The sequence below is a fragment of the Camelus bactrianus genome, chromosome 31, assembly GCF_048773025.1.
Source record: "Camelus bactrianus isolate YW-2024 breed Bactrian camel chromosome 31, ASM4877302v1, whole genome shotgun sequence".
NCBI lineage: Eukaryota > Metazoa > Chordata > Mammalia > Artiodactyla > Camelidae > Camelus > Camelus bactrianus.
In genome coordinates, this window is record NC_133569.1 from 22,741,203 (window position 1) to 22,884,600 (window position 143,398).

At 45.5% G+C, this 143,398-nt stretch overlaps 2 protein-coding genes, 2 long non-coding RNA genes and 1 other non-coding gene across 7 annotated transcripts; 2 read left to right on the plus strand and 3 right to left on the minus strand.

Annotated features, from left to right (window-relative positions):
* Positions 1–14,405: 14,405 nt before the first annotated feature.
* On the minus strand, positions 14,406–37,242 carry ATP6V1B2 (ATPase H+ transporting V1 subunit B2). Its single transcript, XM_010955019.2, has 14 exons — positions 37,062–37,242; positions 30,735–30,790; positions 26,377–26,475; positions 25,076–25,169; positions 24,873–24,950; positions 24,265–24,404; positions 23,827–23,928; positions 23,383–23,480; positions 22,624–22,747; positions 20,910–21,060; positions 19,189–19,271; positions 17,881–17,985; positions 17,604–17,733; positions 14,406–15,840 (listed from the first exon to the last, which is right to left on the minus strand). The coding sequence occupies exons 1-14, from the start codon at positions 37,195–37,197 to the stop codon at positions 15,701–15,703; spliced, it is 1,536 nt and encodes a 511-aa protein (XP_010953321.1). The 5' UTR covers positions 37,198–37,242; the 3' UTR covers positions 14,406–15,700.
* Positions 35,963–77,131, plus strand: SLC18A1 (solute carrier family 18 member A1). Its single transcript, XM_074355831.1, has 19 exons — positions 35,963–36,996; positions 43,927–44,142; positions 46,700–46,908; positions 50,157–50,324; positions 52,325–52,568; positions 54,617–54,977; positions 55,798–55,856; positions 58,719–58,802; positions 59,665–59,757; positions 61,510–61,599; positions 61,843–61,886; positions 63,860–63,920; positions 64,004–64,099; positions 70,507–70,585; positions 71,779–71,830; positions 74,388–74,451; positions 74,721–74,840; positions 75,059–75,192; positions 75,969–77,131. The coding sequence occupies exons 5-19, from the start codon at positions 52,445–52,447 to the stop codon at positions 76,065–76,067; spliced, it is 1,560 nt and encodes a 519-aa protein (XP_074211932.1). The 5' UTR covers positions 35,963–36,996; positions 43,927–44,142; positions 46,700–46,908; positions 50,157–50,324; positions 52,325–52,444; the 3' UTR covers positions 76,068–77,131.
* LOC123616849 (U2 spliceosomal RNA) lies at positions 64,302–64,492 on the plus strand. Its single transcript, XR_006724884.1, has one exon. It is a non-coding gene; the product is annotated as a U2 spliceosomal RNA (small nuclear RNA).
* A 40,047-nt stretch (positions 77,132–117,178) lies between the features above and the next one.
* Positions 117,179–122,350, minus strand: LOC123616847 (uncharacterized). Its single transcript, XR_006724881.2, has 4 exons — positions 121,369–122,350; positions 120,561–120,659; positions 118,585–118,716; positions 117,179–118,337 (listed from the first exon to the last, which is right to left on the minus strand). It is a non-coding gene; the product is annotated as an uncharacterized LOC123616847 (long non-coding RNA).
* A 158-nt stretch (positions 122,351–122,508) lies between these two features.
* Positions 122,509–127,407, minus strand: LOC141575683 (uncharacterized). 3 transcript variants are annotated; one of them, XR_012503393.1, is made up of 3 exons: positions 127,241–127,407; positions 127,035–127,131; positions 122,509–125,419 (listed from the first exon to the last, which is right to left on the minus strand). It is a non-coding gene; the product is annotated as an uncharacterized LOC141575683 (long non-coding RNA). The 3 variants fall into 3 exon arrangements; XR_012503394.1 differs by having other exon boundaries at positions 127,035–127,136; XR_012503395.1 differs by having other exon boundaries at positions 127,035–127,136; positions 127,283–127,385.
* Between the last annotated feature and the right edge of the window lie 15,991 nt (positions 127,408–143,398).

A 143,398-nucleotide genomic window follows, 5' to 3' on the forward strand; every position in this document is an offset into this window, starting at 1 on the left:
CCCCTCCTCTCTGCACCCTCATTACTGCCCGCCCTCACCTCTGAACCCTGCACCACCAACCAAAGCCTCAGAGAGGGGGGCTCCATCCTCGCCACCGCAGCCTGGAAGCCCTCATGGACGCCACCAAGATCAAGCCAGGAGTCCCGGGCAGAGCTCAAGTGCGGGTGGATATTCACAAAGCCCCTCGTCCCGTCTCCAAAACACAACTGCATAGATGCTCAGTGATGCTCACCGCCAAGGACCACATTTGTTTACGAATCTGGGTCAATTACAGAGGAGAGATGGACCAATGGTTGACTATGCCCAATGTGCCAGATGACAGACACTTTTAAGGACTCCTGGGATGTCCCCAGCGAATCTTCAGTGGTGAAACTCTAAGCAGGTGGAGGAATTGGGGCCGGCGATGGAAGGAGGGCTTGGGGCGTGCTGTGCTGTGTCGCTCTGAGGGATTCCCAAGAGCCAGTCCGCCAGTTCAGATGGAGGAGACCTCCAGGCAGGGGTCCCTGAGGCTGGCTGGGCCCCTCCTTGGCTACAGCGGGTGATCAGTGGAGGCCCCTGGATGGGAGGGTCCGACTTCCCGCGAGGCTCCATGGCCAGTTCCCCAGATGACCTTGAGCAAATGCCTTAACCTCCGAGGGCCCGGCTCCCCCACCCCCAGGCCGTGGTGATCTGGAGGGGACCTGGTGAAGGCTCTCGTCCTCAGTCTGCCTGGTGAGGCCATCCCAGGCAGTAAATGACAGAGGAAGTGGCCACTTCCAGACCATTGTGCTGTACACAGAGGAGAGGGAAACGGCGGGGAAACAAGGCCAGACAATGGCAAGGCCGGCCCGGGGAGGGCTGAGGTCATTCAACAGCCTAATGAGGCTCACAGACACCATGAAGGCTGCTGCAGCGTCCCGGGAAGGAGGCGGGGCAGGACCCCCCTGCTTTGTGTCCCCAGGAGACCAGGCACAGTCACGGGCTCTCCTTCCTCTCAAGCGGTGAGAGGCAGGGGGCCCGTGACTCCAGAAAAAGGAAGGCATGCTGGCTCCGTGGCTGCAGGTCCACGTCCCCCAGGACCCCTGCTATGAGATGTGCCATCCCCACTTCACAGGCACCCTGAATGGCTGGGACAATGCCAAGGGTCACCCGCATGGCTGGTGACTACTGGAACACTGTCTCTTGGTCCCACTCGGTCGTCTCTCCGTCTCGCCACTCCAACCTGCATCTCCGGAGGCCATCGGGACAGGCAAGGAGAACCTCTACCTGTGACAGCCTCCCCCTCAGGCCCCCGCAGGAAGCTGGCAGCATCTGCCGGCCCGAGTGAGGGTGAGGGGGGCTGGATAGCCCAGTCCCTGGAATGCTGATGGCCAGTCTCTGAAAGGGGAAGACCAAGGAGGAGGGCAGTTCTGTCGCGACTGGGGGCCTCAGTTGTGGGTGGGGATAAAGCCTTACCCATTAACTCACCCGCCACCGGGGGTGGGTGGGGTCTTACAGGACACAGTGTTACCCGAAAACTGGGTTCGCCTCTTGGTGGGTGTCGAACCCCAAGACAACCAAGGCAAAGAGGAAGGATTTATTACTCGCAGCGCGTGAGAACAGAGAATCTTTCCCAAAGCAGCCTCTCTATACCTGAAACTGACACTGTAAATCCACTACAGTTCAATAAAACGTAAGAATTAAATAAACGAACAAACAAAATACCCAAAGCAGCGGCTCTTCAAACAGCAAAATTGGGGAACTTTGACGCTAAGGGTACAGGCATATTCATGAAGGGGCTTGAACAGAGGAAAATTCAGCATCAGACTGGAGCAAATGCTGACAGAGACCAAGACTTACTTGATTGAAGTCAGGAGGGTGAGGAAAGGTCCGCCTCATCCTTCCATCCTCCACCTGGCGGGGCCCTGGTTCCTGCATGACTCAAAGATAAGCACCAGACTTACGTATATTCTCTGGGGAGGAACGAGGACCCCGTTTTATCGCTGAACTATTGTTTCTTGACTGCATTTCCTCACTTTCCTTAAGATTCCTAATTACTGAGACCTGTTCAAGGGCAGGCACTGTGGCCAGGCTTAGGTTACAAAATGATTTAGGCCCCAGATGATTTCTCTTATGTCAAGAAAGCCGTGCCTGGAATACTACTCAGCCAGAAAAAAGAACGAACTAATGCCATTTGCAGCAACATGGATAGGCCTGGAGATCATCATTTTAAGTGAAATAAGCTAGAAAGAGAAAGAAAAATACCATATGCTATCACTTATATGTGGAATCTTAAAAAAAATGACACAAATGAACTTATTTATAAAACAGAAACAAACTCACAGACATAGAAAACAAACTTACGGTTACCAAGGATGGGTAGGGGGTGGGAAGGGATAAAATAGGAGTTCAAGATTTGCAGATACTATTATATATAAAAATAGATAAACAAGTTTCTTCTGTCTAGCACAGATAGTCAATATCTTGTAGTAACCTCTAATGGAAAAGAATATAAAAACGAATACATGTACATGTGTGCATGACTGAAACATTATGCTGCACAACAGAAACTGGCACAATGTAAAATGACTACAATTTTAAAACAAGTTAAAAAAAAAAAAAGAAAGCCGTGCCTGGTTCTCATTCTCCGGGACCCCCTACCCTCTCTGCTTACAACAGCATTTACAGCATGCAAAGACCCTCACGCCTGGGGTTGACAGGGGGTTCCTGTCCCACTTCACAGAGGCTGACCAAGACAGCAGCTTTTTAGCAGTGGGGACAGAACTGATGTCAGGATCTGTGCCCTGGGCCAGGCCAGGTCTTGCGTCCCGAGGCCTGGGAGGAGTTGCACACGTCTTCCTCCGTGGTCTCCTCCAGGTCATGAGCTTCTTGCGGGCGCCAGTTCCTTTCACCTCCCTCCCCCCACCCACCCACCACAGAAGCCAAAGCCAGTCACCCTTGCTGAGCAGAGAGGAGGGGCCAGAGGGAGGGACACACCCTGTTCCCGGAGGAGACACACACAGGGAGTAATGACCAGGCTGACTCTGCAAACAGCAAGGGAGCCCCGGGGGAGGGGGCAGGGGGAGAGGAGGTCGGTTTGGGTGGAGGAGGGGTGATTCTGCTTCTAGGCCAGTTTTGTTTCCATTTCATCCTGTGGTTTCAGGGCCCTGGACACACCGCCATGACCGCGGGGCTGAATTCTGGGGCGGGGGGCCGCGGGCTGGTCTCCCCCAGCCGCAGCACACTGCTGGGTGTTCCACTGAGGTCCTCCGGACCCTTTGCCGAGAAGTGTGGCCGGTGAACAGCAGTCCTCCCGGCCTGCCTCCTCTTTCGTTAAATAGGGATGGTAGCCAGTTGAAAGAAATGAATGACGGCAGTCCTTTTCAACTCGGGAGGTGGGGCATGATTTTGTCCCCACAAAGGACAACTGGCCACATCTAGAGACTGCTATTGTCACAACTGGGCAGGGAGTGGGGGGTGCACAGGACTGGCAGCCAGGGACACCCTGTTAAGTACCAGACACACAGGACAACCCCTCACAACAAAAGGATGGTTTTGCCCCAAATGTCAGTAATGCGGAGGTTGAGAAACCCTGAATTAGAGCCATGATCAACACGGAGTCTTACAGTAAAGGTTAAGATAATTCATCATAAAAAAAAAACAAAACAGCTCAGTGGTAGAGCACGTGCTTAGCATGCACGATGTTCTGGGTTCAACTCCCAGTACCTCCAGTAAAATAAAATAAAATAAAATAAATAAAATGATAAATTAAATAAAATAAACAAACCTAATTACCCCCCACCCCACAATAAAGGGGATGGGCCCCGGCCCCTGTCTCCCGGCCTCCGCTGGCCCCGGCGAGTGCCTGGCTTCGGGCAGCATCGCTGCCCCTCTGCCTGCAGCTGCCCCCGCCCCTGGCTGCCCCCTCCCCTGTGCCTCTCTGTCTCTCTCCTCTTCTTACAGGGACACCAGGCATACTGGATTAGAGCCCCGTCTCACTGTAACTAATTACATCTGTTGTGAACCTGTCTCCAAGTACGTTCACGTTCCGGGTACCTGGGGGTCAGGACGTCAACGTGTCTCTGGGGGACACGATTCACCCCGTAAAGAGGGGTATCCGGAGAACTGAGAATTTTTTTTTTTTTTTTTTACATTTTGGCCCCAACTTTTTTTTTTAACGTTTTTTATTGATTTATAATCATTTTACAATGTTGTGTCAAATTCCAGTGTTCAGCACTAAGGGCGTCTGACACCAGAGCCCCTGAGCCCGCGCGGCCCGGGGACAGACCCCGCCAGGAGGGGCGCTGCGGGACGGGACGGGGGTCCCTGGGAGGGCCTGGCGGGGTGGGAGGGGGGCTGTAACCCCTCCTCCGGGCGGTTTGCCCGCCCTCGTGTTAAGAGGAGGGTGGGCCCAGGTGGGCAACTCACTCAGAGCAACTCGATTTTCCCCGGAAGAGACCCCGGTCCCAAAAGGGGCGAAGGGGGCCCGACCCCCTTTGAAGTGCAAATGCGGCCCCGCGGCAGCACCGGGGCCTCGCAGCTGCCGCGCCGGCCGCCCCCGCCGGAAGCGCGCCCCCGCCGGCTGCTCCCGCGCCCCCGGGCGCCCCCCCCCGGGCGCCCCCCCCCCCCCCCGGGCTGAAGTCGGGCGGCGGAGGGGCCGGCCGGGCAGCCCCGCCGTCACCACTTAGCGGGAAGGGGAATTGGGGGAGCCGAGTGTGGCCTGCGCCGGGCGGCAGCTGCGTCCCGCGTCCACGTTCGCTTAGATACCTGCTGTCCCCGCTGGGCGGGGGGGGGGGGGGGCCTTTGTTTCACTGGCAGCTGACTTTCAGGCAGCCCTGGGGACGTCTGGTTTGGTGGTTTTGATGAGAAGCAGTGAGTGAGCTTGCTAACAAAGAGTTTCGGAGCTCCTGTGGGGACGGCGGGGGGTCCCATCTGGCTGCTCCAGTGACCGCGTGTGGCTCCACCAGGACCACAGCCTGCACCCAACACAAGGAGGTTCTGCTCAGAAAGCCGGGACTTGGGAATCAAAGCAGGTGGGGTGACTGCTGAGGGTGCTCAGCCTCCCGGGGGCTTTGGGCAAATTGTGTAACGCAAGCCTCAGTTTTCTCATCTGGAAAAGGGACTCTTGATGCCTCTTGAGGCGGTCGTTTGGGGTGGGCATGAGAAAGTGTAGGTGAAGCTCAGATCGATGATATTTTAACAGGCTCTTTCCCCACTAGGACCCAAGGGGCCTCGGGAAAGTTGAGTCCCAGCACCGCCTCCTGGCAGGAGGCTAAATGAGGTGAGAGAAACAGCCTCAGGGCCATCTTTGGTGCTGAGACCACGTGAGAAATGACTGCTCCCTTCCTTCTTCCTCCTTCCATCCCATTTATCTGCCCCTTCTCCGCCCTGGTCGCTTTACCACTTCGCAGGGCCCCTTGCCTCATTCAGGTCCCCGGTTCTGATTTGTCTTGGCTGAGGTTAACAGGACACTGTCCTTGAATAGTTCTCAGCCCGAAGGTAGACAGGCATCAGCTGAAATGCAAGGCCCTCTGACATCTGACATCACTGATGACCAAACCATGAGCAGTGGTGGCTGGGCCTGGGGTCTCCGGACCCAGCCAGGGCTGGGAAAGGGTGAGGGGTGGGGCTCTGTCTCATGGGCATGCGCAGCTGCTACCTGGGGGGTGATGCAAGGCATGTCCTTGTGGGGCACCGCTCTTGGAGGGGACAGGGCTGTGCCACGGAGACTCCGGGGCCTGCCGGGTAAAGACTTCCTGGAGCTGACACCTGCTCCTTGCTGTCCTGGGCCCTCAGGGACATTAGTCCTGACCCACGGCAGGGGAAGCCCCTCCCTGCGGGCTCTGAAGAGGAAGTGTGGGGACTGGGTCTCGTGTCCCTTTCCTGGGGCCACCATGAGAAAGTTCCGCACGCTGTGTGTCTTAAACAACAAAAATGTATTGATTGCCTCACAGTTAGGGAGGTCTGAAAATCAACACGTCAAAATCACATCCAAAATCAAAGTGCTTGTTACCGAGTCCAAACTCATTCTGCTCGCCGCACGACAGGCCAATAAACCGGGAGATGAGGTGTTGGGGCAAGGAATAGTGGCTTCATTGGAAAACCAGCAGACCGAGAGGATGGCAGACATGTCTCAGAGAACCATCCTACTCAAGTCAGAATTCAGGCTCCTTTTCTACTAAAAAGGGGAGAGGGTGTGGTTGGTTGTTGCAAACTTGCTGTAGGAATTCCTTGTTCTTGGAATCCTTTGCAGCTGTCCATGTGGGTCATGATGCCCCTGTAAAAACCTCCAACAAAACAAATGTTTTTTTCTGTTCTGCAACTTGTTACCTTTATAGGAGTGCAAAAGTGCTAATATCCTTAAAGGTCAGCGCCTTGAGAATAGGCTCTCCTGTCTATTTCAGGCTAAAGGCAATATTGTTCTGCAAACGGTGCAGAGCGAGCAGGACTAAGCCTGGAAAAAGGGGCACAGGGTTAAAGCCAAAGGAACAGGTCTAATATGGAGTCAGATTTGTTCTTCTCTATGACACGCTTACGGGGTCGGCCCCTTCTGAGGGCTGTGGGGGAGAATTTGTGTATCTCGCCTGGATTCTGGCGGTTTGACGCCGTCTTTGGTGCACGCTGGCTTGTAGCTGCCTGCCTCCGGTCGTCACATGACATTCTCTTTGTGTCACTGTCTTCACGTGGCAGTCTTTTTATAAGGAACCAGTCACGTTGGATTAGCTGCCCCCCATTCCAGTATGACCTCATCTTGACTGATTACATCTGCAATGACCCTATTTCCAAATAAGGTCACATTTTGAGGCTCCAGGGGACATACATGAAATTTTGAGGGGATATCATTCATCCCTTAAAAGGATTTTGACCAGATAAGCATCATCCCCTGATACGGTAAAAGCCAAGACCAGAGAGCCTGGAGGCATCTGATCTGGAAGAAGGCAGGGAAACCCTTGTGCTTGGGTCCCAGCCCCTCGGGGGTGGGCAGGAGGCTGCGCCCCGGATGGTCAGTGCCTCCCCTCTGCCCGTCTGCCGCCTGGGGAGCGGCGGGAGGCCAGCCTGTGTGGGGGCGTGGTTACGTGGGAAGTGGGAACTGCTGGGAGCTTTGCTGTGACTTAAGAGGACGTGCCCAGGGGTGGCTCAGCGCGTGGCTGGGGCTCCGCCTCTGGGGGAAGGGCCTCAGGTAAAGCCCGGGCTCAGGCTCTTCGCCCACGTGACTAAGAAAGCTGCTCGTCCTCTCCGTCCGCCCACTTCATCCGTCCACCGGGGCGACTAGCGGTGCCTGCATCGTGGCGTTGTTTTGATAATTAAATCAAATGATTCGTGTAAATGTTTAGATCTCTTCCTGGCATGGAGTAAATACACAAATTCCAGCCATGGCCGCCCGGCCCCTGAAAGAAGACACGGAAGCGAGCTTTGGGTGTTGGGGCTACTGTGAGAACCGGGGTGGAAGGAGGGTGGGGAGGGGAACGGAGGTGCCTCGGATGATTCCCGCTAGGGGAAGATGGGCAGCAGGACAGACAGCCCCTCATCGGAGACGAAAAGCACACTCTGCTCCTGAGAGCGCCCTCTTTCCTGTAGCCCACTGCCACCTTGTGGTGAATACTGGAATGGCAGTGAGAATCACGAGGGCTTTTTTTTTTTTTTTTTTAAATTCCTGTTTGCTTTTATTTCTGTAACAGGATTAAAAGCACCGCCACCGCTTCAGACGCACAGACAGCTCTGCTAGTAGCATCTGACTGGTCTAAGTTTCCCCATCTTGCTGAGTGGCCGACCGACGTGGACCTCAACCTGGAGAGGAGTTCAAGTCGTGGTTGGTGATGGATTTGCAGTGGGGGAACCTCGCCTCCTCACTTGGAACCAGGCCAGCCGCAGAGTGGACCTCAGAAGAAAGTCAGCGCTTTCTGTGCCCTTGAAAGTCCTCTAGAGTCGAAGGTTCCGTGACCTGCCTGATATATACTGTCCTCCCTGCATGCCCTCCAACCAGCGAAAGAAAAAACCCTGGCTCGATGCACAACCCCGAGGCTGCAGCACGGGTCCCAGCTGTCGGTTTGAGAACCTCGGGGGAAGGGAATGGGAGGGGAGGAGAGAGCAAGAGAAGAGGGAACAGCTTGAGAAGGACATACGTGACCCTTTCCAGAAATCTGTGACCCAGTTAGCATTCCCTGGGGAAGCCATGGTGCTACCAGCCCCCTCTTTGGGAATTAAGTTCCAGGCGCTTTGTGCAGCAATGTGGATGGGCTTTGCGGGCATTATGCTAAGTGAAACAAGACAGAGAAAGACAAGTAGTGTATGAGCTCACATATACGTATGTGGGGAAAACTGAACTCATAGAAACAAGAGATCAGACTGGTGGTTGCCAGAGGTGGGGGTGGGAGGTAGGAGAATTGGGGGAAGGTGGTCAAAAGGCCCCAACGTCTACTCATCAAGTAAGTCCTGGCGATGTGCCATGCAGTGTGATGACTGTCGTTAACAAGACTGTATTGGAAAGCCCAGGGAGTAGATCTTAAAGCTCTCATCCTAAGGGGGGAAAAATTGTAACTGTGGGAGGTGATGGATCTTAAATAATCTCATTGTGGCTTCAGTACTGACATGAACAAAATGGAAAGTGTCTCACCACCCACATAAGAGACACAATACAACGTAGCTTTCCTGGGACACTTAAGGCATCTTAAGATCCCAAATTATTCCAAGACACGTGGAGTCAGCATTTCCACTTTGTTGTGAGACCGTGAATTTTGCAACGATTTTCAGTGACTTGATTTCTGTCCCCACCCTGCAGCATCAGGACGCTCCTGCCCAGATGGTTTCACAGGGGAGGGAACTCGGCGAATCGTCGTCGGGGCGTGGCCTTAGCAGCGGCCTTCCCTTGAGTGAAACGGCTCACTCCTTGTGTGAACGTTCCGCCGCTGGCTTGGAGCGGCCTCCTCTGAAGTTTGGTTTGATAATTTATGGGGGGCAGAAAAAAGCCTCCCCTCCCCCCAAGAAAAGCAAGACGGCAAGTGTTCCCCAGAGGAATCTAGACCCAAGCCTGGCACGTGGTGATCAAATCTGAGACCCTGGGACCAGGAATCCCATGGGCTCCCTCTTCTCCCACCTCGCTGGGGACCCTGAAATAAAGAAACCCTCTGCAAAGTGAAGGTCCTCGATCACCCAAAGAAACACATGGAAAGGGGTAGGAAATCTGTGGTAACTTGGCTTATGTTAATGTAGTATGTATTTTTATGCATTAAATTATCATGGCTTTTTTCCGTTTTTAAGAGTTAGAGTGACTTCCCTGGGGAGCAGTGGGGGCGGCTGGTCCTTGGAAGGGCCGGATGGGAACTTCTGAGGTGCTGAAGGGTCTTGTCTGCCGAGGTGGGTCTGTTTGCACAGGTGTGTCCACTTTGTGAAAGTTCATCAAGCTATACAGACATTTTGTGTAACTTTTGTGTAATTTTCTATATGGTACTTTAATAGAACATTTTTCTTGAAATTAAGCTTTTGGTTTCGATTTTGTTTTTCAGCAAGAAAGACACCCAGTGCTAGTGAAGCCACAGCGAAAGGAACTCTCATATACTGACAGTGGGACCATGAAGTGTCATATTTTTTAAAGCAACTTGCCAATGTAAGTCAAGAATAAATTCATATTCCTTGTCCTGCGCTGGTCGAAATCTCTTAATATCTCAGAATAGAGAAATATATTTATATACCAACAAATTCATCACAGCACGAGGGAACAGTTGACATTACCCTAAATGTTAACAATGGAGGAACTCTGGGGTATTTATGATAAAGGATTATACAGCCATTAAACTGCCTGCACACCTACTACATGCAGCTTCCCCTGCAATTAAGTCAGAAGGCAGGACGCAAAATATGGATCTTTAGTTTCAACTATATTAAAGCACTTGGTCTCATAGTAAATAGAATTCTGATTAAAATAAAAAAGGCATGAAGAGTATCCTTAAAAGCACAGTGAAAAAGAGTTTTAGAAGTAACTTGCTTCCCAAGCAAACTGAAGTCTTTGGCCTGAGAAATCCCACCCTGACACGCTGCTGACGGGAATGGAGAATGATGCCACTGCTCTGGTCGTGTGGCGGGTCCTTTAACCTTTAACGAAGAGGTTAAACAGCCTTACCGGACAGCCGGGCCGTCCCGCTCCAAGGGGTGTGCCCGAGAGAGATAAAAGACGTGTGCACGTAAAAACTTGCACGTGAATGTCCACAGTGGGAATTGTCATAATAGCCACCCAAATGCCCATCAACCAGTGAACGGATACATAAAATGGGGTTATCCATACAGTGAAATATTGTTCGGTGATAAGAGGAAATGAAGTCCTGCCGGGTACGTGCTTTGACTCGGATGAACCTTGAAGACGGCAGGCTAAGCCAAAGGGGCGCTCACGGAGGACCGCGTGGTGTATGATTCCAGCTCTATGAAGTGTCCAGAAAGGCAAGCCTGTGGCTGCCCAGGACTCACGGGGTTGGGGGGACCATGAGTGGCCTCTCAAGGGGATTCCACTTCTAAGGGTGAGTCGCTTCTTTTGGGGGGGTATCAAATGCTGTAAAACTGGGGTGATGGTTGCACAGCCCCACAACTATCCTAGGAAACAATGGCACGCTTTAAATGGGTGAGTTGTGTGGTATGTGGATGGTATCTCAATAAAGCTGCTATTAAAAAAAAAACCCCAGGCAGCAGTAAGCCCGTCCTGCGTGACCTGCGACGCTGCAGGGCGCGCTCAGTGCTGCAGGGCGCGACCTGTCGGATTCTGCTGGAGACCACGGCACGCGGACTGAAGCTGTGCTCGTGTCTTCATGTGGCCCTCGCGGCTTAGAGCATCGTTCACGCTCACGTTCTTGGGTCTTTCAGAGTCCTTGGTGAAACGCACAGACGACTGCCGGTGTTTCCACAGGCTGCCGAGCACTAGGGATACACTCCCTGCACAGGTCTCTCTGGATGGCCCAGGAATGAGCACATAGACTTTACGCTGACCTTGCCTTCAGGTGGGGGCGGGGGCTTCAGCCCTCCCTACTCCCGTTCCTGGGGTCTCCTGATGGGAGAGGGGAGGGATGCGCAAAAAGCAGCACGGCGGAGAATGGGCTTCTCGGCCCTCTCTGAGGCTTCGATCCGAGCAGCTGAAGGAGACAGAAGGAGCGAGCCGATGAGAAGAGACGGGCGTTTAGAAGTGCTGGGGAGGACCACAGCTCCCTTCACTGGGGCTCCAGAAGTCCAGGAGCTGGGTGGTTTTAACTGACGCCACCCTGATTAGACCTCGTGGTTCACTGTTTTGTAAGTGTAGGTACTGAGAGTTTACAGCTTAAACACGTCTCTTCTTGACATGATCCCCACGACCTTGTAGACACGGTGTGTGGGAGGAAGCAGCCACGGGCTTCGGCTTAACAAGACGGGTGGGCAAAGCTGTGGCTGTTCAGGGATTCTCGGTGCCAGCATGTTACTAGTTTGCTCTGAGTGGTAGGATTATGGGATTCTATGTCTTTGTACTTGTCTGTACTTTATCGGCAGGACGAGTATTGTATTTGGTAAGCAAACCAACCATTAATGAAACTTCCTTGGTGCTTGGGTTACACCTGACCGCAGCGGAACGGCAGATCCGGGGGGGAAGGTCCGCAGAACCAGAGAACAGAGCGTCTCAGCTCTGCGCACACTTGGGTTTTCAGCAGCCCGAGTCCGAATCACAGTCCCGGCCCCGGTGAGAGCGGGTCCTGAACACCGCGTACAATGTTTCCATGCCTTCAGGTCCAGCTGCCCGCCTGGGGGAGAGCCTGATTTCTGTGTCCAGGCCTCCACGTTTTGCAGACCACCTTCTGTGGACGGCATGAGGCTAGGAACCGAGGTGCAAAGACCCCTGTTCCAGGTTAGATCTGGGTCCTAATCCTGTTCAGTTACTGAAGGGCTGAATAACCCCATCACCCATCAGGGGAGGGAGGGTTGAGAGAACCGGAAAGACGCAGACTGAAGACTCCGAAGTGGTGGCTATCTTCAGAGTTAGGAGGGTTACCACGTGGCGGCGCCTGGGGGAGACGACCAGGACGGGCTGTGTGATGTTACAGGGAGGCCAGTTTTACTTTGATTGAGGAAGAACATTCCAGCCACCGGAGACGTCCATCCCTGCAGGGGGCTGCCCCCGAGACAGTTCAAGATTCACCAGAAGCTGGATCTCACCGTTTCAGATGCTTAGAAGGGCTGTCAGTCATCAGGAGAGAGCTGGACCAGATCATCTCTCTGATCCTTCCAACCCCATCTCCGGAGTCTGCAGCCCAGACCTCTTTGTGCTAGCTTTGGTGTTTTGTTTTTCATTAGAGCGTGTTCCCTTATAGCCCCCAGGCGAACGGGCAGCTCCACAAAAAGCCCGTTTGATTCAGCGAACCTTGACTGTGAAGTCTCCCTTCCCGGAGCTCGGCTGGGCGGGAGCTGCTGCCCCCTTGTGGGAGCACAGAATACAGCGGCTGTGGAAGTGACCTCGTCATCCCGTCTGCTGCCTTGTCTCGCTCCCCAAAGAGCTTAGCTTCCTGGTGTGAGCGCCGAAGTTCTCGCTCCAGACTATCAAGTCCGTTTGTCCATTATGTCCCAGAAAACACTGGAACCTTAGCCACAACATAAAGGCCTGCCTTCCAGAGTGGCCAGTTTTGGATGCCTGTTTCAGCCTGGAGTGACCTCTGCATGCTGACAGCAGGCTATGGAAAGCGCTCAGGACCCAGGCTCTAGCCCACGTTCTGCCACTCCTCCCTGACGCTGAGCTCGTCACAGATTCATCACGTTTGTAAAACGCTCTGGAGTTTGAAGGGGAGTCCTTTCGAGAAAAGTGGTCTGCCATGCGTGTGCTCGCTGGGCTAAGCACAGAAATGGCCCTTGGTTCTGTTCAAGGCTGGGGACCCTGAGCTCTACGGGGGGGGAGGGGGGGATGGCCAACCCCAGACCCCGTCCCTCTGTGCCTGCAGCCTCGGGGACAGCCCAGGTGAAGGCTGCTCTTCCCCTCTACGGGGAGCCGGCAGACTGACCAGGGGTGGGATGGACAGTCCCCAGGGCGCCCGAGCTTTCTGGGCAGGCTTTGCCATTCGTGCTGACACAGAGCTCCGTGACCGAGGAGTCACTGCAAGAGGTTTCTCGTTGTTTCTAAGCATCAGGCACCTTCACTGTTGTCACTGTGGGCTTTGTACGGGGGGGCGGGGGGGCAGCTGAGGACACCGCATAGTCTGCCTGTGCGCCAGGCAGGCGCTCAGCTCGTCTGGAAAAACAGTTTGGAATAAAACCACAGTTGGTAGCTGAGTAAGGAACACAACTTTGATTAAAAACAAACCACCAAAACCATTTCTTTGTGCTTAAGTTTTCCCATAAAAGATAACCATCCTTCAAGGACCTGCCTTGCTAAGTTTTCCTTGCAGCCTCCGCACTCGCACTGCGGCCTGGGAGCTGTTCCCCGTTAGCCCAGCACTGGCTTCCCGTGGCCGGTGGGACAGAAAATGTCAAAAGCAGACAACGCCCTGCCGACCCCACACGCCTTGCGTCATCCGCACTTGCTGCAAATAAGACATCTTAGTGAAGGCATTTATCACTTTAGTCTGAAAGCAGTTCTTCACTTCCATGAATTCTTACGAAGTGACGGTCCACTGCAAGCAATCAACGCTTCAGGAGCCGGAGCTGGGGAGATCCTTTTCTCCTCCTAAATACTTGAAGCCAACTGACACGAACACTTTTTCAATTTAATCATTGCAAGAGTCCACGTTAAAGCGTAATTTTAACTGGTCTTATAATTCAGTCTCATCACTGGTACAGAAAGGTACACTAAGAAAAGGTTTTCACTAAAAGATAAGCAACAAGCCAGTAAGAGTGCTCCGTAAGCAGATAACCGGGAGCGTTAGAGTCGGAAGTCAAACCCGCCTTAGCGTCCTCAGGCCCCGGGAAGGAACCCACAGCTGCTGCCGACTAAGCAGGGGCTCGCCGGCAGGGCGGTGGCAGCCGGAGCCCGGGCTCCCGCCCTCCTGCCACGTGGCCGCCCCCGCGTCCCCCAGCTGCTGCTGCGGCCTGAAGAGGCGAGGCAACCCGGGGCCTCCAGGACACCACGTCCTCGCGCTGTGACCGCTGTGTTTCCCTTACACACTGCACGGCTATTTAAGATTTCACTTAAAGCAAGTGTTGGCTTGCCTCAGCGTGTACTTCATTTTCTGTTTATTACCCTCCATCGGGACAGGCTCCAGAGGACGCCTGTCGCAGCTCTCAACCTCGGATCAGACTACCGTCTGCTGGAAGAGGTGTTACCGAAAAGAGCTTGAAAGGGAAGCCTGAGAGACAGAGGGGTACAAACCCCGGGCCGCGTCCCTGTAGCACAGGGGGCTCACAGTACCGGTTATGATGTTCAAAACTGTGAATCAAAGAGGTGCCTTGTTGTATGTCACGCGCCTGCTTGTTGCTACTGCTTTTCTGATTACAAGATACAGAGTCACTTTAGGTAACTTCCATTTAATTTAATATTTATTTTCATTTTATATCCAGGTCACATTTTCTACATTAAAATATAATCATGCTGACTCCCCCCCTCCCCCTACACCCTCAGAGAGAAAAGTGAAGAACTTCACACAACTTGAAAGATGGAATGCACAGAGAAGTTGCCATCGCACCCAAGTGACAAAGGAGAGACCAAGCAGGAGACACGTCAGAAGGGCATAGAGGACAGCGCAGGGCTCGCAGCAGGACGGAGGAGAAATTAAAAGGCTAAAGCTTTTAAATGCTATCACTTGTGCCACAAGATTACCCTGAAAAGGCAGAGAGGTCAGAAAGCAGGACCAAAAATGGGGCATTTCCCAAAGGCGAGTATCTAACAGAGTTTAAAATGTCCATCCACAGAAGAGCTTTCTCCCCCCAGCGTGCCTTTAGCAGCTGGTAAACACTGCAGAGACTTCAGACAACTGTTAGCACGTCCAAACGTGCAATGGATCCCGGGGTTTCTTTTTCTTTTTTTAAAAAACTGTATCCCAATTCTTTCCAAACAATTCTATGAATTATTTTAAGTATGATTCCTCTGCGTGGCAACGCAGTAAGTGTCATCGGGACAAGGCATCTCACTGCCGCCAGACCGAGGCTGGCCGTGCAAATGCTGCACGATTCCGTGTCACTCAGAGGGAAGGGGACCAGCGAGACACGGGAGTGGAGGCCCACACGTACCAGGGAGGAAAAGGAACCTCCTTTTCTGATCTATCATTAAATAGGAAAGAGCAGGAGGACAGCAAAAGCCATCTGCTTAGAGCAGCAGTAGACGGACCCAGAGGCAGACCAAAGTCTAAAGACAAACGTTCAGGAAAGCCTCTCGGCTCTGAGAGGAAGCCTCTTTCAGACCCTACGCCGCCCCTGACGTGGGGAGCGAAGCATCGTAACTCAGACAGCAATCTCCTCGAGGGGGTGGAGAGGGGAGGTCTGAGGGACCCGGATAACGAGGACCCCGGGCAGCTAGCTAACTACACCGCTATGTACAACAAATACACACGTCCGTGAGCACCCCTCACCTCCAGCCCTCAGCGGCTGTAAACTAAGCACTGAAGATCCAGGTTTTCTGAACAGGGGATATTTTAAAGTCTGTTAGCAGTTTAAAACATTGCAACACTGGCACGATATGTTACCTCGTCTTCGTTTTTAATTACAGGGTAACACAGTAAAGTCCAGCACAGAGGTGGGGAAGGAGGGGGTGTGCAGAAGGAACCAAGAGCACAGAACCAGCATTTCACAGGCGCACCGAGCCGGGCGGCAGCGGCTAGTGCTTGGCGGAGTCTCGCGGGTAGAACTCGCTCAGCGTGCTCTGCGGGATCCTCTTCAGCATCTCTTTGGGGAAGATTCGGAGCAGCTGCCAGCCGATGTCCAGGGTCTCGTAGACAGTGCGGTTTTCGTAAGGACCTTACAAAAGATTGAGACTGGATGAATGAAGGCCACCTCCCTCCAGTTTATCAGTGTTGCTCAAAGCTTGCCCTGCATGGGACTAGCACTGTGAGCACAAAGCACGAACGAGAAGGGACACGGAGCTGTTATGTCTCCCGGGGCTGGACGCGACTGAACGTGGAAATCAGGGCAGACAGTGAGAGAGACAGAGGGGCAGTGGGAGCGTGTGGAGCTCTTCTGACAACCGGGAGGCTCTCAACACATTCCACTGAGCAATGCAAACGAGACCCAGGCGGAGCTCTGTCCGAGCGCTCCCGGGAACAGAGGACGCCCTGCAGGGGGCCAGGCGGACGCCTGAGGCCCTAAACACCCATCAAGCACCTGAATAGGTCGGAGGCTTTCAAAGGTGTCACTGTTATTATTTTTAATAGTAGAATCATCCTTATCCTGCAAATAATTCTCGTTTTTTAACTGAGAAATCAGAGTGGCTGAAGTCTTCAGTTCTTTTCTTTTCTCTACCAGAGTAATGTTTATCTTTTGAAGGTATTCGGTTCTGCAAAAAAGTTTTTTAAGAAAATCCACGAATCATATATTTTGGGGATTTTAATGTTAATTTCAAAATGTCCTACATAATTAAAAAGTGCACAAATCCTAAGAGTGCAGCTTGATGCATTATTCCACAATAAATACATCTTCTCTAAGTACCACGGAGGTAAAAAAATATTTTACCAGCCCTAGATGGGGTGGCAGGACAGAGAGCGATCAGAGCAGCCTGGAAGTGTGGCATACGCGATGTAATAAAAACCATGATAAACTTCTTCATGGAGCGACAATCGGTGAAATTAACACTAAATCACTCGGCAATGGAACAGAGAGCCAGGGCGGCTGGGGAAAGGCCAGCAGCTTCCTCATCGCCCAGGAACTTGCGACCTCCCCCCCGACCCCCCAGAGCTACTGAGCCAGAACCTGCATTTCAGCGAGATCCCCAGGTGATTGAAAAGCGCACTGAATTCTGAGCATCCCTGGCCCGAGCGAATGGTGATGGGAATGAAAACAGGACAGGGTAAGACGTTTTAAAGGAGAACAATGCGAAGCGGCAAACATGTGATGGCCGGAGAGCACGGGAGGAAGGTTAGGAATCACGCCCAGTTCCCGCGGGCAGGCGACCCAGGATCACGGCCAGGCCAGAGGGGGACAGGCATGGAGAGGGGACTGCTCAGCAGCTGGTCAGCCCGGGAAGCCCTTCAGTGCGCACCGCTGAGCCTCAGGGGTGGTGGCAGATACAAAGGTGGAGGTGTGGGAGGAGAGCTTCAGAACGAGGATGAAGGCTCACAGGCAGCAAGTCAGTCAACAGCAGGGGGAAAGGCAAAGCCAGGGACAGGAAAGGCCCAGAAGGAACAGGCAGCTCGGCCTTCAGGAACAGGAGCAGCTAAGCAGCAGGAAGAAAGCAACACGGAGGACGAGAAGAGCCCCAGCCCCCAGGCTGGAGGGCGTCGCTGTGGGCTGGCTGAGGGGAGGCAGAGGGGGGATGGACGCAGCAAAGCAGGAGGCCGCTCGTAAGGAAGGGAAAGAACAAGACAAGAGCTGAACAACTGCACGGTGGAGCTGAAGGCAGAGGGAAGCACCCAGAGGGCTAAGCACAAAGACACACAGGAGGCTGGAAGAACCTCTGCTCCCATCAGAAGGAAACCCGCGCAGAGAGCAAGCCTCGGGCCAGGAAGGAGGCCCACGCGGCGCACACCCCCACGGCGCTGCCTGTGCTCACGGGGCCGGGCGCTTACCCTGAGCGATGAAGTTCCTCTCGAACTTCTGCAGGAACTCCAGGTATAGGAGGTCGTCTGAGGTGAGGGCTTCTTCCCCAACCACGGCCTTCATGGCCTGCACGTCCTTGCCGATGGCGTAGCATGCGTACTGGGGAGAGGAGAGGCCTCCGTGAGCAATATTCTTTATTAAAATTCCACTTTGACGGGAGAGAGACAAGCAGTGTAAGACAGCAGGGAGAATGAGCCAAGGAAGCACTGAGGGCTTGAAACAGCAGCCCTGAGAGAACCTACGTACCAGCTGGTTCGACACATCAGCGTGATCCTTCCTGGTCATGCCTTCGCCAATCGCAGACTTCATTAACCGCGACAACGAGGGCAGCACGTTGATGGGCGGGTAGATCTTGGGTAGAATGGGAAGGGGGAGATACTACAGTCAAGTACAAAACCCAGTCCTTCCTGGTAATAAAGGAGAATTCTGAAACTCATGAACTTTGCTCAGAATGCGTAAAACCGCCACACGGGTTTCCTACGTAAGTGTGAGTGTCTCCCTGGTAAGACGAGGACGCTTAGGAAATATTTTATGGCTTAAGATTTCGAGAATCAAATCCAAAAAGCAAAATCTACAAAACAGTACCAGATTAAATCAAAAAACTGAATTTTCAGTATCTGCCTACACTATCAAATCTAAATGGTCTTCTAAACTCTGAATCATAAAATCACACACAAAAAATTCACAATTCCACCTAAAAGCTGGTATTAGAAGCTGGCATCTATGGTGGAACCAATCAAAAATCTGGTTTTGATTATTCAGCCGTAGAAAAGAATGAAATCTTGCCATTTGCAACAATAAGGATAGACCATGAGGGCACTAGGCTAACTGAAGGAAGTCAGACAGAAAAAGATAAATACTGTGTAATTTCACGTATATGGACTCTAAAAAATACAAAAAAAAGTCGAGCTCACAGATGCAGAACAGAGTGGTGGTTGCGTAAGGCAGGGGATGAGGGGTGGGCAAGATGGGTGAGGGGCTCAAGGTACAAACTTCCAGTTATAAACGAGTAAGTTATGGGGATGCAGTGTTCAGCTCGGTGACTAACACTCCATGTTTGAAGGTGGCTGGAAGAGGAGACCTTCAAAGTTCTCACCACAAGAAAGAAAAATGCTCTGTAACTCAGGGGAGATGAACGGGAGCTGCACTGACTGTGGCGACCATTTTGCAACAGATACAAACACACCTCCAACTAATGTATGTTATGCCAGTTACACCTCAATTAAAAAAAATTTTAAAGTAAAAAGAATGTTTTTATATTAACAAGACTGGTAGATTACACCACCGTGGAGCAGAAGACCCCTCAAAAGTTCTTGGACAAGTGGCCCTATTTTAGGGCATAATAAGGAAAGTGGTAATTTAATTCCTGGTCCTGCCACCCTCACCCACACTAGGATTTTAGTATTACATAAGTGACACTTGTACAGACATATTAGAAACGATTCAAGTTGATATTTTCTACAGAAAACAATTCCTAAGAGCAAAGTCAAAATCACTAAAAAGTAACTGAAAGACAGATCTGTAGGCTTGCAGTGTTGCTCAGACGTCAAATACCTGTCTGTTGTGCAGCTGTCTGTCCACGTAGATCTGCCCCTCTGTGATGTATCCAGTCAGGTCAGGGATGGGGTGAGTGATATCTACCAGGGGGAGACAGCCCACATCAGTTACAGTGTCCGTCTCACACGAACAAACCCACAGGCGCCACTGCATTACTTAAAACAGTGCTAGATAAAAAAATAATTTTCTGTGATGATGGAAAAGTTCTTTATCTATGTTCTCCAACATGGTAGCCACCAGTCAAATGTGGCTATTAAATACATGAAGTGTGGCTAATGTGACTGAAAACCTTTATGTCAAACTTTATTTAATTTCAATAAACTTTAGAGCTTAAACAGCCAAGTGTGGCTGGAGCTTACGGCGCTGGACAGTCTACCCGGCTGCAGCAGTCAGACGCGCTGACGGAAGTTACACCAGCTGCACTCATAAAAAGCACTGCTTCTCCCAGGTATGTGATCTCTCCCTAAATATGACTCAATTCCATTTTAAACATAAAGTTCCCCTGCAGAGACTTGCCAGTTTGACGTATACTGGGCACGATCTCAGATGGACACACACATTTTAATATGGAAAATACAGAGGCTGGGCCAACCAGTAAACCGACACTACACAGGCAGCATCTCCCAGTCTGTGAAGTTACATGAAGTGACTGTGCAGCTGATTCCCCGGCACAAACCACCGTCACGTCAGAGGCAGTGTTCAGACCGCCTGGGTTCTGAAGCTGCCACATCTAACTGTGACAGATCACTTCGCCTCACATGGGAGCATCCACCCCAAAGTCCCTGTGAAGATCAAGTGAGTCAGTACTGTTTCTGAAAATATTTTGTAAAAGAGCTTTTAAAAAACTAACAAATTCACCTACAAAGCAGAAACAGACTCACAGACACAGTAAATAACCCTACTGGGGGGAAAGTGGGTGGGAAGGGGTAAGTCTGGGTGTTTGAGATTTGCAAATGTTAATCAATGTACATAAAAATAGATTAAAAACAAATTCCCTCTGTATAGCACAGGAAACTATATTCAATAACTTATAATAATCTTTAATGAAGAATATGAAAATGAGTATCTGTATGTATATGCATGACTGGGAGATTACACTGTACACCAGAATTAACACACTGTAACTTCAATAAAAACAAACAAACCGAGGTAAGGATGGAAAGACGTGCGGGCAACGGGAACGGCGAAAGCCTCACCGGGAGCCGCTGGGCATACCCGCAGGCAGGCACCACCCTGCGCGCTTTGACACACATGGTAAAATGAAATAATTTTTGCCAAGCCACTGGCGATCATTCCGCCTCTGGAGTCTTGTGGCATTCACTACCTGTGCTCTTCATCTGGCACTGAAGCTACCTTAAATTACTGGTGCACATACATAAAAAACATCTGACTAGAAGGAGTAGTAAGTAGAGCCCATCAATTATTTAAAAATTCCTTATATCCATACCAGCGTCCTACAAACAGCAGACACTAAATACTAGCTCATAAATGAAAATTAAAAATTAAAATTATGAGAAAAATTTTCTATAAAATAGTAATAATTACAGGTAGTTTTGAAATGAAAAATTTTATGTAGGCACAAATCCCTAGGTAAGGTAAACTCAAGGAGGATAAACTCTCAAAAGAATTTCAACTTAAAAAGATAACTGGTCTTCTCTCTTAGAATCAAAGTCCTTACAAGGATTAGTTCTTCCATAATCCAAAGACCCAAGACTTACCATCGTTAGGCATGGTGAGAATAGGAATTTGAGTAATTGAGCCATTTCTGCCTTCCACTCGACCAGCACGTTCATACAGAGTGGCTAAATCTGTATACATGTAACCTGGGAAACCGCGTCGACCGGGAACCTCCTCCCTGGCGGCTGAAACCTGGCAGTAAACCAAGGAGGATTGCGTCACATGCCATAGAACGAGAATTCAAGCTTGCTTAGGACACATCTGTGCCAAATTACAAGCTTGGAAATGTCATCTTGTTCATTTCAAATACCATCTCTGAGAGACGATTTAGAAAAATCTAGCAACACAAATTCAGATTATCCTGTAACAAAAATGTTGACAACTGGGGACTAGAAGTTTTCTCGCTAAAATCATACTGCCACAACATAAATCTTCAAACAGCCTGCTGGAAGAAAATCTGCTTGCAATTTATAAATCAAAGCTAGTCCATTTTAAAACTAAGAGAAAACACTTAGTTGACAAGATTCATTTCACACTACGGATCTAGCCAGGTTTACATAAACTAACCCTGAAAAGATCAAAAGGGAAGGAAATATGCCAGAAAGTGTTTGATGCACTTTACATACGTTATTTCATTTAATCTTCACAACGACCCTAAGAGGAAGTTACGTTACTAACCCCAGTTCCCAGTTGGAATCAAGGGCCAAATAAAGCTTCCTTAGATCACTGCACAAAATAACAATGGTAATAAATGATCTCTTAGAGACGTGCACACTAGGATACAGACACACACACTAATCCACAACCACCAAGAACCCTAATGCATGAAGCCCGACTCTGCACCTCCAAGAGCGCGCTTCCGCAGTGCGACAGAAAGCGTGGTCTGCAGACCAGCTTTTATCAGTGTGTAAGGAGACAACGCAGAAAGCAAGATAAACATATCGAAACTTCAGTGGCAATCTGATAGAATAACTATGTCTGATGAATCTAGCAATAATAATAATAATAAAAGGAGGCTTATAAATTGTGTATCTCTTTAAAATTTTCACTTTTCTAACACTTATTTTTACTGCATTTTGGAAAAGGAACTGTGATGGACGGGGGCAGTGAAAAAGCACTGTAGCAGAGTGAGATACAGTGATGGATCTTAGGGAGCTTTTAGAAGCCAGATATTTATACAGCATGTTTTTTCAGAAGTTTTTCTCCCTTTTTTTACACACCTAAAAGAGCAACTCACTCAAAATTTCAGTAACTTGCATGAGAAAAACACCCCATACTCCCGGATGGGAACTGCCAGAATCTTCATGCTGTTTCTAAAAAAACACTGAATTTTCTGAAGGAAAAAAAGTTCTGGAGAGGGTTCTGCCAGAGTACAGTCTTTATGTAAAGAAATAAAGATTTACATCATTAAAAATGAAATTCTTGGAAAGGGCTAAAAATTGACAGTCTGCACAGAGAGAGGACTTCCTGGGAGAGTAACTGACGTAACAGCTTGCATCCTTCACTCTTAGAATCAAGTCGTAACCAGTGGAGACAGTGACAGTACGGTAAGTACGCTAATAATGGTTTAAATCTCATCCTCTAGTCATTTCAACTGGGTTGACAGAAATTGTATTTTCTTTTCTGATTAATTAAGGTATTCTACTAATATAAGAGCAATGAATTTAAAAAAAACCATGATTTAAAAAAGTGAAAACTTGCAAAGGGACAAGATAACCCTGAAAATTAATTCATTTTAACTGAGAAAAAAATTACCTCTCGAAGTGCTTCAGCGTAAGAACTCATGTCTGTTAGGATAACCAATACATGTTTCTCACATTGATAGGCCAGGAACTCGGCCGTGGTTAGAGCCAAGCGGGGAGTGATAATTCGCTCAATACTGAAATGAAACATCAAGTCCTCTGTCACTCAAACAAAAAGGCCAAAAACAAAAGAGAATGATTCTGGAAATAACAGGACAGTCTCACAGCCTCCCTTTTAAAGTTTTACATAAACTGAGAAGGGCTGGGCAATGATTACTTTACAAGTTTTTAAGTAAGGCAGAGTTATCTTATGTATTTACACAGTAAGAATTACTTGTTATAGTTAAATTGATTATCTTATAAATGCCCCATAATTTCTCAGAACTATATAGTTTCAAAACTGAGACGGAGAGAGGAGGAGAAAGGGAGGAAAGAAACAGGCATCAGGTTTTGCAGGCAAAAGACCACTTACTGAGCATGGACTGGGAGCTGGGTAATTTACACTATTACCTCATTTAATATGTACAATAACCCTGCGAGACAAGTATTATTTACTGCACTTTATGAAAGAAGAAACTAAGCTTCAGAGCCTAAGTGACTTGCCCAAAACCAAGTAACTTGCAGGAAGCAGGGCTGGCATCTAAACTCGGTTACCTCCTTCCCAGGCCCACGCTGCTTCCACCGCAACGCTGTCACTACGCCTAGTCTGAGGTGCCGTTCGTGACCAGAAGCCCGCGTGAACCGAGAGAAACAGCTCTATTTGTTTACTTACGTTGGGTCATTAGCCAAATTCAAAAAGAGGCAGACATTGTCCATTGAGCCATTTTCTTCAAAGTCGGATTTGAAGAAGCGGGCAGTTTCCATGTTTACCTAAAAGGCAATGACTTCGTCAGTCCTGGGAAAAGAAAAACTCTCAATATTTACTTCTGATGCAGGCCGAGCTTTAGATTTGCACTGTTCCTTCTTCTACGGTTTCCAGTACCCAAAAAATGTTTGCAAAAGCCAACAGAGTAAACTGCCTGCTTTGGGCGCAAAGAGAATGACTCTTACATTCCAGTCAAATGCTGAATATTCATCCCTAGTTTGCCCGAAGAACCAAGCTGCATCTTCTCTACGCAGAGGTAAATTCAATGACATGTATGTGTACTTTTCTACACTGTTCTAATAACACAGGTGATTTCACAGTTCATACTGAAACAGAAAACGTTTTACTTACACCCATAGCAGCAAATACAATCGCAAAATTTTCCTCACTGTAGTCCACTACATCTTTAGATTTTTTTACCAAACCAGCCTGGCGACAGATTTGAGCTGCAATCTGATGAGGAATACAGAAGAAATTAGTTGAAATCTCAACTAACATTTCCACAACAAAATACCTTTTACCCTAAACTTTTGGTAACTGTAATCATAAATGAAATGGGATATCTTAAAGGGCTTTACCCAACAAAACCTCTTTGTTATTTTCGCAAAGATTCATAAGAGTAAGCAAGAAGCCAGATATGCGAGGATAAAAATTCAATGTAATTGGAATATATGAACAATAACATTGGGTATTTACTTTGAAAACCCTTTATTTGGTTTCTCATTAACAGCCAAGCATTTGGAAATTCTGCCTTCTTACATTTCATACCAAACAGACCCTAGTCCTCACCTCATTGTGCGGTAAGCCAGCAGCAGAGAAGATAGGAATTTTCTGCCCCCGAGCAATACTGTTCATGCCATCTATGGCCGAAATGCCGGTCTGAATCATCTCCTCTGGGTAGATCCGACACTGAGGGTTGATTGGCTGGCCTAATGCATTTCCAAAAGGGAAAATTTTAATATCTCTGTACATTAAGACTACAACCATATAAAGCATTTCTTTCTACTCTTAAAAAACCAGTTATTTTTGAAATCTGAAACTATTTTCTTCCATTAATTTTTTATAGTAGTAAAGTGAAATGTAAGGTATAGCAAGTAAGAATGAAATCCTAATTTCAAAGCCATCATGGCTTTACTATTTACCTTTCAGGTACAAACTAGTGATATCTTACAATATCTTAAGGTATTTTACATAAAATTTTAAGATGATCTCTAGGTAAAAATAAATGTATTAAATAACAAACAAATTATTAATGAACAAATTAATTAAGTGCTTTAATTATGGAGTATGCTGTCATCTACTTGAAGTATCACAAAAATCGCCCTTCATCTGGCAAAGGTGTAAGACAGACAGATGCTGCGTGCCCCAAACACCAAAATCCATTTTCTTGCCCCTACCCATGATGTCAAGGAAGTCCTCAGCCAGCACAACAGGACCTCTGTCGATAGGTTTTCCTGATCCATTGAATACTCGGCCTGTCAAACAGCAACACCACAGAGTGGACAATGACTCAAATATTTCTAGTTTTTAAAAGACTTCACGGAAATACGTCAAAAAGGAAACAGATCTCTGCGCATAGTGAGTAGTAACATCCGTTTACCAAGCATGTCCTCAGACACTGGTGTTCGGAGAATATCCCCAGTAAACTCACAGGACGTCTTCTTGGCGTCTATGCCTGAGGTCCCTTCAAATACCTGCCAAGAAAGTACAGTGAGCAGAAGGGTGCGAGAAACTTAGATCATAAGCACTTGAAGTTTATTTGTCTGTTAAACAGCCCTTACAAAGTAAAATACACAAATGTATACCATTTCTAACCAACACGAATGAAAGTGGTGAATGAGGAGCCAAGTTCAGCCTCTTAACCAGAGCCAGGCCTGCAGGCCAAATCCATCACGCATGCTAAGATCATTTTTTACATTTTCAAAGAGTTCTTTAAAAAAAAAAAAAAGAAAGAAGGAAAATAAAGCATAAGAACACATATCAGAGACCTTAGGTAACCCTACGAAGCCTAAACAATTTACTATCTGGCCCGTTACAGAAATTTTGCTGAATTTTTTGAAAAAACTGGCATTTGCAATAATCAGTAACATTAAAAACTAGGAATTCTCAGAGACAATTTAAAGAAACAAACTCAGATCTTGTTTTGGTTTCATCCCATAACCTGTGAACTCTGCTTTTCATCTTGCTCCTTCAATGTTATTGTCTGTTTCATTTTATCCATTAAAAAGAAAAAAGCCATTTTACCAGTGGAGCTATTGGGCTAGAATGGATATAGGTGGCTGACATTTGGCAAGAAAACATGCAAAAATAATTTTCTTCCCTTCGGCCAGTAATCAATCTCTAAAGACACAGAGGGTCCCTGGCGCATGATGGTGTGAAACTAAACCGTACTTGGAATTTTGAATGCCGACCGTTCCCTGGGCTAGCGCCACGCGGTGCGACACTCTCTGTGATGCTGGCGGCAGCAGGGCCGCAGCTCCCAGTCAGCCACGACACCACGGGCGGGAACAACGACACACCTACAACCATTCTGTGCCCAGACCGCCGCTCTGTTTCTCACTGCAGTGCAGCGCAGTATACAGCACAGTAAGTCACATGAGAGATTCAACACTTTACTATAAAACAGGCCCTGGGTTAGATGATTTCGCACCACTGTATGCTAGCGTAATTGTTCTGAGCACCTTCAGTGGAAGCCAAGCTGTAACGTTCGGCAGGTTCAGTCTGCTAGATGCACTTTCAACCTATGATGGATTAAGTACAACATGACCCCACCCATAGGGCGAGAAAGATCTGTGTATAGTTAGTTACGTGATAGTGACTAGAAAAAACTATCGGTGCTTCTTCCGTGGTTTTGTGATCAGAAAGCAGTTCAGCTGCCCAGGCTCTGAAAGCGGTGCTTACCTGAACCACTGCTCTGGAGCCACTAACTTCCAGAACCTGCCCGCTTCTCTTTGTGCCGTCAGGCAGTGTCAACTGCACAATCTCAGAGTATCTGGGAAACTGAACAGGAAGAAGGGAAGGCCGTTAACCCACATCCTAAAAGCGCATCACAATACGCCGTCCGCTCTACCTGCATCGCAGCACCACGCCTGTGCAGTCCCCCCTCCCCCAGTCCCTCCTCCCCCCACCCCCAGCACACAGGCACATGCCAAGGGTTCAGACTGTCCTCGGGTAGGTTAGGTCCTTGGAACACTCATCGCTGGCACATGCACTGGCAAACACAGCACAAGGTACATACAGAGGGAAGGCTCTTAAGTCAGTGAAAACCCAGCAGTTTAATTTTCTCCCTCTGTGTATATGTTCTTAAGTTTTGAGGCTATAGAAAGATACAAAACTGACAAGAAACCAAGTTCCCACTACTCAGAAATGATGTCTGCTTCTGGGCTGTGTAATCACCTCGGGAGGACAGGAATAAAAGGCAACTAAATAGTAAAAAATTGCTGTTGTAATAAATAATGCTAACATTCCCATCTCAATCTAATTCTCCTAACAGATATGTATTCCTCTAACCCGTTTTTAATATTTTAAACGGCATGTTTCCAAAAATACATTGTAGTGTTTTATTTACCTAAATAGCAACATACAGACGTACCATCCTACACCTTGGTTTTCTTCCCCCGACCTGACCTCATGTTCTGGATCTGTCATGGTGATATTTACCTTCCTTTATTAATACAGTCTTTTGAAAGATGCATCACTGTTTCATGTGATGTGAAGGAAAACGTCTGTCAACGCATCTGTGATGCAACACTGACTCTACGACACTTGATTTTGGAAACGCTAATGTGAATAAATGGGCGTTTTAGGAGTAATGTTGGCATAGACATAGCTAAAATAAAATCAAGTAACGCTACGTTTTACTTAGGTGTTCTTCCACCACTGGTGTTCAAGGCTGTTCCAGATTCACACTGTTGCGAACAAGCTGCAGTGAACATTCTCACGGGTGGCTCCTCACACAGGTGGACCCTAGCTTCCCTGAGGTACCTGGTCACCTAGCGGTGGGCTCTAGGGTGTGCCCGTTCTCTGCGAAATTACTCTGCAAAGGAACTGTCACTTTACAGTCTCCCTAATAGTACAGAAAAGCCTCATTTCCCTACATCTTTGCCAACCTTATATTATTAAATTTTAACTTTTGCCATTTTGATACAGTAAAAAATAGTATCTTTCAATCTGCATTTTCCTGATCCTACCAATATTGAGCATCTTTTCATGTTTCCTCACAATTAGACTTTATTTCCTATAATTGGCTTATTAATATTTTTTCCCTCACTTTTCAACTGGGTCTGCTTTTTCTTATTTTTACATAAGTTTCATAGATTCTGAGTATGACTCCTTTTGAAAATTCATCTGCTCCTCCATTTCTTGTCTTTTGTTTATGACATCTTATCAGAAAGAATTTTTGTAGTTTTTATTTTCCTTTATGATTTATGCCTTTTATGCCTTGTGTAGGACGACCTTCCAATTTGAAGTCATAAACATGGCCTTCTATATTGTCTTCTAGGTTTTTCACGTTTTGTTTTTTTTCACATAGGAAGACAAATGCCCCGATAATATTTACTGTGCAGCAAAAAATGTCCCCCACTGACCTGCTAATGTAGCCTTTACCATTTACCAAGTCAAATTCTCAGGTGTAAGCAGAACTGGTTTCAAGAATCTTAATTTTGCTCCACTGAAGTATCTGCTTATTACGAGACCAAATCTTTACTCTGAACTATTCTACCTAACTTCTTTTGTTTCCTGGGGAGAATCAACATCTTTCCTGTTCTGAGCCTCTTCATTCATGAACACGGACTCTCCTCTTACTCTGTCTTCTTTTACGTTCTTCGACAAAGTTCTACAGTTTTCTATAGAAAGTTACCAACTGTAACGACTTCCGGCATTTTACACGTCACTGATAAAGGGGTGTTATTTGTATGTAGACTGACCCTTGGACCCAGCAGCACTGCTTTACGGCACTGTTTCTAACAGTTTGTCTACCAAATGGCTTGTGTTTTCCGCTTAGTTCATCACGTTGCCAAGAAATGGTGAGAGCTGTGCCTTCTCCTTTTTAATCTCTTTATGCCCCAATTTCTTTTCCCCACAGCACTGGTTAGGGTCCAAGCACAAAGTCTGATAGTGGTGCTGACAGCAGGCACCCTCATCTTGTTCTGATTTAAATGGGAATGTTTCTAGTTGCTCCTTAAGTGTGCTGTTTGCTGTAGGATACGATGGGTATCCTTTAAGAGGTTTTAAAAGTTTGTTCTATTCCTTATTTCAAAGACCTTCTTTTATTTTTTTAAAGATTTTTTTCCTGTATTTATTGAGAAGAGCATAAACTTTTTCCAGTTTAATAATCTATGAATGACCTGAACTATTCTGACATTACCTAATTTCAAATCATCTTTGTATTACAGGGATAAATTCTACTTGGTCATAATTCTGTTGAGTTTCTAATGTATTTTTTGCTAATATCCAATACACGAGTACATTTTATGAAGGATTTTTGAATTGGTGCTTCTAAGTGAGAACTGCTCCCCTGTTCCTTTCCTGATACGACCCTTTGTCTGGTTTGAGAATCTCAGGTGTGCTGCCTTCACAAATTGGCGGACAGCAGTCTCCATCTCCTTCTATTCTGTATAACATTATCTGTTCCGTGATCTTATGTGTATGTTTTAAGTTAAAAACAAAAGCCAAAAACTAAAACCAAAAAAAAAAAAAAAAAAAAAAAAAAAAAAAAAAAAAAATCACTCAATCTGGCAGTAGAAAGCCATTCTTACAACTACATAGAACTTTATTTACCAGTTTTTCCTCAGCTGGAGCTGTACTCAAAGCATTCAATAAAACTTTTTCCAGCTTTCTTAAAATTACTTCCTCCAAGATGCTTTCTTAGTCCTCCCTGTTACTGATTCTCACAGCATCCTGCGCTCACCCTGCACAGCACTTACGAATTAGACATTTATGTGTCTGTAGTGTGTATTTTGGTGTTGAGCTCAATGCTTATCATAGAAAGATGAATAATTTTAACTGTTTTTCAAATACGTATTTACCAGTATAAAAGCTTCATATTTGAAAAATATGAGCCAAAAATTGTATCTAATAAAGAGTATATAAAAAAGAAATACAGAACAAAGAAATAAACAAAGCTTCCCACAGTTTCCTTGAAAAATAAAGGTGTACACTCAGTCCTTTCACAAAACATTAACAGGCGCCTGCCTAGACCTGTGCAACTGAAGTGGTGTATGCTGAGGCTCTGAATCAAACTGCAGACTAGTATGAAGCCGTAGCCAGGGGTAAGCTGTATCCTTATGTGGAGATTAATTTGTATAGGTACCTTGTCACGCACAAAAATACCATCTCAGTGATAAAGCTGGAGACACAATGTGCTCTGCCCTTTCTTTTAAGAAACTTTATTTCCTGCTTCCAGAGGGGCCACATGCCAAATGTACTTCCATCATTACTTCTCTCAACAAACTGTTAACTGTGCACCTTTCCTCCTGACCTACCCTCAACAACCACCGGTGCAGAGCTGCTGTCCTAGAGAGCACGTTACATAAACTACTTCCTCTGAAGATAGTCTGATCACAGAGCTCGGGCAGGCGGCTTCACCCAGGGAATTCAATTACAGAGTGTGTTCTATGCCTCCTTCTCTAAGATAACGCGAATGGCATTTATAATTCTTACATACAGGTGTGGCTAAAAAAGCAGCATGTAACTAAAGAGCTTCAACAAACTGAGTAAGTAAAAACGATTCTTTGCTTTATGGTTTTAGTCACTGTTGAGATAACCTGTTGCTTATTCATGACTTGAGTATCAGTATCAGGCCCTCACAGATAAAAGGAGCATTGCTTACTCACTCAAAGACCATGAAATTTAATAGAGAAGGTAAAACAAAGCTACAGCCAACAGTTGTAACTCAAGGCAGCCTCTGACAGGGGCCACACACCACAGGAATCTTATAAATTCCTACAAGTCATTAAGCACATTCATAAATATTATTGTTGTTTTCCTAATAAACCTATGAGGAAGGATTAAAAAACAAACAAATTTTACATTTAATTTTGCAGGTGAGGGACTCAAGGCTAAAACAGAATCCGCAGCAGATCCAGTACTGGAATCCAATCTTCTAGCCTTTAAAATTCTCGTCTCCTATACAGTACTGACACTGGGACCAAGAAACGGCTTAAAAATCATCACAAACAACTTAGAGTGTACTGAACGGTACTTAATACCATGCTTTTAAAACTTCACAAATGCTTAGACAGCAACGGTCGTGGTATTACCTTAACGTGGTCTAAGATTACAAGCGGGCCGTTGACTCCTGACACTGTCCTGTACGCTGGAAAGGAACACAGGAGAGTCAGCTCCAGTCACACAGAAGCACCGCCTCAGTCGTCTTGGGGTCGCAACAAGCCCCCTCTCCGCTTCGCCACGCCTATTATTGTATGGAGCACTCAAACAGTTACGGATTTTCCACTGAATTTATAAAATACGCCTGTGTCTGTACAACTTTTCATCATCCCCCTTTATCCAACCCAAAATATTTTGGATCTTCACTATAAATCACATTGTTTCAAGGACCCAGGATACAAAAGCAAAGGCACAGGGGGAGAGCTCCCACAGGAGCGCACAGTTAACAGGGAGCAGGGGGAGTAAGGGCTCTAACAGGTGTGCAGAGTCTGGGAGCACCAGGAGAACCTGCGGCAGCTCTGACTGCGAAAAGAAAAGGCTTTCTAGAAAACGGAGCACTTCGCAAAGCAGACAGGAGGGGAAAGGAACCCTTTCAGGAGTGACAAAACTCACAGAGGAAACCTGGAGAATGCAGTCTGATAAGACAAAAAGCCCTGAGTAAACTGGTGTATGGCATCGCTTACATGTGGACTCTAAGGAAAGAACCAGAAGACACAAAAGAACGTATTTACAAAACAGAAACAGATCACAGACGTAGAAAACAAACTTACCAGGGTGGGGGGGGGGAGGGGGGGAAGGGATACATCGGGAGTTCAAGATTTGCAGATACTACTACATATAAAATAGATAAACAAGTTTCTACTGCAGAGCAGAGGGAACTATAATCAATATCTTGTAGTAATCTATGGTGAAAAATACGAAAAGAAATATGTGTATATGGATGACTGAAACATTATGCTGTACACCAGCAATGGACACAATGCTGTAAACTGACTATACTTCATTAAAAAATAAACAAAAATTTTAAAAGATAAGCATCCTTTTTAAAAGTCAGATGTAACTGTCAGCATGAAGACTTAATCTTCTACTGCAAACTACACCCTAGCAACAAACTGCCCAAATCCCTCGTTTGAGAAAGGAGGTAGCTATCCTTGAACCGTATCACACCTGCATACATGCCAAGTGGGATCAGTGGTTATAGGGTATAAATCTGAACACTCAGGAAAGCAATTCTAACAATGTCAGAATTAGTTAAATTTCATAATCAGAAAAGCTGGGAAAAAATGAAATAAATGCTTACAAAGGCCTAAAATAATTTATAAGAAGCTGTCAACCAATTGGGAATTTTTCACTTGCTTGATTTCTTATGAGGCCCTGGACAGAAATTTCTGGCATGAACACAGACTCCCAAGAATGAAGGAACCATTTAATAACCAGTCTGTCCACTTAAAAGGGCTCAGCATTTGAAAACACAATTCCTTTAGCCAGGAAGCACGTGCCCTGGTAGAAAACCGGGACACACAGAGCAGGCAAGCACTATCAGGGGCCCTCGTCTTTCATATTCAGGCTGTTTAAATCCTGACACCAAATATTTGCTTGAATGCATTTGTAGTTGTAACGATCTCAACAGAAGACCCTAAATGACTCTTTTTTTTTCAACCTTAGATAAAAGGCAAGTCACAAATTCAAAAAGTTAAATTACTTACAGGCACGGTAACGTAGAAGAATTAATCATCCCTCAGGATTATCTGAAAGACCCTAGGTATCATATTTTCTGCTACTTTTATGATAATCCTCCCCACTGTTTTAAAATAATCTAATACTCTTAAAAATAATTCCTACCCCCAAACAATTTTTTATTGTTTTTATTTTAAAAGAATTTAAACACTATTTTTCAATGACTTCATAAAACTGCTACGAGGATATGCAAAGTGAGCTACGTTAGAAACACGTTTTCTTAGAACCCAGTTTTTAAAACGATAGAAACACAGACCTTTTCAGAATCTTTACCTAAACAGTTGGAAATGGGAGGAGGGAGTGGGCCACTGGGAGTGGGAGAATCTAGTTTTGTTTACAGACAACTCCGTTTTGAATAAAATGTAGCATCAGTAAAATGCTTCAGGTTCTGAAATTCTCTTTACTTTCTGAACAAGATTTGCATCTCCTTTGAACTTCTCACCTCCATGACAACGATGCTTCGGAATCTCATGTTTAAATTCAAGCTCATTCAGAATTATGAAGTTTTGCCAGTCATGAGGCAAACGCATGACCAGGAAACAGAAACACTAGTCACTGCTTTTCTTGGAAGCAGTGAATCAAGCAGACTTCTAACTATGGAAGATAAGATCCTACTTCATCAAAAGCAGTCTTGAAATCTACAACAATGCATACAGGTTTCAAAAAAAAACCCAATAAGCAACCATGTGGAATTAATCGATTAACACCAATACCACCAATACATATTTAATTTTACTTGTCAAGAATCTTTAAAATCTCCCTAACAGGTCTATGAGTTAACTAATATTATTCTAAGTTTTATAAGAGAAAAATGATTCTCAGAATTTAAGTAACCTGCCAAAGGATCTGAAGTTATACAGAGTGGCTCCGGTCACTTTTCTTTAACTGTGTGCTGCAGCTCAAATTCTAAACCTGAACTGTCATTTTTTGTGTTCTGGGACACAATCTTTCTCCAATGGAGGGCAGTCACCAGAAGAGTTAAAGCAGAGAAGCAATAATCTAATGGAGATGCTTCAGCAGTTCTCTCTCCTGGAAAGCATGAAAAGCATGAGATCACTTCAGATACAAATCACAGGTTAAGCAACATGCTTGGTTTAAATTAAACTGGGCTACAAGTAAGTGTTATAATCCAGACTAAACAAAAGGTACGACCAAACTGAAGTGCTTTACGCTTTACAGAGCATCTTCAGATAGGCTACCTCACTGCAGCTTCACAAAACACTGGCAGGTAGGCAAGGCTGATGCACCCACTCCAGCTGTTTCTTCCTCCCCTCAACTACGATTCTAAGGCTGGCTCTCTATGGCCGGTGGTCTCCAGTATAATTAAAAAATATGGAGATGACACAGTTCCTAAGCAACAAGTAGCAGAAGACACTTTATACACAAACTATAGCTCTTTCCCACAATAACAAAAGTATTTGGGGGCAGGGGACGGCAACATGCAGATAAAATAATACCAAACACCATCTTTTATCTCTCAATAGTATCTACCCAGCTTTCCTCACCATTACTATTAACAGCCCAAAGCAGAGACACCAGTTTAGGTTACAGCTGCCAAAGACATCAAGCTGCTCTTCAAAGAATCAAAACCTATTCCCCAGTTACATAAATATTTACCAGTTCACCAATTATATAAATATATCTATGTTTAGAAATAGTAACAACCACTTTTGTCTTGAAAATTCCAAATGAGCAGGAACTTGGGTCTGAGGGGCGATCAGAACTCCGCCAACACGCAGGCATGTTTACACTGCACACGGAGCACATTTTACAACCAAGAAGGCCCACCTCTGATCCTGAACTATCAAGCAGGTGACAAACATTTACAGAGTAACAGGTAAAACCCCAAATCTACAGAGGTTTTAAGAAGCACATACTCTGTCAGATGGCATCTTCTTCCTCCACAAGTTGCAAGGCTGTTCAACAGGACTAACACTACTTAATGATTGTGAAATTTTCAGAGAGAAATTTGACAATCATTGCATAACGATAGTTCGGTAGCCTACACCTTATTAGCAACACAAAAACCGGAGCAATCATCTCCTATTGTGCAAGAAAAGTAGAGACCCACGCCTTGAGTGGTAGACAAGGAGGGAAAGGTTCTAGAACAAGGCAGGCCTAGACTCCTTTGACTTGTCACTAGGCTGGCCAGCTCTGCTTTAAAAGAAGCGTAAGATCAGCTGATCTAGGATCTCAAGAACAATGGAGTTTATCTAATTCAAACACTGTCACTTCCAAGAGCTCTCCGTGTATTATTTAACTTTGCACAAAGTTTAAAAGGAAATCAAGTTTTCTTTCCTTGGACTAGAAATTTAACTAATGTGCTCAAGATCATTTGAAGCCTGCGTACCTCATTTTCCATTTCTTGTTAACAGCCCCCAATTCTGAAATCAAAAAAAAAAAAAAAAACACACACACACACACAAAACCCAGGATGAATCTGTACAGTGGAACTGCCAATATTACTCCATTCCTTGGTTCAAAAAGCACACATTAAATAACAGTAACTTTTCACCTATGATGGTATCATCAGTCTTTAATGAGAAAAATTAAGAGGTTAAACGATATTTATTCAGAAGAAATTCAAACTTTTAACTAGAATCAAGAATGTGGCTTTATGCTGTAAATGAGAAATTGATATACTGTAACTGACTACATCAATTAAAAATCAATCTCTCTGCTGGGGGTAAAAAAAAAAAAGGATGTGGCAATATGGGAAAAAAGATGACATTCAAATGCAGTCAGCCGTTAGCTTAAGTACGATATCATTTGCGCTTCTTGGAATAACCCAGGCAGAGAAGGGAAACAGCCCACATACCCCAACTCCCTACTCTGGTTCCATCCACAATTAGAATCCACATACTAGACTATTAGAACCAGAGGTTTAAATTAAAGTTATACAACAATTATAAAACACAGTGCTTCCATGTGTCAACTGTACTAGGCATACAAAAAGGATTCTTGAACTCTGAAGGTTCAGTTTTAAGCTCTATGTTGCAACAGTTTTGTAGGGAAGGATCTCATCTGCAGAAGTTTTTCAGTCACCACACACAGAACGTTGAGAAATCACATTCATCTCCCTTAAGGGTTTACAACCTTGATCACAGAGCACTCTTTAAACTATGTTATTATTTCAGTCCATGCTCTCTGAATTGCGACAGAGTGAATAATTATATGGAAAAATGACTACTGCCCCTTGTAATCTTTTCCTAGACGCACCATTAATGTCCATCTGTTCTAACCAAAGAACAGCAGAGCATACAAATGCAATTCACGAGAGTATTTGTAATTGTTATAAATTTCTAACAATTTATTGTCAACATCTATAACATTACTTATTGCCAACGTCTATATAAGCATGCAACATCTGTCAATTTCTTGAAACACTTCAGCTCGCATAAACTCCCAACAGGCATTCTCTAATGCAATAATTCCCAGTACAAAAAGCACATCTCTGCAAACCACTGACTCAAGTCTTTTCCTCCTTCCTCACACTGCAGTGCTGTCACATGACCAGTGACAGCTCAGGATGGGATTAGTCAGGCAGGAGAGCTCCCAGGCTGAAACCCTTCGTCTGAAATTCTTTTTAACCAGTGAGCCACCCACAAACAGACACTCCGGCAATTAACCCGTGCAAACAGTCTCACCACCTGGGAAAACATCAAGCGCTTTCCTGACTCTTAAATAAGAGTCTGTGCCCAGGCCTCATCCCAGCTCCTAAGGAAGCGACGAAGAGGTCTGATGCTACACAACTGCACTGTTCAGTGATCAGGAACCACTGCTTTCCGAAATGCTGAGCAGTCCACCTCAGACTGGTTTACTGACGTCTTTTTACAACCACAACACTTAAACATGCCTATGCATATGTTTTGCATGTATGCAATATGATACGGGCAAAGCTGCTGGGCTTCCTCGAAACAGCCTTGCACTCAACAAAGTTAATGGCAGAGAAAGGTCCAGCAAGAATTAAGAAACCTGGACTTTCCCTGCTCTGCCAATAATTAGGTATGCATTTCTAAAGCCTGGCAAGCCCCGTCCCTCCCCAAACCTCGGGCTTCTCACTGTAAAGTGAGAGGGTTAGACTAGACGACCTGCAGGGTACTTTTCAGCTCTAGGTGTCTCTGATATCTAGGTGTCCTGCGGAGCAGCCTCTCCGCCGAAAAACATCTCCCTCTGGCTGCGGGCCTGACCTCCATCCACGCAAGGCCTGACCACGTCAGCGACGGCACTACACCGACTCCCCCCGCAGGAGCTCAAGACTTGCCCTGAGGTCCCCACTCGAGGGGTGGGGAATGGCGAGGGGCGTTCCCTCGACCCCTACAGATCCAAGAGAGGCCAGGAGAAGATGAGGCTCGGAGGGGCACGCAGCTGCCTTCCCGGAGGGCCAGGAAGCGAGCGCCTGAGCATGCTCCAACCCCGGGAAGCTGGGGAGGGCGGGGCCCCAGCCAGGAGCCCACCAACCCAGGGGAAGCCGCCCGGGGGTGCTCTCGCCCTCGGCCCACCTCTGTCACGGAAACTAAGGCACACGAGAACCTCCTACTAGAGACAGGCCTGGGGGTCGGGGCGCGGGGATGCGAGAGGAAAGCAACCCCCCACCCCGCCCCGCCGGCTCAGCAGGTGAGTGGGAGCAAGGGGCTGGGCTAAGGGCACAGACAGGGCGCGTCCTGCTCCCTGATACTCACTGAGACGAGGCTGGGAGAGGTAGTTCCGGCTAACCGCCAGCGCCTGCTCTCGAGACCCTACCCCTGGCCCGCTGGTGGGTACGGGCAGCTCAGGCGCGGCCCCGTTCACGATCCCCCGCATCGCCCGCAGCGCCATCTTGTCTCCTCCGTCCCGACTGGCCCCGCCGCCGCGCCGCGCAGGCGCAGATATAGCCGAGGCGGCCCGCGCGCCGCTCCGCCCATGCGCACTGCGGAGCCCCCGCCCCCTTGGCTGCGCCCCGCCCGCGGCCTCGTGACTTGGGCTCCGCGCGGGCGGGGCGAAACCCGCGCGGACCGGGCGGGGAGCTGACCAGCGTGCTGGGAGGAGGGCGCCGGGCCAGGGAGAGGGGCCCGGGGCTCGGAGAAAGGCAAAACTGAAGGGAGAAGGAGAAGAAGGGGGTGGGAAAGGGACGCAGACGAAGGGAGGGAGGGGGAAGAAGGCAGCTACGTACAAGAGAGAGTCAACTGATGTGCATTTTATAACGGCGTTTCATGGCATTGAATGAAGAGAGCTCAAACTCTAAAAACACACTTGACAGAACAGAATTTAAACCCTATTCCAGTGGATGTAACATAGGGCACTATGTGCCATCATTTCTCACCTTATTGTCTTCCTTTCCAATGCTTTCACTCATCTGTCCATTCAAAAAACATTTATTGGACTGTTTTAGGGTGCTGACAGCGGCGTGAAGACAAAGTGGAATGTATTTGAAAACTATTTAAGAGAGAGAATTAACGCACGAATGACTAGCTGGCTGTGGAAAGTGACAGTCCAGGTTTGGAGCCTGAGTAATTGGTTGATTATGGTGCTGTTTGCTGGATAAAAAACAAGAGAAGGAAGTGAGGAACTTTGCTGGTGGTGGAGGAGGAAAAGAGAAAAGCTAATTGTCTGGAGGAGCTGTTGAGTTTCCTGTGGAATATTCAAAATGAGATTTCTACTGGACTATATAGGTAGATATCCCGGGAGAAGAGATCTGGGCTAAACCAAAACCAAAATTTATAATTTATCACCATGTTGGTAATGTGAAAGTAAAAAGATAAGCGAGAGAGTGTGTGTATTGTGGAAGATGCTAAAGATTGGCTTTTCAGAGATCACCAGGATTAGGGGGTGTACAAAGGAAGAGTATCCTGTAATCCAACCTGGAATGGTACTGGAGTTGGAGAGAACCCAGAACACATGTCCTAGAAGCAAAAAGAGAAGAGAAAAATCTTAAGGAGCGATTGTTGTATTGTTAATACCAGAAACTGAAGAAAAGGCAATAGGAATATTACAAGTATACATTGTATTTGGCCATTAGAAAACCATTGTGATATAATAGGGAGGTAGATGCTGAATGGAGAGCAATAAACTTTTTTACATGGGTGAAAACTGTAGGGGTTGAGCTGTATATGACAGTGTTATATTACAAACGAAGTGATCATCACTTAGTTATTTAAAGTCTATTTTAGAGGCATCTCATTTCCATGCCCTTTGGTATGAACACCTATAGCCCTTTTGAACCAAACCACTGAAGCAAGTACTCCTTAATTTTGAGTAAATTGAGCATGAATAAATATGTCTTATAATTACCAAAAAAAGAAAGAAAGAATGTGAGACACCATTTTGTTTTAATTCATGGGACTGACGACAATTTGTAACTGATGTCCAAACTCGTCAAAGAGTATAAGAAAATAAGAATTTTTATATTTTATTGCTAAAAGAATAATTGGTATCTAGAAGAGCAATTCGATGGTGTGATATTCAGATATTTTATTCCTAGGAACTTGCTTTATCCTCAGGAAAATTATATATACATATGACAAATATTTTCAATTATATATGATATATTAGTATCACATATTATATATTATTCTATATAATATAATGTATATGACTTATATTAATCTATATACATGTAAATATATAGACAGAGATATTTATTGACACCTTTTTGAAATAGCAAAACTGTAGAAATAATCTAAATTAAATGCCCGTTCATAAGGTATGGCCTATCTAGTCAAATGTATTCCTTAGCCTTTGACAAATTAGTATGGTCTTCAGTGTTGAAATTTTTAAAATTCTTCAAGATAAATTGTTTTTTTAAAAGCAATTGCAAAATGGTATGTAGAGTAGATTAATTTGTATACATTTTAAGTATACATGTATATGAATATGGGAGAGATTGTTTTAAGTTAATAACCTTTCTGTGTGGTCTCAATCCTTTAATATGTATTTGCATTGATTTTTTTTCAAGTACAGTATATGACAGCTTTCTTTTAAAAATTACAAATGTGGTCCTCTCATGCTAATTCTTCACAGTGGTAGTTAAGTTTCAGATCTGAATTCCAGAATGCTGCTATCATTACACCTTTTATCCTTTTATTTTAGGAGTAATTCAAGATTTTTACTTTTTAAGAAGTTGTCTTTAACTTTTTACTCTGTGGGCAGGAATCAGTTATGGCCTGTAGTGCACAAGCAAAGTATTAATTCCAACATTTATTTAGCAAATATTGGAACAACTTATTATGTGTATTGGGTACTGTTGTAATTCCTAGAGACTTACCAGTACTTACACGAAGTCCCTGTCCTCGGGGTGCTTATAAGAGTGGAAAAGTTAAAAAACAAAAAAATGTATTAATAAAGTGCCTGGTAGTGACACGTGTGATGAAAAGTTCTAAAACAGAGTGAGCAGGTAACGGTAAAAGAGTGATGAGGATGGAGAGAAGATTTAGATAATGTGGTCCCAGAATGTGCCTCAACCATCTGAGATCTAAATGAAGAGAGCAAGGCAGTCATGGAAGATCCAGGAGGCATGTGACCCACGTAGAGAGAAAAGTAAGTGCAAAAGTCCTGAGGCAGAGGAAAAGTGGGGCTAGGATGGATTAAGTTTAGCAGAGAACAGTAGGAGAGAGGGCGGGGCCAGCTCAGATGGAGTCTTGGAAGCTATGGATGGGGGTTTGGATTTTATTCTTAGTGTGATTGGGAAGCTTTATGAAGGGATAATGTGATATGATTAGGCTTTAAAAAGACATCGTGTTCTACTAAGCAAAAAAGTGAATTGGGGCAGGAGGCAAAGTAGAAACGGAAACTAGGCAGGAAGCTACTGTCACTGTCTGGGGTAAGCAGTGGTGACTCAGAGTCCTCCAGCGCACCTCCACGGCGTGCTGGCCTTACCTCCACCACAGAACTCAGCATTGTAATCACAGCATTGGTAAGTGCCCCTTTATGTTTTTCTCCTCTGCTATTCCCCTTTGTAACCTTAGATAACCTTAGACCAAGGAGACTGGCAATGAGATGTAGAGAAGAGGGTAGTTAGAAAAAACAGTTTGAAGGAAACAATAAAAAGAGATCAGACTGCTGTCATGGGCATCATTAACTGGGGACTCACGGAAATCTGTGAGACCTCATGCACAATATATGCATTTGGGCATCTCTCATGGGAATGGCCCGTAGATTTTGACAGATTCTCAAAGGAGCCTGAAGCTCTTAAAGGAAACAAAATAGCTAAGCAGTAGTTGGAAGAGCGATATTTCCATTTATAGAACCATTTTTCTGTATGGTAGTATCAGATATTTGTATAATTGTCACCATCTCCAACTTTTTAGACAATTACAATATTTTTATTTAAAATTTTTTCGTGTCTAATGATGGTATCTGTGTAAAGGGCAGTTCAAAAATATTTGTCAAGTGAAATTGAATGTGAGTATTGCTTAGTTCTTCAGAGCATTAATATTTAAACACTGTTCCTCTTGGTTTTTTTAAAAAAAATTCCTTAATATGTAAGAAAGACAAAAGGAAAAAAATTCTACACACGGAACAAAAACACATAAGGAATTATAGAAAAATCTTAGTTTCCCTACTAATGAAGAAATTCAAACTGAAACACCATGAGGTTCTACTGTATTTGTTAAATGAGCGTAATTAACCCAGTGATTCTTTTTTTGAGCATTGACAGGATTAGGGATTAAGAGATGCCCCAACACATCTCTCCTGGCTTTATCAATTGGTCAGTCCTTCTGGAGGGCAACCTGATGTGGGTCCCAAGCTGCTCATCCAATTATTCATTTCAGCAGTCTCATTAATGGGATTATTAACCAAAGGAATATTTTCCTAGCTTGTTTTGGCAATACTTCTGCTTATCATGGTGAAAATGAAATAGTAATCTGAGTATCTAACAGTAGTGAACTGGGCAAGGATTCTGCATTTAATGACTACTAGCATGCATGTGATAGCTAGTGGAATTTAAGTATGTGGAACTATTTATATAAAATAATAGTGAGTGGAAAGAACTAAACACTGATATAGGCCGATTGCAATAGTGTAAAACACTTCTATACACTGCTAAAAATCAGAAGATGTAGTGACATAAATGATATTGCAATTTTTGGGGGGGGGTGACTATATTTTTCTTCCTAAAATGGGTGTTATAGGTCCAAAGGCACACATACTCACACAGAAAGTATCACCTGGGGGACGGCGTGGACTGCAGCATTTTGGTTAAGAGGGTCTGGGGCCGGACTGAAGTCCTGTTAATACAAAGTGTTCGGCGAACAGCAAGGGCTAAGTATGTTTTAACTAGTAGTATTATTATAGCCTTTGGTTGATTGATTGTTCAGACATGCCCATATTAATTACTGTGTGTCAGGCTCTTTGCTAAGAGCTCTGTAAATGGCATAGCTCCCTGACTAGTTTGTATCAAGCAGGACTGTGTCTTATAATTATCTGTGTGTTCTGGCTATGGTACTTCCCAAGATAACTTGCACATAGTACATAACAACTATCTAGGAGATGAATGCCAATGTGTTGCTCCTTTTCTACGGATGAACAGTTCTCCACTAAACTAATACTTCTACGTAAAGGGTTCTTCCTAGGGAACACACCCTATCAGATTATATGCTGGTTACTGTCCTCTTATTATTTGTTGAAATCCTATCTTATTTTACCCTAAGGAATGCACGACCAGCTGGCCTCAGCAGCAGGGAATGTGGTTGGAACATGAGACTCAGAGTCACCAGCCCCAGTCTCACACAGTATGACCCTGCCCCAGTCCTCGATTCCTTTTGTCTCTGACTCTCCTTATGTCAGTTGGGAAGATTTCGTGTCATAGTTCTCAAGGATTTAAAAGAAGGCTTCCAGGAATCAACATCGCAGACAGAAATGCCAACACTTACTCTTCTTCATAAATGTTTACGGGAAGAAAATTATAGGAGGGCAGGGGAAGAAAAGCTTATGCCAGTGACCTAATTTTCCCCATTTAACGTGTGTCTGTCTTCATTTGCTGGAAAATCTTGATCAAGGAAAACATTATGAAGACAAACCACAGCAAGTCAGTTCACTAGGTCTGTAAATTTCCGTGTCACAAGGCATAAACCAGTCTACGGTCATCAATGTAAAAGTTTCAGCATGAGGTGGGAGAGGGAGCTGACTAATTCATATTTATATTTTTTTCTTCCTTTGTTGTTGTGTTGGGTGTTCTCTGATTTGACCATCGGACACAGAGTGAGCTTCATAGTCTGGAAGCTGCACTTGGATCACCTGAGAGCCAAGATCTCTGCTTCTGTTCCGTATTACTTTCATTGTCACCAGGGTCACTGATGTGTAGTGAAAAGAAAGGAAACAGCAGAGGGCCCCCTGTGATCAGAACAATGGCCACTTAAAAGTGCACAGTGCGATGTTTAAACATACAGACCCAAGATGAGGCCAGTGGCTGGAAGTTCCCTTACCAGGTGCTGGCTGTATCATTGTCTGGCAGTGGGAAGTGGGGAAAAGTACCCTTGAAACTTGGGGTCCCCTTTGTCAAAGACTTTCTTTTGTTGCCAGATCCAGACAGCCCTTTCTCATCCCAAATGTGCCCAACGATAGGAATCTGTTGGATAAATGCTGATAGGATATTATTCAGACACTAAGATAGAAAGATATTTTAAACATGGGAAAACTTTTTACAATACAGTATCAAGTAAAAATTCTATAGGAAATGGCATACACAGTATAATCTCTGTTTCTACATGTGTACATACAACCTCAGGAGAAATATTAGAAAGAAATATATACAGATGTTCAGAGTGACTATCGCTGAGTTATGGAATGCTTCGCAATGTTTATAGTTGTCAATTTTTTTTGTATGTGCCAACATTACACTTTTTAATCAGAAATGAAATTAGGAATATTAAGGCACTTCTGTTTCAAATGTTCCAGGTTTCATTTTAACAGGCACCAGGGTCAGCCAGTGGTAAGATAATCCTGTGATCAGACAAATGAAAAGTTCGGTATTGCAGAGACCTGGAAGGAACTGGGGTCAAAGAAAGTAGTGAGGGATGACACAGAGTCCGCATTCGATGGGAACTCATTGTTTTACCTCTAAGACTGGTTTATGATTGTTAGACCTGGAATAAACCTTAGGGATCAACTCGACTTAACTCTCCAATGTACAAATGAGGAAACGGAAGTAAAGTGATTTCCCAAGTTGCAGAAGCAAGATAGTAGCAGGGCTAGGCAGTCTGACCTCCCTAGACTTCAGATTTTTTTTTTAATCTCCATTGCTTCCATAGCTGCCCACTTCTGGCTCTGTTAGCTGTGCACGCGTGTGGACAAGTCTAGGAGACTCACTCTGATGCAGGCTACATAGATAGGCTATTCTATCCTCATGTAGGGGAACTTTGGAAGACCCAATTATTTCTAAGACAGGTGGGGGCTTCTGATTATCTGAAATGAGAATCCAAGACCCGGGCTTTGACCTGGTGACTGTCTGAAGCCCCTTCTTCGGTTGCAAAGATGACCTGGGGACCAGCTGGACTTACAACATCTGGGATTCTCAGGAAAAATTCTAGGGATTTATTCTAATTTGGATTATGTTGACTTTTCCACCAGTTGTCATGACAACATGCCTGCCCTCTCTCAACATCAGAGCCTGACCATCACCAGAAAAAGGCCTTGTTTCCTGGCTTATTTACGATGAACACATTGGGGAAGTGCAGTGAAAGCCCAAATGATATTTTTTATCAACAAATGCATACTGAGTGAGCACTGGTAATGCACTCCACATCCCGCTGGGCACTGGAAACCTTTCAGAAGGACCAGAGAGTGGTAAGTACATTGGACCGAACTCTGTGTCCTCAGGCAGTGTCTCTGGGCCTGTGTTGTATCTTGAAAGCAAGGATGACATTACTGTGAAACATGTTTCTAAGGAGCTAAAGGCTAAATTGTAGAGACAAGGTTAAGGCACATGATCTGACAGCGAACATGTGAAACAGCATGGAACGACATGCTGGATTGTCTAACTGGTAAGAGAAAGGCCCGCTAGGATTTGCTCAGGTCAGATTAGTCTCCATCTAAAGGCAGACGTTTTCAGTTAGATAGCATCTGGGGCCGATGTGGATCAGAGGAACAGTAATGGGTGTGCCATGTGATTCTTAAGCAGGACACATCGATTCTCATGGTTAGCAAGACAGAACAGCTTCATGGTGGATGCTGCATTTTGAAGAGGAATTTAATTTTTAGGGAACTTAGTGTCTGGAAATTCCCCCACCAAACAGAGGAATTCAGTCAGAGCAGAGTCAGTGTGTTACTGTTTTTCTGATAAGTAAATGCGTGGGATCTAATATTATGTGCCTACAATGTGACAAGCATTTTCCTAAGTGCTTATGGTGAATTAACTCACCGAATCTTTGCAGAAACTCTATAAATTAGCAAAAACTCTGTAAGTTGAGGCACAGAAAAGTTAAGTAATTTGTCGAGTCTCACAGGTAGCAAATGACAGAACCAAGACCCAAACCTTACTAATTCAGGTGCTTCTTCTCTGTTTCCTGGTATGTATAGAAAGATATTTATAGAAAACATGGCCTTTGTTCCTAAGTTACTGCTGGCCTTTCTTACCCCACTGAAGTCATGGACATTTCTGCAGGCGCTCTGACCTAGCTTGGCAGTTTGTGGGACGGTAAATTTTTTCCGTCTCTGATCTATGAATTAAAGTGAATAAGTAGCCATGACAGAGGCTAAGATTCCAAGTGTTAGCTGAGGATTTTAAAACCCTCAGTTCTGCTTGTGGAATTCTGCTCACATAGTCAAGGATGGTAGGTTTGGGAGCTGAATTCCAAGTGGAAGGTCGAATTCCCTGAGTCCCGTTCTTAAGCAGTCAGGCTCTGGAAAAATGCAAGTCTCCTTCCAGGCTTCCCATACCTCGGCCAGTCCTGTGTAAATCTCAGAGAGGCAAGAATGTTTATCATCGTCGTCAGTAACAGCAGCAAATAGTTACTGAACATCCCTACTGGGCAAGATGCCAGGTGCTGTGTAGAACACAAAGGTGAGGAAGATAAAAGCCTGCCTTTAAGTAGCTTACAGCCTAGAAGCAGATAACTGTAATTGAAGGAAAAATGTCACAAGTGTCATAAAACGTTGCATCTCTACAGCTGGTTTTTGGTCAGTCTTGTTCTTAATCAGCTCTTGCATAGCTCCAAGGTGGGCACTAAAGGAAAGGAGATAGGAATGCTGGCTGATAGACATAACTGGGGCTGCATTTTCCAAGCAGAGCAGGCTTGAGTCAAGCTAGGCGGAGATGGTATAGCCTGATCCTCAGGGGACAATGGCCAGGCTGAAACTTGATCGTTCAGGAAGGATCTTGAAATGACATAATGAGAAGCAGTAAAGAAGGGAGAGACCTCACGAGGGCAGAAGAGATGAGGGGCGTTGAAAGTATGCAGAGAGTACAAGATAACCAGGAGTGCAGCCATGAGGCTTAGGTCTGTGCTGAAGAATCAAAGAAAGAAGACTGAGCAGCTTGTGAGAAGCAACAGCCAGAAGAGCCCCCTGCCCGCCCCCAACCATGGGTAGGTTCTACCAGAGGGACCCCCTTCAGGTTCTACATTTTAATGGGACAGCTGCAGTTTCCCCCGCTCGCCCTGGCCAGAGGAAATCCGGACTGCGTTTGAAGGAACCTGGCTCTAGGAAGCCAGTTTCTCGGGGGCAGAATCTCTATCTTCTTTGGCTTTAAATGTTTCTGAATCTGCTCTCTCTAAAGGCAGGGCTATCTCCTCAAGAGCTCTGAGGGTGAAAGGACGGACACTGCTGGGCAGGCGGGGAGGGGGCTGAAATTCCCCACCCCCAGTTCATTTATTTATTGCTGAGTTTGTCACCAGTTCCCTACAATACTTCAGGGAGGTCCCAGCTTATTTTGAGTTTGGTTTTTACTTTTTTATTTTTTATGTACTTTTTAATCTGTAACTTTAATAAATTGAATATAATTTAAAAAGGTTTTATTGACGTGTAGTTGATTTACAATGTTAATTTCAAGCATACAGCAAAGTGGTTCAGTTATTCATGTACATGCATTTATACATTCTTTTTTGGATTCTTTTCTATTATATGTTATTACAAGAAATTGAATCATATAGTTCCCTGTGCTGTACAGTAGGTCCTTGTTGTTTATCTATTTTATATACAGTATTGTGTGTCTGTTAATCCAACTCCTACTTTATCCCTCCCTGCCCTTGAGTTTGGTTTTTAAGGCACCTCGTTTCCCTTTATCTATAATAAGCTCTTTCTCCAGTTTACCAGACACAGCGATTCCCAGCTTTTTGGACACAGATCCCTCTGACTGGGTACACAGTGCCATGAAGCTCTTAACCATAAATTAACCTCTCTCCAGCCTTCTTTTCAGAAGCCTGTGACAGGAACCAAACCTCTCTAGTCTGAGGCTGGAACGCTGACGTATGCTGGATAGAAGAGGAAGTCTGAAATGATGGTTAAATATTTGACCAGCAAGAGAAAGAGAAAGCAATGAGAAACAAAAGCAAACTCCATGTTGGAGTCATGGGGCCATCTACTCTGGCAAGGCCACATCGGCCGCCACCAAATGTAAGTGTAATTAGGTTATACGTGTTTTTCGGTCTGGAGAAAAAAGCTGTCTGTCTGAGGATGCTGTGTTCCGGCCACTCTAACTAAGTGATAACAGAGCCACTGTCAGAGAGCCCTAAGTTCCGTCTCAGGCCTAGGTCATTCTCAGCAGGCTGCTCCGGCTGGAAATCGTTAGTCCTGAGGACCCAGAGTCCGTGCACACAGACTGAGATGTTACTTCTACTGGCGACTTTTTTATTTTTGAATTTTCCCACTGTAATTTGGATAATACATTAGCAAAATCTCCTTTACTTTTGCCATTTAGCATCACCACTAATAGAACTTAGGTATATTTTAAAAATTAATTGTAGTATATACAATATATATATATAAAAAATACATACCAGAAGATTTATTATCCTAACCATTTTTAAGGGACAGTAGAGTGTCATTAAATACATTCATGTAGTTGTGCAACCAAGCAATCTCTGGAAGTTTTCCAGCTTGCAAAACAAAAACTCTACACCCATCAAACAACAGCTTCTCACTTCCTCCTCCCTCCAGATGCTGGAAACCACCATTCTACTTCCTGTTGCTATGAATTTGAGTAATCCAGTTACCGCCAGTTAGTGAAAGCAAACAGTATTTGTCTTCTTGGGACTGTCTTATTAAACTTAGCTTCGTGGCCTCAAGATTCATCTGTGTCGTAGCATGTGTCAGAATTGCCTTCCTTCCTTTTGAAGGCTGAGTATTATTCCACTGTCTACAGATATCACATTTTGTTTGTCCATTCATCCTTCCACCTTCTGGCAATTGTGCATAATGCTGCTATGAATTTACATGAAGTTTAAATAATTTTTTTAAATATTTTATTTATTTGTTTGTTTTGGAGGGAGGTAATTAGATTTTCTTATTTCCTTATTTAATTTAATAGAGGTTTTGAGGGTTGAACCCAGGACCTTGTGCATGCTAAGCATGTGCTCTACCACTGAGCTGTCCCGTACCCTCTATGTGAAGTTTTATATCCTACCTGTTTACTTACCATTTTAATATCTATATATAAACATATATAATTTTTTCCAGGTTGATACATAGCCTCCAAAATCTTTTTTTTCTATTTTAACAGCAACATGACAGCCTTTCAAGCCCGTGTGCTTAAATATTTTTGTTCAGTTGTACATTTGAGGTGTTTCCATTTTTTCCCTCACTGCTGATAAAAATTTTATACCTATGATATATCCTCCCATATTTTAGCTTCTTTTCTTAGAACAGATTCCTAAGAAATGAATCACTAGATTAAAAGTTATGGACGTTTTCTGACTTGATAGACAAGAGATGGAAAGTCAAATGCCTTTCTAAAAGAATGGTCCCCATTTGCACACTAATAATGTACATGAATGTACATTTCCTCATAGTCACACCAGCTTTATTTTGTTCTCTTACATTAGAAAATTAAACAGGAGGAAGATAAGAGCTCACTCCTGTTTGATAGACAACACTCTGATTAGTAAAAGTGATGGGCATTTATGAGAACAATCCAAACTTGGCTCGCCCGTGAGTACCAGCGTGGTTACAGCTAACTGAAATGTATATGATGTATAAAACAGGTGTATAGCAGACATATGCCCGATATGTAGGGGGCTCAGTAAATGATCGCTATTATTATTACTGCTGTTGCTTCTGTTAGAGCCCAAAGTATGATGATTCTTATTTAGCTGGTACCTGGTCTCTCAGGCCCTCAGCTCCTCTAAACCGTGGTTTTCCAATTATGTGGGGCATCCTCAATGTGGGGCATCTGAGAACGGCTTATTCTTCCCAGTGGAGAAGGATGGCTTCCCTGTGGTGGCTGCCCTGAGACCTCAGGCACCAAAGCTGTACTTAGGGTGGAGGGCATGGTGGCAGAAGTGTCACCTGGGCTCCAGCATGACACTGCCTTAGGCCCCGAATCTTGTAAATGTCTTCATTAGTATAGGTCTTCTCCATCTTCTGGCCCTCATGCCCTCTCTCCATAGAGGCTCAGGCAACGGGGTGAGTAAGGGAGCCAGTGTGTTGTGCTCCCTGTGGTGGGCAGAATAATGCCCTCTCCACAAACCCCCCAACCTCCCCAACCCCCCCGGAGATGTCCTCACCCTAATTCTGGAACCTGTGAATACATTACCTTAACATGGTAAAGAGCCTTTGAAGATAGGATTGAGTTCAGGATCTTGAGATGGGGAGATCACTTTGGATTATCTGGACAGGCCCAGTGTCATCCCATGAGTTATTTTAAGTGAAGGGGGGAGACTAGAGGGAAGAGACAGAAGGGCAGAGAGTTAAGCAACTCTGCCAACACCTTGAGTTTTAGCCCAATAAGACCTATTGGGATGGGGGAGGAGCAGGGAAGGGAAGGGTACAGCTCAGTTGTAGAGCACATGCTTAGCATACAGGAGGTCTTGGGTTCAATCCCCAGCATCTCCATAAAGGAAAAAAAAAGACCTATTTTGGAATTCTGACCTTCAGACCTCTAAGCTAATACATTCATGTTGTTATAAGCCATTAAGTTTGTGGTAATTTGTTACAGCAGCAGTAGGAACCTCATACGCTCCCCTCCCCCTGTTTCTATTGCCTCCTCCCTGTTTCTCTTTCCAGGTCTCCTTTACATCTCTTTCGATTGGGAGGGGCCCACAAGTTCCACAATTTGAAACTCTCTGCTGCTACTCTGCCCATTAGTCATATTTGCTCTTTTGTAAATTACTTATGTTCTTTGCCCCACCCCCCCGATGACCCTAAATGTCATAAAAGTATAGATCTATAAGGCCACTCTGAGATTCCACAATGAGATACACTCTCTCATGTAACCATCCAGCCAGTCATCGATCCAAGAAATGTTTACTGGAGGCTTCTATGGGCCAGGCATTGAGCTAGTATTGGGATGTAAGGATGGCAGTGCACAATCTACGCCTTTATGGAGGCCACAGGGGATGGATTTTTATACTTGAGAACAACATGCATAGTTTTTTTTTTTTTTCCTGTGAGTGTTCTAAGAGTTGTTTCTTTCCAGAAAGCAACTGGGGTTACGTGGAGCCTCTTTGACTAAGTAGCAACGAACAGGAACGGTATTCTGGTTCCATTCTGTCTTCCAATTTGTATTCAAGACCCAGACAAGAGTTAATGTGTTTGATGGTAGATAAGCGGGGATGAAAAACAGCACAGCCCAGTGCCTCTTTGTTTAGGATAATTTCTCCCCTCTCTTTGTCCTCTTCGGTGCTGCTTTCCTGCCTCTGACGCAGGGAGCTAAGGTTTCAATTAAATCTTTGTGGACAAAGGGCACACATGGCATCCTCAGATAACGGGTGGCAATAAATCCATCAGCACATCCACTTTCAGAGAAGAGTCCCTGCTGAACTGCCAAGAGCCGCCGATACCTCGCTGAGTACCTCGCACAGGTGGCCCGTCAGGTAAGATGTTTCTCTCTTTGGATGCATTTAATCCTTCCCGGAATTCGTGTCTCTTAACGGAGAATTTTGACTTTAAAGTAAGTTGACTTCTGATTTGTTGGCAAATTCCTAGTTTGGTTTGTTTGTTGTGTTGGTTTGGTTTGCTTTGCTTGAATATTTTTGGTCTGTCCTCAGAGTACTTATTTCATTCCATTTTACGTCTTTCAGTTTTCCATCGCTTTTCTTTTAGTCTCTTTTTATTTTCCTGGATATACATTTCTTACGTTTCCTAAGTAAATTTGTGTTTAGAAATACCATTTTTTATACACAGAGAAATGAAAGGTATTCAGTGATTTGCATGTATTTTCTTTTTAAAACTTACCTGGAAATCGGTTCAGTGGGCACTTGGTCACTCCGAACTGTAGTGTGGACAGTGTTTTTCCAACCCTGGCCTTAGAACAGGGTAGCTCGGTGCTGGGATAATTCCAACATTCGAATCTGACTGTTGAACCCCAATGATAATCATTTAAAATTATTTACTTCTTGTATTATGAAAGTGGTTAATTATCAAATGATTACAGAATAATTAGAAATGACAGAAAAGGAAAAAGAAGATAATTAAAGTCGTTGATTATAATAGCTGGCACTTGGGTGTGTCTCTTTCTAGTGTTGCAAAAGGGTGCACATATATTTATTTTTTATGTAATTGAGCTCAAGCTGTAAATACAGTTGAATATATTTTTTTCTCACTTAACATACGAAGAGTATTTTCTAAGTCATCAAAATTATTTGAAAACATTATTTATGAGAGCTGCTTCTATTCCACCGTTGAAATGTATCATTTTTTTTCACTAACATAAATAATTCAACAATTGTTAATTTTAAATATAAATCTTTGGCTGCATTTCCAATCATTTCCTTAAGACAAGTTCCACATCAAGGGGTGTACAATGATTAGGGCCTGATATGCTTCCTGACAGTAAGCTGTTTTAAAATTTATAAGATTGGAATTGTTGATGCCACAACAGAAGCAACATATAAGAAAATGGAACTCTTCCCAGCAACGGTGATCGCCTGAAATTCAACAAAAGCCTGTGACGTAATGCTGACCGATGACATGAAGTCCTAAGGGGAAAGCTAATCGTGAAAGTTAGTGTTCTGTTTACACAGAGCAGTGCATCTTTCTGAGCAGGGGTCTCGAGCTTCAGCCAAAGAACAGGAGCGTTAATAGTGCCACAGGGCAAGGGAAGATGGTGGAATACATTTCTGCAAGTTAAAAAAGAGTTGGGATTTTGTTCCAGTTTGACACTAATCGTGTGACTGGAGACAAATGTCTTGACCTCTTGGGTCTCAGATTTCTCATCTGTGAGATGGGAGGGTTGGCTTCTAGGTCACTGTTTGTCAATGAGCGACACAAATAACACATGTGGCACCTGGGACGTTTCTGGATGGTACACACACATAATTTTTTTTTGGCATAGTACGTCAAGTTATATTTTAAAGCAGCAGTATTTCAGGTTTTAGAAAGAGTGGATTTAGAGGACAAGATTAAGTAGGCAACAGCACACTTAGTCTTCAGATGTGACAGAAGCCTCCAAACATAGGTCTAATGTTTGAGAAACACAGAGTCAGGTGATCTCTAGAGCCTGCTTCATGTGCAAGGTGGAATTCAGATATAAAAAGCCGGTAACCAGTGCTTTCTTGGAAGGCATTCTGGGAACTGGGCGGAGTTAACGAGCTGTGTAAGAGATGAACAGAGACACAGGCTTGGAAGAGGTTCCAGTACCATCCTGTCACCTGCACCTCTTTGTGCTTCTCATTTTATTTTTATTTGTATTAAAATATATATTTTTTTTATTTTGAGGGGGTCAGTTATTAAGTTTGTTTGTTTGTTTATTTAATGGAGGTGCTGGGGATTGAACCCAGGACCTCGTGCATGCTAGGCCTGCGCTCTACCACTGAGCTACACCCTCCCTCCTTGTACTTCTCATTTTAATACTGAGTTTCCCTTGTCTGGGCAGAATTTCTCCCCTCTGCTGCAAAGGCTGCAGGAGACCTATACCTGTAACAGGATTCTCCCTGAGAACCTGGCGGAGAAGACGCCCCTAGCCCAGCCAGCCCAGCCCAGCCCAGCCCACACCATGCTCAGGGCGGTTTTGGATGTTCCTCAGCAGTTGCTGAAGAAGGGAAGACAGTCCCGGAAGCTGGTGCTGCTGGTGGTGTTCGTCGCTCTGCTCCTGGACAACATGCTGCTCACTGTGGTGGGTACGTTTGGGGGTCTCGATGCTGGGAGTTAATTTGCTCTGGGCGCCAATGGGCAGCATGCACCCTGTTGGAATTCAGCAGTGAATGGGCTTGAGAATTTTTCTTTTTATGCTTGAAAACACAAGGATGGCTGGGGATTGGAGGAAACAGCAGGAAAGGGAGTGTGTAGCTTGCCAACCACTGCTGCAAAGACCCCCGAGGTTCAAGAAAGAAGGAGGTTTAGAGAACATCGTACCAAAACAAAGAGGCTGACCTGGAGCCAGAGCTGACAGTACTTTTCTTCCTTCCCATACTATCTTTTTTTTTAAGTTTAATTTAATTTTAATTTAATTTAATTTATTAAAAACATATTTTTAGGTTTATTTGTTTTTTAACAGCGGTACTGGGAATTGAACCCAGGATCTTTGTGCATGCTAAGCATGCTCTCTGCCACTGAGCTATACCCTCGCCCCTCTTCCCTATATTCTCTTCCCAAGGTGCCCTTACTTCTGGAATAGTGAGCATCTTCTCACTGTGTTGCCTTCCAGCATCTGCTCTATCAAACCACACCTTGTGTGGATACCCAACTCCTTTCCTGTGGTTCGTTCCCATACAGTCCTACTTTTTTAGTTGGTAGCTTATTAATTTTTACATTGAATTATGCTGGTATATAAATGGATGCCAACATGTTTCCCCTCTTGGGTCAAGTAGATGCTTTTTTTTTAAAGGGAGGTGCTGGGGATTGAACCCAGGACTTCGTGTCTGCTAAGTATGTGCCCTATTACTGAGTTATACCAACCCCCCCAAAATATATGCTTTTAAACAAGAAACTTCCTGAGACAGATTGTTAATCAAATACACTCAATTCTCATCATTCGTGGCAGTTACGCTCTATACATTTGCTGTGAATACTGCATTTAGCCAGTACTAAGTCATTGCTCCTGGAGGAAATAAACACACATACACTATATAGATTATAACCTTAAATCCTAAAAACACATCCAGGTAGATTGTATTTTCTTTACGAAAGAGAAAACGGGGCTCAGAAGTGTTCAGTGACTTGCCTGAAGCCCCCCCCCCCGACAGGTGCCCAGTGGGGAGTCAAGCTCTGCCCAGCTGGCCCCTGGCTGGAGTCTCTTGCGCTGCACCGCCCTACCCCTCCCGTCTCCATGCTCTGCATCTCTGTGAGAGAGCTGGAACAGGAAGGCAGAGCCTGCCTCGATCAATCTCAGCTGCAAAAGTGAGCACCTGGCAACTCAGTGCTTCCTCCATTCTATGCATGGATGGCCAAGAAAAATTGTGATGGCTCCATGAGCAATGGTTTTGTGATTACAAATAAATTTTAGCCAGTCAGTGAATTAGCCAATATGGAATCCACGGATGAGGAGGACCAACTCTATGATGGTAGGAACTTAGGTTCGTTTTTTAAACTTATTTTTTATTTTTTTATTGAAGTATAGTCAATTATGTGTCAGTTTCTGGTGTGCCACACAGTGTCCCACTCATACATATACGTACATATTCGCTTTCATATTTTTTTCCATTAAAAGTTACTACAAGATATTGAACATAGTTCCTTGTGCTATAGGAAAGAAACTTTTAAAATCTATTTTTATATATAGTGGCTAACTTTCGTAAATCTCAAAGTCCCAAATTTATCCCTTCCTAACCCACTTTCCCCAGTAACCATGAGATTGTTTACTACATCTGCGAGTCTGTTTCTGTTTTGTAGATGAGTTCATAGTGTCCTTTTCTCTTTTTTTAGAGTCCACGTATGAGTGATCTCATATGGTATTTTTCTTTCTCTTTCTGGCTCACTTCACTTAGAATGATGATCTCCAGGTCCATCCATGTTGCTGCAAATGGCATTATTTTATTCTTTTTTATGGCAGTGTAGTATGGAATTTAGGTTCTTGAGCCAATAAGGATAACTTGGGCAGGCACAGCCTTTGAGGGGACTTAGACACCTTCGTGGGCGTGAATCTGAACCCCACGATGGTGCCCCTGAAATGACTGGTGGTAAAAGGACAATCTGTCCTTAGTTCTCGTTTCTTGTTCTTCACTCACAGTGCCCATCGTGCCCACCTACCTGTACGCCATAGAGTTCAAAGGAGTCAACACGTCTCTGTACCTCGGCCCCACCGCAGCCTCCCAGCACACCCTCACTCCTGCCTTTTCCACCATCTTCTCCTTCTTTGACAACAACACCATATCTACTGAAGGAAGTGTGCCTGGTGGCATAGCCTGGACGAGTGGCACTTCTGGCACCACCCCTCCTCCAGTCACTGAAGCCATGCCAGCACATAAAAACAACTGCTTTCAAGGCACAGAGTTCCTGAAGGAAGAGAACATATGGGTGGGGGTTCTGTTTGCTTCCAAGGCTCTGATGCAACTCCTGGTCAACCCGTTTGTGGGGCCTCTCACCAACAGGTATCTCAGTGGGTGCAGGGTCCCACGGGGCGCTCAGGGGCTCAGAGACAAGAGGATGGGCTGAGGTATCATAAAGGGGGTCAGAAGGGAGAGAGAAGGAAAACTCACTTGTCTGCACCCCAGGGCAGGCAGCACTTTGGGAAGCTGGTTACTCCAAAGGATAACGTGATGTTGATGAAATGCCGTGGGCTTCAGATGTCCTTAGTGATGTAATGACTGTTGGGCACCAAGAAGGAAACCGGGGAACAGAAGTAATATACTGCTGGTGTTGTTTCAGTGTCCTGGAACGTGGCTCAGGTCGGGTAAGGGTGGAAATAGGACAGGCCTGTTGCAGACTAGAGCACTGGCTCCTTAGTCGAAGTGTTTGGGATTATCCTGGTGTTTCAAAAAGATATGCTCTCTGACTGGGTCATCCTTCCTGGAAAAGAGGATTTGGGCCCTGGTCTGTGGGTAAATGTGCATGCTTTTTAATTCCTTTCTCTATACCTGCATTCAGAGATCTGTTTTACCATGCACTCAAATAACTGCATTTCTGTTACCAATTACATGAAAAAATATAGTGCACGTATAATGGGTGCCTATTGGAATTGTATCTCTTTTTCCCCTTTTTTAAAAAAAATTTAAGTATAGTCAGCTTACAACGTTGTATCAATTTCTGGTGTACAGCATAATGTTTCAGCCGTATGTATATTCCTTTTCATATTCTTTTTCATTATAGGTTATTACAAGATATTGAATACAGTTCCCTGTGCTCTACAGTGTAAACTTGCTGTTTATCTGTTTTACATGGAATTGTATCTTTGTTTAAATTCCCTTCTAGGATTGGATACCACATTCCCATGTTCGCTGGCTTTGTTATCATGTTTATCTCCACAATTAGTAAGTAATCTGCTTCCTCTTCTCTTTCCTTCACTGATTAACTTTGATTTTATCACATGCTCTCCAGTGAAAAGAGCAGGGTCAGGTTAGCTACTTAAGTCATCTGACTAAGTGGCCTGTGACACTGATTTAAATGCTTTACAGTTTTTGCTATGGGGGCGAGAACAGCCGAAGTAACTCAAGTCTGGGTGGAATTTGTATATTCTGCTATAAAAGAATAGATACTTCCTCCAGCTGGAGAAGATTGTAAAGGCTGTTTCTTAAAAAAAAAAAAATAGGTTTTGGGGTGGGGAGGTAATTAGGTTTGTTTATTTTTTATTGATTGATTGATTGATTGGAGGTACTGGGGATGGAATCCAGGACCTCCTGCCTGCTAAGCATGTGCTCTACACTGAGCTATATGCCCCTCCATGAAGGCTGTTCTAATGCGTATGGTTTTGTGTGTGTGTGTGTGTGTGTGTGTGTGTGTGTATCAGTAATCCCTTGAGTAAATTTAGTACAAACACCCCATCTTGGAGAAGAGGTCATAGCATTTTCATGCAAAGGTAAAGGGCAACTAACAAAGAATCTAAACTGGACCACAGCAACCGGAAAATTCCGAAAAGCCTGCTGCCTTCCAGGAAGGCTGTGAAAGGTGATAGCTTTGGGAAATAAATCTGTAAGGAAACAAGAAAGAGAAGAGGCAAATAGTCTACCCCGTATCAGATAAATGTTCTCAATATGAGAGAGATGGAATGAAAACAGTAAGTAAAAAAAATACACCTGGAAATTGACCCTGAGAAAATAAGAAAATGACTGTGGGGCGAGGGGTTGGGGGAGGGCAGCCTGTGGACCCACGGGTGGCTCCCGATGCCTCTGCTGATGTCTGTGGTCTGGGTGACACACCTCCTCCTCCCTCTGATCTTGCTAATTACCTTTCTGTGACTTTTCTGCTTGTCCTGTTGCCCCTCCTCAAGGTGTCTTCCCTTCCAGCGCAGGACTTGTCACCTATCAACCAGTGTCGAACAGGAATTTGTTGAGTTCAGGGCTGGTAGGCGCAAAGTGCAGGGACTCCACGTGTGAAATTCTGTCCGAGAACTGCAGCTTCCTCGTGAAATTCCAGCTGAGCCAGAGGAAACCAGAAAGTTAAATTTAGACGTCTTCATTGAACGTCTAGGAGTCCAGCCCATGCGACACAGTAAACAGAAAACTAATAAGATGCTCTGTTTCATCAAATGAGACTTATACATCATTCCACAGAACTTTAGGAAGCACGTACATTATGCTTCGAGGATGAAAAGTCACCGAGGGAACGTAAAAAATAAAAAGGCATGGTTCCAGCTACCCAGGTGTTCTTGATACGTGCCTGGGAGACCTGCAGACTCTGCTAAATAAGTTAATGCAGTGTCCTGGTAGATCCCAAACTTTTTAGCCTAAGGTCCTTGCCTGATTCTCTGCCAAGAACTCATGTTTCAAAAACTTTTCGTATCCACCAAGCTGCATGTATTCAATAATAATTATTGTTTCCACAACATAACCAGTGTTGCTGTAGTGAGTTGACCTCACTCTGGCAAACTTTTGGTGTGTAGGGTGTCCTATGTAGCATTCTTTCAGGGTTTTTAGATACCGAAGTGAGTTTTCTGATGCCCAAATCAGTACCCGTAAGGGCCCCCAGCTGGGAAACTTGCTAAATGTAATTAGGTGCTAAATAGTGGCCCACGGTAGGGGGTGCAAAGTGAAAAGGAAATTACTTTGGTCTTCCCAAATAGGGTGGCCCAACATCCTAGTTTGCCTGGGATGGAGGGGCTTCCCAGGATTCGAGACTTGATTTTCAACCCAGGAAGGTCCTAGGCAGACAGAGATGGGTTGGTCCCTCTGTGCTCAAAGGACATAGGGAGAGCAGACCTGGAATAGATTGGAAGTCAGAAAGCCCAGGAGAGGGCATTGAAGCCCTGGCAAGGAAAGACCCAGCATTTGCATGTTTGGGAGACGGTGTGGTCATGTCGGGAAGTAATGGGAGAGGATTATAAGCGCGACCAAAGACGTGTGTAATCAGTGGGCAGAGGGGCTCAGCTCTGGCTGAGTCAGACGCGCTGGGAGGGCGTCCTCAGTTCTGGCGGTGCTGTCCTGCACTTGGCGGTGTGAGATGTGTCTGGACTCAACGACCTTACCACCAATGACCGCCCTGTAATTTGGCTTTTGGTAACACATCCCTGTTTGGTTCTCAGCTGCGTGTGTGTTAGTCTGAATCTCTTCAAGGGCATGAACAGGATGTTCTCTTTATTTCATGTCTGTTACAGAGCCCAGCCCAGCCACATGTTCAGTATCACTTAATAAATACTGATGTGATTTGGCTGAAGGAGCTTCCAGTATAAGGGGGAGGATCTGATTGGATCACAAGATACTATTTTCTTCCCAACACCTGTGGTCCTTCAGGTGCACATAGCTTTTGTCCCACGTTCTAGATGATCCCATGGGGCCCAACAAGGGCAAAGCTCAGATCTGAGTGTTGCATATGGAGGATCCCAAATTAGGGTCTAAGGACCAGTTCCCAGCCCAGGGCACTGGGCACGGACAGCCCTGGCTCCAGTGGACAAAATGTTGGGCTCTAGGCAGGAACAGTGGACACCCAGCCTTCCATCCACTTTGTGGTGAATTGGTTTATACATCTTTGGTTTCTCAGTCCTCAGGCCAATCAGTGCTGTCCTGGTTAAGGAGGGGTGGGTAATGGAACGACAACTCTGAATACAGAGAACGGTGATCATGCTTTATTAAAAGGTATGCATGATGGCTCATGCCTGTAATACCCTGGGTCTCTTCCCGTGGCTGGGGAAGCAAAGGCAGTCTGCTAACTGGAGCATTTTTGCTGTTCTCTTTGCCTAGTGTTTGCTTTTTCTGGTACCTATACCCTGCTTTTTGTGGCCCGAACCCTTCAAGGCATCGGATCTTCATTTTCATCTGTTGCAGGTAATGCCATGACAAACAAGTTCTCACTGTACAGCACAGGGAACTCTATTCAGTATCTTGTAGTAACTTATGGTGAAAAAGAATATGAAAATGATTATATGTACGTTCATGTGTGACTGAAGCACTGTGCTGTACACCAGAAATTGACACAACATTGTTAACTGACTATACTTCAATAAAAAAAAAAAAAAAATATATATATATATACAAAAACGAGATAGTTGTAGAGTTGCTGGCAGTGCCTGTAAATCCCCAAGCCTGAGGTCACCTTCTCTGACGATATTCAGATGCAGCAAGCTCAGGTCAGACCACGCCCAGGGTCAAACCGTGAAGTAGGCCAGGTTTTTATTTAACGCCACTTTGTGGCCTTTTCTCTGTCCCCCTCTTAACATTTTATGCTATTTGAGACATGCGTACGTGGACGTAAGAGCCCGCAGCCCACACTCTCTCCCAGGTACTCACTCTCTTCTTTGGGCTCCCGCATCACATAGAACCATGCTCTGTGTTCAGGATTTTCCCTCCCTTGATCTGCTCCAGACCCATGGATTCAGGGAGATGTGCTGGGAAACGGTACAGTGATAGGAACTGTGGCATCGCTGGACAGTGGTGGTCCATGTTACCCTTCCCAAAGACCTCTGCACTTCCAAGGATATTCTGACCAGGAGGAGTGAGCAGTGTGGGCATTTCAGGGGCCCGTGGGGGCAGTATGTGTGAAATACTGTGGGTTGGTTTCTATAAAACCCCTCCAACGGAAACTCTAGCTAAGGCGGCCCCTGAAGATGTAACAGGGCCGAGATGGAGGTCTCTGGGAGAGAGGCGGACAGGGAGCTCCTGTGTGCCAGCTCTGTCACTCTCCTTTCAGGCCTTGGGATGCTGGCAAGCGTCTACACTGATGACCACGAGAGAGGGCGTGCCATGGGAATTGCCCTGGGGGGCCTGGCTCTGGGAGTGCTGGGTAAGTGGGCGCCGGCCCCTGATCTGGGTTCAGGAGGGGAGGTGCTGTAGACTCTCGGGAGATGGCTGCAGGACACGGTGGTTTCTCAAGTCATGGGAGATAGCGTTTTCCTTTGTGCTCTGTCCAATCATGGTGTGAATCCTTCTGAGATTGTGCCCGGGGAAGGCAGACTCTCTTTCCCCTTAAGAAGCTGCGTAGCCCGTCAGGGCCTGGGGATGGTCCAGAAACCTAGTCTGTTCAAGGCAGTGAGTCTCTGCGCGTTCGCAGCCACTGCCTCACCTCTGCTGCCGTACGTGGCCGGTGCTTTCAACGTGAGAACGTGCACTTTGTCAGGCTGTGTGCTAAATGCATACGTGACCTGTCGCCCTTGCCACCACACTGTGAAGGAGGAATGACTGTCCCTCTTCCGGTGATGAGGATAAGAAAGGTTAATAACCATCTGAAGTCACACGGCCAGGAAATGTCAGAGTCAGGATACAGACTCAGACTTTCTGGGCTCGAATCCCACGCTCCAAACCACAAAGTTAGACTTCCCTTGAGGTCCGTCCTGCATCTGGTTTCATCGACCAGTCCAGCAAGCCCCAGACTTTCACTGAGCACCTGAGACACGCCAAGCACGATGGTTGCACAGAGGGATACAGGTAGGAAGCCTCAGACACGCTTCCTGCCCTCTAGGGGCGTACAGGCTAATTAAGAGGAAAACACCAAAAATCTCTTCCCTGGCCCACGCCTGATCTCTCGACCACCATGGCGAGGAGAGGGAGCAAACGCTCTGCTATTTGTTGGCATCCACCTCCCCAAACACAGACAGCCAAGCTAAAGCCTGGTGCATCCTGGTCCCCTGTGTCTCCTCTCATTCCCCAGAGAATAACCCTATTATACCCTCTCCAGCCGCTCCCCCGAGGCCAGCTCCTCGTCACGTCCCAGCTGGAGCAGGGCACCAGCCTCCTGCCTCATCTCTCGCCCACCGCCTCCCTCCCCAAGGAGCCCCCGGAAGAAGCCGCCTACACGCAGGGCCGGTGGTGTTCCTCCCCTGCCAAAAGGCACTGATGCTTCTCCCGAGCCCGCGAGGCCAGGGAGCTGCTCTGTCTGGATCCGTGAAGTCCTTGGCTATTTGGCCTCAGCCTTCCGCACCTCCGTGATTCTCCCAGATACTCCTATCCTAGTGTCAGGGGCTTTCTCCGAATTCTCCCCCACCCACACACTCCGTTAGAACACCTCTGGGCTCTTTACATATGCTTTTGTTTTTATTAGGGTTTTAAAAAAGTTTGGGGGGGTGATTAGGTTTTTATTTAATTATTTATAATGGAGGGACAGGGGACTGACCCCAGGACCTTTGTGCATGCTAAGCATGCGCCCTACCACTGAGCTATCCCCTCCCGCCTACACATGCTTCTTCCCCACGAGTATTACCCACTGGACAAAGCCCCTGTGGCCACCTGAACTCACTCTGCCGTGCATACACAGCACTTCACAGATGGGACATTTACCGCTGACATTTACTTTTCATCAAGTTCTAATGATTTGGGTCCGCCCCCTGACCCCCGCCACACACACACATTTCCTCCGCTAGAAAGTGAGCCCCTGGGAGCAGGTCTTTGTCATCTCTGAATCCCCAACACCTCATGCGCTCACGCGGAGCTCAGCCCCCGGCAGGCCCCTAGGGAATGCTCCCTGGGTGCATGTGGACAAGTCGCGCTGGCTGGGAAGTGGCCCTCACGTCTGGAATCCATGCCTGTTTTGCTTTTCCAGTGGGAGCCCCCTTCGGAAGTGTGATGTATGTGTTTTTCGGGAAGTTCGTACCCTTCCTCATCTTGGCCTTCCTGGCGCTCCTGGATGGAGGTAAGTGACCATAAGAGGCCACCAGGCAGGCGGCAGCCCGGGTCAGGTTGGGGATGCATTGTGCTGTGGTGTCACTCTTGACGTGTCCTGTGGACTAAGGACCACCCCATCGGAAGAAAGAAGGAAGAAGCTCAGGGAATTCGGTCTGTACGTGATAGGATGCTAACGATGTGGCTGTTACCGGATCCTCCAACTCATACGTGGACAAACTGATCTCTTTCTCTCTCCCTCTTCCTTTCTTAGCACTCCAGCTGTGCATCCTGCAGCCTTCCAAGATTTCTCCTGAGGTAAGTGGATTCCAAGCTCCATTGCCAAGAGATAGGTAGAATGGCTGAGTGCAGTGACCCAGGCGTGCCTAGATCATCCCGTCAAAGCGTAAGAAGAAAGAGGGATGGGGTTGGAGAAAGCAAGAACTGTGCTGGATTCCCAACAGGGTCACATTTAGGATGGTGTGGGGGATGGGGAGGGAGTCTGGCTGGAGGTTGGGCAAGGATGAAGGAAGAGCCTTATAAAGAATCAAAGGAACCTCACTGAGATTTTATATATAATGACTCAGAAATGGGAGACAGTGACTCTGGGGCCTGAGAATCACAGTTATAACATCTCAGAGCTGAAGACCTCAGAAACCGTGCAAACGGTCTCTCCCCCAAAAGCATCCTTACAAACTGTCATTCTGTAGCGGTTAAATGTCACTGTCGGTATTTGTCTGACTCTAACACAGAGATGGCTCTGGAAAAAACGTATCAAACCATGAAGAAAGAAAATTAAGAAAGCATAGAAAATATAGGAAAGCTTGATCTGAAGACCTTGATTTTGTAGCCACGTCTGACAGTGCGGGCATCCTGGGAGCGCTCTGCCTGTGACTGGCGTCTGAAGTGAGGGGCAGTCTTGTGGGGTCTGTGCCAGCTCCACGTAGTTAGCGTCAGAATTGAATTCAACTTGCAGGGACCCCCAGCTGGTGCCCACAGAGAACTGGGGAAATGCTTGGTGTGAGAAGCGACACATTTGGCATCAGAAGTGTTCTGAGTAGAGAAATGATTTTCCTTTGACACCTTTTTTTTTTGAGGGGTTTCGATTTTGGGTGGTAATGTTCTACATATTCAAAAAAATGTTGTTTTTCTGGCCACATGGTGTGCCATTGTATGAGTACCAGATTTTATTCAATCCTCTATGCTTGGGCATTTAGGTAGTTCCCAGTATTTTGCAGTTACAAATAGTGCTGCAATGAGTAACCTCATGTATATGCATTTTTATAAAGTTGGAGAGCATCTTTAAAGTAAATTTCTGAAAGTGGAGTTGCTGGGTCAAAGGGTTTACTGGACTTCTTTTGTGTATATTTTATGATCTAGCTCTCTCTTTACTGAGAATTACATATGGGAGAGCAGGATCTTTTTAGAGTATCTCTGAATATCATAATCCACCCCTGTGTGTGCAGCGAGGGTTATCAGATTAAAACTATTAAATCTATTACAACATAGAAACAGGATAAACACCACAGATTAGGACACGGTACTCAGGAAGTTTGAAAGAGAGAGAAGTTCCAGCTACTGAGTCAGGGAAACCTCTGGATAAGAAGGAGCTGTTTAAACTTGACTTTGCAGGGTGGGTGAGGTTTGGACTTTTGGAACGGAGAAGGAAGGGCATTTAAGAGAAGGTAACTGTGACACCTGAGGGCCTGCCGGTGTGCAGGGGAGGAAGGTGGATGACTGAGTTTAGTGGAAGGAAGATGTTTTGAGCAGTGGGTGGTGTCAGAATTGGACATTTGGGCTGGCATTCTAATCTAGTTGCTCAGGTTGTCGGCTGCACCAGTCAGTGTGGCTCCACGTGGTCAGAACAAGACTTCGGTCACCTTGAGCAGCTTTCTGAGTTGTGACCTCTGGGCTTACCTTTGGGCTTCAGCGCCCTGCCTGTGGTTCTCCTTGGACGAAAGTTAGTGCCAGCCAGATCCTGTGGAGAGGCCCAAGGCCCGGAGCCCAGACACCTGCTGTCCAGCGTCGGCCTTGCTGACAGTCCGCTGTGACCTGGTTGACGGCCACTGGTAGGCAGGAATCGTGTTGGAGTATTGCCCCCCTCTCTGTGCCTGCCCTGCACCCGGTATATGCAGTCCCAGCTCACTCTGCGACATTGGGCAAGTCCCTCCCTCTTCTGTGACTTGGGCGTCTGGTCTCCACGGTAAGGGAACCGACGTAGAAGGTGCTGTGAAGACAGGAGAGATGTATATGCTGTACAAATGGAAGGTTTTTGTTGTCCATGTTCTCAGAGCGTCACGGGGACTCCTCTCCTCACACTTCTCAGAGACCCTTACATCCTGGTGGCTGCAGGTAAGCTGACCTTGCCTCCCTTTCTGGCGGGGAGAGCCTGAGCTTCTGGGCAACCTCGGGGGCTCACTGAACCATCTCCCCAGGCTCCCTCTGCTTCGCCAACATGGGAGTGGCCATGCTGGAGCCCACACTGCCCATCTGGATGTTGCAGACCATGTGTGCACCCGAGTGGCAGCTCGGTGAGTGACCTTGGTCCCCAACTGGGGCTTGGGCAGAGAGGTGTGTACCATGGGCCCTTTCTCAGGACATCAGGAGGCATCCTCAGGACCAGGTCTTCCAGATCACAGAGAGACAATGTGCTTCCTTCCGAGAATTACCTTCCTTGTCCACACCTGTGAATCAAGCCTGGTTGGGTGGGCAGTCCCTTCAAGACGCAGGCTGATCGCTTCTCGGCCTTTTGGTTAAGATCAAATGTAGTCCCTGTTCTTTTCAGTTTAATATCTGATGCGTCCTCTAGCTAAGGACAGTACATTAAATGGATTTTTGGAGCAGGGAGTTGGACTAGGCACTTGCTCCGTCCGCTGCACGCATCAACCTGGTATTGCAATACTTCCGGGAACGGTGCACCCCTCCGGTGGAGAAGGTGGGGAGGAAGCAGGCCGAGAAGGGATGGAGTGGCAGCTGTGTGGTAGAATGATTAATGACTTGTAGTCAAAAGACGTCAGGTTTCCATTTCTACTCCATTGATGTGCTTTGCGCAAACTGGTGCAAGTCACTCAGCCTTCAGAGCATCACTTTTCTCATCTCTGAAACAGATGTCAGAATCCTATCTCGTTCAACGGGTGAATCTGAGGAATGAATGGCTTCATCCGTGGAAATGCTTGGCACCTGTAGAATATAAACAGGCACCACCATCACCATCGATACTTTCCTCTTGTCCACTCCCCTTTCTGCAGATTACCCTTTTGCTATCTTTATACCCTAAAAAAGTGCTTCTGGAGTACACTGTTCTGTGAGGGAGGCCTCCAGCCTTCTCTGCCCCATGGAGAGATGTCGTCATGACTCATCTGAGCCTAGAGAGGAGGCAGTGGACCCTTCCAGGAAGCCGGAGCAAAGGGGACAGGGAAGGTTACGTGCAAATCGCTCAGTCACTGCAGGGAGGAGAGGTGTATGCGGCCAGGGGGAAGCTGATAAGGACCTGATGGAGCTTAATATGCAATGGAAAGCACTAAATCTAATTTTTCAGGGGACAGTTCTAAACAAGGATCTCGGCTGCACTCCTGGCCCCAAATTGAATTTTTCTGGGCTGCAGCTGCCTCTGACCATGATGGTTAATTAAGTTAGTTGTGCTTGGTGCCAATCAACAGCCCCTGCCCCAAGGCTCCAGCCGCCCAGGCTCTTGGGGCAGGTGGGGAACCAACCACGGCTCAGAATGGCCCCTCCCCTGCCCCTCTTCAGTCCACGGGAGAGAGAATTAAAAGCAAACCAGCTGTCAGCCAGTAACTGGTGAATTGTTAACTTTACGTTTAATTGTAATCATCGTGACGGTGCCTGCTAGGCAGCACTGTTTCCTCTTGGGGTGCAGAGAAACAGAGAGAGGCTGGTGAGACCCAAGGGAACTCACAGGCCTGATCTCACACAGTGCCCCGTGCAGGTGAGGCGGCTGCGAAAAGCCCTCGGGAGAGTCAGTAGGGGCTCCGAGAAGGCTTACGTCCTCCACCATCCCTGACGACTTGGCTCAGTGCTCTCTGCATCTGTTAAGTCTAACATCAAAGGTTCTCAGCTGCAGAGCGTGTTAAGATTCAGACAGCTGGAGGGCAGGGTATAGCTCAGTGGCAGAGTGCATCCTTAGCACACATGAGGTCTTGGGTTCAATCCCCAGTGCCTCCAATAAAGAAATCTAGATTACCCATCCCGCCAAAAAACAAGCCAAACCCCCCCCAAACCCAAAACAAAACACACAGCACATTATGAACAACAAAATTCAGAGGCCCCGTTCAGCAAATCAGTAGAAGCAAGTCTGCATTCCCAGTTGCTCGTGTGCCTCAGTGGCCGCGCTGAGAAACACGGCTCTCAGGGCACAGCGCCTCTCCAGCTTGTCGGGAGGAGCAGTCTGTGGTCTGGGACTGAACTTCAGTGCCCCGTTGTGGACTCACTGCTCTCACCCAGTGGAGGAAGGAGCTCAGGGTTAGAAATCCTGACTCGACCACTGACTGGTTGTGTCCTTGGATACGCTATTTAACCCCTTGGAACTCCGCTTTCTTCACTTGTGAAAATGGAGACGCTTTTTCGGGTTGTTTTCAGGATTCAGTAGATCTGTGTATTCTAAAGGGATTCGGAATAGCGTGGTGCGTGGAATACAGGGAGTAAAAATTAACACCATTGTCATCACTGTTTTTGTTGAAATCACTTTGACAGTCACCCCTATGTGTGGTCCCCCATCCCTTGAAGGTGTGCTGTGGAAAGTGTATGCTCCGGATTCACAGATAGCAACTACTGCATATGAAATAGAGGAACAGCAAGGTCCTACTGTCTAGCACAGGGAACTACATTCCACACTTTGTAATGGCCTATAGTGAAAAAGAGAATGAAAAAGAATATATATATATATATATACTTAAATGAATCACTATGCTGTGTGCCAGAAATTAACACAACGTTGTAAATCAACCATAAGTCAATTGGAAAAAAAAGTGTAGGCAGACAGGTAGTCTGGAACACCTGCTTTGCACAAAACGCTACGGAAATGCAAGCTATACTCAGATCCTAAAGAACAAGCCACATTGATTGAGGAACCTCTCATTCAGGAAGTCCCACATCACTTAGAACAAAATCAAAGAGACATATCATCCAGCAGGCTGTGGGCTTCCTGATGGTGCCCGTTTCCAGATACCAGGTAAACAATTGAGCAGCTATACTATTAAATTTTTAAAGCCATGAAACACAAACGTTTGCTGTTTGAAACAGGTCGCCGCCTGTCCAGATAGCCTAGGCAAATACACTCAGGTGTGCTTCACCTCCAGCCCGTGGAAGAGAATATTAAAAGCAAACAAGACATCAAGCCAGTAACTGGGGAATTGTTGACTCTGGGTTTAATCGTAGTCGTCACGACAGTTTCTATGAGGCAGCGCTGCTTCTCCTCCGGACAGAGAGGCAGGTGAGACCCAGGGACGCTCACACGGCCGATTCCACGCAGCCCCGCAAGCCAGAGCCGTCCGTGCTGCCTCGCTGTTGGCGTGGGGGGTGGAAACACCTGCAGTTGCAGGGAGACGTCTGGGTTCAAGTCTTAACCCTGTTCGTCGCTGGTTGTGATGCTAATAGTTAAGACTGATGCTCAGAGGGCCCTCATTTTGTGCCCCGCACCTTGCAGAATGGTCGATCTGCATTATCTCAGTTAAGCCTTACAACCAACTTCAAGAAATTATTGGAATAATTATTATCCCTATGTTTCAGAGACATCTTCATCTGCCCCAGTGTCCCATTGCCCCTCACAAGTCCTGGGCCTGGCAGGCGTCCCTGCTGTCGGCACGTGTCCCTACGCACTCAGCCTCTCCTCTGAACTCTTCTTTCATCTTCTCGCCCCAAGACCTGAATGTTTCCTGAGAACTCCACTTGCCCACAGCCCTACTGACGGAAGCTTGGGTTCCTGCAGACTTTGCTTTCTCTCACTGCTTCTGAACCATTTCTTCTTCATTCTCCTTCAGAGACCCCGATTTCCTTGAAGACCTTGTCCTTAGATTACACCATCCCAGCCCTCTTCATTGTAATCATCTGGTCGCCCCTTCATCACCCCACCGCCTCATTCATTAAAGCTGTCAACACCTGCCCCATATTCTTTTCACCTTTACTTCTGTCACCATTTTTTGGTGACTTCAGCATCCTGGTGGATAACCCTACCAACGTCTTACCCTGTTCCTTAATCTGACCTCTTGCCGTAACCTTTTCCCCCTCTCCACCTTGACCAGTCGAACCTTTGTATAATGCTGACCTTGACGTCACCATTAATTGTAACACCTCTGAAATTTCAATTCCAAGCAGTCCCACGATCACCTGACACATTCCTTGCTCAGGTGTTCTCAGAGCCCTGTATTAACATTTTGGCTACACTGAGGTCACCCGTCCATTCAGTTCTTCCTCTGTTTCCATCACGACTCAGGTCCCTCACTTTGGGTTACTCAGCTTGGATTCCGTCATGCTGAATCCAAGTCCATTCTTAAAGTCCCTCCTTGGAAGGCCTTGTTAATTCCCGTGCCCCACCTGCTCTCCCTCTGGGGTCGTCACCTTGGAAGCCTTAACTCTGGTAAGTCTACACCTGAGTGGTGAAGACACACGCTGGGCTGTTGGTCTCACCTGATATTTATGGCCACAAATCTAAAGTGGGTTTTCACACTGTCCAACAGTCTTTCTTGAAGTCCCTGGATTTGTTCTTCCCACTTTCCAAAATGATTATTTTACCCTTTTCCACTCAGACCTCCTACACACCCTCATCCCTTGCTCATCATTCTCAACTCATAGCCGTTGAGAAAATAGAAGCAGTGAGAAGGGAACACGCACGTTCTCATCACGAACTTTACTCATTTCCCTGGACCTCTGCCCACATGCACTGCCTTCTCTTTATGGCTGAAGCAGCCCAGCTCCGTCAGAGGCTAAACTTCTTCTCTGTTTTTCTTTTTTGTCCCCTCTGGATTCTCTCTCCTCTCATCTACTTCGTTGGCTGCTCCTTATCACCTTTGCTATCGCCTCCTCTTTGGTTAACTTTTAAAGGGAGGAGTCCCTGACGTCTCAGATCTTAGATATCTTATCCTTCTTCCTCTGCTCTTTCGTGGGTGATTCCGGTCATTCCCGTGGCTTTAAGAACGTGTGTAAACCTATTAGTCGAACCCTTGATCTGGGTTGAAGATCTCTCCTCGGAACCCTAGGCGTGTGCACTCAACTGCCGGACATCTCCAGTTGGACATCTAAGAAGCATTTCAAACCTTTCATGTCACCACCCCCCCCGCCCCAGTTTCTTCCTCCGTCTCCAGCGACCCAATTAAGACAAAAAGGAGTCACCCTTGATTTCTCTCTTTCCCCCACTCCCACTATGCCCACACCCCATCCAGCAGAAAAGTCCACTGACCCCCACCTCCAAAAATCTATTTTATTCACTTCTGTCCATCCTGACTTTTTTTAAAAAATTTTTTTCAGGGGAGGCAATTCAGTTTATTTATCTATTTATTTTAATGGAGGTGCTGGGGATTGAACCGAGGACCTCGTGCACGCTAAGCATGTGCTCTACCACTGAGCTGTCCCCTTGCTGACTTCCCTCTCCATCCTGACTTCCAAACTAGGCACTGTCACATTTCTCCTGGGATCTGCAAATAGTCGTCTGGCTTCCACTCCTGTCCTGTGAACCCATTTTTCTAACCACAACCAGTGGAATTTAGGAAATAAATATATATGGAAATGTCATGCCCTCCAAAATTTCCCATTGTGCTTGGAATAAACTCTAAATTCCAGGCCTGGGGGTTCTGTCACCTCCACTCTGTTCATTGTGCTTCAGCCACACAGACCTCTTTTCCATTTCTAGAACAGACCAAGTGATTTCTTCTTTAAGGCCTTTGTATTTGTATTAGGTGTTCTTTGTTTTTCTTGCTTAAGATGTTCTGTTTCGGTTATTCAGGTCTCAGCTTGAGAGTCACCTCCTCAAAGGAGCCTTCCCCGACCCCCTAAATCTAAGTTTGCCCTTATTCCTGGTCACTCTTTCACATCAGCCTGTTAAATTTTCTTCCCAGAACTTGTCATTTGTCAAAATTATCTTCTTCATCTCCTTGTTTACTTGTTTATTGTCTGTCTCCCTCCCTTGGAATGTAAGCCCCCTGAAAGCTAGGATTTGTCTGTCTTATTCACCCTAGAGTACCTGGCACATAGTGAAAGCTCGTTAAAAATACTAAATGAATGAAGAACTGAACGAACAAATGAATGAGACTCAGAGAGCGTAAGTTGCCTGTGGTCACAGAGCTAACAAGTGGCCAAGCCACAGTTCGAACCCAGCACCATGTGGCTCCGAAGCCCATGTTCCAGAGCACTTTACTGTCACACACACACACACACACACAAAACCTAGAGTGACAAGGGTTTCAGTTTACAAAATCCATTTGCATACGTTATCTGATTTGCTCCTTGGCGTAATCTGATGTGATGGAATCGCAGCTTTGTTTTTCCCAGATGTGGAAACCAAAGCTCAGAGAGGTTTGGTGACTCATCCAAGGTCCCTGTCAGGGCAATAGAAGGGCAGGTAAATACCAAAGCGGGGATTCCACTTCCCAGGAGGTATGAAGGCCTTTCTCTAAAGCTCAGGTGCTCATGCTGACAATCAAGAGGACCTCACACCTGAGAATGGCCCGTGAAAGCCCTTCATCGGGAAGTCCAGGTGGGCGGGTGGAAGGGCATTAAATGTGCTGAAGTTAAACAGGGCCTCGCTCCTGAGGAAAGCAGAGGTGTGGAGCCTTGTGCCGTCTGCTCCGGGTTTGCACAAAGAATCTCCAGCCCACGAAGTGGTTTGGGAGCCTTGAAGGTAGCAGGGGGACCTCACTATCTTGTAAAGAACAAGGTGTTTTAGAGTAACCGGGCACGTGCTAAGGTCAGGACCTGTGTCTTTCTGCAGGTTTAGCTTTCCTGCCGGCCAGTGTGTCCTACCTCATTGGCACCAACCTCTTCGGCGTGTTGGCCAACAGGATGGGTCGGTATGTAGCCTGGGGATGTGGGAGGAGTAATAGGAATGTCTGGTGGGAGAGACTTGAGGTTTTCCCTGCACCTGGGACGATGAATAGCTTCTCTGAGACTGAAAACTTAGGACAAATACACACAGATCAAAACTGCCCACTGGGGGAAAAAAAGTGAATGAAGGGCTGCAAATGGCAAAATATCCTTCTTTGTTATGGGTGAGCTGTGTTCCGTTACACATACACGCTGCATCTTCTTTATCCAGTCATCTATTGCTGTTCACTTAGGATGCTTCTGTATCTTGGCAATTATAAATAATGCTGCTGTCAACAGTGGGGTGTATGTATCTTTTTGAATTAATCTTACTTTGTGGTTGGCTTTGTTCCTTTGATAGCTGTATGAAACAATGAACTGTACATATACATAAGTTTTAAAAATATGTGCAGTCTACAGTGTACATGTATTCACATGCAATACATTGTATGTGTGCAGCCAAATTGTAACAATGCTACCTAATAAAACTGAAAAATGAAAAAAAAAATGCCCACTGGTGGGATGGGGGTGGGTAGGTCATGGGGACTGTATGGAGAAAGGACGGGCCAAAGCTGGCTGCTGTAGAAGAGACAGTGAATACACGAGGGACAGCCTTTACTTTCCAGGTGTTTGTGGTCCAGTTGAAGAGGTAAAGTAACTCCACAGGGAACAGGTATGTGGTTGTCAAACTGTGTTCCGTGGGGCCCCAGGGAGCTCTACAGTGGTGCCTCAGAGGCCACCAAGTGGGAAGGGTTTGGGGCTGAGAGGTATGTGTCTGGATTCTGTTCCCCCACAACAGAGAAAACAGCTTTAATTTTATTTTTGGAGTTCAGCATGAGGATTTTAAAAATAAGGTTAAAAGCCACTGCCACGGGAAATCAGAGAAGGGAAGAATTTGGTGTATTTTAAGTTTGAGGGTTATTCTCAAAGGGGCAGGTATCTTCTGAGGCAACTGATTCCTCTTCTAAGGAGAGGAAGGCTGTACCCCATTGCTCCTCGTCTGTCTCCTACTGTGGGAAAAAGGAAGAGATGAGGGGCAGGGAGCAGGCAGGGAGAGGGCTGACCTGGGTTCAGACTGGCTGTGTAGAGATGCATTGATCTTCGCATCTCCCAAGGGGTTCCTGGGATCGGGGTGGTGGGACTGGCCAGTGTGCTGATGGTGTCGGCTCTTTTCTTCCAGGTGGCTGTGCGCCCTGATTGGGATGGTGGTAGTAGGTACCAGCTTGCTTTGTGTAAGTATAATAAGGTCTAGTTGAGAAGGGGATGGAGAGAGAGACCCAGACATTTAAAGGCCCCTTTCCTTTGAAATGAGGAGAGGGTTGACTTGGCAAGAGCCATCAGAAATTCCGTCTCTGTGTCAGCAGGAATTTTAGCACTGGGGGAGATGCCGCCTACCGTCCCACTGAAAGGCGGTAGGAAAGGAGAGGGCAGTGGGGCAGCTGGATGGAGGTTTGAGGCTTTATGTGTGGGCACACGAAGCAATACATGTTGGTGTCTGTTTCCGGGGTCTGGAAAATGGTGCATTTCATGCCTTCATTTACTCAGCCCACCCTGCCAGGACCCCGTAAGTCAGCAGGGGAGCCATCATCTGTGCCTCAGTCTTCCGCACCAAAATGTTTGGTAGAAGAAGAAGAAAGAAGGACCTTTCCATTTCCAGGAGTCCCCTCTCTAAGCCTTCATTTTCTCCTCTCCAGCACGGGCATCATACACACGCTTGCCTCCCAGGCTCGAGGCAGAGGAGCATGGCTGCAAGGCACTGGACACCTGCTCAGGAAAGGCTGGAGGTCCTGATCCAGCCCTGGAGCTCTGGGTTCACTCCCAGCTTTGCCACCTGCTGCCCTTGTGACTCTGAGCCCGTCACGTCCCCTCCTTTCGCTCAGCGTCCCCATCAGTGTAGAGAGGGTTCTGTTAGCACCTCCCAGGGTCACCCCCGTAAACTGCAGCAGCATCTGGCGCATACTGAGCCCCCTGTGAATGTTAACCAGCACTAGAGGTAAAATATAAATACCCCTTGAGGATTTTTTTTAAATTGAATTATAGTCAGTTACAATAGGTCAATTTCTGGTGTGCAGCACAGTGTCCCAGCCATGCATTTACATACATATATTTGTTTTCATATTCTTTTTCATTAAATTTAATTTTTCATTAAAATTCATCCTGTTATTACAGGATATTGAATATAGTTCCCTGTACTAAACAGAAGAAATTTGTGTTTTATCTATTTTTATATATATCGTGGCTAACATTTGCAAATCTCAGACTCCCAAATTTATCCCTTGCCACCCCCTTTCCCCTGGTAACCAGAAGATTGTTTATTATGTCTGCAAATCTGTTTCTGTTTTGCACATGAGTTCATTACTGTCCTCCTTTTTCTTTTTTCTTTTTTCTTTTTTTTTTAGACTCCACATATGAGTCATATCATATAGTATTTTTCTTTCTCCTTCTGGCTTACTTCACTTAGAATGACAATTCTCCAGGAACATCCATGTTGCTGCAAATGACATTATTTTATTACTTGTTTATGGCTGAGTAGTATTCCATTGTATAAATATACCACAGCTTCTTTATCGAGTCATTTGTTGATGGACATTTACTTTGCTTCCATGTCTTGGCTGTTGTAAATAGTGCTGCTGTGAACACTGGGGTGCCTGGTACAATGAGGTATCACCTCATCCCAGTCAGAATGGCCATCATTAAAAGTCCATGAACAATAAATGCTAGAGAAGGTGTGGAGAAAAGGGAACCCTCCTACACTGCTGGTGGGAATGTAGTTTAGTGCAGCCATTATGGAAAACAGTATGGAGATTTCTCAAAGAAACTAAAAATGGACTTACCATATGACCCAGCAATCCTTCTCCTGGGCATATATCTGGAGGATTCACCTCTAACATTGTTTTTAGCCACTAACCTCTAAATAGTATGTTAAACCTCTGAAGGGTGAGAGTGTGCTGGTGTAGCAGGTCTGGGTGGCAGATGCCCAGGGAAAGAGGTAAGGAGCCAGCCGAAGAGAAGACAGTTTCACTAGGGGATGGAGAGGGCAAGAGGGTGAGTTTCACAAGCTTGCTGATGTGGCAACGCAAAGCACGCCTCCTGCCCCCCTGGCGGGTGGGAAACTGGTTGTTGGTGTCTCCTTTCTGTCGTCTTGCTCCAGTGACTCCCAAGTTAGGGATTAAGGAAAACCTCTGGGTGCCCTGGCTAATGGGAGAGAGAGGAAACTCCGCCCCGTGAAGGATGAGGGCAGAAGTGTGTGTCTGGGTGGCGGCGGGAAGAGGAAGGGGAGCGAGAGTCCGTGCAACAGAAAAGGGCCGTTGTTACGGTTTAATAGAGTCACAGCTGAGGTTCGCGCTTGACCTCATGCTCTGTGACTCTGAATGCAGCCTTTCACTCAAACGGCACCAGTCTAGTTTTCGTATCTTTAAAGTGGAAGTAAAGATTGTTTTTCATCAGGAGGTACAGGAATCCAGACAGGTAAAGTAGGTGGCACGCAGCGCGTGGTTAATAAGCGCATTTTGCCGGGGGTGGGGCACAGCTCCGTGGTAAAGCAGGTGCCTGACATGCATGAGGTCAAGGCTTCCATCCCCAGCGCATCTGTTAAATAAAAAATAACAATAATAAATAAGTAAAATAAATAAACCTAATTACCTCCCCCCCAACAAAAAACAAACAAAAAAAATTAGGAAAGATAAACAAAATTTTCAAAATGCAGTTCATTGGAAAAATGCTTTGTTTTGTGCTGCCCCACCTGACCCAGCGGGACTCCTGATGACCCTTCCTCCTTCCCTGCTGCAGGTTCCTCTCGCTCACAATATTTTTGGTCTCATTGGCCCCAATGCAGGGCTCGGCTTTTCCATAGGTAAGGAGTACCCTTCAAGGGGACTAGAAGCCCCTGAATGTTGGCTTGGGGTCAGATCAGAGGGGGCATATGGAGAGGCAGAAGGAGCATGAGGGCAGCTGGCAGGGATGTGGAGGGATGGGACCATAGCTTCTGCTGGGAATGGGTGTCAGTGCTGAGGGCACCAGGCAGAGGCAGTGTACTAAAGGGAGGAGCGGGGAGGATGCCACAGATGGGGAGGGGGGCTGTGGGCAGAGCTGACAGACGGTGTCCTTTTGCCTTGATCACAGGCATGGTGGATTCCTCCATGATGCCCATCATGGGACACCTGGTGGACCTGCGCCACGCCCCCGTGTATGGGAGTGTCTACGCCATCGCTGACGTGGCTTTTTGCATGGGCTTTGCTATAGGTATGTTGGTGGAGGGAGTTGAGCACCAGGACCTGGCGTCCCATCCTCCCTTACCTACTGTTCCCCAGCAGGAAGTAGAGCCAAGAGGCTGCCCCTCCTAGGGCTCTGGAGATGTTTGACCCTGGGACATCCTGTGGGTCACCTGCTGCCCCTAGCGTGGTGTCTTCCCTGGGATCAAGTCTCCATAAATACTTGTAGATTTGATCTGTTCCTCACAGGTCCATCCACCGGGGGTGCCATTGTGCGGGCCATTGGCTTCCCCTGGCTCATGGTCATCATCGGGGTCACCAACATCATCTACGCTCCTCTCTGCTGCTACCTGAGGAGCCCCCCAGCCAAGGAGGAGAAGCTTGTAAGGGGCTCTGACCACTGTTCTTCATGTCTCTCTCATTCCTTTTTTATCCTGTGCTCTGATTCCCTCCCTCTTTGATGGGCTCTCTGCTTTGCCGTGTTTTCTGATGCCCCTTTCATCTTTGTCTTTCCCTCGTGCCCTTCCGTATCTTCCCTTCTCTGCACACCCACCTGCCCTCTTACAATGGTCACTTAGGATGGGACCTGAGTACAGAAAGAAAATGGTACATTTGTAAAGCGTTGGGATCAGGGACCAGCGGAGGCGTCCTGTGCTTGCTGTCATGACCAGCACAGTGTAAATTCCCAAATCGTCCCCAGCAGTCCCCGTGGGCAGAGTTCCAGGGACACATTCATTCATTCAGTAACATCTGTCATGATCCTTACCAGGTCCTTTCTTAAAGTGCAAGCACCCCGGGGCGAGGGGAGCACAACATATGATTTTAGTTAATAAGATACTTTCCTCTTATCACAGCACAAGTCCCCGGAGGGTCTGGGAGGGCTGGGGGGGTCGGGGGGAGGTGGAGGCTGCTTAAAGGCACCACGGGAGACGGGAGGGTCTGATGCCCATTTCAGCTCCCTGCTGTTACGAGTCTATTGAAAGCATCTCAGATGATGTCTGATCTGGGGTGGCTACCCCTCAATGCCTTGGGAGGGCGGCTGTGCCCACACATGAAGCAGAAAGAGGGCCCTCTGAGCAACACTAGACCTGGATGAGCGAATTGTGGGAAGGAATGGGGCAAGATGTGCGGTGATTTCTCCTCCTGCCTCTCGCTGCAGGCAATTCTGGGCCAGGACTGCCCCATGGAGACCCGGATGTATGCGGCCCAGAAGCCCGCGAGGGAGTTCCCCCTGGGGGAGGACAGCGATGAGGAGTAGCAGCAGACACTGGTCACAGGAGGCTCAGACTTCAGCGACCGCCTCTTTCTCTGGAGCCAGATGACCGGGGGCTTCCCTGCTCTGGCCCCTGGCTGTCCCTTCCCTCCGCTCCCACGGGCGCTGTTCTCCGGTTCTCTTCTCACCTGTGGAGCCCAGAGCTCCCCGTCTAAGCCTCGATCCTTTGTGGGAGGACGGAGGGCTGCCTCCTCCATCCTCTGTGAGGCTGGAACGGGTTCTGCGAGGGGTGACTCACTTCCTGGAGGCGGCGGTGAGCGCAGTGTTCCCTGGACCCGGTGGGGTGGCGGACCAGCCGCGCTCCGTCTATTATCTGATTTCCTTTGGCCCCTTCCCAACAGACCACAGGAGTTTTATTCTCTCCTCCTCGGTGTGGTCCTCCTCCCTGAGTTGTCCCTGATGAGTTGAGGATGTGTCCTCAACATCGTATTGCCACCAAATTGCCAACTTGGGGACTGTCCGGGCTGGTTCTTACAAACTGAGTGTTTGTGGTTTGGGTTGATCTGTGGCCACACCTGCAGCCGCTCGAGTGAGTCCGCCCTCAGGGAAAGGAGGGCGTCTGTCTTCTTTATCACCAAGTGCAAAGGGAAAGAGCCAGTTTCTTTTATGCTTGCGTTATGACATTCTCATGACTTCCCCTGCGGGTTTCTACCTTTCCTTAAATTTCCTAGATTCTTAGAATAAATGTAGGAAGACAGAAAACTCAATTAACGCCAGGATTGTATGGGAGGAAACCTAAAGGAACTGCCCTGAAATCCCTCAACTGTGGCTTTCCTAATATGAGGATTAAAATCAATGAGACAGTTGTTCACATTTGCTAACGAGTAAGTTATTCCCTAATGCAGACATGGCAAGCTAGTTGCTGTTTTGCAGCAAAAGAGAGTGTGTGGGCACATACGGTGTGTACTATACGTATTTTGATATTTTGTTCCCTTTTTGAAATAGCTGCTAAGAGGTGGAGTTTCAGAGATGGAAGACAAGGCACCCAGCCTTTTGACCAGCCTGGGGCAAGCTGGATGTACACCGAATAAAAATGCCTGATACTGCGAGTTTGCATCACTGTGTTCAGATATAAAGAGGCAGGGACGCTCATGGTCTGGGTGGGGATAATGGTGGAGGTGGAGGCAGGGGTAGGGGTGGGAAGACCCACGGGCACAGGCTGTGGGGCGCCTGGGTGTTAGACTGGGGGGGTTAGACTTTACTCTGGAGCGATGCCTGGCTCTGACGATTGCTCTGCTCTGTACGAGGTCAGTGGGTTCAGAACCAGCCCTGAATCATCAGAGCACGTTCCAGCTGAACCTCAGTGAGTTCTTATCACTTGCACAACGGACGTCTGATTTATGGATATGCTTTTAAGGGGTTCGCATTCACTACATGGTACCTGATTTGCAAAACCCAATGTACTATGTCGTCATTTCTCAGGATGACCCTGTCTTAGATTCTGAAGGAGCTCAAAGGAAAAATTAGGAGATAATTTGTCATAACGTGTCAGCTGTCACGACAAATTTAGACTGAGCGTGTGGTCGCTGTGACTCCTGTACAGGGTGGGAGTGGGGTGGGGTGAGACGTGTAGGGGTCACGAGCACTGACTACAGCTCACTGAGGATCCGCACGCCCACGTGGAGGGGGGTTTAAGACAAAGGACAAGCTCGTTACAGAAACTGCTGTTCACACATAAAAAAAAAACAGCAAAGATTTTTTAAAGGAATAACTCATCTTTAACTTGCCGGTTATTGTTTGAGCAATTTAAAACATATACTTAAGGAGAAACAGTGGATATAATTTATTCAGACTTACAAAATACTGTTGACAAGAGTCAACACGACGATGCAAAGAGTCAAACACTGCAAAGTAAGTTAGGACGCGTTTTTTATTACAGATCGGAAATAGGTCATAAACATAACCTATGTATGGAAAGTTATAAAAAATAGAATCTCATAAAAATAGAAAATGATTTAGTCTTTATTCGTGGCTTTACAAATGATTTGAAGAATTCGTGGTAAACGTCTTACATTTACAGGAGACACTAAGTTCTTCTAAAAATGGAAATACCAACCCAGCAAAAACGAGCCACAAGAAGTTTTTGTTTTGCTTCTTTTTTTATAAAAGCAACATAAAATGTCAGACGGCCTCCCCCGTGGAAAGGTTGAAGACATGCATTTTCCCCTCATGAAAGGGGGGCGCTGCACACACTGTACACATATTTGCAGGATGATAGCCTCTGAACCCCCGATGAGGTGCAGCAGAGGAGACAGTGGAACTCATGAGCTGCTGTGCTCCGTAGACCAGAAAAGTATTGGGCATCCTCAGAGCTGGGAACAAAGCGGAAGACACTTGATTTCCAAAGCACAAAACCTAGGGTGGGAGGCAGAGCACTGCAAATTAAGGCAATAACCGTGGAGTTAGGGAGGACACAGAGAGGGCACATGAGATGACAGATGAGTGGTGGGGAGAGAGACAGGAAGATTCTTGTAGGGAGGGACCCAAACCCAAGGAGATGTGATTAAAGTAGCCAGAACCTTAAAGCAAGGCCACTGGGTCTCAGAACACTTCCACAAAGGGCCACCCCAAAAGGAATATTGTCTCCCACTGTGTTGTCTGACCTACGGAGTTCATTGCTCCAAGATGCAGCCCTAACTAACTAACTAGCTACATTTTCTAAGGAAATTATTCCTGGAGGCAGCTCTGTAATGTTTGTGTAAGTCTGTCCCCTGAAGTTGACAAGAAGAAAGGGCAACGCGGTCCTTGCACACAGCATCCCCAGGTCCCGCTGGATGGGACGTGCCCGAGTCCCTCTCTCATCTCTGATACCTGTCTGTCCTCCACCTGAAGCCTGATCTTCACAGGCGATGCACCACGGTTGCTGTATCAGCAGCTCAGTCCCACTGGGTTCACCCAGCAATCTTGTCCAGAGGAGGAGAAACTGGAACAAGGGAGGATCGGAGCCTGGTGGCTTCGGCACACAGTGTTCTCCCCGCTTGCTGTGAGGGAAGAATGCTGGGGTCACAGGAGGACAGAAGGACCAAAGCAAGAGTAAACAGACCTGGGGGAGGGTATAGCTCAGGAGTAGAGCACATGCTTGGCGTGTGCAAGGTCCTGGGTTCAAGTCCCGGTACCTCTATTAAACAAACAAACAAACAAATAAACCTAATCACGCCCCCAAAACAAAACAAAACAACAGACCTCATCCTAGTTTAGCTCTGCCTCTGACCAGCTGTGTGTCCTGGGACAGTTCACGTCACATCTCTGGGCTTCAGCATCACCCCTCGTGGACCTGATTTTCTGTGGTTGCATCCCACCCCTGGCCCACGTGGGGGCAGCCTTCAGTGAGTGCCAGGCGCAGGGCCCGTGTGAAGAGCCTGAGTCAAGGATGAGAAGTCCATCCGATGCTCCAGCAGGACCTCGGAAATACAAATGTGACTTGAGGTTCGATTTCCTGGAGGTTTGTATTCAGGAAATTATTGGAAATAAAATGTGTTCCTTCTTCTTCCCCCTCCTCCTCCTCCTTCCCCTTCCCTTTTCCCTCTTTGTTCTTCTTCTGGAGGGTGAAGAACACAGCGTAAGCAGAGACAAGAGAAATGATAAAGATCTGTTTGCGTTTATTCTCCGAACTGAGTCACCATCCGCTCTCCTGAAGTCACAGGGAGAACATTAGGTCGCTGGGTTGAATCTTGCTGGTTTTGGTTACTCGGACTTGTGGCCCAGGTCAGCAACTGATGACTCTTCCTGAAGGGAGAATTGTAAGGTCCCAGGAGTGCTGAGAGGCACAGCCAGACAGGGTGCTGGTCACAGCAGGCTGCTGGGCAAACCTTCACAGGAAAGCAGGAAGTCCTGTGTGTGCAGGTGGCCTGGGCTCACCCTGGGTCTACCATGGAACGAATCACAGAGTGTCGGAGATCTGGGGACAGGGCAGCCGTCTTTCAGAGCGAAGCAGATGGCAGCACTCCACTCCCCAGAAACAGTGGGACAGCGGACACTTCCTGGCTTGCAATACTAAATGCGATAATACTAAATGAACCAGGAATGCACTTTATGAATCCCCACGCCACGTCCAAGCGCCACTTTGTATTATCAGTTCGTCCAGCTCTCTTATCTCATAGAAGAGGAGACGGAGGTCCGACAGAGGAAAGTTTGGGACAAGCTGGGAGGAGAGTTCGGCCTGTGTGCCTGTGTTCACGCCTCACGTTGGCCGGAGCAGCCTGCAGTCAAGCCCTTTGCTTCTGCAGCTGGCCTGATCGCTCCTGCCGGCCGCCCGCTGGGGCGGAGCCACGGCTGAGCTTGTTCGGGGGCGCAAGGCTGTGGGCGGGCGGGTGACGCTGGAGGGTGGGGGTCGCTGCCCCGTGCTGCCCCCTGCATCTACCGCGCTTTCCAGAAAGTGCGGTGGCAGCAAACCTCGCGCATCCGACGCCACCCTGGCTGCCCCTCGGTCCGTCTGGACCTCTGGCCCCTGCCACTCTGAGCCGAGGGGGTTTCTGGTGGAAATCCCTCCCACCCACTCCCCAGTGGGCGCTCCTTTCTCCTGCCTGCATCACAGGTTACTCTGCCTTCGCTCTATCTCCTCGCATCAGTATCAGCAGAAATTCCTCAGTCCCTGCAGGTGGATGTCTGGTCTCATAGGTTCTGGGACTGATCCTGGCCATTTAATGGGCCCTCGGGGAGGGGGGAGGTTGGGCGGAGTTAAAAACACTTAGATCACGATCTTGACTCCAGTTCTGATTCCCCCACCCCCCACCTCCACAGCGGCTCTCCTTCTTTCCTTTTTCCCCTTTCCTTTCCCTTCTCTTTTCTTCTCCCATTTCTCCTCCCCTACTTCTCTTTCCTCCCCTCTCCTCCCTCTTTAAAAATTATGTATGTTATACATGCAGTAAAGGGTATTAATAAGGGTGTGTTGGGTAATTTATGTATGTGTGTGTAACCACCACTCAGACAAAAATATAGAGTTGTGTCCATCAGCGCCGCCGGTGCCCAGGCCCCACCCAAAGTAAATACTATTCTGACTTCTCTCCCCATCATTTGTTTTTGCCTGTTCTTGAACATATAGATTTCTCCATTGACTCAGATTTCACTTTATTTTTCTCATTACGATTTTATAGTTTTTTTAAGTAAATTTCCTTTTTATAAAAAAAACCTTTATTGTGGTATGGTTTGGTAAACTACACATATTTCGGATGTACAATTTGATGGATTTTGATAGACATATATACACTCATGAAGTCACCACCCCAGTCAAGACAGCTAACATTTCCCTCACTCCCCAAGAGGTGGAGTAAATTTCCTTTTTTAAACTGAAGTATAATTGATTTAAAATGTTATATCAGTTTCAGGTCTACAACATGGTGGTTCAGTATTTTTATAGAGTATCCTCCATTTAAAGTTATTGCAACAGAATAACTATGTTCCCCTGTGCTGTACAGTATTTCCCTGTTGCTTATTTATTTTATACATAGTAGTTTGTACCTCTTAATCCCTTACCCCTGTCTTGCCCCTCCCCTCTCAAGTAGATTTCTTCACGGGAAATCTGTGACACATTGGTCCTTTCGCATATAGCATCTCACTTCCTCTTCCTGGGTTCGGCGTTACTGCCTCCACTTTGCAATCGAAAAAGCCCAAGGCTGAGAGCTTAAATAATCACCTTGAGCTCACATGGGCACTTTCTCACATAACGAGCAGCAGAGTCCAGGTTTGAATTCAGGTTGATCTGCCCCCAGAGTCCGAGCTCTTTCCTCTGTGAACTCATGTCTCAACTAACTCCTTCTGCTCAAGAATAAAACTCAATACAGGGCCCTTTTCACAGCAGTGAGTTATTACCAAAGTTTGAATAGGCTGTTGAGACTTTTCTGCATATTTTGAGAAATATGCTGTCACCTTTATTCGCTCCCACTCTGCTTCTCCTTCCTCCCGAGAACCCTTACCAAATTTTCCCTCAACTTCCACAGTGAAAGTGGTCTCGGATTTCCAGTGTTTTTGACCGACGTGGACTATCAAAAGTAGCGGTCAATTCCCCATTCTTTCCAGAAGAGGGCAATAGAGTCCGCACCAAATGGGTTAGGTCCTGAACCGGTTAAGCTAAAGGAATCTGCCTAAAGCCAAATTCCGGTGAGACCTGATGCCCTTGACTTGCTGAGCAAGCTCCTATTTACGATGGGGCCCTTCTGCACCCACAAAGTCACGTAAAGTTTACGCCCAATTCTAAGTGAAGTTTATTTTCTATCTTCCCGTCTCCCTTCCCCCTTTGAGCCGCTCCACACAACCTTATCATCTTCCCTTATCGCGTCAGCCTGCCTGTCACTCACCTTGCTTCTGACCTCCTCCCAGGTCCGAGGTGAATGAGTGAGGATTCTATTTCCCTTGGGCTCTGTTGTTTTGGGGGGAGGGGGGATTACATTTATTTATTTATATTTAGAGGAGGTGCTGGGGATCGAACCCAGGACCTCATGCTGGCTAAGCATGTGCTCCACCACTTGAGCTGTACCCTTCCCCCGTTCTTGGGCTCTCTTTTCTTCCAAAGACAGTCCTAGGAAGTTGGTTGCCAGTTTGACCTACATCTAAGTGCCTGCTAACGGCTGACTGCAGTCATGCAGCGAGCATGGTCTAATGTCCTGGTTAGCATTGGGTGTATCTACAAGAGAATTTTTAAAAATAAAAAATTTTTAAACTACAATTAAAAATAGCTGCCACTTAGGGAGGGAGCTCAGTGGTAGAGCACGTGCTTAGCATGCCTGAGGTCTGGGCTCAATCCCCAGGACCTCCATTAAAAAGAGTTAAAATGCAATAGCTGGCACCTTCCATGCCTTTACTAAGTGCCAGGCACTGTTTAAGCCCACGCGCCCTGAGAGGCACTGTGTGTCCCTGTGCAGCCGTGCACATGCAGGTAAGTTCCAGACTCACAGTGCAGAGAGTCTGCAGGAGGGAGAGACCTCGGAGGACCAGCACGACCACCGAAGAGGTTAATCTCTGCGCCTTATTTATAAACAGCCTACTTTGGCGCCAAACCTGCCGTGTATCTGGGGGTAAGAAAGCCTCCGGAAGAAAACAAAGCCCAAGGGAAACAGAATCCTCATTCATGCACTTTGGAGCTGGGAGGGTGAGTGAGAGGCTTCAGGCAGGCTGAAGTGATAAGGAAAGGTAAAGGTGTGGGCCAGACTCCTAACTTATCCCTCCCCCCTCCCCCCTTAAAAACATGCTTGTTTTCTATGTCTGTGAGTCTGTTTCTGTTTTGTAAATAAGTTCATTTGTGCCATTTTTAATATGCCACATATAAGTGATATCATATGATATTTGTCTTTGACTAACCTCACTTAGAATGAGAATCTCCAGGTCCATCCACGTTGCTGCAGATGGCATGATTCCATTCCTTTTTTGTGGCTGAGTAGTATTCCACTGTATATATATCTTCTTTATCCAACCATCTGTTGATGGACATTTAGGTTGCTTCCATGTCTTGGTTATTGTAAATAGTGCTGCGATGAACTTTGGGGGTGCATGTGTCTTTACCAATTGGAGTCTATAAGACTAAATTGAGGACTAATTGAAGAAAAATCTACATTCACATGAATGCCTTCCTGAGTAGCTTTGTTTGTGGGTAAGATTATGTCCTGTGAGTCTAACATGGAATGTGATCTTACAGTTGATTACATTGCTTCACATAGTTTTTGTTCCACTGAAACATTTAATTCTTCACTGTTGGTCAGACTTGAGATGGTGCTCAATGCTTTGGCCATAGGAGATCATTAAAAGAGGTACAGGTCAGAGATTATTCCTTAAGGGCCCTGCACACATTTTGTGGATATTAGAAACCTCAAAACTAATGAGTTCTGGTGTGTTCATTTTCTAAAATAACTATGCTATAGTGGGTACAGGCTTGGGCTTCAAAATCAAGGCCAGGTCTGGATCCCCTGGGGACCCAGCAGAGATGATGGCTTTACCTCATTGAATCCCATTCCCTTGAGTGTAAGACTCATGTCTTATGTGTCGGGCTGGCTCGGGGGACAGTGAGTGAGCAGGTCAGCTTGGCTGGGGCTGGGGGTGAGGGGGGTGCAGTGCAGTGAGGAGGGGACAACAGGACCGGAAAGGTGGCGAGGTCAGATGACAGAGGATGGTGTCCATCAGGCCAGGGTCTGTGACCTGTCTTCTGCAGGCACCAGAAGTCGAAGAATTACAAGGTGAAAGCACGTGGGGAAATGGACCTGGCTGTGCCACACAGGATGAACAGGCAGGGAGAGCAGCAGGAAGGTCATGTCAGACTCCAGCCATCATCCGGGCACTTTCTTCCCCTTGCAGAGTGTTTGATGTCAAATTTCAGTCCAGTGTGAGGCGCTGCCTGTCTGGGTGACTTTTATAAGCTCTATTTCTTGATTCCTGTCTGCTAGTGTCCCTCGCCCGGGGGCTGCTCGTGGCTCCTGTGGCTGCCCCGTGGCTTCTCTGTTCCCTTGACAGCCTTGTCCGTGGCTCTGGCCCCACATCCGTGGCTTGGCTCTGCTGGCCTCAGGTCAAGGATGGTGACATCAGGTCAGGATCCCTTAGAGCCAGGTTATGCCCCCGTGATAGGGCCTGGCCTGCCCTGATCTGTACTCTCATCACTTACAAGTCGGACCAGACGCCATCTCAGGGCCAGCACCCAAGTGTGGCCAAAGCGAGCTCAGAAGTTTGGTTTTGGTCCCCATGACCTGCGGTCATCTGCCCAGTGCATTCTAGCGGGGCCTGCGTGCCCTGGAGTCTCCTCACCCCACAGCTCAAGCCTCTGGATCCCAGCTCTTCACTGCCGCCTTCATCCCTTTCCCAAGGGACAGCCAGGCCTTGCTCAACAAGCCATCTGGTGTATGTGGAAAAGGCTCCCAGCCTCAGGGTCCAAAGACCCAGCTGTCTGGGTTTTCTGCCTGGATGCTGGGGGTGTGACTAACATCTGCAGTGGGGCAAATAGGGTCACGTGTGGGAAGGCACGTTGAGCGCTCCCCGGATGCTAATAAACCTGTTGACGGACATGTCTTGGGCCCTGGGTGCTCTGGGAAGACTTCCCTCCTTTCCGGGACGTCTTTGTAGGTTTAGCTGTGTCTTGTGGAGGCTGCATTTTGTTTTTGTCTTTTTTGGGGTGGTAATTAGATTTATTTATTTATAAACGGAGGTATTAGGACCTTGCGGATGCTAAGCAAGCGCTCTAGCGCTGAGCTGTGCCCTCCCCCACCTCGGAGGCTGGAGTTTTAACCCAGAGGAGGGACGACCATGGAAAGGAGGCGGCGGCCCCTGCACTGCGGCTTCTCAGCACCAGGTGGCGCTAACAGAGATGCTGGCATCCGAGCATCCTCGTCCGGCTTCAGGGCGCAAGGACCCGGAAGGAGGAACACGGACACGTTGGGAGGCTGAACTCATCACTCCAAACCCCTTGACTGGTCACAACAAGTCCAGCCCGGCAGAGGAACAAAATTAACATAGCATGTAAACTGTTTCTAACAGTGATCTTCTGTCTGCGGTTGCGAAGTCAGGACCCAACCAACGCACAGTGCCCCGCTCCACGGCCGCACAGGCACCTCGTGCTTGTGTTTGTGCCCGGCCCTGCCCGGCGGGACTGAAGCAGAGGCTGTGAGTCACATGCACGCAACACCCAGCTGGAGTCCAACCCTAGTGTCTTGACCAAAGATGGCAAAGAGAATGCAGAGGTGAGAGCCAGCCTCTGCTCTCCAGTGTCTTAAAATCCTGTGTGACCTGGGACAAATCGCACAACCTCTCTGGGCCTCTTTTCCCCATCCCCACAGTAAAGCAGGACCTTCCACTTTCAACAAAGAACCACAGGCGCTCAGCTCTGGCGGAGGAGACCTGAGGGGGCTGGTTCAGCCAACCTCCCCACGCCTCCAACCTCCCTTCCACCACAGCCAAGACAAAGGGTCCTGTCACTTTTGTTTCAGACCTCCTCTCCTGGGGACCTCACTCCTACCTGTGCAGCCCGTTCTGTTGTGCGACAGCTCTAACAGTTAGCAAGTTATTTCTTATCTCAGGAAGATTTAATATCCAGGGAGATCGAAGAAAGCCGGGCACCGGTCCAGGGAATCGGAATGCCCTGAGCTGGCATTCCTGTCTGTGCTGATGGCTCACGCCAAGGGGAGGAGACAGAGTGGCAGCTTCTGCTGTTCTCTCTGGCTCTGTAATCGGCCAGGGCCGGCTGGCCCTCATCCTTCACCCTCCATGCCTAGTCTACACTGTTTCTTCAGACGGGAGTGAGTTTCCCCTCACGCCGGATAGAAAGCCTCAAGATCTAGCTCAACTGTCTCCTGTAGAGGAGGGAAATATTTCCCTTCTTTTCTTCTCAGTCCTTTGGCTGACTTAATAATGAAATTAATGTAAGACAGAAAAACGGGAGAAAAACAAACTGAATTTCATATGTATGGGAGCCCATCAAAATATGAGACTCAAAGAAGTGACCAAAGCAGGCAGCTTTTACACCTTTTCAACAAAAAAACAGTACATTTGTGAAAACTGACAAGACAAAGACGTTTGGGCTTGGGGTAGGAACAGACAAGGTTTATTTAGACAGTCTTCTCAGCCCTAAATTCTCTGGCTCTACTGATACGAAGCCCTCCTGTTTTCCTGGTGCTCCCTGGGAGGTGCCTTTCCCACGGGAGAGCTCCCCCCTGCTTTCCGGGGGAACAAGGGAAGTGCAGAGTGTCCTTCCTGCACTGGCTGTTTCTCAAGTAACTTGAATTCAAAATGATCAATATGCCAAAGTGGCAGATTTGGGGAGTGGCATATTCTGTTCCTTTTCACACTTCTTCCATGAAGCCTTCTCTGATTTCTCCAGGCCGGGGACTGCTCTCCCCGCATTCCCTCTACACTGGGCACTTGCCTCAGTTACAGCAGGACTACGTAATGTAACTGTCGTATTTTCACAAACCGTCTTCCTCACTGGACTCCGAGCTCCTCCAGGCTGATTACTGGGTGTTCTAGCCAGCTTTGCACCCTTTGTCCCGGAACATGGTGTGTACTCAGTTAATATCTGTTGCTGTGACCCATCCACATAGAGACATAAAGATACACAAATACTTCTTTTTATCCGAGTGTGCATAAGCTTTATATTTTTTGTACCCATTACTTTTTTAAAAAATTAAAATATAGTCTGTTTAAAATGCTGTGTCAGTTTCTGGCATACAGCATAATGTTTCAGTCATATAGATACATACATATATTCCTTTTCATATTCTTTTCATTATAGGTGACTACAAGATACTGAATAGAGTTCCCTGTGCTCTGCAGTGGAAACTTGGTGTTTATCTATTTTATATATAATAGTTAGTATCTGCAAATCCTAAACTTCTGATTTATCCCTTCCTACCCCCTTTCCCCCAGGTCACCATACACTTGTTTTCTTTCTTTTTTTATTTTTTATTTTATTATTTTTTTAAGGGGGGAGGTAATTAGGTTTGTTAGTTTGTTTGTTTGTTTATTTCATGGAGGCACTGGGGACTGAACCCAGGACCTCATGCCTGCTCGGCATGCACTCTACCACTGAGCTGTACCCTCTGCCCTCATAAGCTTGTTTTCTATGTCTGAGTCTGTTTCTGTTTTGTAGATAAGTTCACTTGTATCTTTTTTTCTTTCTTTTTTTTTTTAGATTCTACATATGAATGATATCATACAGTATTTTTCTTTCTCTTTCTGGCTTACTTCACTTAGAATGCTGATCTCTAGGTCCATCCATGTTGCTGCAAATGGCATTATTTCATTCTTTTTTATGGCTGAGTAGTATTCCACTGTATAAATATGCCACAACTTCTTTATCCAGTCATCTGTCAGTGGGCATTTAGGTTGCCTCCATGTCCTGGCTGTTGTAAATAGTGCTGCTGTGAACACTGGGGTGCAGGTGTCTTTTCTGAAGACACACGTATACTTCTTTTTCTTTTTTCTCCCTCCATCCCCTCTTTCCCTCTTCCTGCTACAATCTCTTGCTTGTGGAGGACCGAGGGGGATGCCCTCAGAATGAACTGTAGTTGCAGGAGGAGGGCCATCCTCCACTGGTGGTTCAGAATTTCTCATAAAACTCCTTAAAAATTATACATATTTTTAGCAGTGAGTAATAGCACCTTACAAAGAAAAGCAAGCTAAAAATGTAATTGTTTAAAAAGAACGTGGATTTCTAAGCAAAGGAAGTAAAGCTGTTGTTTAAATATCCCCTTCCTTACTTTCGTCTCCCTGCCCCAGCCAATAAATCTTTCTTCTGTAGCCCTTCAGTTAATTTCCGTTGTGAGTAAGTGATGGGTGCACTGACGTGTATCCTACCCAGAGGTGACTCCGGAGGTTGATTCAGGAGGTGGCAGGAGGGAAGGCCTGCCTTAGAAACCCTTCACCCACGGCCCCTCGTCTGTCCCTCTGTCCCACGGGTGTGTGCAGCCAGCTCTGTGAGGAATATTGTAATGCGTGTGATTCGCAGTAAACCAAGAGCGAAAGAGTCCTTCTTGCCAGTGTGTTGGGAGTTAATTTCCAGATTTAGCTTGAAGCTTCGGGGCCATAAAGAGCATACACCCCGTTGCTTCCAGCTCCTTTCTTGTTTGGGGGGAGCCCAGAGTGTTCTGTGGTAGTCTAGCCAGCAGGGGGCACCCCAACCTCCCCACAGCTCGGAAGACGCCCTGGGCGCCCTCAGAATCAGAGTGGGGAGCAGCCCTCCTCCTGCTAACAAGGCCCACGTTCTGCCGTCACCCTTCTGGGCTGGTGGGAGATCTTGAACTTCTCTGTCGCTCCAGTTAGGGGAATTGCACTAATCTCTGAGGCTTGGATGAGCAAGGCCGTCGACAAAGACATCTGGAACTAAGTTCTCGGCGTCTTCTCTTTTCAGCATCGTTACACCAGGCACACCCCGGTCCTCTGGTCCAGCCCACGAATGCGCCCCGAGATTCAGCGTGAGGAGGAATGAAGGTAGCCACCCAAAGGCGCAGTGGTCACTCTCTGGGCTTTGGTTAACATCTTTGTTTGACCTGAATCAAAGATTTTTCCTTTGTGCCTCTCAGAGCTCTGGGCGATCCCAGGAGATGGGTGGGCAAAGTCAGGGGTTTCCCCCAAAATGGTCACCTAAAGTCCTGTTTCAGCAAATGACTCTGCTGCTTATGGGAGAGGGTACAGCTCAGTGCATGCTTAGCATGCACGAAGTCCTGGCTTCGATCCCCAGTACCATTAAAAAAAATATATATATATATATATATAAACCTAATTGCCTCCCCACAAAAAATTAAAATGAAAAAATTTTAAATATAAAAGTTAAAAAAAAAAAAGACACAAGGTTGGGAACCACCACCCTGGACGGTATCTGGGCTCAGCTGTGGGCCTGGTACTCTCCCCACCGGGATGGAAGAGGAAGCTGCAGGAACAGACGTTGCCCAGACCAGTTTGCTGGCCCGGGCAGAAACACGGCGCATCTTACCAGTGAGGGGATGTCCAGCCGCAGGGTGGCTGCCCCGGGGCACAGCGGGACCTGTACGGAGCAGCGGCTTCAGAGCCTCTCGGCAGGGTTTCAGGGAGCTGTCTGTAGGGAGGAGGAATCTCTGATCAATAGTCTCACTGGGATGCAAATAACTGCACACAGCGTTGGGCCCTCCCTCTTCCGGGACCTCTTGCATTTGAATAACAGAAATTTCGCTTCCTTTTGGATTTCTTGGCACACTGGTGAAAGCAGAGTTGAGAGGGGAAGGGGGTCCTAAGCCCACCACGGGAAGCAGTGGGGAACACGCCTTCCTTCCACAAATACCTGTGAATGTCTGCAAACGCTCGCCCGTGTTAGGGGCCGGGGTTACAGAGGGTGACTGATCTGGCCCTCGAGGGGCTCTGGTTGGGGAGGGCTGGGTGCTCACATCCGCAGGCGGGGGCATTACCTTAAGTCAGCAAGTTAGGTGCTGTGACGACCCCACGGCCCGAGGATGCTGCTGGAGTCTGAGGCCGGACCCAGCTTCCAGGCCCACCTGCTCTTAACTTGCTCGAGGATCTGAAAAGCATCACTCTCTCTAGGTTTTGGGGGGATGGGGGTGGAAAAGCTGAAAGTAGTCCAGATATCCATCATTAGTGAAGGAGAGGCTGGGCTGGGCTAACAAGGTAACTCACAAGTCTAGGAATGTGAAGGAGAGGCTGGGCTGGTCTAACAAGGTAACTCACAAATCTAAGTATTGGAATACTGATCTGAGTTCTGCTAGACTAACTTGTAAATCTAGGTTAATTAGTGTTGGTTTGCTGTTTATGTGTTTTTGCTAGCCAGCTGGATTTTCAAAGATACATATCTGGCTTTGGAATGTTGGTTTGCTGCCTCCCTGCCTCCACTTTTGTGATGATAATGCTGCTAAAGCTGTTCCATGCCTATTGGCCGAATACCCCAAGCTTGTACTTTACCCTATAAAACCTCATGTGCACATCTTGAAGGTGCTCAGAGCTTCGGAGCAGAAGCCCCTCTGAGCCCGCCGGCGTAATACACCTGAGTACTCCAACCCTCCGAGTGGTGCTTGTTTCTTGACTGGCCTGTCATTTCCGTAACAGTAGAATAGATAAATACACAGCAGGCTGCTTACACAGGAACTATCTTGCAGCATTAGGAATAAATGACGTACTGCTATTCTCAACAGCACAGACGAATCACAAAGCATAATGTTGAAAGAAAAAAAAAAGCCAGACAGAAAGGAATACATTCTGCAAGAGCCCATTTATGTAAATTTCAAAACCAGGCAAGAGTAACTGGGGGGTTAGAAGTCGGAGGCCATCGCAGGAGGAAGGAGTGGGGGAGCCCGGGCAGGGGCATAGCTGGGGGAGGAGGTGAGGCTCTGTTTCTTGATTTCGATAGTGGATGTTGGGGTGCATCCATTTAAGATTTATTCACTGTTCTGTGTGTATGTGATATTTTATTTAGAAGTTTACTGAAGAAGGAATGCAGAGACTGGACTGTGTTCTCCCTTCTAGCGTGAATTACATCGAAGAACTTGAACATGCCCTTAAGGTAGACCCATTCCTTACCCTGCGTGGGGTGCCTTCTCAGAAGCTTGTGTTTCAAAATAGGCTGGTGGACTTCAAACCACGTTCCAGGGCTAAGGGATCCACAGTGTTGTCCCGGCGGTCCAGGGCAGGGTTTTTATACAGCCATTTTCATCTGTATTATCCCTGGGGAGTCACCCCCCCCCAGATCAAGATATAAAGAAATTGCTGCACCCAAAGGCTACCCCCCGCCCCACCCAGTCAGTTAAGCCCAAGGGTGACCATTACTTAGGGAAGCTCTGTCTCCATTTGTTTTGCTTATTGGACAAAGGTAAAATTTCACCTGCACAAAGTTTTTCTGAGCATAGAAATTATTTAAGAAAATTGAAAGCTACATTTTCCATGGCTCCCACACCTCCTAGGAATGAGGGGCCTTTCTGTGGACACTTAAGCATCCCCTGGTCTTTTAATACCATCCCATGTTTTCTGAAAGCCGAATAGGAAAATGGTCTAAACACAGGGGAGAGAGTAGGCTCTAATCCTGGACGGGGCGTCCAGTAAATGTTACTCCCAGATTCAGCTCTCAGCTGAAATATCGTCCTCTCTGGAAACGTCTCCAGTCTTCAGGCAGAGCTGATGCTCCCTCCTCAGTGCTCCTGGAGTGCCTCCTGCATCTTAAAAGTACCGTAATGCCGGGGCTGGTCGAGTTTGAGCTCCGTGAGGAATTCTTACTCTTTAGCACGAGGAATATGACAAACAACAATGGTGACCATGGTACCTTACATGCAAAAGAGGCTTTGCAGATGTGATGAAGGGTAAGACTCCTGATGTGGGGAGACTATTCTGGATTATTCGGGGAGGGTCCCCTGAATCAAGCGACCTTTAGAAGAGGAGGCCTTTTCTTCCAGCCGGGCTCAGAGTCAGAGCCCAGAAACAGGACGACAGAAGAAGGTCGTAAGGATTCGACACTGCTGGCTTTGGAGACGGAGGAAGGGGCCATGAGCCAAGGAGTGTGGAGGCCTCTTGAAACTTGAAAAGGCAAGGAGGGGGAGGGTAGAGCTCAGCGGTAGAGTGTGTGCTTAGCATGCGCAAGGTTCTGGGTTCAATCCCCAGTGCCTCCATTAAAATAAATAAATAAACAAACCTAATTACCACCCCCCACCCCAAAGAAATAAAGAAAAGGCAAGGAAAGGGATTCCTTCAGCTTCCAGAAGGAATGCAGCCCCTTCAACTCCTTGATTTTAGCCTAACGAACCTCATTTTGAATTTTTAACCTAAAGAACTGTAAGATAATGTTTGTGATGTTTTAAGCCTCTAAGTTGGTAATAATTTGTTACACATCAACATAAAACTAACACGGAGACAAAAATTGATGGCGAGAGAGGGAAAGTTGAATAAATGGGTTAAGAGGAGAGAGTCTTTGCTCACTTCATATAGATCCACCAGGCGGCGTCCAGACCACACGATTGAAACAGCTCGGCTCCTCGGAAGCGCCCAGCGGTTTTTCAATTTCAGGGAGTTTTCTTTAGGCATCGAAAGCTTTTCCTCCACAGAAAGGCTCAAGGGGAAATTGTGAAGTGGCAATGTCGATCATTTTTTTTTTATCCCTTTTCTCAGGCTTTCCAGAGGCCGGGTATGACCACTCCCCACTTCCAGGCTGGGGTCTGCTCACTGCTGCTTCTTACCTGGCCTGGGGCTCCCCAGGCAGCTCAGTGCCAAACTGCCAGCCAGCACCCCGCCAAGTAAAACCCACCTGGCCCTTTCATATAAATACAGCTGGTGACCCAAAAAGACAGTTTATGCCACGTGCTCTTTGCCTCTGCATCCCTTTCTATCCACACCCAGCTCCCTCCTCCCCTGCTTCCTGAAGGTCCTTGAAAGAATGATTTAAACACTAGTTCATTCATTCAGCCATCCATTCATTCATATGTTCATGGTCATCCTTACCACTTATTAAGCTCCTATGAGGTACCAGTTACTGTACTAGAAAAACGGAATTAGGTAAAACCTGGCTCCTACCTGACTCGATATTGAAGAGGAGCATGGAGGTGGGGTTCTATTAGCAGAAGGGTTAAAATGCTGTGGGAACAGAAATGGCATCTAAATTTTTTTTTTAATTGACATACAGTCAATTACAATGTGTCAATTTCTGGTGTACAGCACAGTGTCCTGGTCATACATACATATGTCCACACACATATATTTATTTTCATGTTCTTTTTCAGTGAACCTAAATTTGACTATTCTTGGGGGAGGAGAGAGACTTGGCCAGAGGAGGTGACATTTGAGTTGGCTCTTGAGGGGTGGGTAAGAGTGTGCCGCTCATAAAGGAGGGGTAAGCAGCAAAGACAGGGCAGCATGGCTTTTTGGGAGTGTCAGGTCCTTCTGAGGGCCTGGAGGGCTGGGTGGATGGTGAGAGAGGCTGGAGGCTGGCCAGCTAAGCACAGCAGGGTTGGTTTGTCAAGAGGCTTACAGGCCAGGGGGTGCTCAGTGGTAGAGTGCATGCTTAGCATGCATGAGGTCCTGGATTCAATCCCCAGTACCTCCATTAAAAATAAATAAGTAAATGAACCTAATTACCACCCCCACCGAAAGCATGCCCGGGTTACAAGGAACCTCGAAGGCCAAGTTAGGGGAGCCGGCTTTCATCTTCCTGGTAACAGGGAAGGAGGCTCAGTGCACACGATGATCCAGGAAGGTGACTCTGGCAGGGCTGTGCAAGATTTACAGGAGGGAGACAGGAGACAGGAGGGCTGGCACAGAGGGGGCAGGAGAGCCCGAATCCTGAGAGATCCCGAGCCTGAACCAGGGCCTTGGGCTTTGCCTTCCTCTTGCCATGTGGCTGGCGACCCCTGGTTTCTCTCTCTCTGTCTCTCTGTCAGAGTTAGGAGTTTGAGCAATCTGGTGGAGGGTGCAGACGTCCAAGGGATTCTTTTAGAATCTTGTTCGGATGAAGGAAATGAGAGAGCACCAGGAGCCGTGCCAAGAAGAACCCCTCCTGCCCAGAGACACCGTGAGCAAACGCTGGCAAGGTGTTAGGGGCATGCCATCCTGCTGAGCTGCATGGAACTTGAGAGCGCCGTGAGATCACGTGTCAAAGCGCTCACTGGTCAAAACCCATTTCCCCCTGTGTATCAGGCATTGTGAACACATGCACAGTATCTCTGTGCCTTCTCCCCCATCCACAGGGGACCCGAACTAGAGAAAGCAGACACAGTAGGCCTGGTTTTGTAGGATTCACTTTTCCACTAAAAAACAACAGCGGAAAAAAAAAATAGTAACAAAGAAATGTATTCACTCTCCAAACAGCATATCTCTGGAGAGTTCTCTGAAAATCATTTCGCAATTCTCACGGCTGGGCCAAATGTTCCTCAAGTGTATGACCACTCCTCCCCTGAGAGCCCCGGTAAAGGAGTTGCATTATATTTGGCAAATAAAACGCTAGGGACGTATCCTTTTAGGTAAAAGAGGACGTGATCAAACTGCGTAATCAGCCAGACTATCCATACGTTTCCATAAGCCCAAGTCAAGAAGAAAAATCCAAATCATAAATTGACTATACTTCTATAATAAAAAATAAATAAATGCATAAAAAGTAAAAAAAAAAAAAATTAAAAGAAAAATCCAAACCAAAGGCAAGTAATACCTGCTTTGATTTACCCCACATATGCCCCAGATACGGTCAAGACGCTGTCGCTCCTGCCACTAAACCCAGTGATTCCTGGAGAGTGTGGTCCATGGGCCAGTCAGCCTTGCTCTGCAGCTCCCCAGGACAGGAGCCACCTGGCCTGAAACTGGATCTGTCAGAGAAGTCACATCATAATACCGTGTCCTAGCATGTGTCAAGTTGTGTTCAGACCAATCAGAGGGCCCCGTTTCTGGCCATCTCTGCTGAAATGTCTTAAGCCACATGGCACATTCGGTCTTGACAGGGAGAGAAATAGTACATTCTGGCAACCACCTACCTCCTCATGGGTCTGAGACAACCTGAAAAATCAGAGAGGCTTCTCTGGTCTTGGGAGAGACTGAAATTTAGTACAGGATATGCACGTGAAAGCCCTTAATGGTAAATAGTAATAAGAAGAAGAATGTCATTTTAAGTTTATGTGGCACCTTACAATGTATAGAAAACCCCGCCTTTGATCCAAAGTGAACAGGGCAGGTATCAGTCACTCCCCTGTGCAGGTGGAGACACGGATGCTCTGCGGGGTTCAGTGTCACGCTCAGGTCACGTAACTAGTCGACGGCAGAGTCAGAAGGCAAATCCAGGTCTCCTGACTTCTGTCCACAGTACTTGCTGAACAGTAACAGGAAGGCTCTGTAAGATGACTGGATAAAGAAGTTGTGGTATATTTATACAATGGAATACTACTCAGCCATAAAAAAGAATAAAATGATGCCATTTGCAGCAACATGGATGGACCTGGGGATCGTCATTCTAAATGAAGTAAGCCAGAAAGAGAAAGAAAAATGCCATATGATGTCACTCATATGTGGAATCAAAAAAAAAAAAAAAGGACACTATGAACTCATCTACAAAACAGAAACAGACTTGCAGACATAGTAAACAATCTTATGGAATGTTATGGTTACAGGGGAGAGGGGGTGGGAAGAGATAAATTTGGGAGTTTGAGATTTACAAATGTTAGCCACTGTATATAAAAATAGATTTTTAAAAAAGTTTCTGCTGTACAGCACAGGGAACTATGCTCAATATCTTGCAACGAGATTTAATGAAAAAAAATATGAAAACTAATACATGTGTGTATATGCATGACTGGGACATTGTGCTGTGCACCAGAGACTGACACATTGTATCTGACAGTAGTTCAAAAAAAAAAAAAAAAAAAGAAAGCTCTGTAAAATGAACTTATTTCCTTTACTGAGTAAATGATCTGTAACACTGGTGGTTATAACAGTCATTTGTAATAAATGTTTTACCTGATTTTTATCCAGTTGACAATCATTATTTACGACTTAAGCCAAAAAGACCTGATTTTCTGCTCCTTCCAATGCAGAGAGGAGAGAAGCTTTGCACTAAACTGAAGCCCATTCATTACTTCACTGCTCTCCTTTCTACCAAAATTATCCTTCAACTCCCATATATTTACCCCAAACATACAAAACATACCTGGAATTGTTCCTAAATCATTTATCTAAATAAAGCTGAGTCACGTACCCCCGCCCTCCGCCCCCCAAGATCCCAGAGTCTGGAGGAAGAGGGGGCTGGCAGGCAGAATGTGGAGCCGTGCTTTCCATGTCTCTCACCAAGTTCACAGAGTTTGTTTCCCTCACCAGTTCTCCACAGACAGACTCTGCGCAGCCCCCAGCTTGGAAATCCAGTGCCAGCAACGCACTCTTTGTGGAATGAGCTTGGGGCAGACCAGTCACTGATGTTCCAGGCCGTCACAGTAACACTTCATCTGGGGTGCAGGTGTCTGTTTTTATTTATTTATTTATTTCCCTTAACGGGGGCACTTGCATGGCAACCACACTCTCTACCACCGAGCTATGCACCCCACCCCCGGGGGTATATATATATATATATATACATATATTTAGAATCTACAGTGGGAAGAACCTTGTAACATTTTCAAATCATTCTCTTACCTCTGGACCAGATTCTCTCTTGAATCGTGTAAGCCTCCTTTTTGAGTTGTATTAGCAGAGATGTGAACATATGTACATGTGTGTACCTACATAAATACAATTCTAGAAAACCTAACAGACATTTCTGGGAGTTGTTGGGAACGTGGGTCAAAATATGCAAAGGAAATCCTGGTTGGTGCTACTAAGTCAATGGAATTAGGACCAGCGACCAGCAGAGCTTGGTAAGAGCTTGCAGAGCATCCAGTCCGGGGTTGCACCGTGTTTTCTGTCCGCATCCTCCTTGACAAACATAAAGATCTCATAGCCTGCTTCAATGCTAGTGGAAATTTAAAACGTGTTGCCATTGAAGTGGGGGAGGGTATAGTTCAGTGCTCAGTGTGCATGAGGTCCTGGTTTCAAACCCCAGTAGCTCCGTTAAAAATAAATAAAATAAATAAATGTAATTATCCTCCCCCCAAAAAGTGTTGCCATTGAGAATATATTAAAAAAACAAACAAACAAAATAGAGCAATGGATCAAAGCTCTGCTTTGTTTTCAAATTTCCTATAGGCTCCCCACCAATGTTTGATCTGCCTCTCAGAAGAATAAAATTGCCAAGCCAGCCACAGCTTCGTAGAAGAGAGGAAACCCGCCAAGAGAAGAAGAGTGGGCAGCGTGAGTAAGAGAGACCCAAACTGGTGAATCAGATGCTTGAATCAAGTGTAATACAGCCCACGTGACTTTATAAAGGCGTCGGTTTTCTCACCTAAAAAATGGATTTAAAAACCACCACCACCCGATTTTGCTTTTTTCCACAAGAATATATTGAGATCAAGATGGAAAATGGATATAAAACTATTTGAGGGGGGAAAAAATCTATGTACATATAATACGAGGAATGCTTACTGTTACTCTAATAGAAAGAGGCTGGTAAAATAATTATTGCCCCAATAAAGGTCCCAATATATTTGCTTTTAGAAACTGTCCCTCCAGCCCACAGTTTATTGCTCAACGTTCTATGACCCTTTTGGTTCTCGTGTGTGGCGGTCAGCTGTTCCAGCGCCCCCGGACTCACCGCATCCTTTCCTCGTAGGACTCCTGACGTTCTCTGCCCAGGATAGAAAAGCTAGAAGCTTAAAAGTGAGAGAAGGTCACCTGCTGAAAGCACATGCGTTTGATGGGTGGCTCTGGGTTACAGGTGGGGCTGCGTGGGGCTCAGGTGGAGACCCAGCACAGGACCTCCTGCAAAAAGGGGCTTCTCAGACCCAGACCTCCGTGAGGAAGCAGCCCCGAGGGAACATGCATCTGCGAGGCCAGCTTGAAAGGGTTCCCAGTGACCAAACCTGAAACTGATTAGAACGAGTGGAAAAAAATTAAGAATCCTGAGTCCATGCTGATGTACGTAAACAAAGAATCATTAAGTAAATGAGGGAATAGAGGAAGCTTTTGTTTAGTGTAGAATTCCAACTAATCAGAATAAAAGGGCTGATGGGACTAAAACACGGCCATTGGCAAACACAATAATGATTATCGTTACAGGCGAGAATCACCAGGGTGGGCTGAACTTCACGGGCAAATGTGTGATGGAAGTGTGGCATCTACACGCTTTCAGAATATCTGCCCACAAGATACTTCTTAAGCACAAAAGGCAGAATAGTAACTTTCCTTTGGAGAAACTTGGCAGGCAGCACCTGGGTAAGCGAAGGGACAGATGGCAGCACATGCAGCCTGATGCAATGCACGGAGCACAGAGCATCATTCTGCGCTGTTCTCGCCCCAGAATGTACAACCTGAACTTAAATCGTACGGAAACGCCAGGCGACCCCACACTGAGGAATACTGTACACAGTCAGTATCCTTCAAAAATACCCGGACGGCGACGTCAAGAGAGACTGAGGAACTGTGTCAGATTAAAGGCAGCTAAGGAGAAACGGGAGCAAAATGCAATATGCGATTCTGGGTTGGATCTCGGACCAGAAAGTTACAGGAGTGGGTTATTCATAGATTAGAGGAGGAGAGAATTTTTCCACAAAATGAGGGAACCTCAAAGAGTAGCAACTCATTCCACCCAGAGTGCGCTTGTCTAGAGAGACAAACATTCACGTTCGCAGCGGCAGCATCCTCACGCAGCCCCAGTCCTGCGTTCCAGTGTCTGCGGTAGACATAACAGGATGACCACATATTTAAATCGGGGAATAAAATAATTAGCAGAAATTACTTGCTCCAGAGTAGGTGTAAACCAAGTTAGTCTGGTGCAAAGCATGATGTATCAGCGCCTTATCTATAAAGGGGTGCTGTGGGGTTAGTTCTTTGCTAGGGTACACGTCCTCAACTGCCAGGCCAGGGCAGCCAGCGCACACCCCACCCTCAGATGGCAGACAGCTTCTCCCACGGAGCCTCGGAGCCTCGCTAGCATCAGAGCAGGACAGACAGAATGTCTCCGGACATACTCACTCCCCCGGCCCCGGCCCCTGCATACACACTCCCTCTGCACACACACTCACTTCCCCCCTCTGTGCAGCCTTGGCTCCCTGCCAGGGGAGGACCTCACAAATGAGTCCTTATGAGATTGTGCAATATCATTTCCACAACCGCTCCACACCCAGCCCTGACTGCCCTCAGTTCCTGCCTCGGTTTTGGGCGAAGGGTGAAGCCCGCTCCATGCATGAGGGTACCTTCCGCTCACCAGTGATATGAGGGGAGCTACAAGTCCCCCAGATAGTTCTCCCCAAGCACACTCTCCTGCTTGCTGATCTGTGAGATTCCTTAGCAGAGGATAACGCTTCTGTCCGGGAAACAGAATGACGTTGGCGGAGGCAATGGAAAAAGAAGAATGAACTTGGAAGACTGGGATTTTAGTCCTAGCTCGCAGCTTTGCTATTTATCCTTTGCCCTTTTTTTGAGAGTCATTTAACTCTCCCAGTGATAGAGTCTGCTTATCTGAAGGGAGGACAGGAAACTTGCTATAGATGTCCCAAGAGCTGCTTTGACGGCTTTATGACTTAATGGGCATGTGGGGAGGGGTCCTTGTCATGAGAGCTGATGGTCAAATGCACTTGTTCCCCAAAGAAGGAGCATGTTGCCACTACAAATCATTAAGGTCAATTATTCTGAATCTGATGTTTGGAGAGTTGGTTGTTGGCTAGTGTACTTACACATATATTTGACATGTAAGTTAGAAATTTAAAAAAAGCTGAATTGTTTTTAGAGCATAAAGCAATCTTTGCATATTTCATAGGTATCATTTATAAAAAGTACAATATGGTTGATCCCTTCTCCTGCGTTTCACAGAACTTAGATGACTGGCCAAGAAAAGAAGATCGGAGCAGATTTCCCTTGGCTCCTGGCTTCATGACTCTCTCGTTCATGTTTATGGGGTGCCGGGTGATGTTCAGGTCTTAATCTCCTTTCATAAGGTGCTCTGAAGGCAAGCAGCCTGTGTCAGTCAGGGATGAACTGGGAGACAGAAACCACACAGTCATGTGAACAGGAAAAGTTTAAAACAATGAGCAATTAATGGTAACAGGACATTGAAATTATGGGGAATTGGTTAGTAAGGAGTGGCGAGAGCCCTAAAGAATAGAAGATTCACAGATAAAGAGAGCAGGCTTCATCCTGCAAAGTGAGATCCAGACCGCCTGGAGGGCACAGTCACGGCTCACTGGATGGCCATGAAGTTCCCAGGTTAACCGGCAGAACTTGCTGGAGACCTGTCCTCTGGGATGCTGGGGAGAGATGCTCACAGGCAGGTGCCACACCTCGGAACTCGCTGCAAAGCTTCCTGAGGAGTTGCTGAGCAGCACAGCTGGCCACTGCGCCCTGCAGGAGCCGGACGCTGGAGCGGCCATCCGCTGCGGGGGCTGGGCGTTGGACAGACCGGGCACCGCTTCGCCCTGGAGAGGTGAGCGCTCTGGAGCCAGGAAGAGAAAAACCCCTTCCTCTGGCAGTGTCTCTCCAGCCTCTGCTGCTAACAAAGGTTAATGTTGTACCAGCTGGTGCAGAAGCAGGTTCAGGACCCAGCTCCATGTACACAGAGCAATCAGGGTGGATTCTGAGCTGAGCCCATACAGTAGTAACTGACACAGATCTTGACATATTACAAGAACCACTGGGCTGGAGACCCAGCACCGTGCTCACTAGGCATGGGGCCCCAGGCGTGTCCCACTCTCTGAGCCTCGAATTCCATGACTACAAAATGGGATCCTATACACTTATGCCTCAAGGTCATTGTGAGGATTAAATAAGACAGAGAGTGGGACTTGTGTCATTCCTAAGAGGAGCAGCGGCCTGGGCTGGGTTAAAATGATGGGTTTTGTAACTGACTGCCTGCATCCCTGCTCTCCTCTCACAGGCTGGGTGCGTGGGCAATCCGCTTACCTCTGGGCCTTATTTCCTTATGTGTCATGATGACACCTACCCATCGCCTCATTATCTTGAGGACTCAGTGGGATAATCCACTCAGGGTGCTTGCATGTATTAAGCTCAATATAAATGTTAGTTGCTGTTCCCTCATATTAAGTTACTCCAAAAAAACAGATATATGTTTGCTTTCCTTTTACTATGGATCCACTCGCCCTTATTTATCAAGTGCCAACTATTTTTATGCATCAGGCTGAGTGTTGTCTTAGAGGTCCAGGAACAGAGACCACTTGGAGAAGTGCGAGGTATAACATTTTTAGGGATGTGGTTCCTTAGAAGGAAATGCTGTTCATTTTTCTCAAGACAAGAAAAGCCACCCATAGTCACTCAAGTTATGGCCTTTCTAAAACCAGTCCAATGTGGTTTCCTTAATTCTGAGTATTTAAAATCTAAACAAGTCTTTATTTTTAACAAAATTTTTGCTAGCAGGAATTTCTCAAAACATTTTCCGGATGAAAGGATTGAGGTCTAGGACCCAAATCTCAAACAGCAACAATAATAAACAATAGACCAATCTCTACTCTGAGAAGATAAAGATAAATAATTTTAAAATAACAAATAATAAAATAATTTTAAAAAGGAAATTTGTTTGTATAGCTGTAAGATACTAACAGGAAAGCAATGGTTCTGTACATCTGTAATCTTCTCCAGCTTGTAACAGTATGTCTACTTCTGTTGTCTCATTGTTTCCAAACTTGTCTGATGATAAGAATCGTTTAATTCTCTGGAAAGCACAGAAATCTGGGTAATTAGTATTTTCAAAAATAAGCAATTTAAGTAATCCTTATAATTAAGAACCTTTACAAAATACTGTTCATTTCCCCCTCAAAATAAGCCAGAAGGTAGGTAAAATATATATTCTTTATTTCCATTCTACAGATGAGGAAACTGAGGCTCACGGAGTTTAGGCAACTTTCCCTTAATCACAGAGTAACAGTTCTGAGAGCCAGCATTCTTTTTTATTATTCATGTATCTTCTCCTTTTGTAGCCTAACTTATGATCATTATTCACTCTCAACAATTAGAAAGGAAAAATACTTTATGAATGCTAGACTACCCTCATCCCAAAATTGCTGCTCATACCTCGACCACTGGTTGGATCCCTGTTCTTTAAGTCACGAGAAAGGAAAGTGACTGGGGGTGGATGTGCACCAGGATATAATGCTTACATAAGTTCCACCCCACTCTTCCCATTTTAAGATAAAAATACGGAGTGGAAAGGAGGAGGGGGAGTTTTGCAAGTCAACAAGCTAATTCTGACCTGTCACTAGATTGCTGCAGGAGGCATCTTTTTCTCATCTAGAAGAGCTTTTCTAAGACTTTGTGGGAGGAGGAAGTAATTGCGTGAATCATGCTGCTACTTGTCCTACCAAAAAAAAAAAAAGTGAAAAGTAATTTAAGGAGAAAAAGGGAAGAAGTGCCTTGAACCTACATGCATCCACCAGAGATTTGGACAGAAGTCATTACAGGACGAACTTGATCGAAAGTACCCGGGCTGGAGGAAACTCCCTTCTGCTCATTCCTCTGAGGAACCTTTCCTGGCCTTTCTTTCCCAACTTCAAAATGTAGTTAGATTTTGAATACTCAGAAGCTTAGGAAATTAGCTGTTCCTGAGGGCCAATTTTTATTTTCATATTCGAGGGTCTTTGCTTCTAAACATCAAAATATGAGTGCATCTAGCTGTTTTTTGATAGAAATCAGCTTAAAATATATCTTTGCAGCCTTTGGTCCAGACTATGTGAAGCAGACTCTTGCCTCCTGCAACCGGGGGTCATTGCCAGAAATCTCCGTCCTGGGTCTGCTGTTCCCGTCACCGCCTAAGAAAGAACACTGAAATTACAAAGCTGATCTGTCCCTAAACTAAAATTAAACGGTCTTAAGTTGATGAGCCAATTTTTAAAATTTTTAAGGTTTTTTTTTCCCCCCTGTGGTTGTTTTCAGTATCCAATGTCTTGAATCATCAGAAATCCTTTCACGTGTCTCTTTTCTGTAGCTGGATTGAAAATTCTTCAGTAACAGGGACCACGCACAGACTCCTGCAACATGGAAACCGTGAGATAATCAATGTGTGGCGTTTAGGCAGCTAAATTCGTGATATTTGTTACCCAATAATAGAAAATGAAGACGCATTATTACATATCTTGCTCTAATAAAAAGTAAGTTCCACAAGGGCAGAGATCTTTCCCGGTTATATATACTGATATATCCCAAATTCTTAGGACAGGTACACAGCAGATCTTCAATAAATACTCATTGAGTGGATGTAGGAGGGAGTAAGGCTATTGGAATGGTGCCAAAGTCTTAAGGACACTTTAAGAATTTAGCAAAAAAAAAAGAAAAAAAAAAAACCAAAAAACCAAAAAAACAAAAAAAAAAACTCAAAAGAGAAAGGTGCAAATGTGTAGGTTAATTTACTTTTACTGCCATTCTTCTAAAACATACATACTAGAGATCTAACCGTGGTTCTGTCTGGAGTGAGTTCCCTGAGTGATGGAGCAAAGGCAGAGGTCCAAGACAGATCCAACTTATAAAATATAACTCTATATGGAAGTATATTGGGGGGAGGGTGTAGCCCAAGTGGTAAAGTGCATGCTTAGCATGCATGAGGTCCTGGGTTCAATCCCCAGCACCTCCTCTAAGAATAAATAAATACTAAATAAACCTAATTACCTCCCCCCACCAAAAAATAAATGAATAAACTTAAAAAAAAAAAGAGAAAAGAAGTATATCAAAATGGTATCATCAGTTGAGCTACGGAGTTGTTACTTACACAAGATAACTCTGTAGGTGGGTAATTTTTAACTTGTTATCACCTTATCTTAGGACTTTGAAAATTAAAAAAAAAACAAGAAAATTAATAGTTTGTCCAGCTATGTCCTAAAAGTACAAATTTGTCACACGAATGCATGCATGTTTGGTTCTGTTCTATTTTACTTTGTGTTTGGCCATTTCTGCATCGCAGATGACCTGGTTTTAAAGGTTTAAACTGACAATTCGTTTTTCTAAGGAACCCTACGGAGCTGAACTTTTTTGGGTTTTATTTGAAACATTTTAAAAGCTAAAAGGCATGTTCCAGAGGATACATAGAACATATTTTTGACTTGATGGGAAAGTTTACCATAGAGGCCAATTGTTTATTTTGTGAGTGTGCGTGACTATGTGTGCGTGCACGCCAGCGTGTGAATATTCACGTATGAGTTTATGTGTGTTAAGCTTGGTCCCAGGGCGCTCCACTGAGGGTTAATTTCCACTCACACAGCTTTTCCAAATAGGATTCTCCCTTGAAGTGATGCCATTATAAACTGATTTAGAGCCGGGCATCCCTAGGGAGCCCCAGGTTCTGCGTCAACACTAGGAAATGTGGTTCGGAAAAGCACACGACACTAAGAGGGCCCTCGAAGAGTTGTTATCCAGATGAAACCCCAGCTCAAAAGATATTTTAGGGAATCTTTAGAAAGAAAAATGGTCATTAAATGGTTATGCGAGGGAAGATTCATTTACTTATTTATCCACCCCCTGTTGACCCCCTTTGATGAGCACATGGGACACCTCAAGGGACACAACAGAAAGATCCCGCCTGGTGGGGTTCACATTCCAGTGGGAGGGGGAGGGGTACCTACAATAAACAGGCGAGTTAATTCTATGCGAGGCGGCGATAAGTGCCTTGAAGAAAAACTAAGCTGGGTAGGAGTGACAAGGGAGAGAGGCTATTTTAGAAGGAATGGCCAAGACAGCCTCCAGCAGAGACCTGAATAAAGGGAGGGAGGGGTCAGGCAGTTGTCCAAACAGATGTCCAGAGGGCAGAGAGCAGAGCAAGGGTAGGGGCTCCAAGGTGGGAGCTTGCCCGGAGTGGCCGACTATCACCCTCATTCATTTCATGCCCATTCTCCCACATCATACCCACTAAGCACACAACTGCAGTGCCGGCTGTCCTCAGCTCCATCCGTAGGCCTTGCTCATGAGCGGAAGGTGGGTGCGGGGTAGAAGGGAGATCGGCAAGGCAGTCAGGGAGAGACCGTGGGAGCACCAGCATAAAAGGCTTCAGGTTTTTTTCACAATGAAGTGGGAGAGCCCTTGGAATGTCCTAGTGGAGGGGTGATACCTGCCGACTAGTTTTTTTTTTTTTCAAGTTGAACATTTTAAATGTTTACTCTTGAGCTAAGTGAGGAATAAACTGGAGGTGGAAGGTGGAGGCAGGTGGACATGGAGAGAGCATTGCAATAATTCAGTGAGAGCACACAACATCAAGAGGGAACCCGAATGGAAACGATGGACTTCGGTTGATAATAACGTGCCTATGTTAGTTCAGCCATTGTACCAAATGCGCCCCACTGATGAGGGATGCTGAGGGTAGGGGAGGATATATGTGTGGGTGGGAGGGCTGTGGGCGAACTCTCTGTATTTTCTGCTCTATTGTGTTGTGAACCTGCAACTGCTCTAAAAGAATAAAGTCTAGTAAAAAAAAATAATTCAGTGAGAGTGGATTGTGGCTTGTACTAGGATGGAACAGTGGGAGTTGAGAGAATTATCTGCCTTCTGGATCCATTAAAAAAAAAAAACGCCAACAGGGTTTGCTGACATAGAAGTCAAACTGTGGTTACCAGGGGGAGGGGGAGGGGTAAATTGGAGGTTTGGGATTGACAGATACATATTACTATATACAAAATAGATGAACAACAAGGACCTACTGTATAGCACAAGGAACTATATTCAATTTATCGTAATAAGCCTCAATGGAAGAGAAACGGAAAAAAATATGCGTATGTATGCAGATATATAGCTGAATCACTCTGCTATACACCTAAAACTCACATTATAAATAGACTACACTTCAATAAAAAAATAAGAAATAAAAAAAGATATCTCTGAAAACACTTTTTCTTTCTGTGTATCAGTGTAAGAAATGATATGTCTTTGAAGATGAAATTCAATTGAAAAAATCATTCTATTTACCCATCGGCTATATTTTCCTGGAGCTTTTGGGCCCCTGGGCAGACCCTGTGATTTGGCATCTCTCAGACCAGCTCCGTGTATAGCAGAAAGCTTCCTACAAACACATTCCAAAAGACCCACGATCCCAAAAACGTTTCCAGGGCTCGGTGTGGCTGAAAACGCGGACGGGCCACGTGAAGAAACTTTCCAGTGAGCTCAGATGTTTCAAGCTCTCCAGAGCCTGGGATTTGCTGGTGAAGAGGCTGTCTCTTTCTGCCTCTCTTGCCTTTATTCCTTTTCCACAACTGATCCCAGCAGAATTCGGTGAGAGGATCACTTCATGGGCACGAGGACCATGAAAAGACCGTGTCCCACGTTCACTCTAACGAATACCTTACACAGTAATGGTTCTTGTTAAATGCAAGGAGGCAAAACACAGTGTCCGTCTGCTGTGGAGCGAACAGAGGAGGTACAAGGAGAAATCAGTCCTTACTGGGCACCGGTAGTGTGCTTTGCTCTGTCCCCTGTAATGGTACTATTTTTGTGACAATCCCATGAAGCGGATCAGGTAAGTAATGAAGATTTTTATAGGTGATGAAGCCAAGGCTCAGAAAGCGGCTTGTCAATGGCCACTGAGCCGGGATGTAAACTCGCCTCCTCCCCAAACAGACCTCTCCCCTCCCCTAAGTTCCGTGACCTAGAGCTTTGCTCTCAATGCAGTAGCTGCATGAGCAGTAAGTGCCCGCAAGCATCCTTCTAAGTGCCTGCTTCCTCTTGGAAGTGGTCCTCTGGAGGGGGCGGTGAGCTGAAGTTAGCGCTGCGTCCAGCAGTTGGCTCAGCTGCGTCACCCTTTCCCCAGGGCTCCAGTGTACCAGGGGTTGGGAAACCCAAACTCAGTACGCCCCGTCCCTGCTCCCTAAACCGGTTTGTCTCCAGGCGCCCCGAAGCCTGCTGTTTCTGTTTCCTCTGTCCGCCTCAGGGGCAGAAAGTGGGGAAATCACTGACCTTTGACTTAAAAGGAAGTCACTGAGCGAGACACCCGAGATGCCTGTTAATCCCATGATCATGCCTTCCCCGTATGACCATCCAGCTGCAGACGGAGGAGCGGAGCGCGCCGGCTTCTCTGTGGCTCTCCCGTGGGCTTCTCCATCTCAGTGATGCCAGGCTGTCTTTTGCAAAGAGATTCAGAAATCAGATATGGAATTTTAAAACTGGAAGGGGTCATCTGATACAATTCCTCCGGGAATTCCAAGGGAGGTCACGCCAGCAGGGAAGGCTGGGTTAAACATTAGAACAGGTCTCTTGTCTCTGTTCGCTGCTTTTGCTGGCAATAGTCTGAAGGGCCATCTTCAGAAATGTGACATTTTTTTCCAAAAAGCAAAGTACGGTCTTCTAAATAATGGGGGCAGATACTCATTCCTCTTCCGTGAAGTTCCCCAACCTGGGTCAAACTTTGAATACAGAATAATTTCTTATACTGATACACAGAAATAAAAAGACTTCTCAAAGAATATGAAAAGGAATGTGTGCATGTAGATGTATGACTGAAACATGATGCTGTACACTGGAAATGGACACAACATTGTAAACTGACTAGACTTCAATTTTAAAAACCAGTTACAAAAATAAAAAACAAAAAATTTTAAAAAGGCTCACTCTTTCTAAAAAAAAAGCTTTTTCAGAGATACAATCTCTTTTACTTCCTCCCTTTTATTCAGCTTTTACTATGTGCTTGGCATTGATTTAAGCACTTTAAAATGTGTTCAAAGCATTTAATCGTACAAATTTTTCTCATGTCAGTTTGGACCACATTAAAGACATTGTTGGAAAATAATAGCATCGGCCAGCACTTTTGATTGATTTTGAGCTAAGCATTTTACAAACGTGATCTAATTTAACCTAAATTTCTCTGAGCATCAGACTCAAATCACCACTCCCCCACTTCAGTACCTCCTCTTGAGTGTTTCAGTGGCACCTCGAGTTCGACAAGTCCTAAAGCAAAGGCATACCTACCCCTCCTTCCCCCCTTTCACATCAGCGCTCACCGCCGCGGGGAACAGCGCTTCCTACACGTGGGACTCACGCTTGACTCTTTCTCCCTCGCTCCCCATCATCCCATCACTAAGATTTTACCTCCTCTCTCAAAGCTATCCACCCATACGTCTCCATCTCTATCAGATCACCCTATTCCAAAATGTCATCTCTCACTTAGATTTTAGCAGAAGCCTCCTAATGAGTGTACCCACATCTACCCTCGCATCCCTTAAATCGGTTTCCCCAATTCCATCCAGGATAACCTCTTTAATAAAACAAATCTGTGAACACATTCTGTTTCTTAAAACATGTTAACGTCCCATGGCTTCTGGGATGAAGACGGACTCCTCAGCACAGTCTACTGGTCTGCGTGCTCTAGCTGCTACCTCTCCTTCATTTTCTATCACGTTTTCCTCCACTTCCACTGCGTGGTTTATATGTGACAACATTTGTCTTGTTACATATCATGGTCCCTCTGGCCACAGGACCTTTGTACATACCGTTTCTACACATGCATTTTCTCTTTCCCTTGTCTAGTTAAATCCCTCATCTTTCATGTCTAGTGTTCTCTAACTCGCCCTCTATCTTCTCACCACATGGACCTCTCATTTATAAGATTTAGCATAATTATCTTTCCCATTTATTTGGGTGATTCCTATCTCTTTTTTTCTCACTAGGCAACAATCTCCATAAGGGCAGATATATTTGCTCAGAATTATATTCCCAGTGCCAAAGACAGTGCTTCACCTAGAGTAGGCATCCATTCATTTTTTTAGATATTATCTGATAGAGGAAAGAGACCAATAAGTAGATTTGCTCAGCATGGTCGAAGTCTTACTGTGCTGTCACTGCTGTTTCAGTAAACGTCACGCTGACTGTGGAAAGTCTACACATGATGGAATCACAGTCTCAAATACTCCTAGGATCAGGCAGGTACTGTACATGAGAGGGTAGCCATCACCCCAAGGGGGCAGTTGAGGGAAATACATGCTCAGTGATGTTTCAATAGAAACTCTATGTGTGAATTTTTTTGGTAAATGTTTCTTATACATAGAGAACACCCTGAGAGGACAGGCCAGAAAGACGAGGAAAAGGAATGGGGAAAGTTTGTGTTTACTTTTAACAAATTTTAAAATGTTTTAAAGCATTTAGCAAACTAAAAAGGTGTAGTGGGTTGAACAGTGTCCCCTCTGAAATTCCCATCCGCTCAGGACATCAGAATGCGACTTTATTTGGAAATTGAGTCTTTGCAGATAGACTTAGGTTAAGGGCTAAGATGAGATCATATTGGGTTAAAGTGGACCCTGAACCCAATGACGGGTGTCCCTATGAGAAGAGAGGAAACAGAGACTCGGAGAGAAAAGATCGTGTGAAGACAGAGGCAGAGATGAGAAGGATGCTGTCACCAGCCCAGGAGCACGGAGGACTGCAGCCAGGAGAGAGGCAGAGAGGCATGGAACAGATGCCCCCTTAGAGTGCCAGGGAGGAACCAACCCTGCGACACCTGGATTTCAGACTTCGGGCCTCATGAACTGTGAAAGAGTACGTTTCTGTTCTTCAGTCCGCTCAGTTTGCGGTACTCTGTTATGACGCCACGGGAAACCAACACCGCAGGCAAAGCAAAACCAAAACAACTATATCTAAAAATAGATTTAAAAAAATCAAATTTCTTCTGTACAGCACAGGGAACTGTATTCAATATCATGGAATAACCTTTAATGAAAAAGAATATGAAAAAAATATGTATGTGTATGCATGACGGGGACACTGTGCTGCACACCAGACATTGACACATTGTAACTGACTGTACTTCAATTAGCGAAACAAAACCAAACCCCTGAAAATTAGTTGAATAATGTCGACTTTAAAAAAAAAACGCACAACGTGAGAGCTGTGAGTTTCAGTTTATCTGGGGACTTACTGAGGACTATAGTTGGGGAGACAGCCTCCCATATGGCTCTGAGGGGCTGCTCCAAAGAGGTAAGGGGGGAGGCCAGTGTATAGGTGATTTTGGCCGAGGAGGTACATCACCAGGCACACGTCGAGGCAGAAGGTTGCCGCTAGTCAGGAGGCACAGGCTGATGGTTTATTAGTTGATGGTTTCAGCGCTTTTCTGAGTATGGGAAGATATAAGAATCCAGATTCATACAATTTTCTCTTGAAAATACCTAACTATCTGAGGGCCTGTTCTGCCTGTTTTCCCAGAGCACAGAGGGCCTCATTCCTGATCTTTGCCCTGAATTCCTTTCAGGGTGGACTGTAGGCAGAACTGGATGGTGGGAGACATTCTTTGTTTTAGGATGAGGTTTGGGTACATGGAGATCCGAGGAGGCCTTCGTAAGGGGCGTTCCAGGGGAGGGGTCTGAGAAGCGCCGAGGAAGAGACAAGGTGGAAGTCTTACGTCTAGTCCTGCTGACCCACCCGTGCTCCCCACACTGATCCATGCTGCGAACAGAAGCTTCTAGGGCTGACATGACCCTGGACACCTGCCGGCCTGCAGCCTGCCTGCAGGTCTGTGTGACGTCCACAGAGGGGAAGGACTTCCAGTCCTTGGCCATCTCCCCAGGGGAACGCAGGAGACTGGTTGGGTGCATGGCCAGGAGGGAACCGGGCTCTGCTCAAGGCCAGGAATGTGACATGTGAGAGAAGCGAAGAGACCTGGGAGGAGGAGGACAAAGGGCCCCTCCCTCTAGGGGCGGATGCGGGGAGACGAGAACAGCTGGGGGATGGATAGATTCAGAGGCCAGGCGGAGCCCCAGGCCCCGTCCAGGGAGATGTCGAGCTCAGGCTTAGCCCGGAAAAGCACACCAGGAGGCTGGTCCGCCAGGAGGGAAGCTGGTGAGGGATTCCAAGGGCGGGTGATAAGAGTGGATAAACTTTTTGTTCTAAGAACCAAGCCTATTCTTGATCAGAGCTGGGAGCTGCAGAAATGTGGACCAGGACGCGGTGCTCTCACAGAGGGGAGTGGCCGAGAGGAGTCCGGGTCTGCAGCCGCCCACTGAGCCCTTCCTTCCACAACAGCAAACGCTTTTAACCCGACCCTGAGCACCTCACCTCCAGCTGCCCCCCACATCGCGCTTACATATCACTTAACACTCTGCACTTTCATTTCTTTATTTAGTTTATATAGCAGTTTATCTAGAAAGACCCTTTTTCTTCTTTTTTTTTTGAAGTACAATCAGTTACAATGTGTCAGTCTCTGGTGTGCAGCACAGTGTCCCAGTCATGCATATACATACATGTATTCGTTTCCATATTTTTTTCCATTAAAGGTTATTACAAGATATTGAACATAGTTCCCTGTGCTGTACAGCAGGAACTTTTTTAAAATCTATTTTTATATATAGTGGCTAACATTTGTAAATCTTAAACTTCCAAATTTTTCCCTTCCCAGCCCCTTTCCCCTGGTAACCATAAGATTGCGAATCTGTTTCTGTTTTGTAGATGAGTTCCTAGTGTCCTTTTTTCTTTTTTTCTTTTTTAGAGTCCACATATGAGTAATATCATATGGCAATTTTCTTTCTCTTTCTAGCCCTTTTTTCTTTCTCAACCTAGTACTTACAAACTCAGTCAATGCTCAGGAAATTGCGAATAATTCATTTCAGTGGGATTAGCCATTGCAGAGACAGCTCAAACCGATAGTCAGAAACGGCCGTTTCTCACATTCCTGGGAAGGGAGATGTTGAAGGAATTATCCTCATGACGGTTTCTTCCTTGTCTTTGTGGGGATAACACAGGATAAGCTCAACACGTCCCTAAGCTGTAAATTCCTTTGCTGCGGTTCCTCCAACAGAAGCCCAGTTCTTCTGTTTAAAAAATAAATGAAAAGTAGAAAATGTTGCTTCAATAAAAATTATTATTTTCTTAATGTGCTCATAGCTCCCTGGAACACAGAGAGTGCCTTTGTGTGGGCTTTGGCACAGGGCCTCCAAAGTGCTGAAAAGGCCACTGTCACTCTTCTTACAGGTGGGTCTAGACTGTTATAGGTTAATGGAGACACCCTGGAGAGGGGAGCCACCACCCATGGACAGGGCCACCGGGGACCACCAGGAGTTTATCCAGTAAACACTTAGAGGATGAACAGCAGTTGGGGAACATAGGAGACCAAAAAAAATTAAAAAATAAAACAAAACAAAAAACCAGACAATGAGATAGGGCCCAGCCCTTCGGGCGGCGGGGCTGGCTGTGCTGTCCAGAGAGAGGCTAGTAGCTCTCCAAACACACATCTGGGTCCCCAGGGAGAGAAGCCTGGAGGTGGGAAGTTGCTGCCCAAAAGGAAGGCCTCCAGGCTCCTGGCCATCATCTTTTCCCCTGTAACCGTCTACAAGGCTCACACTGAGTTATTAGCAAGAGGCAGGAACTAAAAACCATGAATAAGACGACGAAGCCTAACCACCTCCCCGCCCCCTCCACCCTGCCCCCCAAAAGAGAGAGAAAACAAAATGCTAGATACGGGAAGAAAGCAAAGGTAAGTAAATAAATTAGGTACCTACGTAAAAACGTTTTCCGTAATATGGACCAATTGGAAATCCAAAAATTTAATATTAATATTTGTATAAAATGTATTACTAAAATGTATATATAACAAATTATATACATATAAAATTCTATATACTGAAAGTTATATACTAAAAGAATTTGAATGACAGAAACGTGAGAGGGTGCTGGCTGGCTTTTGTGTCTCTACAGCATCGGCCCTAAGTAACCCTAGCATTTGTTAAAATGCAAAGAACTGACGTAGCTTCATGGACTGAATGCTACACCTGGGGATACCACGAAATTTAAACGCCAGATCCCTTATAATCTTAAGACAGTAACTAAGTATAAAATGGAGGGGAAGTAAGTCCGCCTCACTTTAAGGGTAGCCATGCCTGGCCTGTTGTCCCAAAATGTCCCATGGTGGGCGTGGACATTCGAGCACCATGAGTAATGAATTTGAGTTCAGTTACGTCTCTGGCACGTACACGCTGCCTTGGTAAAACGGAACCTGGAGCCCCAGGGACCTCCCGTTAAAATGGCCCAGTGCAAAGGGAAATAGAGCCTTCAAGAATTAAACCTGATTACATAGAATCGAATTAATCAGAGGATAGTTAGCCCCACCGCCTCTCCGTTTATTTATTTTTTCAAGACGGAAGGTAATTAGGCTTATTTATTTACTTATTATTACTCGTTTTTTTTTTTAATGGAGGTACTGGGGATTGAACCCAGGACCTGGTGCCTGCTAACTACGCACTCTGCCCCTGAGCTGTACCCTTCCCTGTGTTTCTCCACTTTAAAGCACGATTTTTCTGATTCTTAAGCCTGGAAATTGTACATGGTGCCTTGTGATGGGTTACTACAACCTTGTGGTGTGGTCCTGTCCCTTAGACCCCCATACTCAGCACTCATTATTTTAAGAATTATTGACCATCAACGACTGGTAAACATTTTGCTGTTATAGGATTGGCCAATATGTTCTGTTCAGCGCCCATCTCAGTAGCCTCTCATCTACAGTCTGTTCCTCCGAAGGCCCGTGGTACACCTGTCCAGGCTTCCTGTGAGGACCCTCAGTGGGTACATAGTCTTTGCAAACAAGATGTCAAGGTACATAGTCTTTGCAAACAAGATGGTAACTGCACCCACCTCTCTCCAGGTGCCCAGGAATGGCGTCACATCAGTGACATCCTCCTCCAGGGAGATTCATCTGACAAACTCATCAGGTTCGTACAAGTCCAGCGTCTTTCAGGCCTTTCCGGGATCTGGTGGCAACGTGTTTCTCATTTACGGATTTTACTTAATCTCGCTAATGCTGCTGCTTCCAAATCAGCCCACCGTAAATGGGGCTCCCTCTGACAAAAGGCTTAAAATCATCCCCAATTAGGATCTACAGGCACCCCCTTAGTGCCCCAGAGACCCCTTCACTCTAGAGGCTCTGGACAACCTTCTGGAGCCTTTGGACCACCTACGATGGCCATAAACTGCCGAAGGGCTTCTGATGCAAGAAACTGATCTTCCCAGATGTGTGCTATACACCATTAGAAGAACAAGTGACCGGGCACTTCCTGGGCTCTCCTGGAAACAGAGGCTCTCATAGACCCTGAGCCTCTGGCCTTTCCATACCGTTGCCCATTACGCTCCGTGTCATGGAAACGTCACCCCACAAGTTCAGCGTGGCCTCAAGTCTTCTTTAGCCAAAGCTGGGTCCTCTTGCATATTCCACCTGCAGGAGGCAGTGGCCTCCTCGGTGCTCAGTCCCCTTCAGATGTCGTGGTACTGGAGGAGGTCACCCTGCCCTGTACCTCCTGGCTACCGGGGGAGCCCCCGGGACTAATGGAATGCACAGCAATGGAAGTTGATGCATTGTACAAATGGCACTGCCAGCTGTCAGAAAGGATGGATCTCAGGGGAACGTTGCTGCTGTTTATCCCTTAGCCAGGGTGTCCTGAGAAAGGACGGGGTCCGAGGGTCAACTCAAGTGGCCAAACTTTAGGCAGTTGTCTTAGCACTGGAGGCCCCTGGAAAAGTCTCTTTCTTGCCCCAGGCCTTAATCTCTCTTAATCCGAGACCGCTTGGCTGATTCACATCTGATACCAATTTAGAGAACTTGTCACATCACCTTTCCCTGTGTTGAAAGGGGAATTTTTATCTCGCAACCATGCATATAAAGGCTCAGTATATATGAGGTCCCTTAATAGTGTGTCCCCGCATCTTTATACTTGTTTGAGCCTTCCCTCCTCCCAAGAGGGCTGGAGGCCCGATCTAGGATGCATATATGCCCCTGGGATTCATTGACCATAGATTGTCCCATGAGTCAGGCTCATGTGATAGGGGACCCATTTGAGCATAAACTTCCACCACACAAAGCAAAACAAAAACTGCCAGGTGCAGCCTAGCCCCATTCTGTTGACTGTTGGTCTCACTGCTGTTGGTCTGGATGCTCTCACTGGCTCACAATCTGGAGGCTCAAACCCTGCAAGGAGGCCATGCTTTCGTCAGACGTGGCAAATGCCGAGGCCCACCCGCTATCGAGTTTGGCTGACACAAGCCCTGTGACCCAAAGACAGTCACTGATGAAACCAACAACTGAGACGTAGGGCCACAGCCATTGGCCAGATTGGAAGGCCTGCCTACAGGCTGATGCTGGAGCTCCAACCTGATCCCCAAGAATTTTAACAGGCAAACAATCTGACACCCTGTCAATGACATCCTGCCCCTCCCAGCTCTATCAGATTTCTAGAGATAGTGAACAACCCATCTTGAGCAGGCCTTTCAAAAGCAAACTAACCAGTCTAGAGCCCGCAGCCCCAGCCACCTTTTCTATCAGGCTGTCACTCACTGAGCCACCATCCACCTGCCCTGATCCCCCTGGGCCAGTTACCAGACAACGGAGGACAGTCCCTAAGCCCCACCACCTGCTGAAATTATTCCAAACCATCGATCTAAAGCCTGCTTATCCTGTCTTGCCTGTTTTTTTCCCATAGAACCCACAATAAAGGCTCCTCCCCCCACATCCCCCAACCCATTGTACTTGTGGACCAAACGTGGTACTTCTCGTGTGGCCCCTGGTACTTCCCCATGATGTGCCCCCTTCTCTAGGGATCTGGGAGCATAGCAAAGTATCTTTTCAATAGCACTGATCTGTTGGCCCAGCTGTACCTGAGTAACCACAAAACCTACATTGTAAACCACCCAAGCCGTACATGCCTGGCCACTCTAGCTTTTAGACTTATCAAAGGGAGGGCCCCATGGCTGCCTCCCCAAGGTGGTGATGAGATGAGCTCTCTCTGCATCACACGGAGGCCCGCTGGTGGCCTCGCTGCCTCTTCCATACCCTCCTCTCCTGTATCAGCGGTGCTCACCCCACCTGGAGTACAATATCCTGGGACAGGAAAAGCCCCTTCTCCTCCTGGTCTGAGGATGGCTGGGAGGGTGAATTCAATGGTCTGTTTTTTCACTCAGAGCATCTCTGTAAAAAGACCCACCAAACGAGGAAAAGGACCCTCAAACTTAGGATTTAATCTTTAAACAGACGAATACACTTGTGCTGTCTCTCTGCCAGTTTAGAAAAACCACCTGGTCATTCCTTTAATTTTATTTATTTCTTAATATTTTTTGTTGATTAATAATTTCTGTTGGGGAGGAGGGTGAATAGCTCAGTGGTAGAACGCTTGCCTAGCATGCATGAGGCCTTGGGTGCAACCCTCAGTGCCTCCACTAAAAAGCAAATAAAGAAATAAACCTAATTACCTCCCCACTCCAAAAAAAAAAAAAATCCAACAAGATAATGTATGTGAAAACACCTCAGAAGTGACAAAGGGAGAGAAAAACAACTGTCATTTCTAACTCCTCTTTAAAAAAAAAAATTGCCATAATTTCTGTTGACTCTTATCTGCCATTTCTAACATCTAAATGTATTTTTATCCAGTTTATTGAGAAACAGTTGACATACATCACTGTAGAAGCTTAAAGGATAACAGCGTGATGGTTGGCATTCTTTTAATTTTATTCTAAAAAATTTTTTATAATTTTAGTTTATTTATTATTTTGTGAGAGGAGGTGATTAGATTTACTTATTTATTTATTTTTAGAGGAGGTGCTGGGGATTGAACCCAGGACCTCGCGCGCGCTAAGCATGCGCTCTGCCACTGAGCTGTACCCTCCCCCTGAAGTCAGTGGACTATGAGTAAAGCGGGTTGCTCTCCGTGGTGTGAGTGGGTCTCATCCAACCCGCTGAAGGTGGGAACAGAACCAAAGGCCGGCCTCCATCCAGCAGGTCTGCCAGCCGACCTCCCTAGGATTTCACCCACAAAGCCGGCTTGTCCCGATTCACCAGCAAACTGCCTGTGGACGCAAACTGAACCTCCTTTCTGAGCCTCCAGCTTGTGGGCCTCCCCCAGATTTTGGACTTGTGGAACTTCCACAACTGCGTGAGCCAATTCCTTAAAATAAACCTCTCTCCACATCTCTCTCTCTTACTGGTTCTTTTTCTCTGGAGAGCACTGACTAATACCCCCGTGCTGTGCCACAGGTCAGACACCAAACCAGTGGCAATAACTCTGATTTTTTAAAAAAAAGTCTGATTAAAGTTGATATGACTCTGCTCACCATTGAGTTAAAAGACACAGTATTTCTAGAAGTCACATTGTCATGTTTGTTTTTGTATCTCCCAAACTCAAACCATGAACTCAGCTCATTTAACCACATAAACACTTTATTTTCCAATTTAGGTTGTGGATACGAAGTTTCCCCATGCCTGTGGCTGGCATCACTCACTACCAAGTTTTACAAGGGGGAATAGAAGGGTTCACTGCAGCTTTTAGTGGTTCTCAAAGTGTGGTCTCCGAGTAGCAGCATTGGCATCGCAAGAACTTGTTAGAAATGCGTATTCTCAGGCCCAGCCAAGCCCTACAGAATCAGAAACTCTCAAGGAGTGGCCCAGGCATCTGTCTTTTAACAAGCTCCTACGGCAGTTTTGATGCATGATGAAGTCTGACAGCCACTGCTTTCCATGTAGAATGCTAAGACAGCTTTCCAATGTCCTCAGGTATAGAAGGTGAAGGTACCCTCTGCAAATACATCTTTTGACTGGGAGGGTCTTGAATAGAATCTTTCTCAGTTGACTGTTGAAAAAGTAATAATTTTGTATAATCAGAAATGCAGGTAGGTTTAGAACACAATCCCAGCCTGACTTTCGTTGCATCTCAGAAATTAGCAAAAGCAGTGAAAACAAGCAAATTTCTATCGCGGCTGAAAATTTACCCTCCACCTTAGTTAGACTCAGATCCTCTGCTTTCATGTTTTTGTGCCTTCCCGCGTGCTTTTCCTGGTCGCCTGAGTCACTCACCCTCTCTCCAACTCATTTGTTAATCATTCAAGGTCCAGCTGAAGTCCCGTCTTCCTCATCACGTCTTTGCCGCTGCACTGCACTCTCCCTTTACCAAATATCTGATGGGATCATTGCATTTTCTCATTTAACTGCTTTAAGTTAGCGCTGGATTGCATTGATATTTATTTTCCTCCCCTTCCCAGATTCCACAAAAGATTGCCAACCTCTGAAGTGAAGGAGACACAACTTGAGTCAGCTCGGGCTGCTCAAACAAGACACCAGGAAGCAGCTGGCTTATCAGCAACAGACATCCCTTTTCCGCAGCTCTGGAGACAGGAAGTCTGTCGTGGTGCCAGCATGGCCGAGTTCTGGTGAAGACTCTTCTGGGTTGCAGACAGCTGGCTTGCTGTATCTTCCCACGGTAGAAAGAGTTAGCTAGCTCTCCGGCCTCTTCTTCTAAGGGCACTAATCCTACTGTGAGGCTAACATGACTCACAAGTTTGCCAACAGAGCTGTCTTTCTCTGAGCACTGGGACTGATGAGAAGCCCTGGGATGGATAAAGAAATTGGGGGTGGGGGGTGGGGGGAGGTCATTAGGTCTGTTTATTTATTTATTAGTTTTCTTTTAAATGGAGGTACTGGGGATTGAACCCAGGACCTTGTGCATGCTAAGCATGTGCTCTACCGTTTGAGCTATTCACCGCCCCCCAACCCTGCCAAGAAATTTTTTTTGAACGAAGAAAGTGGCTTCCCTTGCCCAAGGGTCAGTTGCTCCATAGGATGGAGATAATTTACCATCACAGTGGACAGCTTTCTGGTATACCAGAAAGGACACCAGCACGAGAACCAGGAGACGCCCGTTCTGAGTTCCGCCGTTCGCTAACTGCATGACTCTGGACAATTCACATTTGTGGGTTTCAGTTTTCTCTGTAGAACAAACAGATCATTGAGCACAACTAGTGCCTTCTGACATTCTGTTCTTTATGACTTTTCTGCTCTTCTGCCTGCTTGCTATCAGTTTCTAGGCCTCAAAGGGTCTGTTTGCCTCAATGTACTATGTCCACCTGGATGACGCTTTTCCTGCTTGCTCAAGGTTCTGGCTAACTTCTCATCAGTTTCTGCATCCTTCTGAGATTCCTGGCAAATCCTAGGATCAGTCTTTTTATGTCTGGTTTATAAAGCATGCAACTAATCTCTAGTTTAGTTTCAATTGTTATATTTCAGAACCAAACCCTAATTATCCAGACCATAAAATCAAGACTCTGAACCATCAGCAAAGGAATTTTCACAATTAGAGCCATTTCTTCATGACCAGACTCACTAACGTTCAGAGAGCTTGGAACTCCTGAAGCCCGAGTTACTCAAACCTTGAGGTCTCCAAGGTCACCTGGCCCAGAAGGGTTGGTATTTTTAGAAACTGGTGTAGAGTTACTATTGACAAATGCGAGTGTGATAAAATTACTTCCAGCAGTATTTGTTGGCTGAACTGAGTAATCCTGGAGCCTGTTTTGTGTTGTCGTGACAAGGTGAACAAAGCATATAGGAGTGTGGGATCTGACGTGTTCAGAGATTTTTCTCGTAAGCTTCGGGATGAAGCTGACCTCAAGCGCTAACTACAAGAGTTCACTCGCTCCCTCAGGGGCTTTGATAGTATCTTTGGTGACTTGAGGGCTGAAACGTTAGGGATAAAGGGCTCTCAGTCCAGGATTCCAGGAGGACTGTCCCCTAGTGGGCACAATGACAGCAGGGGTGGCCATGCCAGGAGTGAGGAGGATGGGAAGTCCTGGTGCAGCTGATGGTCTCAGGGCTGGGGAGGGGACATAGACATGTGAGGCCAGGAGGATCTAAAAGGCCATACTTAGGTGTTCTTTTTTTTTTTTTTTCAGGTGTTCTTATGTTAACGTGCCATAAGGTCTCATAGAAAAATCTCAGAAAACTTTGATGAGAATTCTTGGCTTGTCAAAGTTGTTTTGTTGTGTTTTGTTGTTGTTGTTGTTGTTGTTGTTGTTGTTTGGTTCTTTGTTTTAGACCATCTTTCAGGAAATCCAAACCTCCCATTATTGACGATGTCAATGCCTATCAGCTTTTGATGACTCATCATATTCTAGAGCTGTGATGTCCAACAGAGCAGCCACATAAGGCTGTTTAAATTTAGGCGAAATAAAATTAAAACTTCAGCTCCTCAGTCACAATAGCCACATTGCAGATACTCAGCAGCCATCGATGACTAGCAGCTACCAGTTAAGACACAGCAGAACAGGGAATTCTGCCTGTTCTGCTTTGGGATGGGACAGACGGCGCCATGGGCACTCTCTAAACGTCTTATGGGCATTCACCCTAATTCTCGCCCTCTCTGCAGTATTATCACCTCATTTTTGCTGCTGAGGAAACCACATCTCAGAGGGGTTCTGTGATTTGGCCAAGTTCGTGTACAGAGTAAGTGACAGGGGTCGGACTCGATTTTAAGATGGTCTGGTTCCCAGGTCCCTGTTCCTCTCTTTGTACCATGTTTCTTGAATAGAGTTTCTTAGCATGAAACCTTCTTTTTTTTTTTTTCAAAAAGCCTTTCAAAGGCATCTTTTACCAAAGAATAGAATTACCATTGAGCCACTGGGAATTGAAATCGACAGTCCGTCAAACAACCAAGGTGAAGGATTACTTACACTGACAGAAAAGTGGCATAGGGGCTTCAGTACAGTTGTGTGTAAATATACGGTGTCACATTCAGGCTTAAGTAATGCAAACTCGATTTGGAAGCTCTTGGGCCATACCTGGTTGCTCCGTCTAAGAGGTGGATACAGTCGCCCTTGAAGACATCATTCCAGCTCACTCCTGAAGTCAAGAAGCATCAACCTGCCATTGGACATCACCTGTGAGTGATGAGACAGAAGCAGAAAATATGCCTCCATCATTTAGAAATTCATGTTTTGTCTAAAGCAGAAAGACATATTGTTCTAGAAGGTACCTCAAGAAAGTCTTAAAACTGGATCAAAAGATTCCAGACAGAGAGAACTAAATGCATTTAAAAAAAAAAATAGATAACTTCTAGGTAAAGGGAGAAAAAAATATGAGAGTGTTTGTCAATGGGATGATAAAGTCAGGATTATGACCAGAGTCACTGGGCTCCATGTTTCTCAAGGGCAGGACCAGGCTTTGTCTTTTTTCACCCCCTAGAGATGTTACGTATCATCAGCATTCAGTTGTTGCTCAGCAATTATTTCTTCTTTTGTGTGTGTGTGGGAGGTAATTAAGTTTACTTATTTATTTTTAGAGGAGGTGCTGGAGACTGAACCCAGGACCTCATGCATGCTAAGCATGCACTCTCCCACCTGAGCTATACCCTCCCCCATTAATTGTTTCTTGAACAGAATCAAGGGTAAGAACTTTCTGTCTCCATAAATCCTGATAAAACCATTAGAATAATGGGATAGATGATACAGCGTGGCATTTTGGTCAGTTTTGGAGTCAGAAGAGTTCTGTTCTCCACTAAAATCCACATTCTCTTCCTCGGCACGTTTGCCTTTGATGCTGTGTTCAGTTTAGGGGCTAACACATTATGGTTTATGCTCACAAACTCACCGTGAGGAGACAAGCTTCATGCGCCTGTGGTGGGCGGACCCTTCAAAGTCAGGAGAGCTGGGATCCGAGGAAATCTGTGTGTCCCATCACAGGTGCCCGAAAGATGGTCTGAGCACTGACCGTGAGTCCTTGCAGCTTGGGTGTCTGCCCTGGAAGGCAGTCCGGACAGAGGTGACACCAGCTGTTCCCAGACAGGAGAGAGGACACCCTGTTTATGAGACAAGGAACAGGCCTCCAGCCAGAGGGCAGTGGAGGGAACAGAGGGGTCTGAGGAGAGCACTCTGTCTGGCCAACATTTTTCTACCTCTAGGCAAGCGGTCATGTTCAAAGACACTTCCTGTCAAGGCTGCGATGGTAGGAGGTCAGTCCGGCCTCACCCCTGCAGGCCGTGGATACTCGTGTTTTATATTAGCAGGACTTCATCAGCCCCGGTGCCAGCTCTGTGATTCACAAGGGCACAAAAAAATGGCACATGCTCGGGGTTGTGAACTTTCCAAGACTCCAAATCCCAGAGCTTGAGTTTCTGCTCTGAGTGTTTTCCCTCCGAGGGAAAGATTTCGGAGATAAGACACACACAATGATAGCAGTTAGATTAAAAAAAAATTAGAGGAAGGGTGTTCTGTGTCATGGGAGTGGCGCATACGGGGACCTACAGGGGAGCGAGGCTGACTACTCGGGAAAGAGTTCACGGTGACTAGGGCACAAAACCTAAATTGGGAGCAGTACAGGTGATGATGGAGAGGTGGGAAGGGCCAGATCAAGTTCTCTAAGCCACACTGGCCCGGCTGCTGACATCAGCTGAGGACCTGCGTAAAGCCCACGATTTGTTTTATGCGTGTGATTTTATTTACTAGTCAGAACAACCCTAGGCAGTGGTTACTATTATTTCCCCTAGTTTTAAAGATAAGAAAACTGTGAATTTATAAGACTTGTCTGTGACCCTTGTTCAGCAGTAAACTAATGAGAGCATCAGAATTTGAACACCAGCATTTACCAGGGCAATCCTCAGGATGAGCGGACAGGATTGAATGACACAATTAAACTGCAGCTCCAGAATTGTTGATCAAAACAGATCTTAACCCAGGAGGAGGGTGTGCAGGGGGAGTGGGGGGGGGGGGGTGGGGGGGGATAGGAGGCGCGGTAAAGTGTGCTCTTGGTGCACTGGGGATGGGACCCATGATGTCCTGGCTCCAATCCCCAGTGCCTCAGTTAAGGGAGGGAAAAGGAGTCAAAAAAACCGGAACCAAAATGGACCTTAACCAAGCCCACTGAGCCACAATGCTTTATAATTTGGTTAAAAAGAATTACTAACCAATATTAGAATTTAATTATATAACCCATTCATTTATTCCTTCAATAATCAAGTCACCGTATATTTGAGTGCCTACTGTGTGCTAACACTGCCGTAGGTATTAAGAATAAACCGGTGAACAAAACATGCAAACATTCTTGCCTTCAAAGAAGCTACATCTCTAAAGAGGAGAGTGAGGCAGTTAATAAAAATTTTTAAAAATAGGGGGGAGGGTATAGCTCAAGTGGTAGAGCACATGCTTAGCATGCACAAGGTCCTGGGTTCAATCCCCAGTACCTCCTCCAAAGATAAATAAATTACCACCTCCCCCAAAAAATTTTTAGAAATAAAAAATATTTTTTTAAAAATCAAAAAACATATAATACACAGAAGCAGAGTTTTTCTCAATGAGCAGAATTCTTTCATTTTAATATAGTAAAATATATCAATATTTCCTGACAGAATGAATTTAAGAATATTTTTCCTACCTTAAAGTCTAAAGGACATTCATGTCCATTTTGTACTATAGTGATTTTCCTAACATTTTATTTTAAAAAATTTCAAATCTACAGAAATATAGTGAGAACAGTACTAAAAACCCTCCATATACTCTCCACCTAGATCCAGCTGGATTCCTGAATTGCTTATATTTGGCCATATATAAAAATGAGTAGTTCTGTCGTGATCAGTTTACTGAACTATTTGGAAATAAGTTACTGATATTAAGCACCTCACCCTTAAATAGCATGTGTTCCGAGGTTCTTCAAAACTGCTGTATAACCACAGTGCTCAAGAAATGCACACTGATACAATGTTTTTTATCTAACATGTATTTTATATTCTAATTTCCCCAGTTGTATCAATAATCTCATATTTATGTATATTTGGATTTAGGGTCTAATGAAGGATCACGTGTTACATTTACTTGTCATAGTCCTTTCATCTTCTTTAATCTAACATTCCAGCCTCCTTTTGTCTTTTACGACCTGACAGTATTTAAGATTCCACGCCAGCTGTTTTGCAGAATGCCTCTCTACGTGAGTTTATCTGATTGTTTCTCCTTGTTTAGAGTCAAGCTAGTATTCGTTCCTAGTCTTACTGGCCAGTCCTTGATAAAAGTTCCCATCTCCTCTAGGACTTCTGTTAAAAACTCGAGCTTTCTTTCAGTCATTGTATTCATCTGAGCACAGGTGAAGCTACTACTGCAGCAAAGAGACCCTCAGCTTTGGAGCTGAAACCAGACAGATTTGAATTTCTCTCTCATGAAGTCTACCGGTGAGCAGTCTGCAGTCCTGATAGAGTGGCTCTGTTCCGTAAAGTCATCCAGGGACCCAGTCCCTTTTATCTTGTTGCTCCATCATTGTCATCCTCAAGCATCCATTCTTCACAACGTCAGAGCTGCCTCACTAGCATTTCAGCCCACAAGAAAAGGACGAGAGAGGAAAGTGCATGCAGTTGCCCATTTCAAAGGATGAGACCTAAACGCTGCTCTTGTTACTTCCGCTTGCACTCAATGGCCAGATCTTTCTTCTAGGCACAAAGGAGGCTGAGAAAGGCAACTGGTGGCTGGGAAGCCAAATGCCCAGCTAAAGCTCCAGTGGTTATATTAACAAAAGGAAGGAAAGAGTAGACACTCAGGGCCATTAGTGGTCTTTGCCACAGCCATCCACGAGGTTGTTATTTCCTTTGGTGAAGACTCAGCGCATGAACGAGAGGATTCACCTCGTTAACCTAACCATTTCCTTGATTCTCCTTCACGATGCTCATTCAGATGTCTTCTTCTCTGGGTAGAGGTCTGCAGAATTCCCTTAATACAGTTTTAAAATATCAAAAATATTCAGTAAAAAAAAAATCATCAGACCTAATTTCCAAGAATGGGTGGTTGTCATCTCAGAAGGTTTTTGCAGAATTTCTCAAGGACAAACATGATGATGATGACAAAATTAATTCAGGAGGGAGGGTACAGCTCAAGTGGTAGAGTGCATGCTTGGCACGTACAAGGTCCTGGGTTCAATCCCCAGTACCTCCTCTAAAAATAAATAAATAAACCTAATTGTCTCCCCCTCCCCCCTAAAAAAAGAAAATCAATTTTAATTCAAAAAGCAGAAACTAATGGCTTCCATCCCAGAATTGAAGCGTATCACTTTTCATTCAATACTGGGGAATCTTATGGAGAAAAAGAGATGTTTATTTGATGGGCTTATTTAATGTCTAAAAGGTGCAAAAACACTGAGAGTTAGGTATAGTGTGATAAAGTGAGCAGTGACCTTAGAAACTGCTTAAATGTGTTTCCTCATCTTATACGTGATGAAAATTGTAGGTGCCTCGCAGCTGATTAACTGTAGACCAAGACTTGGGACCAGATTTCCTGACTCTGGTTCTGATTCTCCCTTCATGTCGTACAACTTCCCATTGCTTTGAAGTCAGTCTGTCCTTCCTCACGTATCTGACTCAGTTCCTAGAGTTCAGATAATATCTTTGTCTTTTCCAAGCCATCTGAAAAAGAGGTGCTTTTAAAAAAGCAAAGCAAACGAGCAGTTGTCGGAATTGTTGGAAGGATTTGCTTGAGTCATGCTTCGGAATCTCTTTCAAACTAAGAGAAGAACATGTAATGCTTCAGGCTCGGCACAGCCACCTTCCTTCACACTTAGGGATTACTTGCTTCATCTTTGCCAGATTCCAGTGTCAGTCACGGCCCAAATCCCGGTGCCCTCGATGTTCAAACTCACGTAAAACTGTTTCCGCCAACAGCTCCCAAGGCTTCGTATAAAAACAAAACAAAACAAAAAATCAAGCAAGAAGACATAAACCCTTTCTTTTGCGCTTCATTTCCACTTTGATACGAAAGGGTCCTACCATGTTTTATTCATTTTTGATTTTATTTCACATTTTTATTGTGAAATATTTGAAGTATAAAAAACAAGAACTGAGAATAATATTACATTAGTATACTCACTATTGAATTGAAAAAATTCTTAACATTCTGCCTTATTTGCTTCAGATATTTTTTTCAGGATATAAAACTTTACAGATGCTCTCAAGGCTTAATTTCCTTCCCTTCCCTTCTTCCTCCCTTCCTAGAGGTAATTCATAACATTTGGAAATGTTCTCCTTTGAGGTCTCCCATATCTGTCATTCCAAATCTTTGAATGGTAATTTGGGGCTCATTTCAGCCCTGGATACATATTGGGAGGTATCAAAACCAGTGTCATAGCAAAGGCCTGATCTCCAGAATGTATAAGCAGCTCATACGACTTAATAATAAAAAAACAAACAACCCAATCCAAAAATGGGCAGAAGACCTAAACAAGCAATTCTCCAATGAAGACATACAAATGGCCAACAGGCGCATGAAAAAATGCTCAATATCACTAATTATCAGAGAAATGCAAATCAAACTACAATGAGGTATTACCTCACACCAGTCAGAATGGTCATCATTCAAAAGTCCACAAATGACAAATGCTGGAGAGGCTGTGGTGAAAAGGGAACCCTCCTACACTGCTGGTGAGAATGCAGTTTGGTGCAGCCACTGTGGAAAACAGTATGGAGATTCCTCAAAAGACTAGGAATAGACTTGCCGTATGACACAGGAATCCCGTGCCTGGGCATATATCTGGAGGGAACTTTAATTCAAAAAGACACCCCAATGTTCATAGCAGCACTATTTACAATAGCCAAGTCATGGAAACAGCCTAAATGTCCAACGACAAATGACTGGATAAAGAAGAAATGGTATATTTATACAATGGAATACGATTCAGCAATTAAAACGACAACATAAGTCCATTTGCAGCAACATGGATGTCCCTGGAGAATGTCATTCTAAGTGAAGTCAGCCAGAAAGAGAAAGAAAAACACCATATGAAATCGCTCATATGTGGAATCTAAAAAAAAAAAAAGAACATAAATACAAAACAGAAACAGACTCATAGACATAGAATACAAGACTTGCGGTTGCCAGTGGGGAGCAGGGTGGAAAGGGACAGACAGGGAATTCGAAATTTGTAGATACTGGCAGTCATATGCAGAATAGATAAATAAGATTATACTGTATAGCACAGGGAAACGTATACAAGATCTTGTGGTAGCTCACAGCGAAAAAAGAATGTGACATTGACTATATGTATGTTCACGTATGACTGAAAAATTGAGCTCTACACTGGAAATTGACACAACATTGTAAACTGACTATAACTCAATTAATAAAGAATAGTGTCGTAGAACCAATTCCTCTTGAAATGATTTGCCCAAAGTGCTCACAGCTAGTAAATAGAAGAGGGGCCAAGACGGGAGCCCACGTCTCCTGACTTCAGCATTCCCTTTTCCCCGTATTCGCCCCTTCACAGCTCCTTGCAACAATCGTCTTACTCACGTGTTGAAAACCGTTGTTGGTATCAGGACACCATGCAGCTGTCCCATTCTGTTGGGACGTAATTCTACACCAGTTGACCAAGGAATCACTCTTAGAACTGTGCTTTGGGGGAAAAAAAAATGAAGACTAAGAAAGGCTACAAAGAGAAGGGAGGAAGAAGGGTTTGAATAAAGAAACACAAAAAACAGCAAACATCCAAACCCCACCTATTTCATAATAGGTTATCTTGAGCCAGGCCTCCTGCTAACCTGCAGCCTAGATGTGGTTGAGGGCAGAGGCTGGAGTGTCAGGGCCAGAGTCATTGTCTGTGACTGGATCCTGGGAGTGGGAGATGAGAAGGGCAGAATATTAGAGACAGACTTGCTTATCTTTGGGAAACCTGTGTTTTTTTTCTCCCCTCGAATCAAACCAGTTCCAAGAAAAGAATCTGCTCTTGGTCACTTACACAATCCAAGCCAGTAAATGACCTCCCCAAGGGGCATTGCATTTCAGCTGTCTTATTTTGTCTGCAAGAAATAGACCTGAATTTTGGCTCACATTTTTGCTAATCGGATTGTAGGCGTCCTGTTTACTCACAGTCCTCTGCTTTCATGTTGAGATTTGGCCTAATTTTCCTTTCCGTTAAACTCTTTATTGTAAAAACATTTGTATTTTAAGGTATGTCAAAATCTTTTTGTTGCTAGACAGATAACTTATTAGGTTGAAAAATAACCATGTCCCCAGCAACTGAGAAATGTGTATTTTCCCTAAGGCCCTTTAACCTCTTAAATCACAACATTGAGTCATATGGCCCTGGTCTGTTCCACTAACAGAAGGGAGCTGTCTTGCCCTCCTTACCCCCCAAAGAGGCTACAGAAGCCCCTCACCCATGGAGAGTCTTTTCTGGAGCTCTAAGCAAAGGGCAAAACACCCAGATGTGTTCTAGGGTGCTTGGAAACTTAGAGAAAATCCAGCCAAGAGGCAGGAGAATAAGAAACAAGACCTTCAAAGAAATTACAGGTAAACAAAAGTCTTCCCCTTTTTAACATTTTGACAGGGGAAGCTGAAGCCACCCCAAATATCAAGACGTGGATTTCTTTTGCCTTCATGTTACTTCTCTGATGGTTCTACCGACTGTCTCCTAACTCCTCCCTCTCCAGTTGAGAATGTTCCTTTAGTTCCTGCGTCCAGCTGGTGCAGGTCCCGGACCCACCTCACACACACTCCTGCGGGAGATTCTCTCTAGTCCATCCCGAGGGGCTTCCTGTTGTGAGACACAATGTGGCGGCCAGTTGGTGACATGGCGGCACATGGGTTGGTTAAAGAATTTACCAGAGATAAAGTATGAGAGTAGAAGGGAGTTCATTGGGGTGCACTGACATAGGTGAGAGGTGCCTGTGTGAGCCCCAGGGGCCAGCTGTTGGGGTGTTTTATAAGGTTGGGCCATGAGGTGCCTGATCATCTTGGGCACATGTCTCTGCTTGGTTGTAGATTTGGTAAGAGGTTTAGGGTCCGTGAAGGGCCGTGGGGTTTGACTCTGATCAGGTAGGCATTACCTGGGGCTATTAGTTTGTTGGGGACAACACGCCCAGTAAAGAGTGTTAGGCTCTGAGAGCCCAGGAATGGGGGTCGTTGGAATTTGAGGGGCATCAGTTGGCCCAACACTTCCCAAGCTCAACTCTGTGGCTCTGTCTTGAGTGCGCCTTCCGCCTGGAGGCCACTCTGCCTGGCTCCTAAGTGCTGGGTCCTGCCCCATCAGGAGAGCAGGTCTGGCCGATTCCTGCCGCCCCGCAGTAACCTACACGTCTCCTCAGCCTTCACTGTCCTGCAGTCCCCCCCTGCAGCTCTCTTGCCTCAGGCAGAAATCAGAGCTGTCAGGGAAACTGTCATTTGTTGCGTGTTTGGTGAAGATGATATGGAAACAGAATAACGAAGAGACCGTTAAGCAACTCCCCTCGGAAAGCGTGGTCCAGTGACCTAATTAGAAGCTCAGACCCAGAGCCAAGATCTCTGTAAAGATCTTCTTGTTTGTAACTCCAGTCCCTTCTGCCCTACTTCCTCCTTGCTGCAGGCTTAGCAGAGATGCGACACAGATGGTTGTCATTCGTGTCTCCACGTAATTGAAGACGCTGACTTCAGACTTGCCTTCCTCAGATCCAAATCCATAAATATTTCCTCCATGTTCCATTTTTCCAACTCTAATCATTTTCAATGCAAACATCTCATTTGGGGACTTATTTCTTTGGGGACAAAGATTCAAATAAGACAATGTTAAAATATTATTTGTATTTATTTTTAAACAATTTATGTGTATGTACAAATTTTAAAGGGTGTGTAAGGGGCAACCATGCAAAGGCTGTCTCCCTCCTACTGTAAGCAGAGAGCATAGGGGGGCCCCAGAGGAAGAGAACCAGGCATGGTTTTCTTGACATAAGAGAAGCCAGTTGGGGGTCTAAGCCATTTTGTGATCTAAGCCAGGCCGCAGTGTTTGCCTTTGAACTGGGCTCAGTAATTAATGATCTTAAGGGAGGGGAGGGAATGCAGGAACAAAGGAAGGGCTGGCAAGAAACAGCAGTTCAGTGATAAAACAGAGTCCTCTTTCCTCCTCAGAGAATTTACAAAACAGACTGATGCTTATCTTTGAGTCCTGCAGGAACCAGGGCCCCGCCCAGGTGGACGATGGAAGGATGATGTTGACCCTCCTGACTTCAGTCAACTGAATCTTAGACTTCATCAACCTTTTTTTTTTTTTAATTTATTTTTTTATTGAAGCACAGTCAGTTACAATGTGCCAATTTCTGGTGTACGGCACAATGTCCCAGTCATGCATACACACACATATATTCATTTTCGTATTTTTTCATTAAAGGTTATTATAAGACATTAAATATAGTTCCCTGTGCTATACAGAAGAAATTTTGCTTTTTTTAAATCTATTTTCATATATAGTGGTTAACATTTGCAAATCTCAAACTCCCAAAATCATTCCTTTCCACCCCTTTCCCCAGTAACCATAGATTGTTTATGGACTCTGTCAACCTTTGCCCCAGTTCGATGCTGAATTCTCCACTCAATTCTCCTCTGTTCAAGCCCTTTCATGAATATGTATGTACCTTTCGTGCAAAACTTCCCCAATTTTGCTGTTGGGAGAAGCACTTGCTTTGGGAAAGATTCCTGGTGTCCTTACTTGCTTCAAGCGATGAATCCTTCCTTCTCTTGATCTTGCCTCGATGGTGCCTTCTGGCTCCACACCCACCAAGAGGCGAACCCAGTTTTCAGGTAACGCCACCTCTGTCCCTCAGCAGCCCAGCTCCCTGACCCAGAGCACTTACTAATAGTAGTTTCTGAGGGTCCGACTAGGAATGGTCAATGCATTTAAAACATGTGATTCTTTCCATTCCCCACACTCAGGTGGTAAAAAAAAAATACATACGGTCTGTAATCATTTGACTTAGTATATTTTTAGGAGGTCTTCCCAAATCAATACATGTGTGAAGGAAAAGCCGGGCTGGGCTAACAAGATAACTCACAAATCTAAGTATTGGAATACTGATCTGAGTTCTGCTGGACTAACTTGTAAATCTAGGTTAATTAGTGTTGGTTTGCTGTTCATGTTTTTTGCTAGCCAGCTGGATTTTCAAAGATACATATCTGGCTTTGGAATGTTGGTTTGCTGCCTCCCTGCCTCCACTTTTGTGATAATGATGCTGCTAAAGCCGTTCCATGCCTGTTGGCCAAATACCCCAAGCTTGTACTTAACCCTGTAAAACCTCATGTGCACGTCTTGGAGGTGCTCAGAGCTTCAGAGCAGAAGCCCCTCTGAGCCCGCCAGCGTAATACATCTGAGTACTCCAACCCTCCGAGTGGTGCTTGTTTCTTGGCTGGCCTGTCGTTTCCATAACACATGAACATATGAAGCTCCTTCTTTTTGAAATAACAGCATACAACAGTATAGTGACATAGCATAATTTAACTCTTCACTGTATTAAATTTGTTTTCGATATTTTGTTAGTACAAACACTGCTATAATTAATATCAGTGTGCATTTATCACTTTGCACATGTAAGAGTTTATACGCAGGATAAAACCTTAGAAGTGTTGTCGTGGGACACAGGGCAGCAGTGGGCTGATGACACGGTGAAGCGGGTTGGTAAAAGAATTTAGCAGAGATGAAGGAGACTAGTAAGGGAGTTTATTAGGGGATCAGGGGTACACTGCCATAGACAGCAGCGGGCCACACAGATGAGAGGTGACTGTGTGAGCACCAAGGGTCAGTTTGGGGGTCTTTTATAAGGTCAGGTCACAAGGTGCCTGATTGGCTTGTGCACGAGTTGTAGGTGGTTAGCTGTAGGCGAGGTGAGAAGTGTAGGGTCTGTGAAGGGTGCTGGGGTTTGTGACTCTGATACAGTGGGCTGAAATGAACCAGCTTGAGCTGTTGTGATATTAGGCACTTCCTAGGGCTGTTCGTCTGTTAGCGGAAACACGTCCGGGAAAGAATGTAATTTATCCATTGAGGGATCACGGGCAGGCATCTGAGAGCCCAGAAATGGGGGTCATTGGACTTTGAAGGATGTCAGTTGGCCCCACAAGCACTAGTGGGCCAAAGCTTAAATCAGTTTTTAATTTTGAAAGATATATTGCTTCACTCAATTTCCCTCCAGGACAATTGCATCAATATATTCCACCTACAGTGTGACAGAGGGTTGGTCCCCTACACTCTCAACGGCGCCATTTTTATTAAACTTTCTTTTTCTTTTTTTTAAAGTTTTAGTTTGCATTTCTATTATTATGACTGAGTCTAAGTTGAATATCTTTACATAAATGTTAAAACCATTCATATTTCTTATCCTGTGAACATCTGGTCATATTTTTGCCCAGTTTTCTAGTAATTCACTGCCCTCCCCGGTATTGACTTGTGGTGCTAAGGAAATTAACAATATGATTACTGTCTGATGTTCTCTTGCCACAAAGAAATGCTTTAATCTGATGTGGTTGCATTTTTCAATATTTTTTTTAGTGGTTTCTGAATTCTGTGGGTATTACTCAAAAATGTCTTAACCAATTCCAAGAATATTTAAAGAAAAACTAGAACTTTCTCAGCATTTTTATTTTTTTTTTATGTTTACATTTTTAAACCATTTAGAATATATTTTGCTGGAAGATGTGAAAGAGTAATCAATTTATTTTCCCAGGTGGCTACTCAGTGTTTCCAATACCATTGGTTAAATAATCCAATTATTTTCCAATGATTTGAAATATTAACTTATAATATGTATATATACATATTAAACACACATACATATGCAACTAAAATTGTACATGTATTGGATCTATTTTTTTTCTCTACTGATCTGTCTTTTCATGTGTCAGACAACAATATTTTAATTACTTGTAGCTTCATAATACATCTTAATATCTGGCACAGTTTGTCCTCATGTTGCCGAAAGATCGGCCCCCGTCCTTGAGGAGCCAAATAACCCAGAGACAAGGGCTTGGAGATTAGAAGGAAAGAGGCAATTTTATTGCTTTGTCGGGCAAAGGAGACCCACAGCAGGCTAGTGCCTTCAAAACTGTGAGCCCACCTTGGGGATGGAGGGGGTGGTTATACAGCCATAGCTCAAACAATAAAGCATCCTTTGATAACAATCAACAGAATCATTTTCTCATCAGAAGACTTACAATGGCGTCACGATGTCTCCAGGTGACCAGTTCTATAGAGGCCAGCGGTTAGATCTTTTTATCTTGTAAGCACTCAAGGTGTGGTCTTCTTGGTAATTCGGGCTATTTTGTAAGGTTACAGTCCTGTGACCTTCTCCCTGGAGACTGACTCAGAGACCAAGCAGAATTACAGCTTTTGACTGCCCGAATAAAGTAGAACCAGTACGATCAATAGCTTTAGTTTTAACAATGGGCCTGGAGCTGCGAGTAGCAGCCGGTCGGTCAGGTCAGTGACCGTTTTAAGGGCGAGCAGAAGAATAAACCACCAGTGGCCCTAAGCGTAGCCATTTTATTAATCTTCCTTCAAAATGACTTGCCCAAGGGCGCACAGGATGGAGAGGCGTCTGGAACTGAGTCTCCTAATTTCTAGTCCATATTTCTAGTCTATATTTTTTCAACATATTATCTCTCTACTCATTGAAACACAGAAATATAAGTCAAGAAAATTATTTTATTGGTTGTTTCTTCTCAAAAAAAAAAAAAATCTCAAACATCCCCTGTACTGGGCTGAATAGCGACTCCCCTGAAACAGGCGTCCTCCTGGAGCCTCACCAAACAAACTTCTTTGGAGTAAGCGTCTTCGCCAATGTAATTTAGTTGCGGATCTTGAGACTTTTGGGCTTACAATGGTCCTAAATCCACTGACAATTATTTTTATAAAAGTACAAATAAAAAGAGACCCAGAAAGGAAGGCCATGGGACGAGGAAGACAGAGATTCTCCCTCAATCCAATGAGCACCAAGGACTGCTGGCCGCCACTGGAAGCTAAAAAAAAAAAGGCATGAAATACATTCTCCCTCAGCGTCTCCGGACAGAGTCACCCTGATTTCAGGCTTCTTGCCTCCAGCACTGTGAGAACAAATTTCTTTTGTTTTAAGCTGCCTAGTATTGTTTCCTGGTAATTTGTTATCCAACCCTAGGAAACTAATGCACCTGCCTACTGAGCTCCCTTCCTCTGTGCTGGTCCACACAGCAGGCAGAGTAATCCTTTAACCCAAGTCAAATCAAGCCATTGTTTTCATCAAAGCTTTCAAGTGGTTCCCATCTTAGAACAAAAGCCAAGGTCCATTCAATGACTTTCAAAGCCCTTGGCATTGGGTAGTGATGATCTGGTCCCTTTGCAGCCTTGTCTCTTAACCAACCCGATCATGACCGCTCCCAGCACCCCCAGAACACGAAGCTCTAGCCGCTTTGAAATGTCCCTGGAACTTTCTTCCCACCTGCCTAGTGTGTCCTCCTCTAGAGGTTTCTCTTGGCTTATTTCCTTACCTCTGTCAAATTCCAAACATCGCAGTATCGGAAAGAGGTCTTCTCAACCCTACTTCAAAAAGACACCTGCACCCCAATGTTCATAGCAGCACTGTTTACAGTAGCCAAGACATGGAAGCACCCTAAATGTCCATCAACAGGTGACTGGATAAAGAAGATGTGGTGTATTTATACAATGGAATACGATTCAGCCATAAAAATCAACAATATAATGCTGTTTGCAGCAACATGGATGTCCCTGGAGAATGTCATTCTAAGTGAAATCAGCCAGAAAGAGAAAGAAAAATAGCATATGAGATCACTCATATTTGGAATCTATAAAAAAAAAAGATCATAAATACAAAACAGAAACAGACTCATAGACATAGAATACAAACTTGTGGTTGCCAAGGGGGCGGGGGATGGGAAGGGACAGACTGGGGTTTCAAAATTTGTAGATACTGACAGGCATATGCAGAATAGATAAACAAGATTATACTGTGTAGCACAGGGAAATATATATAAGACCTTGTGGTGGCTCACAGTGAAAAAAAATGTGACAATGAATATATGTATGTTCATGGATAACTGAAAAATTGTGCTCTACACTGGAATTTGACACAACATTGTAAAATGACTATAACTCAATAAAAAAATGTAAAAAAGAAAAACAAGAAAAAGAAAGAGGCTTTCTCAGAACACCCTATCTAAAATAATGTCATTCTTCTTCCTTCTCCTCACCCTGCTCCCGACATCATGCAAACATATAAATGTGAATATACACGTGGCTATAGATTGTTTATTTGTAATACAACTTGTCTCTCCCAAAAGAATGCAATCTCTTTGAAATATAAGAAGTTTAAAATATAAGTAAGTATTTGTTGAAATAATCCAAGTTATAACCTCCATTCTTCAGAAGGCCACAGCATCAAAAACTGTGCAGGGTCAGGAAACCCCCTTGTTTCCCAGGGTCGGCCAGCCCAGCTGAGACCGTTTCCACGAAGCCCTCAATGACGTCTCTGGTCCCTTCTCTAACCTCATATAACCGTGACTGTCACATTTCAAGAGAGCATTTGTGTGTTAGTTAAGTTCTCTGCAGGAGCCCTTTATCCCAAACCGTTTATCACTTAATCAACTCCCTGTAGAGGGCAAGGAGCATCTCCTGTCTCGACTTCAGTGAAACAAAAAACTTCGCATGCTGAGGCTCTAATCCCTCCGCACTTGGGCTGCATAGCTGTTGACTGATCGTCTGAATGACTCACGATAGCCTAGAAAGCTAAATATCTTTGACCTTCCTAACTGCCTCTGCGGCTAGAGGAGGAGGGGGTGTTTGTGGACAATTCATACATACGTATGTCAAAGATTATAACTATAGCTGTAATCTGTGATGAAGGTCCTGTCCCTGCCACTTGTGGTTCTCTCTGGATTGAGGGAGAAGGCCATTCCATCCCTTAATTCCATCAGGGATTTTGGGGGAGCTTTTGATTCTGTATCTTCATTCTTGGAGGTCCCTCTTAGGACAATGGTTCCCAGATGCTGTGCTTGGGAATCACCTAGGGGAGTTTTTTAAAATGCAGATGCCTGGGTCCCATGCTTAGAGCTTTTGATTGAGTTCATAGGGGGTGTGGCTGGATCTCTGCATTTGCCAAATCTCCCCAGTCAATTCTAATATGCAGTAAACGTAGAGAACCATTGTCTCTGCACAGCATGTCTTGCTCCAGCCAATGATCAATTATTAGTTTGGGTGGGGGTCTTGTCCATCTCTGCATTTTTTTGCACGTGGGGGAAAAAAACCCTCGATAATTCTGCAGGGAACTCCCCAATGCCAAACCCCCATGTTGCTTTACCATCAGCTGTATGCCCATCACAGTCAGTAATTATGAGAAGGACTCTGCCTGAAAGTAACCTCCCTCTGCCCTCCTGAACTTGGATTTTTACTGTTTTAACACTATTTTTCGTGTTCCGTCTACAATAAGCCACTTGATCAGTTTTCAGAAGACACAGGCAGTGCAAGGGTCAAAGTAGAATGACAATGTATTACCTTCACGGATGTTAGGGAGGCTAAGAGTCCTATTTAATTACTGTTTGTTTCTTAGGTCAAAGAACACCTGGCCCCTCCCATCACAATCATTTATATCTTCCCTCAAACTCTTAAACGCAGTGGCTTCCAGGGGTGCACTAGGAATTCTGGTGCCTGAGCACAACTTCAGACTTTAAGGAAAAAGAAGGGAGGGAGAGAAGGGTCTTTCTTTTTAGTTCCAATCAATTAAATAAAACTTGAAAAAGAAAAGTTTCCAATCAATAGTCTTACTTGTTTTGCCTTAAAAAACTTTTAAAAAGGGCACATTAAACACAAATAAGTAGTTGAAAGAAAACAATACAGATCAGATTAAAAGTCAATGGAAAAGAAAGCAGAAAAATAGAGTAAATCAATAAAATAACAAACTGGTTCTTTGGGAAGATCAGTATAATCGATGAACCTCTAGCCAGAAAGATTAGGGAGAAAAGAGGACTACATAAGTGATCGGTACCAGGAGCGATACGCCAATAAATCTGACAACGTCAATGAGATGTACAAACTCCACAAAAGACACAAATGACCTGTATTTACTCAAGAAGAAATAGACAACCTGAATTGTCCTGTATCTGTTAAAGAAATTGAACTTGCAACTGAAAACATTTTTAACAAAGGTTTTTAACAAATTTCACTTGTTGGTCCATTCTAACCAACTTGAAAGAACAAATGACACCAATTTAAACAAATCCTTTCAGAAAACTGAAGCGGAGGGACTGTTTCCTACTTCACTTTAGGAAGCCAGCATTACTCTGATAAGACCAAACACATTGCAAAGCAAGACAACTGCATACTAATATCTCTCAGGAATATAAATGCAAACGTTGTTAACCAAATTTAAGCAGATCAAATTCAACATTACTCAAGATTTGTAATGTACCGTGACCCAGTGAGGTTTATCCCACGAATGCAAGATTGGTTTAACATTAGAAAATCAATGAATGTAATTCACCATTTAACCAACTTAGAAAGAAAATATCTCAGTATATGCAGAAAAGGCATTTAAAAAATTACAGCCCCTACAGATTAGAAATACACTAATATCAATCTGATAAAGGGCAAGAGTAACCTACTACATATCTTACAGTAGAAGCTTGAATGCTTTCCTCCGAAGATTAGGAATATGTCAAGGAAATTCGTTCTCACTGTTTCTATTCAACAATTTGCTAGAACTTCTCACTAGGTAATAAGGCAAGATAAATAAATAAAAACATTCTGATTGGAAAGAAAGAAGTCATACTGTCTATAGTCACATTAAATATGATCTTCTATGTAGAGTGTACAAAAAAATCTTCTGTGGACTACATAAAAAAGAAAGGAGAACTAATAAATAAAGTTGGCAAAACTGTGGGATTAAAGACCAACAGGCAAAAATCAGCTGTATTTCCATATGCTTGCAGTGAAGAAAGAGAAATTGAAATTTCGGAAACAAGATCATTTATAATACCATCAAATACATGAAGTAGGATAAATCTGACAAAAATGTGTGAGATTTGTATACTAAAAACTACAAAACAACCAACAGAAATTAGAGAAATCCTAAATAAATTAATATACACACAATGTTTATAAATTAGAAGAATCAATATCACATAGATGTCAGTTCTCTCCACAATGATCCGTAGAGTCAAGGCGATCCCAATAAAAATTCCAGCAGTACTTTTTTTCTAGACATTGGCAAGCTTATTTTAAAATTCATAAGGAGATACAAAGAGCAAAGAATAGCCAAAACAATATTGAAAAAGAAGAAAATTGGAAGACTTATACTGACTCAAGAATTATTACAAGGCTACAGTAATCAAGACAGTGTAATATTGTAAAATAGATTAATGGAGCAGAAAAGAGTTTCAAGAAGAGGCCATAACTGTATGTTCAACTGATTCTCAACAAACGTACGAAACAATTAAGTACAGACTGGATAGCTGTCAGCAATTGATGAAGTAATAACTTTATATCCTCATGCAAGTAATTATTTTAGCTCCTACATCACAACATATATAAAGATTAACTCAGTTGGGTCACAGACCTACAGAAATCCTGTCTCTAACACAGGACTATATCAGAACTCTGAAAACTCAACAACAAAAAAGTAACCATTTTTTTTACATGGGCAAATGATTTTAACAGACAATCCCCAAAGACGATGGCAAATGAGCTCGTAATAAGGTGCTCAACATTATTAGTCATTTGGAGGTGGTGGATATGTTCATTATATTGATTATGGAGATGGTTTCCTGCAGATACCAGCAGTAATTAGAAGGAAATTTATAGAATTAAATGCTGCATCACAAGAGAAGTTACAAATCAGTGACCCTACTTTACTTTCTGCCTTGAGTAACTAGAAAAAGAAGAGCAGATTAAATCCTCTGAAAGTGTGTGCATAGGGCCTAGGGCAGGCCACCCCAGAATACGCCTCAATGGCATGTTTATTATTTTGAATTAAAGCTACTTAAAGAAGAGACAATGTAAGAGGGACATTTGACCCTCTTCTCTGTCTCCTTGAAAGCAAGAAATAAGCCTCGCATGTGAAAGGTGCCCTCCCTGCATCGGGAGACAGGGACACTCATCACCAGAGAGAAGGGACTCAGTGCTGAGACGCTTGTGCGAACAAACCTTGTTACTTCTTTACTCTACTGCTTAAAGCGCAAACTGTTTAAATTCTGCACTATTTAAGCACCCAAAGCCTAAGGGTCTTTGTCCTGTCAATTCATCACAAACTTATTGTCCATCTAAAAAGGATAAAGCAGTTTGCTTTGGCTACCTCCAAGGTCCTATTTCTCTAAGGCCTTGTGAACAAGCCTCAAATTTGTTTCTTTTTCTCCTATTAATGCCTTGTATTTATTATTATATATTAGAACTCAAGATGGGTAGAGGGGAAATTTGCCCTGCCCTGACAGTATCTATCCGTATCCATACTTTAAAAATTGTGTACTTCAAACATACGAAGCTCTTCGTTGGCCAGTTATAGCCAAGTGGTGTGCAAACGGAGACAGCTGTGAAGTACTGTCATCCTTTACCCCATCTGTTCGTCACAAAAAGCCTTTGAGACCTTTTGCTTTTTATTGTCATGTTTTTACCTAAAAGGAAGTACTTTTTTTTTTTTTTAACCTGGAGGGAAATATCTCATCTTGTAATCTGGTCTTATTCTATGACCTGGGTGAAGGTGAAGCCACCTCATTTACATTTTTTTGTTTTAATGGAGGTACTGCGGATCGAATCCAGGCCCTTGTGCATGCTAGGCACGCACTCTACCACTGAGCTCTACCCTCCCCACTACGTTTATATTTTTATCAATTAAGCAACTGGTCTTTTTTGAACCCCTATCATCCATCTCGAAGGGGATTCCCAAGAGGAGTCGGAACTTTCTCCTTCTTAGCTTTAGCATCTGAGCAAACAAGATGCTCACGTTAGTGTTTTGAGACAGTGCAAAGCATTTACATTCAGTGCAGAGTGAGTGGGGGGACACAGTGTCTCCTGAGCTAAGGGAAAGCAAGACTCTGGCCTCGATCGGAAGCCAGATGGAGGAGATGTGCCTTAAACAAGGCCTTACACGCTGGGGAGGACTTGTCTGGCTGGAGAAGCTGAGAAGGGAAAGAACATTCACACTAAGGGGAGGTTTGGAGTCTGGAATAGACTGGCTGGCCCAGCAGAGGATTTCATGGGAATAACATTAGGTTTGTCCAAGTTACTAGATGAATTCTATTTTTTGATAGTGTTGTTAACACATGCAGGAGCCCCCCCCCCAACACACACAGTTGGCAAGGGACAGAGACGGAGAGATAAAAATGTCATCTTTTCAAGATATTTAGTTTTTTAGTCATATTCTCATTGAACACACACTCTTTCGTCCAGAAGAAGTAAAAAGAAGTCACCCTACTCATTCGCTCGTCTCCAGGCTCCTCCCAGTGCCCTCGAGACCCAATAACATCAAAACAAACACATAGGTCAATTTTGCCTTAATTCAGTGCCGCCTCACCTTCAAAAAGGAGCAGATAGCATATTTACTGATGTATGTTCCTCCTTTGGACAGGATCAGAATTTGATTCTAATTTTAAGAGGCAGAAAAAAATGTATGTGTGTGCTTTTGACTTCTTCCACATCACTTTCCACTCGTGGCAACTAGCACAAGCCCTTGCCGGGCCCGACTGCACGGGTTTCCAAAAGTGCAGCCAGTTCACGGGCTCACGGCTGTGAACTTCAGAAGAAAATCAAACTCGCAGTTAAGCAGGCTTTGCCCACACTTTGCCCACAAGGCAAGTCAGACGCAGAGTGAACAAATGTATTTTGAGTAATACTACACTTATTTTTAGGGATCTTGAGACTAGTCGGTGTCGTAGATTGAATTGTGCATTCGGTGTAGATTTCTGAGAAGAAAGAGGAAAAGTCAAAGCTGATTTCCTGCAGCTCTGTGTTCCCCATGAGTTTTCAAGACCGGAGGTTCGAGGAAAGACTTCTGACTGTGGGACATTTCTAAGACTATTTGGTGGCTTCCATGGATCTTTGGATAAAGTCTAAATGGTGCACAGTTCTTGCCTGGCTTTGACCATGCCCTGAGCACCACCTTCCTCTTGTGTCGCAGGCTTCCAGAAACACTGACTTTCTCTTTGTTCTTCATTCTCCAAACTCCTTTCTGTCTCAGACTTTTGCACATGCAGAATACCCACTACTTAAATTACTCTCTCTCCCTTCCCTCCTCCGCTCTTTGCCTGAATAACTCTTATTTATCTTACAGATCTCCATTTAAATTGACCTTCCTCAGGGAGGTCTTTCCTGATCCCCAACGAGATTGGCATCCCTGTTAAACACGCTGAGGGCATCTGGTCCCTTCCACTCTTGGCACGTTATCTAAACTTGTCATTAACTAAACGCCCATCTCTCCCTGATAGGCAGGGTCATGTCTCTTTCCTTTACCATCATATCCCCAGCAACTGGCATAGAGATTGGCTCATAGTAGGCACTCAAATATCTGTTAAATAAATGACTGAATCAATGACTGAATAACTGAAGCTTGATGGCATCTCAAGCAGAAACGCAAGTAGCTGTTTCTTGTTAGCTAAACTTTGAAAAGTGTGATAAAACACTTGTTTTTTTAAGCCACTTTTAAGTCCTTACCACTTAATAGTGTCTTTCAGGCTGAAAAAAAAAATGTTTTAGCAATCAGGGGTCAGAGATAGTATATTATACTGCTAAGTCAAATAGGCATGAAGTCCTGGACTTTGAAACTAGACCTTGCAAAGGTGAGTCTGCTAATGAATTGGGGAGCTTCGTGTTTCACAAGCAGCTATTATGAGCAGTCAGCATTGCTGGTGATCTGCCCTCACTCTAACTTCCTGAGTATGTCAGACGCAGAGACTCTGGTGCCATCCAGAGTCTGGGGAAAGTAAACCTGCCTCAAACCGTTCCTGGTGGGATCCGTGCTTCCTCTCATCCACCCCGTGTTCTCCGGAGCTGCCACGGCGAAGGCAGCTTATGTGACAGGTCTATGAACTAGAAGGAGAAGGAAGAAGCTGTGATGGGGGAGGGGGTGGGGGCTTGTCCAGGGCTGTGAGATCCTTCCTGTTAGGGGACAGGTGACTGCACGAGATTCAAAGAAGTATCAGAATCAAAGAAAGTCAGCTTTACTATTGGAAACGCCCCTGGGTCTTGCCTTGCTCTTTTGCGCTTTGCGACATGATTTCTTTCCTTCGTGAAGACTTTCTTCAAAGGTCGTCGTAACCAGGCTTCTCTTGAATAAACCATATAAGGAAAAGTACATTGCTGTTATCTAATTTTCCAGTAATGATCCTGGTGTCTCTAGGGACAATTGATATAGCCACACATTTCTCTTCTGTTTTTCCACTCCTGAAGGAATGGGCTTCCAATGCCCTCAAAAATTCTTCTTCCTCTTCCCCTTCCCCTTCCTCTTCCTTTTCTTTCTTCTTCTCCTCCTCCTCTTTCTTCTCCTCTTCCTCCTCCTTTTCCTCCTTCTCCTTCTTTTATTATTATTATTATTGTTGTTGTTGTTGTTATTGTTATTGTTATTATTACTATTTTACACAGCACTTGGGAACACACTACTTTATGTAAAATTCCACCTTGTGCTTTAAAAAAAGAACAATTAATACATTCATTATCTGGGATCCCGCTTTACCTTCTGCTGTGAAGGATGAGCCTTTGTTTTACCCAGAATATTGTGCTTTGATGAAGGCATAGTGAGGTAACGAAACTATAACTGGACATTGTTTTCTTTTATAGTTTTTATTATCTTCATGAATAGATAGTATAATAACGTAGCTCAAAAAATGAAATGGCATTGAAAAGACGTGTTAGAGGAGCACTCTTATTCCAGAGAAGCCAGCTCTTCAACCCCTCTCACCGAGGGTAACCACATTCACTAGTTTATTCTGTGTCCTTCCAGAGTTTCTTTGCGCTTATAATGTTGTCTAAACAGCATCCAATCTGGATTTCACAGAAGAGGGAAGACTCAGCCTATACTTAATAAACTTATCTCTTTGATCAAAGCCAAAGGCTTCCATTAAAAAATGAACCATTATCCTTCACAAGAGAACAGCAATAGTAAGTATTATGTGATGGGATGTATTCATTTCCTTCTTTATTCTTAATGGAATAACATTCAGTGTTTAGTTACAAAACGGATATCCACACCCATACATGAAGAGAAGCACACTGGCTTTTTTTTATTGACATATATTTTGTCTCCTGAAGGCATAATAAAAGCCACGTCTAAGGCAGTGACAATGTTATATGCTCTAAAGACATTCAATAAAGATGAAATAACTAATAAGAGCCAGATCTGTTTGAATAAACATGAGCAACCATGTATGTTCTTGGCTTTAGATGAAATTCGATGCAGATGTCCCCATGGGCATTTATAGAAGTTATAATAGTGTTCTTTTAAAAATTATTGTTGGAAATCAAGTATGTGTATGTATGTGAAGGTGTCTCCCCAGAAACGTGCATGGAAGCTGCATGGGTTGTCAAAATAAAACCCCTGTGCGCTGTCTGTTACCCATGTGACATCCAATTTCCCTGCTCTTCAAGGCTCTGTCAGTTATTTCCATACTTTCTTGGAAATCAATCTCTTTCCCTCCAGTAATGCAAAAGCCTAAAAACATATCCAAAGCTCTCTTTTTCTTAAAATGAGCCAAAATACTACCTCTTTTGTTCTATGCCTTGGAGAGCCAGTTTCCCCCTACCCCTCAAATTCCCAGCAAACTTCTCGAAAGGCTATTGACCCCAGTTGTGAAAAATCCCATTTGTTCTTTGCCCTTCACAATCGGGCTTTTGTTCTTGTCACTCCATGGAATTTACACACTAAGCAGTCGTCTGTAGATTTCCTATTGCC

What these genes read in the sequence shown, in the direction of transcription:
- ATP6V1B2 (XM_010955019.2), bottom strand. Translation starts at nt 37,197, where the DNA reads ATGGCGCTGCGGGCGATGCGGGGGATCGTGAACGGGGCCGCGCCTGAG. An exon ending in CCTCTCCCAGCCTCGTCTCA is followed by an intron (nt 30,791 to 37,061) that starts GTGAGTATCAGG and finishes GTTCCTTTCCAG; the next exon opens with CGTACAGGACAGTGTCAGGA. An exon ending in AGTGTCTGAGGACATGCTTG is followed by an intron (nt 24,951 to 25,075) that starts GTAAACGGATGT and finishes GCTGTTTGACAG; the next exon opens with GCCGAGTATTCAATGGATCA.
- SLC18A1 (XM_074355831.1), top strand. Translation starts at nt 52,445, where the DNA reads ATGCTCAGGGCGGTTTTGGATGTTCCTCAGCAGTTGCTGAAGAAGGGA. An exon ending in TTCATTTTCATCTGTTGCAG is followed by an intron (nt 58,803 to 59,664) that starts GTAATGCCATGA and finishes CTCTCCTTTCAG; the next exon opens with GCCTTGGGATGCTGGCAAGC. An exon ending in TTGGCCAACAGGATGGGTCG is followed by an intron (nt 70,586 to 71,778) that starts GTATGTAGCCTG and finishes CTTTTCTTCCAG; the next exon opens with GTGGCTGTGCGCCCTGATTG.